The sequence below is a fragment of the Trachinotus anak genome, unplaced genomic scaffold (genome assembly GCF_046630095.1).
Source record: "Trachinotus anak isolate AG129_WGS33_773 ecotype Australia unplaced genomic scaffold, CSIRO_AGI_Tana_v1 ptg000013l, whole genome shotgun sequence".
Classification (NCBI taxonomy): Eukaryota; Metazoa; Chordata; class Actinopteri; order Carangiformes; family Carangidae; genus Trachinotus; species Trachinotus anak.
The window spans coordinates 8,795,181-8,921,675 of NW_027273864.1; the positions used below are offsets into that span (position 1 = coordinate 8,795,181).

Here is a 126,495-nt window from a genome sequence, read left to right on the forward strand (position 1 = left end):
ATGATTTATCACACCAATATCCCCTTCAGCACCTGCCTGATTGCTTTGATTTCTCTATTGACATTTCCTACCATCCCACCCTGCATGCATTTTTCATGCTTGTCCTGGGATGGTGAGCATGCATCCAGAGATGATAGTCATGAAAACACTAAAAAAAAAGACAACTTGTCTCTTATAGAGTGCCTGGAGCTTTATGTGTTACAATCATGTTTACTTTAGGCATGTTCCATGGGTTCTGAGGCTGGATAGTACAGCTCCGTCTGTCTCTGCACATCTTCTTGTCCATGTGAAGATATCACCTTCAGAGAGAAGGGGATGAGAGGCATCCTGCTGCTTCTTTGAGGTCACAGGCCAGGAGGGCGCTGATATGCTGGAGGAGTGTAAGGGGAATGAAAGGCAGGAGAGGAGCAGCTAAAAGTTTTAAAGCATGACCCAGTCCCCCTTTTGGTGACGAAGGTGACACAGCGTGCGCCGAGAGGCTTGGGAGGGTATCTGGCTTCTCTCACTCTCTCATATGCACATCTAAGCACTTTCCTAGCCTCTGCTGGCCGTGCCACTGTGTTTATGAGTGTTTGTGTGTGTGTGTGTGTGTGTGTGTGTGTGTGTGTGTGTGTGTGTGTGTGGGCATGTTTGTGAGTTTATCAGGTGCAGTGTTTGGTTTTGTTTGGGTTATGAATTCCATGCTCCCCAGTGCACTGAGCCATGCTGTGTGATACCGAAGCCTGAAATAAAACAGGGCGATCTATTGAAGCCAGCATTTCAGATGTCACCTATCCATGCTGCTGAGGTTTGTCAGCATTAGTTTTCCATTGTGGGAATACAAGAAAGCCTTCATAACCCTCCTCTTTCTGCAGTGCAGCAAAACCCTTCAATGCATATGTATCTCCACTGTATAGATGTTCTGAAAAACATCTCCAATGTTTGTCCAGGCATCCGCTCACATGCATACATGATTATCAGATCAGTCTCCTTCATGAGAGTTTCTCTCATGTGATATCATAATATTATGTCTCTCCTGCTTTGATCCAAGCTGGTTATTTCCATCCAGGGAACTGCTGCAAAATCTGCAGGAACATCACACACTGATAGACCCAACGCTTCACAAGCTCTGTTTGATGCTCCTGTCTCCAAGCATGGAGACCCACCGATGTTATTCTGCAGCACATTAATGGAGGGCCTCCAGCTGAGCGTGGCTGACAGACATCTGGGGGAGAGAGATAGCTAAGATGTGGCAGCTCCTGTCGCTGTATTGATTCACTCTCCAGCACTGACATTCAGAGCAGACACACGCCAGGTTTTGGCAATCTTATGTTCTTGGGCTGTTATGGATTTTACGGTGGAAAAGTGAAAGCTATTGTGGGCGATGCTGAGGTATGGCAGTCAGTGCTGGGGGAAAAGTCTGCCCTGCTTGTCTTCTGGAGTGAAAAAATGTTTACTGTGTCATAATCTGTCCAAACTCTTTGGTAGCAAACGGAAGGATGAAAGAGAGAGCTCAAGCTCATACATATGCATAGCTGTGACATCGTGAACTCCAAGGGTTAGCACAAAAAATGATGACTAATTATGTTTGCCGTCTGTCATCTCAAAAGATGTGCTGAGCACAGGGCGGCAATGACCATCCCCTCCTCTGCCCATCTCTTTCACTTTCTTTCTTTGTCCAATCTCTGTCACTCTGGTGTCTTGCAGCGTCTTTCTTGCCTATTTTAATTTCCCTGTCAGGCAGTCTGCTTGCTGTCTCTGTGACTAAGCTGCTACATTCCTTGCTTGTTGACTCAGCAGTTAAGTGCATTAATTCCCCATCTTTCTCACTCATTTGCTATTCTGTCGGGTAAAAAACAAAACTGCTCTCTGGCTCGTTAATGCCACATAAATCTTTATGTAAACATATAGTAAAACAGAGTCTAAAACTCAAGCTTTGAGTAGGATTACAGCACTGTTACAAAGCTGAATAGCTACTTTCACAACTTGTATGCACTGATGTGCCCTTATTCTTGTATGCACTATCTGTACTTCTTCCTCAGTGTATCATATACATATATTCACAGAGGTCAAACCCGGTAAGTTGGTGCTTGGACATGTCTGCTTTTCTGAAAGTCTGACAGACGCAGTGTGAGTGCAGGATGAATAAAAAGAAATGGACCTATCTGCATTCAGTCAGAGAAAGGGTCATTAAAGCGTCCAGACTCCAGTGCGAGTGTGAGAGAGAGAGAGAGTGTGAGACAGACAGACAGATGGCGAAGCAAAACCTTTCGAATGCTTGTGGATTCTTCTTTCTCTTTCTGGTGAACTGCTATGCTACGCTGTCCAGCCAGTCACGTTAATGAGATGGACAGAGCCTTGCTGTAATTGTCTCATTGACTTTTGAAGAGGGCCCTGCAGTCAGGAGGGCTGTGCAGAATTCTCTTTTGAACATACATCTGGGAAATGTGGTTAACAGGCCGGTCAGAGAGAAGAAGACACTCACAGAGGAGCAGAAACAAAGAAGCAGTGAGAACAAGAGAGGGCGAGCAAAGAGTGAAAGTAGCACGACAAGTGGAGACAGAGAAAGAGGGAGACACCTGAGACTGAGGTGAAAAAGAGAGGGCGGGGGCAGATAAACAGAAATCGACAGTGCGGTCCACACTCTAGGCAGGTTTAGGATGTCAGATCCAAGCTGCGAGCCCTGCGGGTTGTTGGCCGAGCACCCTGCTGCTATTGAAGTGTGTGGGAGGGTTCAGCGCTGACCACACAGCCTGTTGGGAGCTGTGGTTCTCCGTCTCTGGTACTCTGACAGCTTGCAGCTCACTGAGTGGAAACTGAGGATAGATTATTGAGGGAAACCGCAAATTAGTTGCTGTGCCTCCACATTTGCTCACACTCCTCGGGGGAAGAGGAGCAGAGGGATGAAGAATGGTTAGAATGGGGAAAATAATCAGGAAGCATGATAAAAATGTGCAAACTGTGAGTCATCACATATGTTTGGTGACTGATGTCATTATATCATTTTCACAGTTACACGCAGCTGCTCTGTATGCTGTATCTGAAAATCCAGATATTTGATATTTACCCACACATCTCACTTTCAGTCTTTGTCCCTTGTATTACAACACATTATCATTATCATGTATTATTTTAATTCCTAACATTACCTTTTCTTTTACAATGTATACTCACATTCTCTGTTGCATGATAATTGCATACAACATATCTCTCATGATGAATTACTCACCTGAGTCATAGATATTCATGGGAATGAACCTAAGGAGGGAGGCATGTCAGCAGCATATTTTTGGAATCATATGGATTAAGCTTTATTCAAATGTCAGCTATAACTCAAACAAGAAAACCTATAATGAGAAATGCAACATATAAAATCATCTTATGTAATACATTTAAGTGTTGAAGGAAAACATAATTGTATTACAGCTCTTTTATGGCAATGGCTTGATACCTAACCGGCCAAAATCTTTAAGATTTAAGTCCAGTGTTTAGTTTGTTGGCTTTTATTCTTTGATTTGTTTCCTGTTTTAATTAAACCCTTGAGGCAAGTACAAGAACTAAATACATTGCTTTTCTAGTGCATTACTAAGTATTAGGGATCATTTTATAAATTTTATTAATTCTAAAAGAGAACATCAATAGAAGCAATTATGATGAGATACAAGAGATATGAGCTTCCTGTAGCTTCTTCGTAAAGTGACCATTGACGTCAAAATCCAAAATTTGTCATAAATTTAAGATTTAAGGTTTGTATGCAAGAAGAGGAAGCACGAGTCGCTTTGTATTCTGTGAGAATGATGACATGATTGTGATCACACTGCAGACAAAAACTGTTTTTGTTCTGCGAGACAGGACAACATCCCAAATGAGAAAAGTTGAATTGCATTAGTAAGGGCCATTGATATTCTGACAGTCCTGTCTGAATATCAATTCCCTCGAGAGGAGAAAAATGTCCCTGGTGAGACAAAGAAAAAAAGAAACAAGGGCCTGAAAATGTTCAAGTGAATCATCTTTTAGTCATTCTGCATGGCTTTGGCTCCTCGTGAATTTTTAAACTTAAAATGAGCGTTGCCACTCTTCACTGACACAAAGAGACAAGAGCAGGCGTTTTGTGCATTCGTCAGGATTTGTTGACATACTGAAATATTATGCCACTGCAGCACTTTTCACTTCATTTGTGTTCTTACCGTGGTTCCGTTAAAAAGGCCAGCAACCAAAGAATATTTCACCGCGTGGAATATGGATCACTGACTGTCAAAAGCTCTCACCCAAAAGAAGGGGGTTAAGAGCAGGAATATCAAATAAACATGAGACAAATTCTGCACTAGTTGATATTAAAGTGCTTCACATTTGCACTTTTTAAAAGTTTTTCAAGCTTTTACAATTTAAGTATTTGACCATAGCAGGGCTTAGAGGAAGGTCTTTTAGTTGTAGCTGTTCATCATCGTCTCCTCCCCTCTGTCTTGTCCTCCCCAGCTTGCTGACACTGATGGTTTCTAAGTGAGTATCTCATCCCTCTCTCTCTCCCTGTGTCATAATCACTGCTCTTTATGATCGGTTTGCCCTCTCTGCCCTTTCAAGATGCGGCATGTAATGAGGGCTCTGGAGGAATGTGTGAGTGGGCTATTTAGCTATTCGGACAAGATCAGCTCACACATCCCACGCTCTCTAACTCGACTCCCTACCAATGCCGCTCAGCTGAGCACAGCGATTGTTTGTCCTGCTCACAAGGTCACACACTGGATGGAGCTCAGACATTTAAAATATATGTTGGGCCTCTTAGTGTCTAATTAGTTCATGTAAATCGCATGGTTAAAACGAACGATTTAAGTATGTAACTTGAATCGACTGACAAAACATAAAGATGTATTGTGATTACCTTACAGAGTTAATTAGATGTAAAGACAACTTAAAAAGACACCACCACCGAAAAAAATAAATAATAAAGAATCCATTACGGTGTCCACAGACCTCACTCTTGAATTAATGAATAGATGATTTTATTTATGTGCTGTCTAGGTACAGGATCCATCCCTCATAGGTTATTTTAAACCAAAATTCCTGCATACACCACCAACATTTAACAGCACAACCGGACATTATTCATTCCCTCACAGTGTAGCCTGAGTTTCAGACATAGATGTTTCCTTTGATCTGAGTGAACTTCTGATTATAAAGTACTAGCGTACACTTTAAATGTACAGTATACTGCCATGAATATGAATACATAAATATGAATGTATGCATGATGCATGCTGAACTTGACCAATCCCTTATGAGATTATTCAGACACATTAATCAGCAACAAACTAAAAGCACTATATTTAGGCTCTTGCCATTAACATCTTACAGCACAGGAGCTAAGGAAAATAACATATTGGCCTCATGAATGTTTAAACATATACAGACAACCTGCTTTTATTAAACCCCAAAGAATTCCAACAACAGGTTTTAAATAAATACATGCACACACCCTTGTTGGCGTATCCATCCATCCGCAACCAAAATATTAAAAAGGAAGCCTATATGCACCAATCAATTCCTAGTTGTGCATTATGAGCCCAATTAAAACCATACATAATATAAGACAGAATACATAGTCTAATCCACTTCATTTCTACACTTTTCTTTACTGTAATTCAATTTCTCCTCCTGATCTGATCTTCAAAATTTTTCATTAATTTAAATTTAAAATACATTTTCTGCTAATTAAAAACGTCCTAATGGCTGTTTCAAAGTCTTCTTTTCTTACAAATATATTCAACCGATGAAGAAACACCAAATCCCCTTTTCACACAGTTTTTTGGAATAACAGTTAAGGTTAAGTTAAGGGTTTTGACTCTATAAAAATCAGACCTTAAAAACTGGCCCTGTGTGACATGAGTTGTCACTGACAACATGACCTGGGCGTCATGTTAGCTTCAAGCTGGCAGGGGAGGATTTTTATTTTTTTTTAGCTGCAAAGTCAGATGTGAGAGGAGGTTTTGATGGTTTTGGATGCCATTGGTGCGCAGACTTTTCACACAATGCAATGCAGAGTTTCCAGCTCTACCGCTGAGCTCGCTAACGACACGGTGACCGGATGAATGTGAACACACATGCACACCGTGGCTCTGTGTGAAGCCCCGCCCCCTCCTCTGCCTGTTGACCTATGAGCGGCCCCGCCTTTAACACGCACATGTTCTGGACGTCATCTCTCTCTGGCTCTCCGTGTCAACATGGCGGCTTCCATGGCATCCCAGGCTGCAGCGAGAGGACTGAGGACAGCCACCTCAAAGCACATTCTTCTGGACAAACTCAAGGTACTCTAACAGGGGACGTTACCGAGAAGGCTTTTCCCTCCTGTCACGGTCGGCTCTGCTGTCGTACGCCCGTTGTCGTCTTCTCCCGGGGCTGTTAGTGTCGCTGCCTTGCTAGCATGTTAGCTTGTCCGAGCGGAGAGAGGTTTGACAGATCAAAGTTGAAGAGGGTGAAAGTCCTCTGCTGATGTAACAGGACTCTCTTCAAAATAATCTTCAGGTCCTGTAATAACTGTAATCGTATGCCATGGAATAAGTACTGCTCTTAAAAATTACAGTTATTTGACAGCACTTTTCTGAGGAAACCTTTGCTAAACTGGTCACTAATGCAGTCCTTCCCGATTACTTCAAAATGCACAGTACAGATTTAACTGTCACTCTGGACTTGGTATAGTATGGGAAGGGGTTATACATTTTTTTTGAACATACTGGGCTGTAGAGGCTGTAGAAGTGGTTCATCATTAACAGCACAGGCAGTACATGTTCACTGTGTAGTTATACAACCAGCTCAGGTTAGATGTACTGTGCCTGAAGTTTGTGACTGCAGCACCGTTTCAGATAAGCTCACAGTGAAAAGATGAACTTTTGCACTTTGATCCTCCAGTATCTGTTTGTGAGCTGTGAACAACAGTTGGCAGAATGCATCCGATTTGCTTTGTCTGTGTACACAGTTGAAAATGATTATAGTTACATTGTTATCCGTTTTGAAAACAAAGCATTAGACCTAATAATTACAGACAAAATGCTGCCAAAGCCACAAAAAAGGAACCAGAAATAAATCCCCCTGGCTTGTATTGACTAACAAACAAATGCACTCTTACAGAGAAGAAAGCAGAGTTGTGTTTTTGTAATTTAATTTCAAAGCTTCAGGACAAGCGGATAAATAAATCGGCATGTTCTTCTACAAGCTGCGCCTCAGTTTGATATTTTTCTTCTCAGTTAGTGATCTTGTCTTTATTAGAAGTGTGTCTGTATAAATGTTTGTAACACTAGTGCAGATGCCCTGACTGAAAAAGGGAGCGCAGGAACCTGTTGAGACTGTAAACACCGGTCCAGCCAGGTAGGCACAATGTATTTTGTACTGCATTAGAACAGTACAGCTGGACTTCTGTAATCCTGTGTCATATTTACTTTTTCATATCTGCTTGATTTTGGTACTGATATAGCCTCCCGTTTTAAACTGAGTGGGGTAAGGTGTTTTTGATAGCTGGGATCAAATCAAGTTTTGTTTATATAGTGCCAAAGTTATCTTAGGACACTTTTCATATAGAACAGGTCCAGACTGTGCTCTTTATAATAGTTTTTGCCTGAGCGGTTTGGGTAGGGGAGGGGGTGGAGGTGGAGGGGGGTTGGTACAGCAAAATGCAGGTTGCCTTGAGCACCATGGTTTTCTGTGTTTATTGTTGTGTTTTATAAAGCCAATAAAAAATGGCTTGATCTCACTCCCTCAGATCAGGGAGGGATATTACTAATTATAAGGTTATAATAAACATAGTAATTGTGTAGCAGCCTAGTAATTAATCTATCAGTGAGGTTTTTCTTTTAATCTATTTATTTTTAAATCTAAAAAATAATGACAAATGCACATTGTAATTTCAGGCTTTGTTTTTTTCTCCAGTTGCTTATTTTGCCTGAATGACCTTTGTTTGCACTATTTTTACTTTACTTTTTACCATGTTCATTCTTTTTTTTTTTGTTGTTTGGCAGACAATTGTTTCAGCACTGGTAATGCAAATGTTGCACTATGATCAGTGGTCTACCCAAATTAACCATTTTTGATCAATAAGGTATCAAGATGTGGTAGGTGTGGCAGAACTTTTCTTGAATGTGACCTTTTACTGATTCACCAAACACAAAATGTCCCTCAAACAACTGAAGAAATGTCTCGTTGGAGAATGATTCAGTATCCTAGGAAACACTTTACAGAGTGCATATGACAGGGAAAGCTGCTCTGAAGGCAAAGGGTGACCCAATTAGGTTGCTGAGAGGTATTGTGAGGTATTTAGGTATGTGGCCATTAACACATAAGATTAAAATGAATATAAATAAGTACAAATTACAAGAAGTATGGTCTTACAGGCAGCCATTGTTTTAGAACTCACGTTAGAATTGAACTTTATCCATTCAAAATTTACTAATGACATTTAAGCTCAGATAATCTATTAAAGCTTAAGTAGATAATAACAAACACTTATCCCTGATATTGATATCATAATATTATTATTGTTTAATTTTTCTGTTGTTTTTTGGAATAGCACATGCAGTGACATGCTCTTAAAAGGCACATTCTTGCAAAACATCTAATTTCACATTTATTGACAGTTGTACCTGTTTCCCCTCCACTACTTCCACTTCTTTCTTTCTTTCTTTCTTTCTTTCTTTCTTTCTTTCTTTCTTTCTTTCTTTCTTTTTCTCTATCTTGTTCTCTGGCTCTGTCTCTCTCTCTCTCTCTCTCTCTCTCTCTCTTTCTCTCTCTTTCTTTCTTTCTTTCTTTTTGTCTCTCTCCCAGGCCAGGAGATAAGAGTAATGATCAGGGATTCTCTCTGGTCTGTAGCACAGTATCAGAGCCTGAACTGATTGACAATCAGTTCTATCTTCAACAGAATCAAATCAGCTTTGACAGAATGTCAGCTAAGCTGAGGAATTCAATTTGTGCTGACTTGTCAACAACAATAGAAAGGACATCACAATATTCAGATGGTTACGCTCCAGGATGCTCTTTAAGGGGGAGTGGGATGTTGTGTTTTTGTCCTGCCCTCTCTCTCACTCTCCCTCTCTCATAAATCAAATCTCCTGAATTCTTGTCTGCACAGCGAGATAATCCTCAGGCTGTTTTTCACTGTCGCTGCACAGTGGTGAATTTGTAAACGTTTGTTAAGTTTTTATTTTTTGTAAGGTGTTCCTGCTTACTAATAATCTAGCATGGTTGAAGCCCAGCATGGTTCGAAGGGAAACACTGGGAAGAGAGGTGGCTCAATGAGACTCAGTCCTGAATATTTTACAGAGGGGGGTGGAGAGCCCTCTGCTTGCAACGACTTCTTTCGCTGGAACTTCAAACGACGGGCAGCTTCCCCATCTGTCTCAGCAAGAACACATTTACATTTCCTCCCCGCAAGGGATACTGGAGGACAAAGTTAGCTCTAACTGGATTTGAATATCGCTTCACCAAGGTTAATAGCCATTTCTGTAGCTGGTGAGGTGCTTAGGCTTTTTCAATAATTTAGAGGGGCTGCAGTCATTAGGAATTGTTGGCAGCCTCTGAAATGGGGAATGCAGTGAGTGAATGCACTCCTATCAGCTTAACTTCTGCTGTTGTTCCAGTGTAGATAATGAGGGGGGAGTGGGAGTGATGCTGAAAATTAGTTGGGAAAACAGTGTCAGTGATTGCTGACAGCTGTAATTCATTAAAAGTGCAGTATGTCGAAGATTATGTTCTGCTGCCATTACTAGCTTATCAATCATCTTTGAAATGAGATCCTTAAATATATCGTAAGTGTCATTTAGATTTCATAATTGAATTTGCCTAAAGCCACTCCCTGTGAACTTTCTTTTTCCAAGTCGTGTGGACCTGACTTCATCAATGCAAGCGGTTGATTATTTGGTTTCAGTGTCAGTGGTGCTGCTACTGTAAGAGTGAACACACACTGTAACTATCCAAAAAGTAATAACATGTCTCTGCACACCCAGCAGCTGAACTCTACTGATACAGCCCCAGACACTTTGGCTTTGGATGTCAAAATCGGACAAGCTCGTTTGATTAACCTAGTTGTAGATGCCAGGATAATTATTAAATTGGTGAAAACATATTCCGTTCCTTTCCTTTTTTTAATTTTGTGACATGAACCATGCAGTTGAGGCACACTGTTACTGTACTGTATCAGCAAATCACTTTTCACTTTTCAACACGAGAAGATTGCTATAGTTGCCATAGTGATTCATGAGTTGTGGCTCTGAGCAGATGCCTAAGGCCAGGTTCTTATGTGGACTTGCATGTATATGGGACTGAACTTTGACACACTTGTGCATCCTTGTATTGCTGCCTTCTTATTCCTGCGTTATCTTCCCCTTGGACTCGACACCTTTGAATATCACTCCGTACACCCTCTCTTATTAACTATGCTAATTACTGTAATCCCTATCTGCAGAGACACAACAGTCAGGTTTTCTTTTCTTAAGCCTGTCTGCAGGAGATTAGACCTGCCCTGCCTAAAGACCTGCCAATGATGCAAATCTCACTGATCTAAATCCTGGAGCCATGCTCTACTGCTCCCGCCTGTGTCTCTGCTCCTCTGTTCTATTCCTGGATCTTTAACAGACAGATGTCATTTCTCTCTCCATACTTTAATGGGCTGGGCACGACCTTAGCTTTAAAGAGGCAAGGACATATAAAGCTACCAATGGATGGTAGCAGTAATGAGCATACGTATGGCTTTACATAATCTTCCTCCTTTTTAGCTTTATAGCTGAAGATGGTTTTTGATATCATCAGTAAGCAGCCTAGAAATTATGAGATTTAAAGAGGCATGCACTGCAACTAAAAATGTCAAGCACAAGGAGTAGGCAAAGATAACCTGTAACAAAGATGACGCATTACAAGCAGAGGCAATGCTATGAAATGGTATATACTTCCTGTCTCCTAAGTGGGCATGGTCATTATTGCTTGTTCATATCAAATCATAACAACAATACACCTGATTTTGCTCATTTTTATCTGCTATCTTAATATCTGATCAATCCCAGTATAAGATCATATAGATAGACAATAGTAACAATAATAGTTTTATTAAGCAAAGAGCTTTTAACTCATGGTTTCATGCATTAGTCCCTCTAAACATCTTTTTATCTGGTTGGAAGGCGATGTCGGCAGCCCCCGATTGTGAGCAAAACCAGAGCAAAACCAGCAGAGAGAAGAGTTATCTGTGTTGCCAGATCTCACAAGAGTGTGTTGCTGACATTTTAGTATCAGAATGTTCGGAAGATCTACCGCTTGAGAAATATGGGTCCATTATTTATTTTGGTGACTATGGAGCGAAAGAATTGGTGATAATATTTGATCACGTTCATTTCTTCAACTGCGGTGAATAGACTCAGACCTGCTGCTAGTCTTCGAAAGGGGTGGGGAAGTGGCGAACCCCAAGTGACGCAGATACGGGAAATTATTCTAAGTGTGTGCTAATTAATCTGAATAACTTTACATACATATCCGTTTAAATGGAGTCACATGCACAAGTCATGACGCTTTTGTTAAACCAAATTGCAAATAGGCCTTAGGTTTTACCAGTAATACATCCCTACCATCCTTGCCATTGCTTTTCATCCAAATCTACGGAGTCAGTGCCAAAGCTGAGGACAAACAGAGGATCTTCTGCCATCAGCACTCAAGTACTTAATTAATCAAAGGAGAGCAGGCTAGATAGCTCTCTGAATTAACCCCCCTAATGCTTCATGAGACATGTTCCTGCTACATGGCTGGCTTTAAGTGGAAAAATGCCTGAGATTCACACTGGCCTGTTTATGCTGAAAATCCACATCAGCTCTGCTTCTTTGCCTCTTCCATTTTGTTTAGTGTGTGTCACCTCTATCACAGTTTACTACACAGTGCTTGTCTAATTACAAGACAGTCTGTATTTATGAGTTGCAACTAAGTAGCGAACTGCCACCTCATTAGCAGAAAAACAGTCAACTGCAATCAGTATGGCAATGATTTTGATAGGCGCTCTGAGTACTGCTCTGTCTGATTCAGCCAGTGCTCATGGAAGTGGACACTATAAAGTTCCCCTTTAAATTCTTCCCGGATGGTTAGCTAAATGGATGGAGTTCATAACCTGAATGGGAACAAATCAATTACATAGAATTGGTGAACTGGCAATCTGTTAATTTCTTAAACATTTGATAATGCCCCTTGAGGAGCATTCTGGTTAATTAACTCTGCAGTCATTTGTTGTCACTAATTAGGCAGTGTCATTTCAAAGGGCTTAGGGTTTAGCCATGACAAGTAATGAGGATTTTAACCTCACCAGACATCTGGGGATACCGCTTCATAATAGGAGATATTAAGTGCCTCTAGAAACTCCAGTTGTCCCCTGGCTGTGGTTAGCAGGTTAGAACAAAGTGCACAGCTTTGTACAGGCAAGATTTAGGGATTTTGTTTGGGCAGGAATAAAATGTGTCTTTTCAAGGACCCAATTCTGCAGAACTGTACACCACGATGTGGTAAAAAATGTGGAAAAAATAAATGTGATTTTGGGGAATTATATGTAATGTTTAAATATTTTTTAATGTCCCAGCTCCACTGTCAGATTAAATGTTCCCATTAAGGTTCCTTTTCACAAAAAACTGCTTTCATTCTGAAGGTTTATTTCCTGAATTCCACCAGACTAAGATTCTGCATCCATGCTAGCAGCTAAATGCAAATGTCTGCTTGCTAGAATTCTCAAAGTGACAATGCTAACATGTTTAGGTTGTTAGCATGCTAACATTTGGTCACAGACCAAAATATTGGTTATATTAGAAATTTGCCCTGATGATTGCAGATCTCATGAAAAAATTCATCCAATAGTAGTGGACAGACAGACGGACCACGACACACAGCAACAGACTGACATGGCCATCCACAGAGCCATGTCACTCGTGGTTAAAAACAGACGGAATCGTCTTCACTGTCCTCACAGGCTTTTACTGTGAAAACCATCTACAACAAGTTTATTAAAAGATCTGCTTTGCCCTCTTGTTTGCCTGCTGCATTATTTTTCTGTGATTCTCATCTCCCCTTTTTTTTTTATGGCATTTCAGGAAAAAAATCAATGAAAACAGGTCATCTCAGATTTTGATAGGCAGGGAATACCTTGTGGTTACTAGAATGACAGTCAGTGGGACGACTCAGAGTCCTAAAACAATCTCAGAGACCCTTTTGAAACAGCCCTGAAGTTTCTCGTTTTTAATGGAGTGTCATGACAGCCACGTTAATGCAGATTTGCAATGTCCTGCTTAAAATTGTTACTTAACCTCAGTAGTGTTGAAATCAAAATCTTCTTTTAATGGAGCTACGCTATGTTAAGTATTAGCCTAGGTGTGAGTGGGATTGTGTCTTGTTCTCAAGTTATATTCTGAATCACTACCATTCTTCACCGCCTTAATGCATCTCTTCATGGTGCATTTAAAAGCTTTATCTATATTTAGAGTTTAGAAACGGCTTGAATAAAACACCATATGGTAAGAAGCTTTTTTATTGACTTCTGAAAGGTGGTGAGTAATGAAGGCTCTGGTTCGGACGTTCTATAGAGTATCGATTTGCATGAGTCTTCCACGTCATCAGTCAGAGCAGTCTTTTCAACGTGTCTGCTGCTGTTCTTCATCTAACAGTGCGCTGGCTACCTGGGGCTGTCAGGCTTTACTCGAAACTCAAACATGTTCAAACGTAGGGAAAAAATTAAATATTCAAACTGCAACAACCTGTTTGAATTTAAAATCTAACAGTCTATAAACGCATCTGAGTGATTCAAGTGGTTTGCTTTGTGCAACAGAGGGTAGCAATGCACCAGTTGCAATTTTCTTGGCTGATTCCAATTTTCTTTCTAAAAACTATAATTGACAGCGCTGGTTGTTTGTCTCTATATGTCAGCCCTGTCATAGGCTGGCGACCTGTCCAGGGTGTACCCCGCCCTCACCCAGTATCAGCTGGGATTGGCTCCAGCCCCTCCACGACCTGAGGGATAAGCGGTATAGCTAATGGAAGGATGGATAATTGATAGCTACGTGACTGCTTTCTGGTTACAACTCTTCACTTTTTGGACTGCTCACCAACGATGGATGATTATTAATATTGATGCTATTATCCAAGGCACAGCAGCGGTGGTGCGGACACATGCATGTGAGCCGTGGCAGGGTGATGGTGTTTTAAGTGTCTAATTAAGTTTGTTGTTCTGAGTGTTTTTGAGGTTGTTCCTCCACTGCTTATTTTACATCTGTGCTGTTGCGCGCGTGATGTGAACCATTGCGTGGCGCATGAATGTAAATGTGACCAGCATAGAATCAGAAATGAGAGACTGATTGGCTGGTCACTGATCATAACCAAGTCCAGTTGCCTTTGATTCAACTTTTCTCAGATAACCATGACCTGAATGAATGAGAGTCTTCACAGACATCCAGTGGAACGTGCTCTTAAAATTCAGCTTGACCTATTCCTGCCTATCAGTAAACTAAGCTAATAAATAAAAATGAAGGAGGACATTAGCAAGCAAAGCTGCACTGATCGGATAATTTCAACACTGAAGCATCTCTGTCATGATCACATATGAGGGTATCTGGATTGCGTACAAATTAGTTTGACCGAATTATGTGCCAGTTCAGATTCTTTCGAACTTGATTTTTTTGAAAAACCGACAGCACAACTTGGTACCAGGGGTTCTCATACTGGTCAGTAAGTTAAACAAAGAAAACACAGCCTGAAAAAGCACAGCAGGTCAGCAGGAGTTCCAAATATGTGGTACACCCTACAGTACAAGTCTTTATGGGAAAAAGTTTACTCATAAATAGTTGAAACAACACTAGGTTGATAAAAAAACGAAACAAAAAAAACCCCCAAATATTGTACAGCGCTGTGTGGTGGTTAGCTCTCAACCCTGTGTAGAGTCTGCATGTTCTCCCCGTGCCTTTATGGATTTCCTCTGAGAGCAGTCCAGTGGCTTGCAGGTTAGCTTAATTGGTGACTATGACCAAAGGTGTAAGTGTGAGCATGAATGGTTGTCAGCCCTGTGATAAACTGGCAGCCTGTCCAGGGTGTATGTCTCCTCTCACCTAGTGTCAGCTGGGATTGGCTCCAGCCCTCCAGTGACCCTTGAAAGTATAAGTGAGTATAGCTAATCCAAAATTAAACAGAAAAGGAAACATAGATACGGTTTTATACGTTTGTATTAGTTTGTACATATGCCGGCAGGAAATAATGCTTGCTAATTAACACTGTTATCTTAGATTAATCTACACTCTGTTATTATTATTGTTATTATTATTATCAATTAGTGGTATAATTGTTTGGTCTGTAAAATACCCATCACAAGTTGCCAGAGCTCATGGTGACATCTTCACCGGTCTGACAACCAGTCCAACACCCAAAGACACTCAGTGTTACTATTAAAGAAAACTAAGAAAAAAACATATAATACTCACTTTTATTGCTTAATAATTTGAGTAATTTTTATCAGTATTGTTTGCAGATTAAGTTTTTCAGTTGATAAATCAGCTAAGCATTTCAGCTCTACATGTAGGTGTTTGTGATATTGTATCCAGCCCCTGTTTTTACATTGCATAATACAGGTGAAATTAACATTTTAATAATTTCAAAGGTTTAATTTAATATTAAAATCTTCCACAGAATGCACAATCACTTGATGAGTGATAAAATTAATCTTTGCAGTTAACTACTTGTCATCTACTGCGTAATGATCAGATGTATTCATAATTAGTTATTGAACATAACCATAGCACCACACCAGCATGTGTGAATTTTGTGCTGTTACTAAAAGATAGCCTGGGCTGGATTGTTAAAGCCACACTGCCAACGTCCTTAGTTAGATAAATAGCCTGTGTTCAGAGATGATGTTCCCTTAGTGTTACAACTGCCAGGGCAGAATCACATCTTCACTCACTATTTGCTGGATCCTGTCTGGTTTCACTGCCATTCAAGAAACAAATGCGTTTTTTAACCTGTGATGTCAACCCTTTGAGTTTTTGAGTGACAGATTGACGAGCAGCGCAGCATCGACTGGCTGCTGTTTATGGGCCTGATCAAAGGTGATTGCCTGCTTTGTAACCTTCCCCTGTAAATTAAGGCTTATGGCTCTAATAAATTTCCAAGGGAGCCAGAGCCACTCTGTCAGATGGTGACTTTTTGACATTGTTCCACTCTCTCTTAGTGATAAAGACAACTGCTTTAAATTAGCCCTGGGATATTGACTCCTTAAGTTTAACAGAAGGGCAAACGACAGAGTAGTGGCATGTCTTGAAATGACTTTGGAAAGTGCCAAGATCAGACATCCTCGATGTGATGACACTTCTCATAACAAGTGTGGTTTGACATTGTGCATGCTGCTCTCAACCAAACATGAGACTGCACAATTTTGTGCCTCTTAGGAGGAGTCCTGATGTTGCATGATGCTGTGCTGAATACCATATGGACCAGCCAAAGAAGTGTTGTCGGAGTATCGTTGACTATACGAAGATTTTGTCCTTCAATGCCACTCGTGGATTAGTACAGCTGAGACAGGGACTTGGCAACCTGATACAGCTGCTGCCATAGCACTGTCTGTCCTCTCTGTGCCTTTGTGTGCGGGTAAAGCTACTCTGGGTGCTCTGTGAGGAGTCTGGCCGTATGGTGACATAGTTTATTCAGCACATTTCAATGTTCCAACTATTCCTTTGTTCTTTTTTTAACTTGCCTGTGTAAACACAATTTAGAAACTAAAAATGTCTCCATGAGTTGTTGTCTTTAGGATTGTTTACCAACTTTTATAGATTTTGCATTTATCTTAACATTATTGCGCTTCATAGTTTGCGGTCAAATTGTGTTTACATGTTGCATCATTTTTAATGCTGAATTTTGTTAAACCTTTTTACAGAAGGACGCTGCATACGGAACCCTGTAAACCTTTGGTAACTGGCTAATTTTCAAAAAATGTTTGAAAATTGCAAAGGCTCTACTTCTTGGGCAAGCTTTATCCAGTCTTCACTGAAATTGGCAGATATAAGGAAGTAGAAGATAAATTCAGACCAAAAGTTATCATATGTTTCAGGACAGAGTAATTTAAAAATAATAATTTTACGATTATTCTGGTATGTAGCACAATTGTGATACAAATCATGATTTCAGTTGGAATGATGATTTTTGCATCTCTGTTTCACTGAAAACAACATAAAAATGATGATGTGATTTTTGTTGGATCTTGTACCAAACAAGCATCTTCACTTATGTCTCAAGTAGGTCTATATGCTTTGTAGGCTGGAGCATCTCTCTAACACTACGATGCTTCATTTATGGTCTGTTGTGACACATTTTACCTTAATCATAAAATTGCAGCTGCGACTTGAATAGTACACTTTGTCATACTGCGATTTTGATAACATTTCCATTACTTGTTCAGCCGTAACACAGATTTTTTTAATTTTAAAAAGCAGTGGTCAGCGGCCCAGTAGTCAATAGGTCTGGGTGAGTACCACGTGAGCCTAAGACGCTCTTAGCAGGCAGTCACTGGTTCGACTCCCGACAGGCCCGACTCTTTCCTGGATGTCATTCCCCTCTCTCTACCCCCTTTCTTGTCAGTTTCCACTGTTCAATAATAAAGGCACAAAGAGCCCCCCCCCCAAAAAAAAGAAAAAAAAGCAGTGGTCCATCACAGCCAAATGAGAGGGCAAGAAGCAATTTAGCCTTTTTTAAAAAATGTATTTGCTTAATTTGTTACAACCTTGCAGTGACTGGAATCTGTTGAATTTCTGTATTATTTAGTTGTGAAGGTCTTTGTAACTTATAATACAATACGTTTTGAGCTAATTACAGCACATTTATACTGTATGATTTGGTGATCTTAATTTAATTTTAAGACATTTATCAAATAGAAATCCATCAAGAGAAAAACATGTTGCACAGCTCCTCTTCAGTACACCATGCTTTATTAAATGTTGCCTCTGGTTTACCGGAAATAACCTCAGACAACCTCAGACAACAGCCTGTTCAATTTTGATGTACTTGAAACCTCACACTGATTCTGCACCACACTGCGTGAGCATTCCCAAAGTTAGAAACTTTGATCAAAACATTAATCAAAAGCACCAGGATCTGACTGAGAGTGGGACTTTTGTTTTTGGCTTAAAACAAAAAGCCCTTTTTTTAAGAAAGAAAAAAAAGTCACTATCCACCTCTGCTCAAGTGTATTGCCGTGACATTTTGTGATCACTCACTGAATGTCAAAACTCTTGCTGCAAGCCTGCTGAAAGCAAAATTCTTCCACGGCATAAGTGCTTCCTCAGTATGACTTAAGCGTCATTCTCCTCTTTCATGTTTTTGCTCAAAAGTGAATGCAGTTGTAAGGGTGTAAAACATAATTGAGGCTATTATTAGAGTGGTGTTACGTTAACACCCTCAGCATGGATTTAGCAATGGCATACTTTAAGCCAAGTAAATTAATGTGGCCCCGACCTAAGGGAAAAGCCAGGTACTCGTTTTATTAAGAGCGTGCCGATGAGGATTTTTTGGAAGCAGTATTGGATGACAATGATCACGGATCCTAGGATCTATTTGAAGCCTTCTGTTTATCATGTAGCGATTTTTATTTAACTAATCCTAATAAAATTGTATCAAGTGTTAACCCGCTCAGGTCTAAGCCGTCTTTTCCTATTTTAGAAACTACCTCTGCAGTTTTGACAGTGAGACTTAGCTGTGTCCTAAGCCTAGTTACTGAAGTGAAACCTTACATTTCCAATTTCCACCTTGCAGTTATTTTATTTTTTGTTTTCAATGAGAAATCCTGTCTATTTTGATTTGCAGAATGAATGAGACCTGTTCCCTCAATGTCTTTTTTCCTCCTCTCCATCTCCATATATATATATATATATATATATATATATATATATATAGAATATTGCTGTTTATCATCGTCACCACTCTCTCTTGCCACTGCGTCCCACTTCTCTTCACTTGGATACATTCATAAGAAAGATCTTGAGTGCTTTTGTGTGTAGGAGTTTGCTGTGAATACTTTATCGCATCTAGGACCCATGTCAGAACACACAACTTTGTTTTTGCCATAGTGTCTCTCCACCATTGTGCACAGTGCATCCCATGTGTGTCTATTCTCGTCGTCTTTTTGTGTGTGTATTAAGAATAAGTGGAGCAGTAGTTAGATAGAAAGAATGGCTAGGGTTGTCTCTAGAGTGCTGCTGATGATAATTACTGTAGAGAGAGTGTCTCAGGGGACTGGAGGCCAGCTGCTTGCTTGCCTGCCTTGCTGCCACACTGCCATCCGCCACTTAATGCATTCTTCCAGGGCAGACATGTTGCACTTGGATTATTCCTCTCCTGTCAAGACCTCAGCAGTATCATGATTTGACTGTCTGACAGCATCAAGCAGGACTAGGAGTGAAACCGCAATTGTATTCATCATAAATCTACGTTGATTATGAAAACGTGTTTTGTACAGGAGGGATCTCTGCATGATATCTCTGTTTTTAAAGTGGCAAATTGATCTGTACTATAATTCTGTGAGTTGCGCAGTTGGGGGAGCAACTGGGTATGGAAGTATTAAAACTTTTCTTTTAGTGTTGTCCTGTTCCACTTCTCATGTTCGTCACCGCTGAAACACACAAATAAAGTGCACTTATAAAGGGCTTTTCTAGTCTTATTGACTACTCAATGTGCTTTACAGTACATGCCTTTCACTTACCACATCCATACACACACTCATACAATGATGAAACTCTTCAGGATCTTGCCGAAGGACATGCGGAGGAGGAGTCGAGGATCGAACCACTGACCTTCTAGTTAGTGGAAGAAGAATAATACTACTGGTTTATGTTTTTTCAGTTTTATTTTATTTCATCTTCGCTTCTGTGAGGGTCAGTTTACGATGGCAACTGGCTGTGATTACTATGGTATGCAAGAGCCTCAGCTACTATGCTGTCGGGGTGAAGCCAGTCAGATGCACAAATCAGAGCTAATCAGAGTGGCTGGTTAAACTCATAACACACTCAAAAGTTTGAGTGTGTTATCTGGTTTCTACAAAGTGTAATCTTTAGCTTCAGATCACCATTAGTTGTGCATGAACCAGACTTTTAGGCTCTGTGACTAGGTGTTTCTTACCAAAATGCCCAGTGGGAGTCAGAGTTGGCTTCTCTCCTCACGTCAGAGAAAGCTGACAACAATTAAAGGGAGAGAGACGGGGAAGACGTTCAACAAGGGCTCCAGCTAGAATCCAACTGAGAATATAGTTATCATAGTATTTAGTGTGTGTCTCGACCACAAACCAACCACAGCGCCCCAGAATGAAAGATTTTCTAACGCAGTTATTTATCTTTTTTACTGATGAATTTAATGATCACTTTATTTTGTCTATTAGAACAGAATTTTTACTTCCATAACCATGGATTCCTGAAATATCTCCTCACACTTTGCATCTTTGTAGGAAATCTGTAACATCTCAGTACTTTTAATGATATTTTAAGGAAGAATTCTTTTAATTAGAGAAGCAGTGTGTTGCATTGTCTGATGGGTTCAGATCTATTTTTATAAATAATGAGAATATCTCTTCCAGAATATGTTGGCAGGTAAAGCAACAGGTTGCCTCCTTTTTTGTTACTCATTGTTTACCTCTGAACGGTGTCGAACCAGATGTGCCTACATGCTGGTTGTATTACAGCATTGCTTGACTTTACCATGACAGATTTCACAAACAGCTGTGGTAATATCAAGCCTCACTTCATCTTTTTAATTAGGATTTCCAGTAGTCATGAATACCTGCGGATGTCAAAAAGTCTTTGTAGAGCAGTAGGAGGGCAGTAAACAATACAAAAAAAGAGCTGCTGTTGTGATTCACTGCTCATTAATAACTGAGTTCCTGGCATCAAGTTGATATCAGAGCATAATGAAGAAATACTCACATGAGAAAAGGTGATTCACATATAGGTGGAGTTCAAAAGGTTCACTAATGCAGCTAATCATGTAAATAATGGAAGTCAGCTCAAGAAACAAAAAATGTTTCAACGTCATCCTTTCTTACCAGTCAACAGTTACAGTGTTTACCACAAAAAAATTACATTGACAATAAGTTGTTGATTTATCATTTATGAGTTTTGAATGAATGAGTTTATCACTAGTGAATTATTGTTATCATTATTTATACTCTGGTATGACCTGCAGGTGCCATTTAATGCACTTTGAAGTTTGTCCAAAAAAAAAAAAAAACACAATTACATGCCTCAAATATGGTGACTATAAATATTGATTCTGAATTTATCATGCTTTATTAAAAATCATCAAGTAAAAAAATTGTAATTTGTTTCTGATGAGATTTCTCTCCTGCATCCACATTGCAGTGTACACCTGCCAGCCTAGTGTGGCAGTGCGGTTTGCTTTCGTTAGTTAGTCAGGTAGCTCACTTGTCACCTAGGTGGAAAATTGTCTTCAGCTTCAGTACTCAAGCTACAAATTGAAAAACAAGAAGTTTGGAAATATGAAAAATGTAACAACATTGAATCATAGCAATATTAAGAAACTAATTATAAATAAAGAATTCATTGTAAAATATGGAGGGCTATGGTTAAAATGAATTTCAGTGATATTAGGATTACTAATTACTAATTAAGTACTTAATGAATTACCAAGTCTCATACATGTTTTTGGTGGCTTGTCATTGCTTGTAGAGCCTTCCTAAGAGTACATTTTTTGTCTGTACAAAGAGTGGGTAAGATTACTACACACAATCTGAACATCATATTTCTGCTGCTAATAGTGTTTTCATATCAGTGCAGTTAGGTACTAATGTTAAACTTGTTCAAAGTGATAAATGAGATGAAGACAACACACAAAAGCTGTGTGAAGAGTGCCATTTAAATAAAGTTTATAATTACCAATATATTATTGTTAATATCATCATTGTGTTATTAGTACAGCACTGGATGACTGGTGCCATGCAGGCTACATATAACTCTACAGTGGCTTCAGAAAGTGTGGCTTCTTCTTTGCATGAATGAAATTTAAGAATGAGAATGGGTTCTGAATACTTAATGATACATTTCTGTAGATTTTAGTCCATAAGTTTTATATTAATCTGCAAAGATTTCTAAACACATTTTCACTTTGTTGTCATGGGTTACTGAGTATGGATGGATGGGCAAAAATGTCATTTTCATCCATTTCAGTCCATACAGATTATCTCTGTGTCTGCTCCATACTAAAAAGTGCCTTGGGTTCCTTTCCATTCTCTGGTGTTTTGCCCAAAGGTAACTGTCAGTGCCTGGAGGGACACCTCCAGCCACACTTGACTTCTCCAGTAAGCAGCAGCTGTTATTTTGGGAAGTCTGCATTCTTCCTTTCCACCCTTATCCCCACTCCTCCTTTATACGAGAGACAGAGGAGCCATTTCAACTGAGGTCTTATAATGTATTTGTATTAGATTAAGGTTAGCAGAAGATTCACAAGGGTTTTAACTCTTTCTCCACAAAGGTGTGTCCTTATTTTAGCAGGAACTGAGATTTGAGATTATAGGCTTCCTGTCTTTTTTGACCATTTGACTTCAGGTCACATTATTGTCAACCTCCAGTGGTTTCAGAAGACTCTCTCCTGTCTATCCACGCTTTTCATATGAGTATGTGTATTGCAACAATGTTCCTTTAGTCATTGTTTGCTCTATTCTCAATCTTATCAGCACCTCCCTGTATTGACAAACATGGTTTCACTTCTACATGAAATGCATCTTTTGTCATGTGATGTACCTAATTCACCAAACTGTTATAACCAAACCGTTTTGAAATTTCTATTTTAACTCAGTTATCAGATCACATAAATATTTCCAAGCATTGCTATGAATAATTGTTGGATAGAATTAGTCATGCTGGAGACTACAGCCGGCAGGGGGATTTATGCTTCTATTGTTATCTTGAACCTCCCAGTTTCTCTAAGAGTGAAGCCAAAAGTGACAGGAATGTGTTGTCACTGATGGATTGTTGTCTCCAACACTAAGTTGTTTGAATTTCACATGCAAAAGCTTGGAGCATTAGAGCTGAGATTGACTTTGCAGAGCGGTATTGCTGATATAGCCGCCATTGTGGCCGTATTAAGCTTCAAATGTTTTCCACACTTTGCCAACATCTGATCGTAGTGCAAACCTGACCATATTTTGATGTTTCGTGCAAGTTAATATGTCTCAGTGTGATCTGATGATACTTCTGTTGAAAAGATATGTAACCTGGTCCTGTGACAAGACTCTCATGTGCCATTTTCTTAAGTCAAATGTAGATGAAAAAATGGACTGACGGCTGGAGATAGACATGCACCCTGGCAGCTCTGCTGATCCTCCCAAGGTGAACCGTTTGAATGGCAAGAGAAGTGGACGTGTTAAGAGAAGAGGCCCCGCAGGTACCTGACAGCAGTCAAATGAGTCCACAAAACAGAGGAAGCCTGTTCTGCAGCTTGGCTTGTTAAGGGTGTGTGGATGGGTTCCGCTAAAATGAACACGTAGGAATAAGCGACAGGTAGAGAAAGAGTAAATGTTTGAAGTCTTTCGCCCCAGCCAAGTTTCGCTCCGAGACAGGCAGACAGATATGGACAGATCCATTTTGTCCAAATTCATTTGAGTTTTTTCTCAGTTCTTTTTGCAATTTTTCCTCCATTTGTTTTTTAAAATTTATTCTTTTGTTATTCATGTTGCATTTTAGATCTTTATGCTGTTCATACATTGCCCTGCCTTTGAACCCAGACTGCTCTGACACATCATCAGTATTGACTGCTGTAGAGCGCTACTATGGAGGATAGGCGGGAAAGCATAGCACCACGTGTGCACATACAAACCACAATAACTGAAACATATTGTATCATAGATGAGACGGCAGAGGTGACCCTCAGATGCCCCTCATTACTGTATTCAGTTATGCGAGAGAAGAGGCCAATATGGATCAACATGTACTATTCTCCTAGAAAACAACCCATTTTGGCTCTAATGAAGTCTGCTGACAGGCTCTCATGAGAGTTGGAGTGGAGAAAGCATGCTAATACAGTGTGTTGTGGCACAGAGAGGGTTGGTTTTGGCATGGATTGTGAATTGGTTTAGTTTTCAGTTGAGGGCCATTGACGGTTGTGCTTAGCTTTAGATTTAAAAAAAAGGTTTGACTTGGCTGTTCCCTATTAGAGCGACCACTTCAATCTCATTAGCCTTTAATCATGAATAACCACCAAGGGTTAGTGGGGGTTACATTATAATCCCTCCATCATATAACGGTAGGGAGCGGCTGAACAAACACAGCCCCTGCACTTCTTTCCCCCTCCTGAATGACGGAGTGACTGATGACTTTAAAAGGTGTAGAGTAGTCACTCCCCATGCACCACTGAATCAAATCGTAGCCTAAAAGCACGCACACAGTTTTTTTTGTTGTTTTTTTTGTCTGTACTACTGTATTAGGAGTTTTCTACAAATGTTTGATTTGCTTGATCAGCCCCTTTTATCTTTCTTGCTCCTGAATTCATCCTTCATTAGTCTTTCATCATCTATACAGTGGTTTTAGAATGTGACATGTTGGTACACACACAGACATATGATTATGTGTTTCATGTGCACACATGCACATACTTTTCAGGTAATCTCGTTGTATCTGAATATCTCGATATGAAATATTATTGCAAATGCAACTTTGTGATTTTTAATAGAACAACCAAAACAAAAAACAACACACATTTTGGAGCTTAGTTCTGGTGTTTATGTAATATGTTGGAGCAAAATACTTAATGTAAACAACAACTATTGTCAGGGATGGTCACCCTGAGAGTCCAAGCATCTTAAGACCTTTCCTCTTTAGCTCCCTTCTACACGAAGCTGTTTGCAGTGCAGCTACCAGCACCAGCATGAAACCTGTTGACTCCTGTTGACTCATTTCTGGAACAAATGCTGCTTGCTAACAAAAACTGATCTACTCACCTGTCACAGTTTGACAGCCTTGTTGTTTATACTCACACTCGCACTTCTATTACTAACTAAACTAAGGCTTTTGTAGAAGAGGTAAGCATGCTAAATCTACAACTACAAGTTGGAGGTTTAGTATTGGTGAAGTGGAATTGCCTTTTACCTTTTTTGCTTTTGAGAGTTTTTTTAATGGCCTTTTTAACATGACCATACAACACAAACATCATGAAAAACCAAGAGAGAACACCATACAATCAAAAAAGAATCATCAACAACAAAGAGGGGGTTGCAAAGACAGTTTATGCTCCCTCCAGTTTAAAATAATAAGTCTTTTAGTAGATAAGCAGCCCAGTGTGCAGAGGCGGTCAACCTGTCTCCCCATCTGTTATCATGTTGAACAAAAACCTGTATGTCCACATACATTCAAATTTGTTCTCAAGTCACCAACTTGGTGGTCTCTCTGTGTTTTGTTTAAGCAGCTCAACATATTTGCGAGGTCCTGCCAGCAATCAGTGACTGAAGAGAGAGATGGATGGATGGAGTGATGAGTTTTGCAACGGAACATTTCAGGTCTTGCGCTGAGTGATAGTAACTATAGTAACAGCACGAGAACACTTGCTCCTTTGTAGTCACTAGTCAGCGCTCAGTTCAGTTTGTCATTTGCTAAACAATAGTTTAAAATAAGTAAATGAAAAATATCCTTTCGGCCCAGTACTGGAGCTGCATGAGCCATTGTGATTGAAAGAAGTAGCTACTATTACTTCTTTACTGGCTCAGTCGGTCTCTCCCTGCAGCCTGCACTCTCATCATCAGTTGTGTCTGAGTGGAGGCCTCTCGTTGGCGCTCCCTCTCCTCCAGCCTCTTCCTCTCTCTCCACACTTGATGTTTTTTTTTTTTTTTTTTAATTATCAGCTATAGACTGCTTCATCTTTGGAACATGGCAACAGCTAAATTCATCATCAGTGTGCATGTGCAGGTAGGGAGAGACCGGCTAGAGCCAGTGAGGAAAAAAAAAAAAAAAAAAGTACAGGTGCACCAAAACAAAGTCTAATGATCATCATGCACTCACACATATGCCACCACGTTCAGTTTTAACTTGCACACTCTCAAAAAATGGTTGCATATGCGACCATTTTGGTCGCAGTCTGGAGCCCTGTGTTTGGGTGCAATAATTCCACTTACGACTCCCATCATTTTTGTCAGGTAGTTTAAAAGGACCCAGATTCAATTTCAAGGTGTGGTGCGCTGCTTGATTCTATTGCCATATTTTAGTTGTGTCCGTCCCCACAGTAATGTATTTTTCCTACTGTTGTGCATAGAACCAACCTGGAGCAGCTGGCTACTTCTTTTAAAAACTAGTGATGACTGTTAAGAGAAGAATATTGACTGTGCAGACTGGAGCACAGCTGGTGTGATGGAGCATTTGATTTTGCTGCATTGATGTAGTATTGACAGTGTATTGCTAGGAATATTTTGATGGTATATAATATGGTGACATATGCCAACACCATACTATACAGTGACATCTTAACAGTATCACAAGATACCATTATCTTCTACATTATAATATGCACATGCCCCTTATGTTGATGCAGGTGTCCTCGGATCACTAATGCCCTGTGTAGCTGTAGCACATGTAACAGCTTAGGTCAGTTTAACTTGACTTAGCAACAGAATGCAGTGCAATTCTGATCTTATTATCATGTTAGTTTTATCCTCACTGTGTGAAGAAGTACACACTCTGAACCATCATTTACATGCTGAACCATAATTTACCTCGCAATCCTTGTTTTCACTTTACTTTATTGGCCTTTCTCTTCTTAACGACTCCCTGAAGATCTTTCCTGTGAAAACATTTGCATGCGTGCACACACAGCCAGTGCACATGCTAGTGTGGGCAGGTGCAGAGGGAGTCTAACTCCAACACAGCCTCTGTCTCTCCGTCACATTAAAAAGTCATTTTTTTTTAATAGCAACAACAGCTGGAGCTGACAGGGCCTGTGTGTGCTGATGGAGCAAACAGCTTCTGAGCTGTCCTGCAGCTCAGGCCAGGCTGCCTGCCTCATTACAGGAAAAGGGAAGACAGCTGAAGATGGTAGGAAGGGGGATACAAGGAGGAGCGAAGAGGAGAAAGGAAGTAGCCTGTGCACTCAGGCAGGTGTTAGACATGTTTTGGTGTTGTATGATGTGAAACACCTTAGCAGAGAGCACGCAGACTCGGGGAGATGTTGAGCTGGAGAGGAAAAAGTTGTGATCATTAGGAATGATGGAACTCTCAAAATGGGTATCTTATAGCAACGTGTTAACTCTCTTTTACTTAAAAGTCAGACTCACTCATTCTGCCTCCCTCCTTCCATTCCCTTCCTTCTCAGTGCACCTGGTTGAGTCCCAGGAGATGGCTGAACCTGCAAGAGTACCAGAGCAAGAAGCTGATGCAAGAGAGTGGCGTTGCTGTCCAGCGCTTCTATGTGGCCGACACGGCTTCTGAAGCCCTGGAGGCTGCAAAGAGACTCAGTGAGTAGAACACACACACACACACAATCATCCAGTTCACCTTCCTCTGCAGAGACAGGAGCAGCCTTCCTTAATAGGAGTTTTCTTCAATCAATAAGTCAAGGTATCAATGCTAAAAACAAACTTCTCATTGATACATTACGCTGCAGAATATTTACTTTGAGGATTCTTTATTTCCTTTGTCCTCTTTTAATCCTTTATTTAGCACAGCTAGCCAGACTTCTGAAACAACAGTGTTTAATGTTGTTTTAACCCTAACAGCCACGGCCAACATGACCTTTTCAAACTATTTTGAAGTGACATGAGTAGTGATCTGACTTCTTTGATGACATCGCAATAAGAAGAAATGGCCTCATCATTTTGTGGTGTACTGATTAGCCTAATAATTGAACTACATGCAACAGACTCTTTGCTTTAGCATCAAATGAGGCTTGTCGAAATACATAGGAAGTCATTTGTACCTTAAACAAGTATTTTCATTTTGTAGAGGTACACATAAGCTAATTTACTTTAGTGCTGATGATTTAGATCTTAATTTTGTAGACTGTGATTTGGATGTAATTACTGCTTGTACTTGTTCAGCTCCGCGCCGTGAAACCTTAACAGTCCTATTTGTGCAGCATTGCTCTTTGGCCCTGCCACAGGATGTGCAGATGGCTGTGGTTAATCAGGACTGAAGTTTTATCAAGTTTAATCGCATCTTTATGTGTTTGCTTATGTGTGATGAGCCTGTGTTTGTTGAGCTTAGTGGTTGTGCCTACTCAGTTTTTCATCATGGCACTCATCCGCGCTAATTTGTTTCACAACCTCTCGTGTTCAGTTTCTCACGTTTTTTTGTTTTTTTGTTTTTTTGTTTTTTTGTTTTTTTGCTTTTGTTTTTCCTTTTTTTTTGTTGTAATTTATTTATTTTAAATCCTTGGTTACAATTGGGGTTTTTGCCCCCAGACAGACGCTCAGAGCCATCTAAGGAAGTGAGTGGAACTCTAATTTTATTCTTGTAGCACAAATCTTCACAAATGCATTTTACTTGCATGAGCAAAGATGATTTAACACACATTTGTATGCACCCACACATTGCCTTCTCTTCCATCCCCTACCTTCCCTGTTCTACTCTCTTCCCACACACCAAACTGCCCGACACATGCAGTGTATATTTCCACCCTCAGATTTATATTTTATTCAGTGTCCTCTCCAACTACAGCAGCGGCTTTCTGATAGTGGATCCAGGTTGGTTGTCAGCCAGTGAGATTCGACTCTCACTTCTGCCTTTGGGCTCAAGCGCCTGGGGCGCTGCATTCAGTGGCCCTGGTTATGATGCGGTAAAAGATAAACTGAATAGGAGGAAGAGGTTATATATTTTCATGACAGTACCTATATTGCTTGGTAGGGGAAGAAATGGAGAGACAGAAAACTCGGGACAGATGAGTTAGAAGTGAATAGACAGCTTAATAAAACCCTGGCTAAACTCAGGGGTTGATTTACTTACAACTCAGGATTGTCAGCGTTTTTTTAAATGCTATCAAGTCAGATAACATTTGTACGTAGTTAAGACAACATGGTGCTGCATTGAAGTTTTGTACTGGCAACAGAAAGGTGGCTCTGCAAAAAATTGCATATGTGAGTTACTGTAATATGTATTCCAGGTCATTTCAGTGTTGAACTGCAGAATATGTGCAGAGGGAAAAGATGGCTGAAAGTGATTTATCATTGCAGATTGTCCACTGCAGTAGGGGTAATTGCATGACTGCAGTTATGAAATATTTTTATTGGTCTCCTCAACCAATATTTCAAGCCCAGTAGCGGAGAAGTTCCATTTTCTTTTGCACTTCATTGCTTTCCATAAATGGACAAGACACGTGTTAAAAAGCCAAGCATCCAGTCTTAATTAGAAGCAATGCATTCAAGTTAACTCAACTGTGGCCGTGACCACTTATATCATGAGTGTTAGTAAATTCCCAACTAAATTGAAAACATGTGCCAACGCGCATTGTTGCAGCTCCGACGGTAATTTGTGCTTGGTTTAGTAAATCAACCCCTCTGTTCCCACAGCGTAATTCACAGCTGCTTTGTTTTCTTATCTCCATTTATGCACTAAGCTTTGGTCAGCGTCCATGAACATGTGTGTATATTTCTCACACATTTTGTATCCTGTGACTGTTGCTGGCTCACTAAAGCATGCATGAGAGCATCTCCTGGCACTTCATTTCATCAGATGCGCAGTGTATCTGTGTATGGCTCACTCTTGGGTTACGTTAGGTCATACATGAATGGGAAAAAGAGTGAGAGAAAGAGGGAGATCAGTAACCTCTTTAGTTAAGATCTGTTGAGCTGAAATGCAAACTGAGGCTGCCAAGCGCTGACTCCCAGGGGGAGGTAGGGTGTGAAGCCAGCTCTGGATGGAGCTCGGTTTCATGGCTTCCCACTGGAGAGGACACGGGTTACAGCTGTGTGCAGGGGATGCGGATGGCTGGGGTATCTGAAGTGACCAGGAGCAAATGGATTTCTGCTTGGTGCTGATATCCTGCTGTGAGCTCCTGGTTCTCTGCATACTCAACAGAGTGAGCCAGTCAAGCGTGGAAGTGCAGTCACAGATGAATGACATGCGCAGGGTAAGTTTGCCCATAGAAGCACGCCAGCACATAGACACTCACACACACACATGCACACCAACCAAGTACTCTCTTCTCCGCTACACTCACTTAACCATGAAGTGGTTAAGTTGACAGTTCAATTGCAGCTATGCTATATAGAAACTCCTCTCTCTCTTCTCATGTACTGCAGAGTGGTCCACCTCTCCTAAAGTGGACACGGATTGATTTGTTCTATTACTGCTGAGGACAAATAGCTTAATATCTTTCTCCTTCTCTATCAAAACATAAAAGTAAAATATCCGACATGGACCATTGATTCTCTGTAACTTGAATGACAACTCTTAGGGGAGAGTTTACATTGTGGCAGATGGGTGACTCACAACCAGCTAATGGCTCATGGAGAATAGGCTTTGATTTCTGTGGCCCCATACTGGGTGAGCTGCGCCGGGAGTTATCAGAAAGTCCAAAGTTTCTGTAATGTGTGCTCCGCTGGGACACTGAGAGAATGACACACTAACTCCTGCTGTCTGTCCAAAACCAATGACCCAGAGCCACAAGCCTCATACCCAAGCTTTTAATTCTTGTGTGTGTGTGTGCGTGTGTGTGTGCGTGTGTGTGTGTGTGTGTGTGTGTGTGTGTGTGTGTGTGTGTGTGTGTGTGTGTGTACTTGTATTTGCTACATAGTAAGGACCAAAAAAAGTATTTTACTAACAGAGTGAGGACATTTTGGGAAAGTGAGGACATTTTGGCCGGTCCTCACTTTTTGAGACACCTAAAAATCACATTTTGAGGGTTAAGACTTGGTTTTAGAGTTATGGTTAGAATTAGGTTTAGGTTAAGGTTAGGGTCAGGGTTAGGGTTAGGCACTCAGTTGTGATGGTTAAGGTTAGGGTAAGGAGCTAGGGAATGCATTATGTCAACGAGTGTCCTCACAAAGATAGAAGTACAAGTATGTGCGTGCGTGCGTGCGTGCGTGCGTGTCACAGCCCAAGCAGCTGTACATTTGAAAAACAAACTTGTGGACCTTGAAGTTACATAGCATAAATTTAAATGTTGTGATTCAAAATGTTAAAGATTCTTGTCCTTTTTTGTTGAGTTCTCGCATTTGTGGATCATTGCTGTCTCTCAACAGATTTCAGGCATCCAGGTATCAAATCCTACAGCTACACTGTTCAGGAGTACAAGACGTACAAGTAAATGTCTATCGGGCAGAATCAATAACTGATGGGTGTAATGTGATGCTGCAGTCTTCTATTTCAGTTCTCCCTAAAAATGTTTGTTTTGTGGTTGTGTTTTCATATGTGTATATGCACGCACGCACGCACGCACGCATGTATGTATGTTTTCACAAGGGCCTGGTTAGTATCTAGCAGCCTTGATATATGGGCGACTCCAGTAATGAATATAGATTTCATGTTTGCCTTCAAATATATATACATATACACATACCTGTGCCCTGCTACAGCCAAAAAGAATGTGATTATGCAGTCCACTTTTTGTGTCGCCACCCACTTGACAGATGCATCTGTGGAGCAAATCTTGATGGATTTTCAGTCTGAATTCTAAATCAAAACCACATTTTCCCTCCCCTTCCTTGCTGCGAGAGCCCTTCATGTCTTCCATGCCTCCTTTCCCCCCCAGCAATCATTCATTGACAAAGCAGCAATGGAAGAAAACATCGCTTTGGATTCTTATCTTCACTGCATGGTGAGCCTGTATGATGAATGGGAGCCACATATACTGGTGTATATATACAATTCATATCAGATGAGTTAGGAATATGTTGTCCCTTTTTACTATCGTCATCTTTCTGACTTTATTTTGACAGATTGTGTTGCAATCTGTTTCTTTCTGTTTCTCCTCTCTCTGCCTTGTTTTCAGTTCTTAAAGTTTGCTAATTTCTCCCACTCTTCCCTCACCTAAGTCTACCTCTGCTGTTCTTTCTCACTTCTTTGTGCTTATCACAGCTTCACTGCCAGAATGACAATTAACAGAGGTAGGAATCATTTTAATTTATTTTCACCCAGCTATGAATATTCAGTGTAAACAGAGCAGTTTTTATGCATGGCTGTCAAATCTCATGTGTGCTTATTAGAGGCATAGTGAATTTGATATGTTGGCTTACAGAATAATATGAGCTACCTTGACATTAGCCAACTCTTTGAAGAGGCAAGTGTGTGTGTGGATGTAGGTGTGCAGATTTGTTTGTGGCTTTGTTAGGGTGAGGGAAAGAGAGATCTGTAGGATCCACTCATCTCACAAATGCGGGTTCAATCTGCCATGTATTGCTTTAATACATCAGCATGCTTGAAAGCAGAAATGTTGGCTGAAGTAAACATCAGTTTGAACGCATCGAAAAACATAAAACATTTTATTGGCCATGTTATATATAGTGGTTTATTTTTTCCAGAAAGGAGACACTAGGTTTTGGCTACTGGGGATCTTCAAATGCCCTTAAGTCAAGTGAATGAGGCTCAAACTGTGCCTCAGATGATGTGTAAATGCATGTAGCTCAGGGCCAAGGACACTGTTGTGTGTATCTTAAAGTGTTTTCAGTCTGATCATTTAGTTGTCTGCTCTCTGTGGCAGCTCAGGCCCCCTCTATGCCTCTGGCCTGTGATCTGCAAATTGAGACAGATATCATTGTAAACCATTAGCCTGCATCTCTCCACACAGTGCTGGCTTAAAGTGTATTGTGCTATGTTTGCTTTAGTGTTAATGCCAGTCTTCACAGGGAGACCTTAGCATCATTGGTCATTGGCTTCAGATCCAAAGCATGAGTAAACTCTAGAGAAAATGCCTCTTAAGATAATGAATGATTAAAATGTCTCATGTCGGCCAAGCAGCAGTGTGTGCAGTGTGTTGGTCTAGAATTCTGAGTCATCATGCATGCATGATAATGTCAGTAGACATTTTATGAAAAAATGATATTGGATTCTCACATAAATTCATGCTGCATCATCAAAACCTGCAGGAAAGCATGTGAGGAGTGAAGGCATGCACCAGCAAACCGAGGATGGGTGAGATCATCTGGTGGTATGGGTTTTCCATTGTGCACTGAAGTGCAGAGGAGACTGCCTGCACAGCAACCTCCGCTGGATGGACTCCCAGACTTATCCACTGCATTTCCCCATCACTAACAGTGTGGAGAGACATGGGATACACCAGACACAGAGCCAAGGGCATGCTGGAGGGACCCAGTGGCGTAGAGGGCAAGGGCAGCTGTAACCGTGATAGGGCAGACAGGAAATTCCTGGTCCGTAAAACCCTGCATATTTACGCTTTGGTGTGGAGAGGAAGGAATACCATTATATTCCAATTCCTTTCTTGCTGCAGCTAGAGAAACAAAGTTCATGGCAAGCACTGTACCTGCACTTAAATGTATTGCATTTATAGTTCTCTTTTGACCACTCTAGCGACTGACTAGAAATAAATGGTCGAACACAATGTGTGCAGTGCTTTAAAAGGCAGTTCTGTACACCAGTGCCTTTCTGCATTTGTGAAATACACGTGATAAAAGAGAGATATTTAAAAGTAAGTTCTATGCATAATATGAATAGCATGTTATGGTGAATGTGAGTGCGACTGTTTGCAGATAGAAAACATTGAAGTATAATGTTAAGTTCTCAGTGGTGGTGATAAGTCAGGATAGTTTATTAGTGAGGGTGTGATTTTTTTTTTTTTTTTTTTTTTTTTTCCTTTTTTGCTAGGGATGTCAGTGGTTCCGCTTTCTCTGGCAGGGTGCAGATAAGCATTTACACCTCCGACTGGGCCTGGCGCTGGTGTATGAGATCATCTAGAGAGTACCATATGCTCCTCCACCAACCCAACACACTGCCTAGCCTGCACCATCTGTCACAGAAACGCTCCTCCCCACCATGGGCATCACCACAAGCCGTTCTGAAGACTTCGTTATCCATGTGTGTCGTTTGCATCTCACTCGAGTCCTCCCTCATACTCCCTCTCTCCCCCACAGGCCAGTAGGAACTCTCTGCGATGCTTTCTCAGTTTATAGTGTCGGCTCTGCTTTTGTTTTATTGCACTTTTTCCTTATTAGATTATGTGAGGGGAATTCACTGTCAGTCTGGCAACTGAAGGGACCCACCTGTTTGTTGTGGATGGAGACATTTCTGAGCTCTGATGTCTACCACTATTTCAGGGTAGACTTATTCTGTAATGAACATGTGCTGTAGGGCTGTCACTTTTAGTTTAAAGTGGAACTACAGTTTGAACATGGAAAATAAGTAAATATTTGATCTGCCAAATTCAAGCACAGAAGGTTGCTTTTATTTATTAAATTTTAATGTGTTAATTTTGTTTTTTCATCTTTTTATTTCCTGGTTTCCTTAGTCTTCTATGATAGCAAACCAGATATCTCTGGGTTTGGGGCTGATGGTTATGCAAAACAAGACTTCCACCTTCAAATTCACCCAATAGATTTTTATGACACATTTCACAAATTAACAGAAAAAGTGCTTTAACTTTATTTGACCATAAATAATATAAGTGATTTGTGCTGCACAATTGCTTTGATATATCCTAAGGAGAAATTTTATGAGAGCCTCTCCACATGTATTTGTTAATTTGTGATAAGATGTGTGAACATGTAGAATCACGCATCGAATCGCAAATTAAAAAGAGATTTTCAAGTCCTGTCATGAGCGTTGAGTAGTGACGTGCTACTCTGGCACATTAGCATCACTCATGCTTCAGTTCATCTTTTATGTCATTGTGTCCCAAACACTTGCTCGGTATTAGAGCCATTATCTTGATAATACTGGCCCTAGATTGGATGTTTTATTAGGGCTATTCCGTGCTTCATGGAGCAATGAATTTGTAAGAAGCAATGCAGTGATATTTTTTCCCTCTTGCTTTCCCTCTGTGTGACTTTTCTTCAACTTTTGCCTGGATTTGGGTAATGATGATGTATAAGGCCAAGGTCCTTTGTCATAAAAATGTATTGTGCTCAGCTCTCTGTGTGTGACACCAATCCTGTCTCACCAATGATTAAGAAAATGTTTAGACAAATTAGCGTTTCAGTAGAGTGTAGAATAGGAAAAAGTAAAACCACAGTCTCGCTGTACTCCTTATTGACACATGGGACCTGCTTCCTTTTCAACTAGGGACAGACAAATATATTACTGTCAAACATGGTTAAAACATGGAATGTGGCCAGACTTCTGCTCACTGCGCACCCCCTCCTTTCTCATTCACGCTGTCCCCACTGGAGCCGCCTCGTGCACTTCAACACTTCAAGCGCCTTTTAAGACCACTTTCATCTTCCCCCTTCAGAAAATGAGGCAGAGTCTCTGGTGAAAAGCGCTGACAGTAGCAGTTAGTGCTGAAAAGAGTTGGCTCCATCACGACCCTTTCACTTCTGTTTGTGTCTGAAGTGGTGGGGGATAAGACGACCCTCTTAGAGCTTTTTGTGTTTGTCTGCATATATGTACACCAGCTGGAGCCCATGTCATGTCCTCTTCTTGTTGGGCTACTGTACAGAGGCCACTGAAGCAGCTGCTCATCTATCGAGCCAACCAATCTCACAATGGGTGCTTCAACTTCAAAAGAATATGTGGTCTCAGTCATATGGGATATTGCACTTGTATCATCACCACCATCATACTCTTACTGCCAGCCATTCCATTTTCATCACTGCGGTTACCACTGCCACCTCCACTGTTTCCACTGTAAACACTATGGTAGCCTGGCGGAGCTAGCAGCTTGGAAGTGAAAAAAAAAGAGGGCGGGTTTAATGATGTCCATTTTGAAATAGGTGAGAAGGGAATTTAATCATAAACATGATGCCCAAAGAACCTGGAGAATATTTTATCAGGTTATACTATGCAGGGCAAGATAAATTAACTGGAAATGAGCTTATTTCATAATAAGATTACCCGCAACAGACTGTTTGACGGTTGCAACTTAGAAGACATTAATCAATAATCAATAGACTTGTATATATGTAGCTTAATGCATATTGTATACAGTTAAGTGAATTTTAATTGCACCAGTGGATTCAGGAGTATGGGTATTTTTTAACTTGAATACACTCCTGAAGAACCACCTCCAAAGCAATGTCTTATTGGCCAATTTCTTCTCCAATATTATCTTAATAATCCCATGACTGGGGGTTATGGAGGTCAGGATATTGTTATAGGTCAACAATATGATTCTCTCCATCCATTTTGACAGCTCTGAGATCACAGATGTTCTCACTTGACAAGAGAAGTCAATATACAGCAGTCAGAACGAACCAGCTTAGGATCAAGAAAAAAATTGACTCTAGAACGGTGCCTCTCACTTAACCATTCAAATAAAATGTACAGACCACCTAACTCCCAAAACATCCCCAAACCAATAGGGTTTACTACTTCAATAGTATTGTGGCGAGCTTGTGTGGGAGAATGTCAGCTGGGACAGAGTTTTCATTATCAACTACCAACATCAAGTCATTGCACCTTCGTCATGTCAGAGGTTTCATTTGATTTTCTTTTAAGTGACCTGCTCTTAAGCCACCAGTCCATCATCTTGGCTTTTGTCTGTGTTTGATAGTTAATAGGCTACTGATAACTGGTGAATTTTGGCACAATCTCAGGGTAGACTAACCGTAATCATCCACATGTCCTTTCCAATGTCACACTGTAACCGGCTTAGCTATATCACATATATGTTGCAAAACAGTTGTTTGCATTGCTTATGTCTAACAACGCTGCAATAAAGCCAATAAAAATAATACTGTTTAAACAGTTTTGATAAGATTTGATTTACTATTGAAAAGCTTCACGGTCATACGTTGAGAAACACTTAATTTAAACGTTAATTTAAATGTTTTGAACGCTTGACCACAAGGGGTTGCTCACAGACCACCGGTGGCCCACAGACTAATCTTTGAGAAAGACTGCTCCAGAAAACAACAATGGTGTTGGCACTGTGTGTTTATATGCGTGGGTTGTCACATATAGTGTACTGTTCTCCAGTGGCGTCAGTTTTAAAGAAATTTGTGATTGTTTTGTTACTAATAAGACTCAGCAACATGTGTGACAACATCGCGTCTCTCATTGTCCTTGTGAAAAAGGTTAGTGTTAACTCACTTAAAGGAGATGTCTTATTTTTACTCTACTGACACTGGGCCAATTTTTGTTTGGACCGTTTGGGACATTTTCAGCACTATGTCTTTCTGTCAACTGTACGCCGCAAATGTGCAGTTTGCAAGAGCAGAAAATTACCTAATTCTGGAACAACAGATTGTTTGAATTCACACTGCTGCTGCTTGTTTGTTTGTGTGCAATATGTGGCCATTATTGTTGAAGCTTATGTATACTTATGAGACTGAGCTGATCTGTGCACACTAATAAAAGAAATTCACTTGACAAATTTACATCCATTAACCATGCTGCTGCTGTTTACGTGGCCGGAGTTTGAAACAAGTATTATGTTAATAACTTCTACGTAAATGGGTTGAGGCTCATTTACACAGCTATTAACTGGTAATGTCAAGTCAAAACATCATTGCTCTTTCTTCTCCATCTTACCCACACATTCTGACCTTTACCTTCGCCTGTGCTGAGCTCCCTCTCTTTTTAGCCCTCTCATCTCTTATCTCTGTCTGTCTGCTGCTGCTGTCTCCTGCTTATCCTCTGTCACTCTTTCTGTCTTTGTCTGTATTGCACAGCACCCCTCAACTGATGCTCCACCCTCCTGTAAAATAAACCTAGCACTACAGCAGTATCTCCGTGTCCTTGTTTGCCACTTTGATCACATTGCTGGGGAAATAAATGAGTGCAGGGACTTTGCAGGTATCTCACCCCACTCCCTGCAGCGCTTCTGCTGATGGACAGAAATCTCTCGTCCCTTCAGAGGGCTGGCCTGTCACACAGAAAGACAGATGTTAGTCTGCAGTTTTCCTGTCTCCACTACCTGCCAAGATAAGAGAGAAGATGGGGAGGGGCTGATGTGAAACAGGAGGATCTTAACATGGCCACACTGGCCCACTGACAGACACAGCACCAGCTTCATTCAGAAACACATACTATGCAGAAACACTTGCGTACACAGAGATTTTGAGAATCTGCAGAAACACACTTAAGCACTTGGGCAACACAACAGCTCAGACACACTTTTCTCTGGCCTCTCCAAGTACCTGTTGTCATCCCATACACGAGCTGGCTCTTAGGTCTCTCCTTTGGTAAGAAAAAGCCATGCGACTGAAATTGTCTTAACAGCTGTAAATAGGCTTTGCGGGGTAAAGCGGCCTGTCTCTCAAAGAGCTGATTTCTGTAAGCAGCTTAGTGTTTCCACCTCCTCATTACGCACCCTAACCTATTCATGTTGTGGGTGAGATGTGGAATTATTTCTCACACATCCCCTCTATCATATTAGGATGATACTAATGTGCCAGAAGAAGTGAGCATGTAGCCTATTATTTGTTGTCAGGGTGCTCTGCATAATTGTGTTAGCATGAATCGGACCTAAGAGTTAAGCTGGGCTTAGAGATGGAAGTGCTAGTAGTGGAGTGAATGTACAAACACCATTGTAGGGAGCTCCAGCCATCAGGCATGCTTCATTACTCATCAGTGGAAATGGCTTTGCGGCTTGTCCTCTTGCCCAGCAGTGTACCACCAGCAGATACTGGTGGCTTTTCGAATAGTTTTATCTGCTATTGTTGATGCTGAACTGATGAAAACAGTTCAGTCAGTAATGAGAAGTGAAAAGCTGCTCATTTCTGTGAGAACTCACTTATTTAAACATTTTTATTATTGAGATTTTTGCTGTATTTTTCCAGTTAACTCTCTCCTGATGTGGCTTCATACAAGTAAAGTCTTTCGCAGAGGCTTCATTCTGAGACAAATGATTCCCCCTACAGATATCCCCCCGTGGTCATTTAGCACCCATCGTTCCACAACATCGTTATCATTACCGTCACCCCTCTGGTTGTACGGCAATGAAAAACTCTCCACCAGAGGTTTGAACTGCACCTCTCTGTCACTGAGAGGAGACCAGGGCCATCTCAGGATGTCATTAGAAGTGCTATCTATCTCTGAAAGCCAGGTGGACTTGTCCTCTAATGAGGACTCAGCTGTCATGTAAGCAGTGACTGGACTGGAGGAGGTGTGACACACAGGTGCCATTGTCAGTCCGGGACACTGATATTCTCTTCCACTGAGTTACACCGAGATAGCATCATTAGAGGCAGAGACGGACACAGGGACAGGGGGATTGACCAGACAAGACAGTGAGATGGTAATGATATATTTACTTGTAAGGAACAAGGAAATCAAATTGTTGTTATCTTTGACTTTTTTTGCATCTACCTCTGTGTGTTTGTCTGTTGTTGTGTAAGTCCCAACATTTGGTCTTACAGGCATGCCACTAGCAAGAGGGCTTTTCAGAGCGTGGTTAGGTTTTATCAATGTTTGTTGACTTTTCAACCTCAACTGAACAGGCAAACACATTTAGCTTTAAGAATTCCAGGGCCATTATATGTCAAGGTAGATGAAAAACTAAAGATTTTATTTTTCTATCTCTCCTTCTGGTTCACCTGCCATCACTGCATGACTGAAGAGCCATTTTCTCTCTGACCTTTTCGCAGCCTGGCGAAATTGGAAAAGGTAAAACTTTATGGAAAGCTGAACTTGTCCAAGATAATATCAGCTTCACCACTGTGGTTAAACATAAGCATTGCACAAGGAGTCTAAACATTAAAAGCAACCTGTTCCATTTCCTCGGCCCTGCCGGTGCCAAAGTTTAATGAAAACATAATGCGTTGGCAGCAGTATTATACTGAATGTTACACAGAAATAAGTGTTGGCCTGACTTGACCTTCTTTATACACATGCGAGGGAAAACAGCATGCATATATTCATTTTTCAACTTCTGCAATTAGTAAAGCTTATCGGATAGTTGTGTTTTAAGTCATTAGTATCCTGAGTTGCCTATGGTACTTTGTGCTACAGTAGGTTATGAGTTCATTGTTCCCAGTATCAGTGAGCCATGGATGTGACACAGCAAAAAGCCCTGTGGCGAAGTGAGTCAAAAGCTAGAGCTGCTGCAATAGCTTTCTGCAGCTATCAATATGCAGTTGACAACATAATTGAGGTTATTTAATGACTCTCCATGTGCCACTAGATGGAAGCAAATGGAATCACAGATTGTTCTTTCTGCTTATAGTACTGGAATACCCCTGAATTATAAATTATATTTCAGATGCCGGGAACCATTTCCAAAAAAATGCTGGGAGAGGAATAATTACGCCTACGTTATTTGTTTTAATGGTTTGAGAGATTGACACTCTCAAGACCTCTCTTTTTTCCTAAAGATTATTTCCACCTGTTTGGCAGCAATCAACACTCTCCTGCATCATAACCAGGAGATGCACTGTCATGATGAGCGCAGATGCTGAAAGTTAAGAGGTCTTTGGGTTTGTTTTTGTTTTTCTTTCCCTCTAGTGTTAATGGCATCTATCCATAGGAAGGCTCAGGCTCCCTGTAGTGTTTGATCGTGGCTTTGTGTACTTGTGTTTGTTTTCACCACTCTCCCAAGAGTTTGATTAGTCTCCTCCATTTAGCCACCGCATTACTTTCATTACAGCACACATGCACGCTGGGGAGGGCCGCCCTGGCCGTTTTCTCTCTTCATGCAGATGGTAGCCCCATCTTAGTCCCTCTGGATTGGCGCACAGCCTACATCTGTCCCCTACCAGCCAGCATTCCCCTTGTGGTGCAGCCTCGAAGGCTTAATTAAATATCTGATCAACGCTAACTCTGCTGCCGGCCACCCATGGGCTAATACATGGAAAGAGAGCAGGGGGGAGAAGAAGTCCTTTTAAAAAGTCCACGGATAAAAAAAAAGAGGCTGAAAGAGACACTGACTGTAGAAGTAACATTCTCTTCGCCAGCTGCTGTCACTGGCAAGCAGACTGGGAGTTGATTTGCACTCATTACTGGGAAATGAGTAAGGCCCGAGGATGATGACCGCATTACTCCGATTGCATGTGATGTGATTGGAGATGTTGTGCGATGTTAATCTCCTCCCCTGTGTCCCCAAGATATAGAAAATAAATGGAGATGAAAATCTTTCTCTGCATCTTCATAGTGGGCCATGTATGATGCAAATAGAAGTGGAGAACTGATTATGCAACCCCCCCCCCCCCCCCCCCCCCAAGAAAAGGGTTTTCATTCAGCTAATGACCAAACCACTTTCTGCAGGAGGTATTTCTAATTATTGTGATTGCAACAAGTAAAGAAATGATTTGTTATGTATCTAGTACATCTGTATTCTGCGTATTTCATACTCACTGGATGAAAAGATACATTTAAAGACACATCTTGGACAATATATTTCATACATACATACCCTCAGTGTACAGGTTTAATACTGTGGGAACACCTTGAGTTTCAACAGAGTTTGCTGGAGTCTTGACTGTTGATTTCAGACACGTGCCCTTCTTTCCCCTTGTTCGCCACAGTTTGTGGGTCGAATATAAAAACATGACTTACCTCTGATTTTACATACAACCACTACTCTTTTCCTTCCACTCCCCACTTTGCTCCGCACTCATTAGGGACCAACCTTTGAATGTTAGAGGCCAGCTCATGTCTATCATGCTACCAGGTAATGGTCACCCTGCTCTTTACCATGCACCATGTTCACTGTGATCTTTGAGGACATCATTATCCCTGAAATTCCAGCAGAGAGTGGTGTAGCAGTGTTAACCAGAGGGGCTGGTGTGATTCTACAGAGACTTTTGTTTTTTCTATGAGAATGATTTTTCACTTTTTTCATGATAGTGTATGAGATGCAGTGTAAATGCATTTTATCACCATACATCTTCTGTTCCTGTCAGTTTGTCTCTACTATTATAAAGTTTCCTCTTATTATCAGCACATGGCTCTTTCAGTACCTGTTCATAATTGCTGATATTGCTACAATATCTTGTTGTGTGCCGCATAATAAGCAGGTTTGCTATCAATTACTACTGCAGCAGGAATGAACACCTGCCTCATTCTCACCCCATTACCTTCCCTGGCACATTACATGCCTTTTAATATATTTAATATGTCTTCACTTTAAAACCATATCTTGCTTTTTTTTTTTTTTTCAGGACCTCATCAATGTGCCAGTACTCTTACCTTTCTCCACACCTCAGACAATGCAATCTCCCGTTTGGACTACATTATTGTTCTTCCACTTGTTTCTTTTTTTTTTTTCTTCTTTTAAAGCAAAAGTCATTTCCTCCGTACCGTCCCTCTCCACTGCACATGCCCGCAGGACACTATTTCATCTTGCTTTGAACTCTTTTTAATTTTGCACAGTAGCAGTTTTTTATTAACATATTTATTCATTTATGACTCCTCTCAAAACCCTTTGCATAAGAGCACACCTTTATTCTCTCATTCTCTCTTTCCCTTTCTCCCCTCTCAGCTCTCCACAGAGAAAGGGCCTCACTAATGCAGTGTTAGTTTAATCCCTGCCACCCTGTCAGAGGCTATTTTCCCGGGGACCTTTTCTTACAACAGCAGCTGTGAGCACACTCAGGGTTCTTAGGCTCAGCTCCTGTCTAGACATTCTCCATCCTGCTCATAGGGTTTCATTTTGTTCTTTTTTTTTTTTTTTTTTTTTTTGGGAACGCAGGGAGGAGCTTGTCTCAAGCCCCCAAGGTCAAGGTGTCTTTCTAAACATTTCACAGTGGATCATCCCCTTCCACTCTCTCTACCACCCTCTTCCCACCCTGATGGCAGCCACCTGCTAATGGCTGAACTCCCCCACCTAGGTAATAATAGCCTAGCCAGAGACCATCTTTCATCATGTGTCTTCGCTCCATTTGAATAGAGGGAGATTTTGGGCAGGATGCTGAATAGACAGCCGAGGGGCCTCCTCCTGATGTGAGAGTTCTTGCAGTATGGCAGTGACAGCAAAGGGTATACAGGGTGGTTTCATAATTGGAGCAAGGTCATGTGAAGTTTTCCAGCAGTTACGCAGTTGCTTCTTGCACAGAGATTTGTTTTGGATGTGTTTGGATGCTTGTCATGAGGAAACACACCAGTGAAACAGTTTATGTGGATATTGTACATGCAAGTTATATTTAGCAGTGTGATTCTAGAGATTATGATGCAGGTCTGGTCTAAACTGAAATATCTCTGCAACTATTACAGTTTATATTTTTAGAGAAGATGAAGCACACTGTCTTTGATGATCCTGTCACTTTTACCCCCTGCCTCACCATGAGGTTGACATTTTTGGATATATCTTAATAAGAATTGGATGGCTTCCCAGCAAATTTGGCACAGATATCCAGCATGCCCAGATAATGAATCTGAATGATTTTTGGTGATCCCTGACTTTTCTTCCAGCTCCACCATCAGGTCAAAATTCTTCTTTTGTTTATGACTAAATACCTGCAAAACGAATCATTCCCATCAGCCTCAGCGATACTTTGTGTTTAGTACTAATCGGCAAACGTTAGCGTGTAGCATGCTAAACTATGATGATGGTATTGCTGCTGAACATCTGCATGTTAGCCATGTCACTGCGAGCATGTTAGGAGACTGACGTCAGTGATAAGCTCAAAGCATCACAGTCTCATCTACGTAGAGTTTCACAGAGTCACTAACATGTCTGTAGACTCTCAGGCTTGTTTAAAAGATTTCCATTTCGATGTGGGTATTCCTGTACTACACTATAATTAGTTGTACTGGGCTAATTTTCCTCATGGATGGCAGCTGGCAACCATAATCCTTCTCACACCTCACTTTCAACTGTCTCGTCTTCTCTTCACCACTTCATTCAATTAGATAGACGGATAAGTGGCAGACTTAAGGGGGCAGCCAAGGTGCTGAGCCTATATCTTAAGCGTTTTGTCTCACTTTTCTGTCTTTCTTTCAGTCCATTTTCTCCCTTTCTCTCAATCTGTCTCTCTTTGTCTTTTCAGATGCCAAGGAGATTGTGCTGAAGGCTCAGATTCTGGCCGGTGGCAGAGGCAAGGGGGTGTTCGACAGTGGCCTTAAAGGTGGAGTGCACTTAACTAAGGAGTAAGTATCCCCCTATGTGCATTTCACACTGTGAGTTACTGTGGGAGATACATTCATATTATTTTCTCCTACGACAGCAGCTTTTAGAGTGAGGAGGCTCAAAGAGCTCTCTGAAGATGTTCCCTAGGCACAAAGACGCACTCAGGATTACTTGTGCTGCAAATAAACAGTTTTTCTTTCTTCCAGTGTCTTGTTTTGGAACAACTACCCTCAATTAAATGTTGAAAAAGGGATTTTAAGGGCGGCAGAAGTGTTGTGCACCCCATAGTGATTTCTCCTCTCTCAGGTTGATTGGGTTTTGTGTCTCTGCTGAGGTTCATTTTGTTCTATCTTGGAATTACAAAGTGTGATAGCTATATCCTTCCAATAAGGACTCAGTCTGAAATCTTCTGCATTTTTCAAAAGGCTAAACAGCACCTTGAAAGAGCTCAGGTGCTGCATTCTCTTCGACCAAGTTTCCATAAGGTAAAGGTACCTACCCCTTACTGCCGCCTTAAAGGCAAAAAAAGTGATTTATGACAATTGTCCCAGACATGCATCATCTTCACCCTACTTCAGGGTTTGGAATGGCTGGAAACTTTTTCCAAGTGAGATGCTGAAGTTCATAGTCCCCAGACAGTGACATGAGCGCACAGTTCACTCTCCTCTCATCTATCAAATGATGTGTACAACCCCTGGCTTCATTTGTATTCACTTACAAAACCAGAGCAGGCTTACAGAGGCAGACTCGGCATGCGCGCTGCTTTTAAACAGAGAGGATAAGTAGAGGTTCATTCACAGAGATGTGTAGATGTATCAAAGTGTCTCCAAAAGCTGTGCTTTGTCAGAATATGTTACATTAATGCCTAGAAAGTGCTGAGGCATATCTCTCTTCAACTGAACAAAGCTCTGGAGAGATAAAGACATGCTTCTTCATCTGTCAGGTTACCTGCTTTTCTCATCTTTCATTTTGTGAGTGGATGATCTGTGTTTCTTCTTTGGTAAAAAAAAGCTTGTTGTTTAAAGAAGGATATTGTTTGACCTATAACCTCTCTCCTTCAGTCCTGCAGTGGTTGGCGAGTTAGCTAACAAGATGCTGGGTTTCAACCTGACTACCAAGCAGACACCTAAAGATGGAGTGAAAGTGAAAACGGTGAGCCACTGTGCAGATTGAAGTATGGAAAGATACACTTAGCTCTTTTCTTGTTGTTTTCTGACCTCATTTCAAGGCATTTTGAGTCCAGTAATACAATTCTGTAGAATTAATGACTGTGACGGCAGTCTGGCTCTATGATATTTGTTTTTTCTTCTTTTTTTTTCTTCCTAGGTTTAAATAGTATCTGTTCACTGTTGTTTACTGTGGGTTTGTGCTGGCTGATGTTATGGCTCATTGCATAAATAAAAGTCCCACTGTGAATTTAAAGTGTTTGGTAAACAACTGTTTCTATGTGCCACTAACAAGCAGGAATTTGATTTTCTCTACTCGCATGCTGCATGCAGTACCTCCTCAAAACAGACATTTCCAGGTGATGAAGCCCTCTCAGCCTGTGGCTTGTGTGTGGGTCCTGCACTTTTCCTTTGTCTCTCCTCATTTTTGTTCACCCCAGCCGCTCCCCACAGGAGCTCCTGCTCCCACTCCCACTGCAGCGTTTAGGTAGAATCAAATGAGTGTCACACTTTTTTTTTTTTTTTTTTTCATTCATTTGAGCAGAACAGCCGTTAACTGATCACTGAGCAGTGTTTCCCCCGGTTAAGTGTAATGTACATTCCTATGCTTTCATTTAATAAATTCAACAAAATAATCACACTTTTTTCAACACTTTGTTGTTCTGGATTACTCGTCTGGAATATTTGATCCGCTCATTCTTTGCTTTGTAGTCCTTTAATCCAAATCGGCTCTTGTCGCATATGTCATGCCTGCAAATGTTTCACAATAAAAGCCCTGTTAAGAAACGAAGGGTTTCTACCCACTAAGGGCTTTTAGTTTGAAAAGGTTAGAAATTGTTGAAATTGAATTGTGTAGTTTGTATTAACACCATAATTCAATAACTTATCAGGGCAAACAGGAGCTGATCAAAGTGAGGCCTGTTACCTTCTGATGCTGGGGTCAGACTCTCTCAGTGTGAGAGTGGAGACTCTGAAATGAAATTAATCAAGTGCACATAAATTAGGTAAATTGGTTTTTTTATGTAATTTTCTTTTTTTTTCCCTCAAAATAAATTTTTTTCTTTGGTTTCTTGGGGGCACAGAAGGTCACAGCCACCCCCTCCCCTCAGGGCGATGGTAGGGGAGACACTGGTGTACTCAGAAGCTTTGCTGTCAACCTGCCAATGGAGCTTGCATCAACCCTTTACCCACACTGCACCACAGAGCAGGGAATGCCACAGAAAAAATGGCAGCACTTCTGCAGCTACATGGTTTTGCTGTCATGATATGGGTTGAGGGATGCAGAGAGAAGATAAGGAAAGGTTTGAGAGATGGTTGTGCGAGACGACTGAGACAAAACCAGGGTTTGAGGGGAAAAAGAAAGACCATCACAGTAGGAATAGAATATGTTAAGTCTGGCTGAAGAATCAGGCTATAAGTCAAATGACAGGGAACGTTTGAGTGACTGGAGAAGACAGTATTTGAACGAGGAGAAGGGAGTGCTGCCTGTTAACATGGAGTGTAGAGAAGGCTATCCATCTCCATTCACTGGGTGATATGGTGAAAGCAGAACAGAGGGGCTGTGCATGTTCAAACAAACACTCCAACTAGAAAACCTGCAGCCTCTTCACAACCAAGCAAATTATATTTCCTAGCGTTTTTTCCCTTTCTTTTCCAAATGAGCCTCTTGCTTGCTTCCTCTCTACACTTATGTGTCTTATCCCCACCCCCACCTCAGTTTCTGTCATTCACAACACATGAGATTCCTCAGAGAGATGCTTCATAGATTTTGACCCTGCTTATGTGCCCGTGTGTTCAGACCAGTATTAAATATTATGTAACTTTTAAAGATGCACTATCATGTCAAAATGCAAAATTTACCAGTGCAACAGTTTACGTTATCGTGAGTCAACTTGGCATCATAGTGGCATTCATCCATCAGCTCCTCTTTCTCCTACTGTGCCATGTCCAGGTGATGGTTGCTGAGGCCCTGGACATCAGCAGGGAGACCTACTTTGCCATCTTAATGGACCGCTCCTGTAATGGTCCTGTGATGGTCGGAAGCCCCCAGGGAGGTATGGATATCGAGGAGGTGGCCGCCAGCACCCCAGAACTCATCTTTAAGGTATATGATTTGTGGTGGTTCATATTCATCACTGCGGTATCAGATGCAACGAATAAGACAATGTCATTTTATCTGCATCAAAACAGTGCAGGAGTTTAAATTGATCAATCTTGTCTGGTACAATGGAGGCTAAAAGTGCAAATCCTTCACCATCTTTGCTCAAAGTTTTATTTGACTTGACATCATGCCAGGACTGGATTTCCCAGTGGCTCCTACAGATGGAAGCTGTTCTCTGATTCGTACTTTCTGCTAATGCAGTGAATTTTTTGTCCTTGTCTGCACGCACACAGCAGCAGCTGAACGAAATGCACACAAACAACATTGCACTTGAGCTTAACATGAACAAATACATGCACAGAAAAGCCTCCTGTGTTTTGTATTATATATAGGTTCCATTTAGAGAACTTAATCCATTGTAGTCACTTTACTACTTGGCAACAGGTCAATGTCAACAGACGTACTATTTAAACATTACAGATGCAATATGCCTGCCTTTACTATTGTTTCACGGCTCTCTCTTGCTGTAGTCCACAGATGTTAGAGTAGATTGTTAAGATCCAGCTAACATTTATATAATCTATTATTTCACTGAAGATTTCAAATTATATATGTAATACACAGCTGTTGTGTTGCTATGTAACACACATGATAGCGCTGTACACCATTCACTCATCTCATTAAAATCTATATGGTCCAGACCTAGTTTACACAGACTATACAGCTAATGACAGTTGCAGTTGTAATCTCTTGTTCTCTACACCATTGTGCACTCTGAAATCCTATAGAAAAAAAAACTAACAAGAGCCTCTCACTATCTGAAAGTCGAGGATACGAGGGTCTAATGGTCATAAATCTACCGCTTCAGTCCCAACTGTCTATTCACTCCATGTCTGGCAGCTTGCCACTGCTTAATTATGATGTCGGCAGTTTAATATGAACATCCGCTTTGTGTCAAATTATAGCCCAGTGTTCACTCACTTTCTCTGTTTGTTTCTCTGCATCTCTCTCTCACTTTCACTGCAAATCTTGTAGGAAGTCATAGATATATTTGAAGGTGTGCGAGACGACCAGGCGCTTCGAATGGCAGCTAATTTGGGTTTCAAAGGACCTCTGCAGAGACAGGTAATGGGCGCTGAAGGCTTTAAAGCCACAATGCAAAGAAGAGGCAGACTGATCTACGATACGCACACACACACATACACAGAAAGACAGATGTATGCTCATTCACAAACAAACCAAACTTTGGCTATTATTAGTTTTCCAGAGGCAAGTAGTGAAGTGTCATTACACTACACTTGCCAGGTGGTTTATTGTCATGTCTGGCAGTGACGCACTGTACTGTGCCAGGCTGAGAGAGCCGACATCACTAATGATACCATTATTTGATAGAACATGCTGCACATTGATTTGTGAGTGAATCATGCAGTAAGAAACAAAAACTCATCTCATTGGACAACCTATGATTTTCAGGACAGTTGAAACAAATTTTTTTTCCTGTCAACTTAAGTTTTACAATGTTAAGGCAGCATTAGTTGGTAGAATGAAGCCAAGGAAAAACAGCGGAGTGACACCCCAAGTTCACATTCAGAATAGGTATGTGGGCCTAGAAGTGGAGTTCCTTTCAAAGCCATTTGTTTCTTGGTGTCAGATCACTAATTTGTTTTCTTTTCCACAGGCTCCACGGCATGAGAAATCAGATTAGCTCAGAATCTTTAACACACGGAATACATATAAATGAGCCAAATGAATCGGCTTCTGAGAAGCAAACTGAGAGTCGAAGATGTTTAAGCTTTGGTTGCATCCCATTGTAGGTGATCCTTTTAGCAGGATACTGAATAGGCATTGATTTTAGCCAGGCAAGGAGAGAAATAGAGAGTGATTGGTTAAGTGTCTGCATTGTCAGTATGCTTTTCCTTGGTTGCTGTGAGTCAGCTGCCAGACAGTTTAATTCAGATATAATTACAGCTCTTCTAAAATAACCTTATTGCCTTGAATGCAGCAAGAGATGTCAGCCGAGATCCCTTTTAAAATGGGGATTTTGACCATGATGATTTAAGTATTCTGCCATTTCTGTGTTCCTCTGTTAAGTGGCTATATTCATCTTTTGCCCCCTTTTTGTCCGCCTTATTGTAAATATCAATCCTGTATATAAAAAACCAACAACAAAAATATGTACAGCTATTACTGGCATCTGAAATCTACTTAAATGTATGTTATAATCTTAAGTATTTTATATGCAACCACATTACAGCAACCTGTGCTGGTCTGAGTATTAATCCATGTCTTATTTACTTATTGTGACACCTTCTGAAACGAGAGAATATTCATGAAAAAAACAAACTCAGACAGCACAATGTTGAAGGTGATTTGCCATGTTTTATGTAGCCTGTGTGGGAGGCTGAGTGGCCTTGGCGGGGTGGGCTGCTCAGAGCCGAACCATCAGGTAATTACTGTCCTCTGTGGACCACGCAGGCAGCAGATCAGATTAAGAGGCTCTATGATCTGTTCCTGAAAGTCGACGCCACTCAAGTCGAAGTCAATCCTCTCGGAGAGACTCCCGAAGGACAAGGTACCTTGTATCATGGAAAGTGCCTGTTCTGTGTGTGCGTGCGTGCGTGTGTGTGTTGACTTGGCCTCTGTCTTGTGTGCATTATGTGTGTCTGCACTCTGTGTCATTTATGTTTTTTTTCCTGTCAGTAACTGTCCCTAAACCACATTAAAGCTCTGTAATATTTGAACACATTTCAGCGTGAACATGCAGCCACCCACTAATCACTGACTGTAGGATACAGACACACTATCTCCTCAGGTCTGAATGCATTTAAGAATGTGAAGTGTAATTGCAACATATTGACGTCAGCTTCTTGTCTGGTTGACTTTGTCTGGATCAAAATCCAAGTGGCTTCAGGGAGCAGAGCTTTACATATTCATGGCATACTGATGTTTTTTGATGTTTCCTAGTTATTGATGATTAACAAAAGGCATACAGTCTATCATCAAGTAGTAATGAGGAACTACAAATTACAGCAACAGCTGCAGGCACTTCCCTCATGAGTAACCTCTCAGGGATATTCTATATATATGTAGGAAAACATCTTGTAAGCATTGCACTGGGTGTTAGCAGGTTTTAAAAATGACTTGTATTCAGTTTTACATACAGTATATGAAGCCTTAAAAGTCACTGCAGTGGTACATGTGCACTGGGGTTTTATATTTTCAGTGTAAACATCTATGTCAAATGTGTTTTAATAATTATCTCCACCAAGAAGGTTGTTTTCACTCATATCTGTTATTTATTTTGTTTATTTGTCAGCAGGATTACCCAAAAAGGACTTAACCGATTTAAAAACTAGGTAGAGCGAAGGGGCAATGACCTGGGTCAAATCTATTAAATTTGGTGCACATCCAGTTAAAGTTGCGGATCCACAATTCTTTCATCGCATTTTTCAACATTTTTATATTATTATTATTATTTTCTATTGAATCCTAGTTATTTGTCTTGTGTGTTTGCTGTGTAAAGAGGTGAACACTTTAGCTCCAACATTTTAAGTTTTAAGTTTTTTTTTTAAATCTGAGAATCAAAAGAAAAAATCCAAAATCAACAAAAAAAAAGTTTTTGCCCTTAAAGCCCCATTTAGAAATAATTGTTATATGATCTCACTATTCACTCATATATCTGTGTCCTCTATCTGCTTGGACATCTACCTGATTCCTAATGTTTAATAGTGTGCTGAACCAAAATTACATTATTTACTGTACATATACTAACCTGAAACATGTCTATTTAATGTCTTTGAATGGATGAAAGGGAGATCATAGCGAATCAAAAGGTTTAGAAATTATCCCTCTAGATTCTTTATAGTGGCTCAGCTGAGCCTGTTACTGTACATTTTCAGTGTGAAATTAAACTGAAATTAACTTCAAGTAATTAGCTTCAGGATAAACTTATTGTCTAGCAGAGAAATAAATAATGTCAATCCTTTGTTCAAATATGGATTGTCACAGTGAGACTGATGTCCAAATTCATCTCATTGTTACGCTGTAAAGGCTGTGTACAAAAGAAGTGGTACTAATGTTAGGTGAATGGAGCTCTAAATTGGTAGTTTGACTTTTTCAACAAGTGACAGTCTCTCTTTTGTACCACATCAAAAACAATCCCAGAATTGCCCCTCCTCTTGCCACTTGTCAACTGAAACCTCCTTACATGGTTTGTTCAAAACATGTTATTAGATTTTTATTATATTTGGGCTTGAAAAGGTCTTTGAAAGTTCTAAGATTGACTGATATCTGCAGACACCCCTCAAAGACAGCGTAGTAATTTTCACGGCCTGCTTCTCTAGACTGTCTTCAAGATTTGTATCTGATACCAGGTGTCCAATGGCTTTCTTAGGGATTTGGATCACTTATCACAACAGTTAGAGGCCCAGGTTCAAACTCTGGGGCTCAGTGCCTGCCTCAGTCCACTGCCTATAATCTTTGCAAAAGTTTTCCTCTCTCCGATTCTTAAGTTTTGCCTGATCGATCAAAACGCTTGAATTCATAAAGAAAATCAGAAATACGGGTAAATTTCAGTCCCAGCGTTGCCACTTGACAACATGACACAAGTGGAGGTTAGCAGGTTAACATTTCAACTGCTCTTCACTCAAGTAAGACAGACTTAGTCATGAAGCATATAGTAGCTGTGATGCTGGTTGTGCTGAACTTGCTCTGAACTTTGTTTTTCTCCCAAAGAAATAAAAGTGATTGTCTTGTCTGTGGAACTGAACACATATTGACTGTGATGTGTCCTATCAAGAGGTATTACAAGACGCTGAAGATGCATCAATTCTTTGATGTTATTTAGTCTCCTCAAAAAACAGATTCTTGTTCAAAGTATGCTTCATCAAAGATTGACAAAAGCAGTTTGTTTCACGACTTCTTATGAATATTAATGATTAAAATGACTCCTTTCAAACAGTGGATTTATACTAAGAGGTACGAGTTTCCTTTTCTACCAGCAGGGAGAAGCGGTGGCTGTGACTGAAGCAGGCTTTGCAGACCAGCTTCACATTAAAATCAACTCAGTCTTTGGTTCGATTTGTTCACATGTCACAAGGGAGTGCAGCTATTACCCAGCAGGCATTCAACAGACGTGTATAGGAAAGGAAATTTTCTCTAGGGGGGGAAATTTGTATTTTTGCGTCTCATTTGGTAATAACTGAATTCATTTTGTAGATGGACGGCAATAATAGATGTGTCAAAACAAAAATAAGGAATTGTGTAGTGGGAGAGCTACTTTACCTGCAGGACACAGTATGTTTACTCCCCAGTCTCAGGAGAGTGTGCCTGCTGCATGTACTGTGTGTCTATATATGTCTTGTGTTTATGTTTCTTTGTCTGCATGTCAATCCTCAAGTCAAATCCCTGTGCATCCTTATGGACATTTTTGTCCTTTTCATTTTTGATTTTTGATCATTTTGGTTGTGTAATTTTTCCAACAGTGTGTAATTATAATTTTTTGGGGGGCGGGGGGGATTTCAACCTCTATTTTGTTAATATGTTTATAATACACTGTTTACACAAGATAGTTACACTCAGGACCTGGTGACAAAAAAGTCCCCATTGAAATATTTTTACAATTTTTGATCCCTCTGCCATTACAGCATAATATCACACAGTCTGTTGTTTAGACTTTCATTCTGAAGTCCTGCCTCCAAAATTGTGCTTTTTACTGCAGATCACAATTCCCACCCCCATCTCTCTCCCTTTCTCTGTCACACACACACACACACACACACACACACACACACACACACACACACACACACACACACACATATACACATATACACACACACTTTCAATAGAATATAATATATTATGCTTAATAGTTGTGTAACATTTTTGTATATGACTTGCAGTAGGATGTTGAGCTATAAAGATCCCCTTAGCATTTAGTGTATGGAAAATAATTTGTACACAAAGTTGGATATTTGGTAGTTGAAGATTATGATCAAGACTGATTAAAAACATTATTCAGTGGAAATGTAAAATAACATTAATATATCATAATTTCTTTGGCAGTTTTTCTTGGTTGACATTTTTGTCAAGGACCTCAGTGTAATTTTTTTTTTAAGGATGCACAAGGGTTAAACTTATTTACTAATTTTTTTTGCCTGATATTTTCCCAGGTAGCTTCATGAATGTGTTTTCTTTGAAATACACTCTCTTTGAAGTGTAAAGGAAATGTGCACTTACTATAATGGTCTATCCCTTAGAGGCAGTGTCAAAAACACATGCCTTAGTGAGCCATCCTCTGAAGTAATTAAGACCAGTAGGCCGAGGGGACACCCCTCAGTTCATTAATTTCAGGTTTTAGAAATGATAATTAGTGGGCTTTTTTATGTCTGAAATCCTCCTTCTCCTCTCTTTTACCTCTCCTGCCATCTTCCTCTTTCTCATGTTTGTGTTTCTTCTTTTGCTGTCTTTATTCCTAACTCTGTCTTTGTCATCTTCCCATTCATCCACACCTTTGCCCCAGTGGTTTGCTTTGACGCCAAGATCAACTTTGACGACAACGCTGAGTTCCGTCAGAAGGCTGTGTTCGCCATGGACGACATGACTGAGAGCGACCCCACAGAGATGGAGGCAGCCAAGTGGGACCTCAAATATATCGGATTGGATGGAAACATTGCATGTTTTGGTATGAAAAAAAAAAAACCCATAACAGGACAGGTTAATTCCTGCGCACAGACACACACACATCAATAAGTGAACTCCTCCTGGCATAAGACTTTAATGCGTCTCTTAAGTCACGTAAGTGAAAGCTCGGACACAGTTAAAACTCAGTCAAAGTAAAGGCAGCCTGGGCTGTCCTCCAGTCCACGTTACAAGCAGCTTTCTGAGGACTCCAGAAGGAATGCTGCCATAACCAATGCGTTCTAATTAGCTATAATCCGCCCAGAAAGTCTCCAGTGAGCCAGATTGTTAGCATTCTCATTAAAGGCCCACTCTCTTGTCATAAATCAAAGCTTTTACAGTGTACAGCAGCACTAACAGGTGATCTCACTTCTTACCCTATAGCCTCATAAACACATTAGATGTCTGTTAGCACTACACCCCCCCCCACACACACACACGAACACACCCACGTACACACACACACCATTCTGCATCCCCAGCTCCCAGCCTCTCTTAAAGTAACAACAGCTTTTAAGGCCCTGCAGCTTCCTTGAGAGCTCTGTAAGCCACCAAAGTGACAGCTGTTAAAGCGAATTTCCCTTTTATTGAGACCTCGGTCGGGGAGCTTGCCAGGACACAAGTTCAGCTTGGCTAAACCAAATGAGGTAAGACATTTTTGTGCATTTGGCTCCTGCACAACTCAGCAGGGTAGACGTGCTGGCAGTTGGCTAAATGATGACACGGGCTGCAAAAAAGTGCAGCAGAACCTCTTTTAATCAACACTCTTTTCTCTGAAGATGAGAGTCGAGTCATAATCAAATTTTCTCTGTGTTGCCTAACTTGACGCATTGAATGTTCCTGATTAGAAGATTTCCAACCGATTCACTTTTTAAGTGTGACATTTTTTTCAGCCATTTGCTCTTCTTTGGTTGATGAATTGCTGCTAGATTCCTTTTTGGGTGTTTTACAGTACATGTCATCTTTCCTTCAGTGCTGGTGATGTTATGTTAATTAACTGAAGGCTGTTGGCGTCACATTTTAGAAAGTGAAACTTTTGGACCTAATGGTCAGCTTCATTATAGTTCATAAATAGATGTAATACATTGCAAATTAGGCTATTGTTAGACTCTAGTACCATTAACATTCACTCAACATGCTTGACACCATAAGTCTCACTCTGAAAAGGGACCACCCATTTGGTTAAACATTGAGTTATCCTCCATATTTCAGAATATATATTTGCATAGTAGTTGAACTGACGCAGTGAATTCTTACAGTGAATGGAGCTGGGCTGGCCATGGCCACGTGTGACATCATTGACCTGCATGGAGGAAAACCAGCTAACTTCCTGGACCTAGGTGGAGGCGTCAAAGAGAGGCAGGTGTATGAGGCCTTTAAGCTGCTCACTGCGGATCCTAAGGTAGGGACAAACCTTTGGAAAACAAAGTTTGCTTTTTTTTCATCCCGGACTTGATTGTAACAATCAAATACATAATGCTGTTGGTTATTTTAGAGCACATATTCAAAGAAAAAGTCACATTAAAAGAAAGCAGCTTCACCACCTGTTGAATTGTATTTGATATTGGTGTCATGTAGCTTATATCACATTCATTGAGGCCTGTCTGTCTGGTTAGTGCTTTGTCACAGAGACAACAGCTCTCATTAGACAAGGGACCTTGGCATATGTCCATGTTTCACTGAGGGAACCAGACTCTGCGAGGCTGTGTGATTACACGCCATCATTCTCTGTTGCAGCTGCATTATAAATCTCTCCTCTGTACTATGCAAAAATATATTGGCTTTAAAGACTTGTTATCACATGTGCATCCGCGAACACACATTATAGCACAAGACAGGCTCATATGCAACACAAAATGAATAAACAACTTTAAATGAAAGCGTGCTTCTGAAAGTCTTGCTGCTCTGGTTGAGTGGCAGCTTGGGGTGTTTTACAAGAGATTCTGCTCTATGTTCAGAAAGCTAATAACTCCAAACTAAACAATGTGAGCCCTGTAACGACACCGCAGTGCTGATTGTGTGTTGACAGTCATCACACTGCTAATTCCCCTGCTGCTGTCACTCCTTCATCCCTGCACTGATCTCCAGTTGCCTCTGTGTTAGCATCTCTGGAAAGGCTCGGTTGTACGGAATACAGAGTAGCATTCGATAGCATTTCAGTCCTCTGCTGCCTTTTTGAAAACCTTTTATTTACACACTTGGCACTACATGCTTTCAAAAATACTGTCTATTAAAGAAAAATGTTTTACACTAATTATAAAATACATATCGAAATATATACATACACACCTGAGTTCCCAAATTCAACCACAGTTTAAAAGTACTGGTTAATCTATTAGAGACTGACCACTACTGCAAATACACCTCAACAGTTTACTGAGGCACTAGGCGGTCTCTTAAGACACTCACACTTTCCCTTCATATTACATGTCTGCTTTCTAACCTTGCTAGAATAAAGCTAACTTACTTAATTTGAACTTCAACAAATAATAGAGAGGTTGTGAAAAACAGAATCATTGACTGTGATACACAGTCTGTTCCTAAAATGGATAATTCCATCAATATTATAGTGCAGGGAAACTTAGTTTCATCCAAGTATGTTTTTTTTATACAACTCAGTGCAAGCAGTGAGGATGTATAAATGGTCGCAACACTTTCTGTCTCATATTTATCACACAACAGTGAACACACCAGTGTTGCACACCTTCACAGATGAATGTTAAAATCCCACCAACCTTTAACACCCCAGCAGGTGATACATTGCCTTACCCACATTTCCACTGTGTGCAGATTCTATTTGGTCTTATGTGAATTCAACTCAATGGTTTGTGGTGGAAAATAAAAATGAATATGGTGGATAAAAGAGAAATGTGATCAATAATGGAGAGAGAAAACTACAAAGACATGTCACTCTCTCCTGGCATGGAGCCTCCATCTATTATTATTGAACCCTTTTAAAACGAGGTGGAATTCTGCAGAAGCAAATTCATCGTTTTAAAGTCTGCACCCCCCCCCCCCCCCCCCCCCACCCACCCCCCCCCCACCCCCCCACCCCCCACCCCCCACCCCACTCAGCAACACTCTCACATGGACAAGAGGGATCCTCCTCCACCCTCCTCCTGTTCCTCCTTCTCTTTCTGTCTTGGGCTGATTCCCCAGATCCAGATGGGGGAGTAAGCCTGCTGCCTGTCCCTCCTGCTGCTGTGTATGGAAATAGAGACAGGGAGCTCCTCCCTAACAGGGAAAAAAGTAGAATAGGATTGACATTAAACTGGGTTGAAAGCACCATTAGCATTTCAACCAGGGGAGCTGAGAAACCTGCTCTGATCTGTGGAGGGAATGTTAATCATTTCACAATAAGAGCCAGAGAGAGCGCTGCTCATTTGCATTGAGTTTCTCTTTTCTTCTTTTTTTTCACAAATTACCACTCCCAAAGTCAAAAATATGAGCAGAGATTGAAATTAAAATCATGCTCTTGGCTAGGTGAATGTGACAAGGCAAACGTGATTGATTTCATGTGTCAATAAGTTATGGTAAGAGCACTGTTCTCCTTAGTTGCCTTAAATGTGAAGGCAATTGGTGCTTATGGCCTTGAAATTTAGGACCCATTGTTGACTATTTATTCACATTTTGAAGTCCCACATGGACTGGTTCACTCGCATTTCACATTGTTATCGTTCTGCTGTTTTTTAAGGCATTTCTCTCCTCACAGCTAATCATTTTGACAGCATATGTTATGAGGAGGCTTACTTTCACTGTTACTGCATGAAACAAGCTCAGTAGCTGCTGTAGGGAAGGCCATTAATGTTCTGCTGCAAACACGAATATGAGCTTTTTATTAGAGACACCTTTGACTTTTGACTGGGACGATTAAAATGGTTTATGTCCTGTGGAAAAGAAAGAAGTGCATTCAGTGGCCAGGCAGGCAGTTGAGCAGGGAACATCCTTTTGTAATGATGCCACACATTTCCACAAAAAACAGGTATTTTGGTGTCTGTCTTCCCTTGCAGTCTTTCTTCCTCAGTCGTTTTTACGCTTTTGTCTCCTTGCCTCCGTCTCTCTCGCTCTCTCCCTCTCAGTCTCCGCTTTGATGTCTCAGGCTCATTGTGCCGAGAGGAGTGGAAGTGATGTGAGTGTACTGCTGGCACTAAATAGCAGAGACGGAGCCTGAGATGACAAAGCCTCCTCTTTCTTGTTTGCTCACTTCTCCACTATCTACCCTTGCAGCATTCATTACCTTAAACGTTATTATTCTCTGAAAGAAAGGGAAAGAGAAAACAGATGAAACAGGGATACTGTATGTGAGGTGGGAACAACATAAGGAAAAAAAAAAGTCAAAATGAAATGATTGGGAGAAAAAAGTAAATCATAAAGCGATTGTGTAGCCTAGTGTGTGTTAAATATGTGAGATGTTATGTAGCTCAGCTGGGTGTACTACACCATTCAGCTTTGTTTGAATTTAGGCCCCCGGCTTTTTAAGCGGAGACATATTTATTTTCCATGCTAAAATAAATAGCTCCACTTTCTTCATATCCACGTACAGAACAGTCTGTTGACAGAATGGCTGAATTTATTGAGGTTTCCCTCACATCACCTGTAGGCAAGCAGGACCAGGCAGCAAATACCAACAGCCAAATAACCTCGTTATTGCTTTGTGCCTGTGCTGTAAGAAAGTGGCAGATGGATGTTTTGTCCAACTCGACATCCATTTTGTTCTCAGGGCTTAAGGCTGTTTTCTGTAATTTTTATTGGCTAGAGTAAATGATGACATTTTTCTAAAACACACCCTAGTTGTGTGTCGGTATTAGGACTGCAACTATGTCAAACTATTAGCTATCATGGCAAAAAATTATTATATCTTAATGACAACATTATAATAATATTCAAAGTTATTTTCAGCTGTTTTAATTTGACCAACTTAAAAAGTACATCTCTCTTTAGTGCAAATGAATAATAATGTACCATACTATATATCATATTGCCAGATATAGTATCGGCAAACACATTTGAATGAACCTCTCTTCTTTTAATGACCACGTACAGCAGTTTGCTAGTAAACTCAGGAGACACTGTGTGGCTGAATGCACGTGTTAACATCCGCTCTGGGTCGTGTGTGTTAGTGAGTGGCCACAACAAGCTTGTGTTTTTATCAGCTGAATGTTGTAATAATGTAGCGGATTAGCCGGATGGTGACTGTGGAGATGAATGGTGAGGTTATGCCTCCTGGCTATCTTTGTGTTTTTATGCACAATCAATGATTAATCTTTGAATCAATATTTAATGTTTCATTAAATCCAGCATATTGTGACACCCTTAATTAGTGTTCACTGGGTCTGTCACGATAACTGTTTATATTATATTATATATTTTGTCCCAAAAATAGTTGCTATTAATGATATTATTGTCATATTATTGGCCATTTTTTTTATTGCCACTGATATAATGGCAATATGATAACATATTAAGGCAAGTACACCCTTCAAAGAACACTGAACCTTTAAAAGATATTGGAATTGGAATGTGACAAATATTAAAATATCCTAAAATAAATAAAACATAAATAATATTAATAAAACAAAGTCAACATAGCAGCTCGTTTGTGTGAATGGGTTCTCAATGTTTCCCACAGACTGAGTATTTACTTGCATACAGAGTTAGAGGGGGAGAATGTAACCCGAGGTATATACTGTAGGTACAGTTTACAGACGTGCCCTAAATGCGTCACATGCAGGCTATAGGTAGACGTTAGAGCGGCAGCTGTGCACAGAGAAGCCTCTAGTCCTCGCTGAGTTACTGCAGCGCACGCAACTCAGACAGGTGTGTGGCTAAAAATGTGTTTGAAAAGAGTGAAATAAGGAGTTGTGATTTTTATCTACCTCGGCGTACCGACAAAACAGAGCTGATGTGTGGGAAATGCTGGCTGTCTTCTCTCATTGGGCTGAAACCCAGAATGTTCCCACACCAGAGCTGTGGACGGTGGCTTTGAAAACAAGTCCATTTGAACTTATTCTTCCAAACTTTCTGGCTGCAATTATGCAGTCATCAGGAAAAACAACTATTAGCCTCAAGTAGGACGTTATTTTCACTTCACCTGGTTCACTGTTGCTGTCACTGTATGTGTGTGTGTGTGTGTGTGGAGGAGCTGCCTGAGCCCCGCCCACACTGAAACTCCAACACAGAGAGCAGATGAGAGGACGGAGGCAGCGCGACCAGAAGTGACAGCAAAATGTGTCTCTGTGTATATTTTTATTTTTTCTGTTCATTCAGCTTATGCTCTAAAAAACCCTTAGGTGCTGCGTCCTAGTCTTAAATTGGTGGTGAAAACCCTGCTGTTTATTCTGGCGACATGTTGGCAAAATTTTGGTTACTTTCTTATGTAAACACAACAGGCAACATTGAGGTCAGCAAAAAGTATCGAGGTCATGTCCATATGTTGTACGATAAGTCAACAAAGAATTATTGTGTTATAATTATTGTGACAGGCCTAGTGTTCATATCTAGAGTATACCTTAAAGGTGTCTTAGTCTGCTGTTTGTGGTTTGAGGTAAAGCATGCAGTGTGCACCGCTCTGAGGTGAAAGGGGCACAGATTGGCACATTAGCATCAGTTCAGCTGGGTGACACACCTCCCAGGCAAATATTGAGGTATGTTCATGTGCATGTGTTAATGTTGCATTATCACACTGCTGATCATGAAACATCTTTTCAGCCCCCACTGGCTCACCTGTGTGTGTGTGTGTGTGTGTGTGTGTGTGTGTGTGTGTGTGTGTGTGTGTGTGATTTTAGATTTTCCTTCGGTGTTCTCCCTACATTTTCTCCACCTCTCTGGCTCTGTTTGTGTGGGATTATTATGTGCGCCCCCCTGCACTTCCGCCCCCATTGCCCTCAAGTAAAACATCATACTATTTTGCTTCTTTCCAGCTCAATGACTCTGCTTTAACTCACCTGTGGTCCCCCTTTAACCACTTTCCTCCTTGGCACAGTGACACTCCCATGACAAGTCCCATCTACCTCTCTACAGGAAACACACCACTATTACTACCTTTCCAGCACTGTCTTCTGTTTTCAGTTAAAGAGTCTTTATCGGTATTATTCACCACTACCTATGTGGTGATACATACCAGGACATTAGAGTGGCTCCCCAATGTGTCTTTCTACTAGTCTCTCCTCTCACCATTTCCTCTTGTGGTTCTTTTGTCTCCCTCTTCTTCTCCTTGTTTCTTCTCGCCATCTTTCTGCTTCTTTGTGTCTCTCTCCTCTTCCCTGTAGCCTTTCATCTAGCTAAATCCTTTTAAAGTCAATGTGAGGATCTCCCCTCAGTTACATGCCTGCTAGCTAAATCCTCCAGGAGCCCAGGAGCTGTCTTTCTCATCCCCATATGGAGATGTCTGAGCCCATGTCTAATGTGCTTCAACATGTATGGAGTCACAGAAAGCCAGTGGCTCTGGTCCAAACCAGTTGAGCCATGGAAATGTGCTATGAAAAGTGTATCATCCTGTCCTCAGGCTGCAGAGGAAAGGAAGCAAGGGTGCCCTGTTTTACAGGGCTGTGTCTTTAGGATATTACGACTCACAACTATGATGGAAGTCACACAGCTCAATCAGTCACTGAGCAGAAACATGAATAGGTGCAAATACATGCTTGTATTGCTGCACCCACGTCATTCACAAATCTCCACAAACATGAAGTCCTTGGAGGACGCCGACAACTTTTAATCAGGAGTCACCTGTGATGTGAGAGCCCTATGCTGTGTTATTTTAAGGGAAAGAAATCACCTCTCTGCTTGAGGCTGAGGGCCTGTGGGAGATGCCAGTCCGCTGTGTTATAAACACAAGCAATGCAAAGCCATCAACAAAAAGAGAGAAGGGACAAAACAAGCTACCATGGTAATGGAGTCCATTCCCAGCGTGCAGAATATTACACTCGAACTGAATAGGGGGCCAGCCATGTACTTAGCCCAGCCAACACACTGGGGCTGCCACATCGAGGCCAGGCCACAGTAAGAGTGAGCATTGCTTGTAAAAGGCAGATAGTGTGGGTGTGTGTGGGGTGGGGGATGGGGGATGGGGGGGAGAAGTGGCTCTCTGGGTGATGTATTTCTTCTTTTTTCAGCTATGGGCAGTGCAGGTCATTGTATTGGTTTGCCATTGTATGAGAAAAGGTTCACCTCATATAATGGTTTTCCTGCAGATTTGCTTACAGTGCATTAAAATCCTGTGTTAGTGACAGATATAGGGTTGGGATTTTGTGTATCGTGGGACCTCTTCCTCTCCAGCACATTTAAAATCACTGCAGCGATGTGTTATAGGCTAAACCCAGACAGCACTGACCCCGTGTTAGATCTTGAAATATATTCACCAGGAGCCTGATGAAATGTAATTGCTCTGTGTGTAGGTACATATGGACACTCTGTACAGGCCACTGCATTATTGTGTGGATGTTTTTCAGTTTGCGCATAAAGGTCGTGTGTGTGTGTGTGTGTGTGTGTGTGTGTGTGTGTGTGTGTGTGTGTGTGTGTGTGTGTCTGCGTCTCTGTCTGTGGATTTCAAGGCTGTTCATTCAAAACCTCCAGCACATATGGCAAAAGTTCAGACATCAGCTGTGCAACCTTAGTGAAGCAAACATCTATAGACTGCTGCACAGTGCTTGAAGTCGCTCAGTAACTTGCCGACCTCTTTGCTCTTTGAACTCGGAAACGCATGTAACTCAGAAACACGTGTATCAGATGTACAAATCAGATAAAAATCCCTTGACCATTTCTTAGCAAGGTACATCTCTGAATTCAGCTGCCACAGACATTATGCATTTTTCAAACATGATGTCAGCAGATTGTATGTATTATGTATGAGTGTATGTATTTTTATTATTTTTAACCTTTTCCATATATTGTATGAATAAGCCTATAGGGACAGTGAAAGAAATTAATTATGGTGACAGCAGATGTGTGTCCGTTGTGTTAAAGTATTGATTTAAGTGGTTGAGCGTGTGGTCAATTTAAACATGCTTTTTATACAGCTATTTAAGGGACATGTGACGTCAAACGTATCTGTACTATAATATATAATATAATGTAATCATAGATGGCATCAGATCTGTTTTCATCGTGCAGAATAGATGGAGTGTATATAAAGACAATCCTTCCCTGCTCACTAGTCTTCTTGCATTTACTTTTTTGTTCATCAGCTCAATCGTCTTACTTACAGACTGAGAAATCTCTACCTGTCTTTCTGTCTGTCTGTCTGTCTGTCTTTCCACTCATCCGCTTGACTTCAAACTTTGCATGTGCTCAGGAAGTGCAGTGTCGACTGTGCAGTTTTTGATAAGTGGTTCTCAAAAAACATAAAAAGAGAAACATTAAATGGCCGTTGGTCAGGCTGGTCCACTCAACCGATGATTACACTTTCAAAATAACACTGTTGCAGTTGATCTGAATGGATCAGGGCAGCGCTGCTCCTGACCAGGGCTGAACGCAGGTTTGACACCAACTGGCTGAGTGGATCGGTGTTTCTAGTAGGGATGAGAATTTTACTTAACAATGGTTTTAAAACATTTAGGTTTTGAAACAAACTACACAGTTTGTTTAAAAAACTGTCAGATAAAGATAGAAAAAGCAAACCAAAGCGAGGCAGAGACCGACGTAGAGCACACAAGTGGGCGAGCAAGACAAGTCGTTAATGTGTGCGATATGAATGGAGAAACAATTAGTGGTTTGCGTTTTAATCACTTCATATTTCCAATTTCATGTGCTGCCTTGGGCTTGAGCAGAAATACAGATCTCTTACTAAAACATTGGTATATTAACACATGAGAGGTGACATCAGCGCTTGCTTACGTACATTCACCATTGCCTAAACTCTTGAACCCAAACTCTGAAAATACGTCATCCCAGCACATCCCAACACAGTGATGGATCAAATAACAAATGTATGCATGTGTCATGAATTTTGGCAAAAATGTACACTTGACACATTAGAATGAAGGCTCAAGCCATAAGCGAAGGACAAATGGGGTTGTCACACTCTATACTTTCTCCCTCTCATTCCTCTCGTGAAGGTTAATTTGAGGAAGTTAAGGAATTGTCCAGAGATCCACCGTGGAGCTGATGACTTGTCAGATTGATTTGCCCTTCAGGGAACTAATACCTTGTCTGTCTCTTTTTCCATTTGATCTTGGTGAGAACAGCACAGCATGTTTTTAAAGGCTCATGTCATTTTCTACCGCACCCTCAGTAGACAACTCTATTACTTAACCATCATGTATGCATAAAGACTATGGATTGCTAATGTATTCGTCCTGATCCCAGCACCTTGTCTGGCACCAATTCGTCCCCTGTTGATTCTCACACATTCACGCACACACGTGCACAGAGACATACACACGCACACAGACAAGTCCCATGGGCATGTCTGATTGAGCTTTCTCCTGTCTGCCATTCCTCATCCGTGGGAAATCAATAGAGGATCTGGGATTGGAGCTTGGGCTAATTGAGCTCTGCTCTCTCTGTTCTCTTATTGCTGCCAGGAGCGTTTTGTCATCGCAGCACCTGGTTCACACCATGGGGCCAGGGGGAGGCAGCCGGTGATCAGATAGGCCCTTCGGATGCCACAGGGAGGGGAGCTGTGTGTGATTGAGCGACCTTGTGAAGTCGAGCACTCAGAGGAAGGGCATAGCAAAGGAAGGCTTCATTTATTCTCATGCGCCTCTGCAGGAGCTGCTTGATGTTTCTTGCTCTTCACCTGATATTGGAGGAAATAGAAATGTTCTTCTTCTGTTGCACAGTTTTCAAAGTCAGAATCATTGCAGTCGTGATTATCACTCAGGATTTTATGTAACTACTCTTTTTTTAGGTGCTGCACTGAGGCAAGTCCTTGGTAGAACACTGCATAATGGTCATTGCATCCATTTGCATGTATTTCACATCCCACCGCTAACCAAGAGATCCAGCGAATAAATTAAAATAAACTTAAACCATTGCCTTGGCAACATCACTAACCCATGATTGTCTATAACTATAAATACCATGCCATGAGAGTAGTGGTTCTGCTGTGTTTACACTTGACACGTGGTTTCAACACGGTCGTGGGTCATTGCTAGCCAGCGTTATCATTACAAACTGCTTTTCTGCTCTTCTCAGTATTATAAATGGAGATTCTTTGCATCCAAACCATCTGCTTTCATTGCTCCACCCTTTGCCACCTTTCCAGTTCTCCATCTCTCCAAGTGTCCCAGACTTGATGGAGTATCACCATCACAAACAGCCCTAGTCCAGTGCTGAGAGACATTGCGGGAGAAGTGTGACTGTTAGACCCCCCTCATTTCACGCTCCCTTGGCGCTTATGTGTGCACATGCTGGGGGATTATGTGAGGCCACTCAAACACCCAGTTGATGAAATCATTTGTGCTCTCTGAGCCATGTACAGACACCACAAACGCTGTACCCATTCCCGTCCTCTAGGGCTATTAATGAGGGTGATATTTTTGAAGTTACTTTGTCAAGGTTAAAGCTGCAGCTTTGAAAGTCAGTTTATTTGCAGTGAGAGCTGTTGAATGTTGCTGTAAATTAATTAGAAGAGCACAAAAAAGTAAACAAACAAGCAACATACCAAAACCTTGAAAATGTTTTTTTTTTTTTTTCCTTCCTTCTTTGATTGGTGGTGGTCTAAGTGCACACCACATCGTTAACTGTAGTATGACTCACTTTAAGACACAGAAGATGCATGTAGAACAGTGCTAATTCAGTGATACCATCATACATTAGCAGATACTTGGTTAAATACACTGTGAAATTAACAAACTGTCACATTATGAGGTTTTTACTCCTACAGGCTCAAATTACATAAGGTTTCGTAAAGACTGGGGATTGTATGGCATTACTGAGGGTGGGATATCTGACCTATAGTCCCTATTGTGGGTGAAATGCCAAAAACACTGGATCCTACATTTGCCATAATGCAACTCAATGGCATCTTTTATTGGACAAGGTTTGTTGAACTTCAGAAAGCTCCTTTCAGAGCTACAGAAGACATTATACAACTGTTTTCACAGTCTGAATAGCATCCTGCATGTTCGTAAACTGAACTTTATGTGTACATTTATTTTTTGAACAGCCTGAAAATAGAAGACAATTACCTGACCTTATTGGAAACAGATGATGCTCAGTGATAGAAGCCTGCAGTTAATTGCTGCTATTGTGGTAGTCAGCTAATATTGGTATGAGTATATTTGAACAACACAACTTAGTATATGTTGTTTGCTGTGTGCTGTCTGCAGATTACATGCTTGTGCCCAAGCTCCCGAAGCTTGTGTTTGTTCCAATAGGCCCATCGGCTTCTACCAACTCATATTAACCTTCTGATTTTAGTCAGACACAGCTCTCTCATCCAACAGCACTTCCGTCCTCCGTCTTGTTGAAGCCCACTGGGTTTTAAGCAGGGTCATGATATGAGATAATGGGTGCCCTCCACCAGCTCCTTTTTGCTATTCACCTCCACAACACCTTCAGTATGACACTTGCAAGGGCAGTAGCTGTGTCTTGTTTCTTGATATGTTTGAACATCTTCTTCCACTCTGAAAAAAATGATGAAATCAAGATTTTCTCACTTAAATTCGTAGAACCCCACAGTGGCAAGAAAAAGTAAGGGAACCCTGTGGGATTACCTGCATTTATGTATAACTTTGTCTTCAGATATGGTAATCTAAGTTACAAACACAGACATGTAACATCTTAAATGATAATAAATCAATGTATTGTTCTTGTCCATACTAAAAACATAATTAAAATATTCACTGTTTAGGCTGAAAAAAGTGTGTAAACCCCTTGGTTAATGGCATGAACAGCAGTTAACTGGAGTCAGGAGTTAGTCCAGTCAATGGAGCAAGATAGGAAGTCTGGGTTAAAGCTACTTTGATTGATAAAAAACACATTTTGAGTTTGCTATTCACAAGAAAAATCTGCTGATATGAATCATGCCTTGCAATAGAGAGACCTCAGAAGTTGTTGATTTGCATAAAGCTTAAAGGGTTACAAAGTGATTTCAAAGGGTTTAAATATTCATCAGTCAACAATCAGACAAACTGTTATAAATGCAGATGATTTAGTTCTGTGGTTTCTCCTTCCAGTAGTGGACACCCAGCTGAGATGACTTTAAAAAGCACAACGCAGAATGATGAATAACGTAACAGAACCTCACAGTAACAGCTAAAGGCTTCAAATAATCATTGCACCTGGTTGACAACTCTGTTCATGAGTGTATACGCATCATGGTTCATGGCTACTTGGAGCATGGTGTCCATTACAGGACAGCATGGAGGAAGCTGCTGCTCTCCTAAAAAAAACAAACAGCACTGTGCCCCTGGAGTTTGCCAAAGAGCATCTTGACACTCCACAACACTAGTGGGAAATCATTTTGTGGACTGATGAAACTAAGGTTGAATTGTTTGGGAAGAACATGCAGCAGTGTGGTATAAAAAGAAAATGCATACCAACATGAAAACATCCTAAAGGTGAAGCAGGCTGGAGGCAGCATCATGATTTCGGGCTTTGCTGCCTCTGGGCCTGAACAGCTGAACGTCAAGGGGAAAATTAATTGCCAAGTTTGTTAAGGTATCTTATCTTAGGATAATGTCAGGGTGGCTGTTCAGCTGCTGAAACTCAGTAGAAGTTGGATGATGCAGCAGGACAATGACCCTAAACACTGAAGTAAATCTACCACAGAATGAATTCACCCAAAGACAATCCAGCAATTTGAAGTGGCCCAGTCAGAGTCCAGACCTTAACCCAGCAGAGAAGCTGTGGAATGACCTCAGAGCCGTTGGCACCAGACCTCCTGAGAATATGTCTGAGCTGAAGCAGGTCTGTAGGAAGAATGCTCCAAGTTCCTCCTGAACATTGTGCAGGTCTGATCAGCAGCTACCGGAAGAGCTGGTTTGAGGTTGTTGATGCCAAAGGAGGTTTGACCAGTTATTAATTTTTCCACCAGCACTATCAATGTTGAATAGCTGTGTTCAATAAAGACAAAATATTATATTTGTTTTTGTGATATTAGCTGAAGAACATTGTGCGCTTAGATGAAGATCAGATCACATTTTATGACCAATTAATGCAGAAAACATAGTATTCCATAGATGGCCAGCAAATACCAAAATACTCAAAATCCCAATGGCACTGGCTCTTAAGATCTGGCTGCTTTTCTACCAACTGTGTAGCCTAATGAACAAGCATTCACAGTACATTTTGTCTGTTTAAATGTCCTGTCTTCCCTCAGTGCCCCTCCTCCTTCTCATCATGTTTCAGGTATTTGTAGCTTTGTATGGCGAGACATGCCGGCAGCAGTACAGCGAGAGATTATTGTCAGTGTAATTGGCTTTTCCAGGCCTGATTTGATACGAGCCTCTTGTCTGATCCACACACTTCTTTATTATCGAGCGTAATGGAAAGACGACGAGGCTCACATGAAACGTTCAGCTCATCGTATCTCCAGAGAAATCGCCTCCTGCATTTTCGTTTCAATGCTCTGGGTCAGGATAGAAAACTGTGTATCCATGTGAAGATGAAACACTCCCAGCATACACAGAGACAGACACATATTAGCATCACACATATCTAGCAGACAAAATAAGAAAAATGATGGCTGACGATATGCCTTATAGTCACTCTCATTTAACCATTCATATATATGCAAGGATTTAGCAAGTTATTATTAATACTTGTGCATTATCTGTGTTCAACCATTTTGTACAATCTCACATTTCCCTAATTCAGATCTTATTGTCCCTGTATTCCTGATAAATGACAGCCTATGGGAAGAATTTGGTATCAAATCATATGATCCAGTTCAGTCCCTAGTTCGCTGTCCAAGCTGACATGGCTGTCTGCTGCTGCAGCAGTCTGCCTTGTTCACCAAGCAGCAGAGGCAGTGTAGAACACGGCTCTCCTACACTATTATCTCAGTCAATATCTGCTACTGCCAGAGGAGGATGCGGATGGACAAGAGATTTACAGTAGGAAACCTGAGAAGTAATGTATAGGACGAGCGTAGATCAAGATTTTACCCGAAGTACAATCTATCATTTACATATTTATGAAATCCCAAACTGTCAAAACAATAAAAACTGACAGGTTTTAGTTAATACTACAAAATTACAGGTAAAAAATGATGGCAGATCTTTCTAAAATATATTGGTTTAGACTAAACAAGACAACATCAACACTTTCTTAATATTTGCTCTATATTTTTGCAGAATTTCAGTCATGTACCTGTCATTTCTTCCTCTTCATTGCCATTCTAGCGTGGTTATGGGTGAAATGACATTTGCTTTGGAGATGTTTGGTTGCCAAGACAGCAACCTCTGAGGCCTTTTACTGTCAGATTTATTTTAAGCACTATAGCACAAAATATCACCCACTCTAATATCTCTCTAAATACTCGATAAAGGTATGTAGCTTCCTTAGACTTTGTGAAGATCAAAATGTGGAGAAGTGCTTCCTCTATAAAAATATTCTCTCACCTTAATGGATTCCTAATGGATCCTGTTAGATGTTTCTGTTAAGGAAGTTCAAGTTTCCATTTTGATACCGACTTCACTCCGATTTTGTAACATCTACTTCTCACTGTCCCTTTTGATACAGAAAAATTAAATTAAGAGGGAACGGTGAACTTTCAGCTGAAGGCACAGTGGCTCCATCTTGAAAATCAGACCAGAATAGCTTTTATAAGCGAGATGGGTCAAGTCATGGCATTTCCATGGTTTTTGAAAGAATTATTCATGTAACTGCTTAAAGATATAGGATATGACAGAGAACAGCAAGTAATTAACAACAAGATGGGATTATGTACAAATAGAGTGGCACGAGGTGAAGAGTTGGCATTTTGGTGAAAACATTTTGCTAGGACTAAACATTCAAGGCTTGCCACTTTGTTGGTATTTCATGAACAAAAAAAAGACACAACCTGCTCCTTATGTTTTTCAAAAGATTATTGGATAGAGTGCGGTTTCCTCCTCAACAAATCTGTCTTTGGCCAAATTTAAATTGCACACACACTGGCATGAAGAGAGGGCATTAATCAGACAACAGCCAAGATTTCTTTTTTTGTGAGTTATAATTAAAATGCATGCATTTTGGAAATTGCACTTTTGCATATTTGACTTAAAATGATTAATCATTTAGCCCAAACTATATAACAGTGCATTCAATGTGGCATACAAGCTACAGGTTGTAGCATTAAGCTGATTGAAGTAGTTGCAATCAATGCTTAAAAAGTAAAAGGCTTACGACTGAACCTCCTATGTTATCTTACATAAGGTTGTCTTTTTTTTTCTTTAGTTGTTCAAATAGTTGTTCTTCATACCAGAAAGGTGCCATCATTCATTAAGATTGAGTCTATAGACTGCAGCAGCTTGCCTTGAATTTGCTCCTTCCCTCCGTCTCTCCACATACCTGCCTTTTGTAGTATGTTTGATCGTTTCCTTATTCCTACAGCTAGTTGTATCATTTTTAACAGCCTTACAAGATTAATCTCTTCTTTTTTTCATTTCCAGAGTGTCTTTTTTACTAGTAGCAAGCATGGGAATGGCATAAATACTGTGTAGGGAAAGGAGATGAGTAGAAGTGTGCTGACAGAGAGGGAATGAGTGAGAGAGCTGTGTTGAAAAGAGCGATAAAGAAAGGAAAATGAGAGTCCAGCGGGTGAGGAGTCAGAGAGCGATTGGGTGTAGAGAGCTGTAAAATAGGTGGAGTGGGGGGTGGGAAGGGGGCTCTAGCAGTGATTACATTGTCCATCAGGCCACAGGACGGCCTGCATCAGCCCACAGGATTGATGTTTGACAGAATAATTAGAAAACTGTCTCAGCCTGTAATCACTGGAGCTCATCTTGCCGGAGAAGACTTCCATTCGCTTTCTGCCACACATGCACACACAAACAGGCTAGTCCCGAGCCATCTGTGCTTGACTGGTATATGGGACAGTGGGTTGATAGAGTGGTAAGATGGGAGTGTTCCTGTCTATTCTCAAGGAACTGAAAGAGTTTATCTGCAGAGGTGGGGACGGGAGGCAAGTGTGCTACCTCACTCACTGGTTCAGTGAAGGCAGGAATGGGGAACACACTGGTGATTTTAAAGGCACTGGAGGTAGGGTTTATGGACTGGAAAAAAATGAATTAAGTGGAGTTTTACTATAGCGGATGGTAAAACGAATGAGATGTGGGACTGAAACCCCCCCCCAACTCTACTTTAACCCTTCCGGTGCTATTGTGTGTCCAAGAGGGGTGAGAAAAATTGTATGGACATGGTTGCCTGGAAAGTGAGTGACAGGATACATGCAGCCAGTTTACTGGACAGCAGTGAATAACCCCTGATGTCCATCAGCGCATTTCACAGCTTCAGTGTGGTTATATATTGTCTAGTGGAAATATTTAGTGTTTGCAACAATTTTTTCTTTGCTGTTGTGGATGGTAGCTGAAAGGGTTAGACTTAATAATTATTTAGACGTTAAGTATTTGGGTTTCCTTACAATACTGTTTTTGTGCTTGTATACAAACAGTTCACCCCTATACTGCTCCTTTGTTTTCACAGACACACCACCATGAGACAGAATAATTGCATCAAGTCAAGGAGGTATAGGAATAAGTCTTGAACACTGAGATTGACTAAACAGTCTCACCACAAGGTCAATTTAGAAGCTGCTCGCGAGCTTTTGATCATATCCAACAATTTTCCTCAGCAGATGGAGTTACAGTCTGACCGAATGAGTCATAGTCAAGTCAATAACGTTCAAAAGTCTCAAACAGTTATACTCAAATATATTATTCTCCAATGTCATATTTGTCATGATCAGTTGCATTTACATAACAAGTAAAAAAGGTTTGTTCCATGTGGCAGTGATGTGAGCAGGTCTGGCAAAGATAGCAAGCATCAATACAACAACAGTGTGAAGAGAAAGACATAACTGAACATGACGACACTGAAAGACAGTAAAATGATTAGATTAGCCACATGACAGACCAATGCTAAATGTCTAAACTATGTTCATGTCTTCTGAGTTGTTTTAACTTATAATGAGGTGTCATTGTTTTGGCAAGATCGTAATTGATAGTGTTTTAAAATTAACACATGCATGGCAATGACTGTTGTAAATACTGGCAAATTAACTGCTCTTTAAATTCTGCTTTTACTGCATTAATAATCATATTTCACATTAGCTTGCTTTTTAACTTTTTAGCAATCAGACATAATTTCAGTCACCATTCATCACTAGAAAGGTCAAAAAACTTTGTGGATTTCAGTTTTAAATTGGTGAGAAATGAAGAATGTGCTGCTTTTGTACTGGTCGTTGCCATTTTAAGATTTTGTGATTTTACTCTTTTGTTTTCAGTATTTGACTTCAACCAGAGCAAGAGACTCAAAAAGTGGAAGCCATGTCCCACTGTCGTGTCTATTCTTACTGGTCTGATTAAGTACAGCTCTCAAACGTCCACAATAGATCTGGAACATTTAAAGTACTGAAGGTCTTTGGTCTTCATTAGGATAATAGCCTTAGCATGCACCTGCAGTTCAAAGGTCACATCATTTGTCCACCTCATAGGCCCCTCCTGCCATGGAGCTAGCCCCCCTCCATCGATCTGGAATCTACTCAGCCTCTTCCCTTTCCTCCTGAGGCTTTTATTGGTTTCTGTGATCCCTCTAATACCTGAGCAAACCCTTAATGGCTAATTGATATGCTACTCTGTTCTCCAGAGCTCCATCAAAATCTGTGGAGCAAAATGTCAGCCTTGGAGCCATTGGTCACCCCCCCGCCTCCCTCCCTGCCCTACAGATCCTTTGCATTTGCATATGAGAGCAGACTACTTCTCGATTTGATGAGACTTGAGGACATGGGAAAATTTCATGTAACAGCTCCCACTGCAGAACAAAGTGTGGCGTAAGCACGTTAACATGCCCAATCAGTGTATCTGTGTCTGGCTTTTTGGAAATTAAACCCTGATTGCACCCATCTGTTCCAACCAGGTTTGGGTGTTTCTGGCACCTGCACACTCAGACCTTACAACACCCACAGGGGGTGAACGCCAGGGAAGAAGAGAAGGCGGGAGTGGAGGGCGAAATTGTCTGTTCTATCAATTTCAAAATGACTCATTTAGCCAGAGCCAGAGTGGCATCGAAAAACAGTCATCGCCACTTAATAACGTCCGTGATTCGGTCATTGACGAGGATGAAAAACAAATCAGTGGGTTTGTAGAAAGGGGTTCTTTAGATAGAGGCTCGCAGGAGTTGGCCAAGGTTGAGAATGCTATATGAAGATAACGTCCCATTCATCAGAATAACAGCTCTCTGGGGTTAATCCAGCCCTGCTAAAGTGCCTCTCAAGATAAACATCCAGTTGCAGAAGAAAACATTAAGTTCTCTCCTCCTCCCTTTGTTCATTTCTTTGTGTTTCATCACCTTCTCTCTGTCTTTTTTTGGTGTTCTGGTGTGATCACCAGTGGTCAACCTCTTACTTCAGTGGATCTACAAATTCTATCCTTCAAAGAATTTTTTTTGTGTTCTGTATTGTTGGCCATAAGGTATTTTTATATAATGCGTGTTGTATGTAAGTGTGGCTGATTTCACACAGTGAAAGACACACCAGAGGATTATATTTGCTTGCCCTTGCTTAATTGGCTGCTGTTGCGTTCCCTCACATCTTGAAAAAGCCCATAGGGTGCTGTATATTAACAACTTGGAAACTTGTTGCATTGTGTTGCTGCAGAAATCTTTTAATAGGCCTTAAGGTGAAAATTGCAGGTATGCCACTTATTGCGAGTGGGAGGGAAGTGACGTCAAGAAGTTGGAGAAATTCTGCAAACACTCACAGCCCTCCATGTCAACTTGTCAAAGAGCAGTTAGTGTGCTTTCATAAAGACATGAATAGATGGTAGCACACTTGCCTGCGCTGTAAATATTTAGGGCATGCTCTAACTGAATGTTATTATGTTAGATATAACTGCGATATAACTGAAAACAACCTAAAGCAAAATTATAACTTTTAATCAGTGTATTTCTCATAACCATTTCCCTCCATTGGACTTGTTTATTCCGACTTCTAAACAGCAAGATGACTTTGTGCTAGGTTTAACAGAATCACAAGAAATCTTTTTTTGCTTGCTTTTTGAATACAACGTACTGCAGCTTCAGGTGGCTACTGGTTTTGTAACAAAGTTGACAACTAGAAAATCCTTCACATTTACACATTCCTCTGTTTGAGGACATGGGAAAATTTCATGGAACAGCTCCCAGTTGACCACGGCTACACCCACAGCATCTTGTCCTGTGGCCTGGCTCCCTCTACACAACTTAAATGCTAAGTTGTTTATCGATTAGTGGAATGCACTTTACTAAAGGTGAGCGGATGGAGTTGCACCATTTTATACATGCAAATGGTGGGGAGGTGACAAAAAAAAGAGGGTTGGGGCAATGATTTGCCTTGCAAAGCACACCCATCTGCCCTTTCGATGGCTCATTGGTTCCCAAGATCAGGTGCAATCTGAACTGGAATCATTTGGATAATTGACCTTCTGTGTGCATACATTAGAATAAATTAATTTTGATTGGCCGTGCAGCATTAGGAACAAAGCAGGAAATGTTGGCTCTTTTATATTCTGTTGCTGGTTTGTTGTACCCAGTCTCTGAGGTGATTATGTATGCCATTCCCCAACTATTATGCATTTCTTCAGTTTAATAAAATAATTCTTGCTCTGAGCAGAGTAGAGCACAATACAGCTAGAGACAGAGCCATACTTTGTTTCAGGTTCACGTTTCAGGTAAAGCTTTAGTCTGTCTTAGAAAATAGTTTCCATGTAAATCTGAGTGGGTGGGTATAAATGTGAATTTTTATGAAGATTTTCTGCTGTGTGGGTGTCTATTTATAAATCTATTTATCTGGGTCCATGTAAATATGCTGAAGCAGAGCAGTCACGCCTGCCTCACGTGGCTCCTTTTCCGTAAGTGACCTTGCTATTCCAGTGAAAGTGCCCATACTGTGTCTGTCTACACCAGGCACATGCGGCTCTGTGCGTCTCATTGCTGTCTGATGGACAGCCATTAACCCTTGGTGAAGGGGTTGAGGAATATTTATGTCTGCCTGTCAGCGGTGACACGACACCCTCTGGGGATGAATAATATGCCTGCCCTACACTGGCTCCAATTGTTGAATCCAATTCACAGCAAAGTGGTTTCTGTGTGCATGTTTGTGTGTGTGTGTGTGTGTGTGTGTTTGTGTGTGTGTGTATGTATGTGTATGTATGTGTGTGTATGTGTGTGTGTATGTATGTGTGTGCTGATAGGTTTGCAGTGTGTGTGTTGGTGTATGTACAGTAGGTGCGTGTGTGGATTCAGGGGCATTCTGATACCCTGACGTGAGCAGCAGGAGACGAGTTCTACATCCCTCCCTGACATCTGACAAACCTCCCGCTCACTGCAGTGGTCTGTCTCTCTCCTTCTCACTCAGTGTCATGCATGATATCTCTCTAATGCCTTCTGTCATTCTCTGTCCTTTTCTATGTATCGATCAGTATTCTTTTTAAACAGCCTAAGAAATGTTTATAATCAGATTATGCTAGAACTAGAACTATAAAAATTGTTGTGTCCGTTTGCCGATAGGGTTTCTAAAAACTTATAGTCTGGTATAACTTCAGTTTGTACAAACCAGTAAATGAAAAATGGAATAAAACAGATGAGTTCAGATTTGAGAACATAGGACTGGCTTGGATATACTAAAGTCATTGCCACTATTAAAGACAAGTCACCAAAGATTGTCCCACAAGGACAGATGTTCTTTTCAATAGCCAGTATGAGTTTGCACTTTTTGCCATCACTGGAGAACCTTAATAAATTACAAAATGATAAAAGCGATCCAGTATAGTTGTGTGACTCATAGTTAACTGTTGTTGTATAAGTCGGTAGGTGTAGACAACGCAGACCACAGGTTGGCTCCCAAGAGGATAATTATACTTAACCCAGACACTGATGGTTGTTTATTTTGTTTTTGGTGACCATAACTCACTGTCAGTCACATGATCACTAGAAATACTGGCACACCCCTGCTTGCTATGGATATATTTCCTTTCCAAAGTGGATGGGACTCTAAATTCTTCCATTTCCAAATCCTTTACAGTTTCAGCTTTGATGTATTCACTTAAATCTTACTTTGTTACCACTCACTGTCCAGCCGTCATCCAGGTGAAAGAACCTTGAGTTGTTAAAAATGTTGATACATCTGTCTCGGCCTCACTCATTCACTTCAGTTATTACCATGTGCTCACAGCAATAAGCTTTAGAAGCAGCAGCCATCACCTCTTGGGCTACATGCAGAATAACCTAAACCTCTGACTGGTGACGGTTGTTAGGCTGCAGACATTATACTAACAATGAATACAGATGAAAAGATTAAGATAATGTAATCTACATCTTGATTGACAGTTATTTTTCTCCTAAACAGACAGCAGAATTGAATATGAATCTAGCGTAGAACAGTAAAAGGACATTGTTCTTTTTATTAAAGGTTCAAATACATTATCTACATATTAAATTATTGTAGCGATAGCAATTTTTGTAGAATTTCCATTTTAATTTTTTGGCAACCATAATTTTGAAAGCATCATCAGTTTCATCATGATGTGTTATTGTAACGTCTCAGACTTCACTTTGTCCCCTGATTTCTGAAAGCCAAACCTAAACCTTGGAATTGATAAGCTGTTAAGATTTCATATTCCATCTTTAATGCTTTCACAACCCACTGTTGATGAGTGAAACAGTGTTTGTGCAGCAGTGTTTATTTCTTCAGAAATTCCCCTAAGCTGCCCTGGAAATTCTTTGGTGACAGAAAAGCATGTGGACATGAGCAGATGTAGCACATTCATAGCAAGCTCGGGACCTGCTTCATTTGAACTGTCCAGCACTGTCCGAGTGTCTGAACAGGCCTTTCAAACCCTTCAATAACGAGGTAACCACCCCCCACCCCCCACCCCCCACTGCTGTACCTGTGAGCCAACACCGTGTACTCCCTGCCTTCATCTCCATGACAAAGAGAGACAGAGTTGAGGTGCAACAAAGTATATTTTCTAGAGTTGACCTTCAAAGTCAGTGTGCAGGCTTTCAGGCACCACAGGTGGATTAAAAAACACTAAATATGAACACATAGACATTGTCACACACAGCCTCATCTACTGATGAAATAAGTAAATTATTAGTGGAATGACGACACTAAAGTAGTATTATATTAAAGTATGCTGAAAACCCTTTCACCACTCTATTACCAGAGTATTATAATAAAATGCTAGAATTGCGACTGTAAGACAGTAGTACATGCAAGATGAACTACATTACCAAGCGCATCTTCACAAACATTCAGTTTTGCCTGAGGCAGCAAACAGTTGGTCTTAAATTCAAACTGTGTGCAGATGAAAGCCTGTTTTTTTAATATGGGAATAATAATAATGTAAATGATGACTGGATGTTTTCCCAGTGTGTTGTTAAAAATGTGTTCACGGACACGGCGCTTTTTTTTGAACCTCTTGTCATGTTGTGTTATTGGCATCAGTTCCTCGACTCCCACTTGAGCGTGCCATTTGCCGCTGTGCGAGGAATACCAAAAACTCCTTATAAATGAACTGTACATTAAAACTCTGAGGGCAGGTGAGAGTGATGCATAAACTCCGTGAAGGCATATGGAAAGGGTGAGAACCCTGGCGCCTTTTCATTTTAAGACAACAGCACTGACATGGTGCATTCTTTCATGGCCTCCATAAAGCCTTTCTCAATTACATCCAGAATGATAGTGATCCATGCATAAAGCACAGAGTGCCTCAACACTCAAAGTCTCAGTTAACTTCCATGAAGTATTGGAAACAGTTAGGAACACCCATGCTGAGCCGGTTGGCATGCAGTTATTCACAGTGTGAATTTTCTATATGACAGGATGCAGGGGTAAAACATTGAGTGCTAACAAGTTCACAGTTTTTTGCTGTCGTTTACTAAAGTGGTAAACAACATTGTATTTCCTGTAACTGCTTCACAATATAAGCCTCCCTATGGTTCCTTTACCAAACAGTGGTGGTGCTATCTGTTGGATGAAAATTAATACAGGGAAGAAGAAGTAGAACACAAGTCCAAACCTACACATAAACAAACCAGTCAGTTTAACACAAGACTTGAGGGGACTGTCATGGTTTGGCCCTGATCCAAAACATGGACAAATTATTTCAGGACAGCACATCCGCAGTGTTCACGCTGTAGTCCAAATGCATATCTTCAACGCCTTGCCAAGCTATGATGTGGCTAGAATACATATATATATATATATATATATACTGAATACTTGTGGTATACTGAATACTTGTGGTATACTTGTTGAATTAAATGAAAATTGTGCAAAACACCTCAAATAACATTCACAGATTTTGAAAGGAGCTATTTGTAAATTTGTGCGATGGCTACATAACCAACATTAGCATTAACAGCTGTTTACTTACCAGTCCAGAAGAAATGCTCAGCGACAAACTTCCTGTACTCACCAAGAGCTGCCTCCAGCGGCACCAATGCTAACTCTCGACTCTATCACATCTGGTCAGCACACTAACCAGCTAGCCCTGGCCCGTCTCATCACTTTCTAGTAGCAACTCATTGTAGCCTACAATCTGCCCTGAGGACGTAGTGCTGCTCAAAGGGCGTTTTATAACCTCTAATATTGTAAAGACAACAATGGCTGAAACTCTTGTCAAGTGACTATCACCACAATCCGCTCCCAGCAAGAAATCACTTATGGCAGCAGAGAAAACGTATAAATAGCCCCTAGAAGTCTTAACAGTCACAGAGAAATAACATGTTGACTGACATAATAAATGCAGTGCAAAAACAGAAATTAAGATCTGTCAAATAAAGAAAGCTTCCCTTTCTCATTTATGCTGCGTTTTCAGACAGAAAGAAAAAAAATTGAAAGGGGAAAAAAAAACAAAACAAATTTGGGTGAAATTGGGGAAGCATTATAAAATAATACCCTCAGTCCAGCACGGCACTATTTCTGTGTTTGCTCACCATTTTGTTTAATATTATTTGTGCCACTCACACCTGTCAATCGTGTTAAAAATAATCTCAGTGGGAATTCCTGACAGTGACTGGCAAAAGGCAAACGATTACTATCATTAATCACCACATGCTGTATGATTTTTATCTCCCGACTGTCAACACCAACTGGTCCAGACTGGAACAGACTTGAGCCCATTTGGTCAAATCAGTCATTGCACACAAATTATCAAATTATATGTGGGTTCCCTGCCTAAAATGACAGTTGTGTTTTTTAATTTTGATTTTATTTGCAGATTAATCTTGGAAGTGACTAAATCTCTAGCCATAAACGGCAAACAACAGAGATGTTCTCACAGGGACCATGTGATAACAACCCTGGCCAATACTCCATCAAAATGGCTCCTCTGACCTCATCCATAACACCACATATCCTCCAAGCTGCCCTGTCCACTGACTCTTCACCCTAAACCCCTCCTGTGTGACATCTTGGGCTTGTCTGGTAATTTGAAGATGTGAAGGACCGTGGCTTTCCTGAGCTTATTAAACCACACTGAGTCATTGCTACACAGTGCTACACAAATTGACTTTCACAGAACCCCAGTGTGTAATGACTGATTGAAAGGTAATCAGTACAGAATGGTTGGTTACCCAAAGCTGTGATGCGGTTGTGACAGCCCGTGACCCCACTGCTCAGTCACTACAGATAGCCAACCTTAAGGCAGTGAGGACCATCTCCAGGATCTATTCTCTGGTCACATGGCTCGTGCCAGGTCTCACCTTTCCTCATTTCACTCTTCCTTCACTCCCTCACCCATCCCTTCGCACAAACCTCTTTTGGCTGGAAGCAAAGCCATTCCTGCCTTGATTGGTTTCTATTCTTTGGCCTGTGGAGAAAAATGGAGTCAGAGGGGGGCTGGAGGTGGGAGGTTGCTGAGTGCTCATGAAGTACTCTTGGCCAGGGCAGATGTGAGAAGACTCAAGGATGTGAATAAATGTGAGCGATGCACAGTAGGGCTCAGGCTGTAAAATGGCACTGCACCCCTCTCAGGACATGAGAACCCTGGAGTTGTAGTGTATGTCTGAGGCAGATTTTGATTTGGTTTTAAAAAAAAGAATCACTTTAGTAAAAGAATCACTTTCACAATAAGCATAATTTGTTTTATGAAAAGAGAATCCGAATAAATTGCCCAAGACAAATGTATTCTGTGGATATCTCCAGAGCAGGATTACAGTCATTTTTAAAACATGAAGTCAATATGAAGTCTTGAAAATTCTAATGGCTAATGGTGTTAAAAGGAGCTAATAAAGTGTATGTGGTAGACTGAGTTTAGTGGTTACACCTTTATGCCCTCCAGATGAAACCTTGTCTCCACAGGCATCGATCAGGCAGGTTTCCTTCTGCCTATTGCGGTGGGTTTTTTACTGTCGAGTGAAACTTCAGATGCCACTGTCTGTCAAGAGGTGTCTTCACCGGTGACATGGGCAATCTTTGACATAATGCTCAGTCTGTCTCTCCACACTCCCAAGAAAGGGCTGTCATGCTTCAGCAGGCCGGATAATTATTTCCCTCTTATCCCTCCTTGCCAGGGCCAATCCTAGTCTTCAATAGAAGCTAGGGACCGCACCACTTCCCATCACCTCTCTCCGTCTCTCTTCTTCTCCATCTCTCCTCCTCCATCTGTTTCACTTCACCCCACTCTCTGACTTCAAGACCCTCTTTTTCCCTCAGTCTGTCTTTGTGTCATTCTCTTTCTTTTTCTGTATCCTCTCTAAGAATAGATTTGCACAGGCGAAATAGCTCCTCAGTTTGACAGAACTGATGCTCAAAATAGTTACGTTCCATAAAAGATTGTCATATGAGCATCTTTATTACATGGCATTCGATTCTCTCAACACATGTGACAAAGAACACATGAAGAACACATGAAATCTTTCTTCTTCCTTTCATCCACAGCGGTTCCACATCCACAGTGTTTCAAGGAACAAAATGATTCTAAGAAAGCACTGGCTGTGATAGGTAGTGTTAGGTTTATCTTATATGTGTAGACTATGTAGACAAGGCTTTATTTCTTCACTTTTGTCCTCTTTATTAAAATGTATCAACAATGCTCTGCAGTGATAATTTGACACCATGTTTCTTTTGTCGCTTGTGTATTCAGTAATCCCATGGGTTTGTCAGGGGTCCAGACAAACTTTATCTAGTTCTTGCACCCTTTTTGGCCGTCCCATCAACCAAAGTAAATTTTGAGTGGCCAAGTTCAGCATTTTCTGGTTTGGATGCAGCTTGACGTAGAAGCTGTGACATTAAATCCAAAAAAAAGATATGTTTAGAAATCCTAAATAATACAATGATGGTAGGAGGTCATTTACTCCTACTGTACGTTGTTCCTCGCTCCTCACCAAGAGCAGTCCCGTCATTCCAAGATGTAAGATTAGGGCCAGCAGGCTCCCCTTTGATATGGAAGCTGTGCATGTTAACCTGTGGCCCCAGGGCCAAGCACAGGGCCCCCAGCAGATCGAAAACAAATAAACAAGGCCTGCCAGAGCAGGCAGTGACAGTACAGGCTGTCTCCAGTAGATAAGACCGAACAATAGCCCTTAATAGGCCACAGAGAGACACACACCCATCTCCAGCACTGCCTTTTTCTACTCATATCTGGTTGCTGGTAACAAAGGAAACAAGATGCTTTCCCTTTTCTTTCTTTCCTGCAGAGAGATTAGCAGCGCTTAACAGGGGCATGGGCTTGAAAATGTGTATTTGAGTGATAATTCAGCAACGCACGCCCAACCCGTAACGAGGAGCCTTGCAGAAAGAGAAGGAATACAATGCTTATATTTCCCCCTGGGTTGAAACTTGGAGGAGAAGAGTACATCATGTTTGTTATTATCAGTCTATGGAAGGAATATCACGACTTTCTGAACATGTGATGTTGCTTTCCATTTTGTGTTCATGTTTCAGTCCATACAGATGACCATAGATGTATAATTTGACTGTTTTAAAATTAGACATTTGCCAGTGTCCATACTAACAGCTCACATATTTTGTCAAACATGCATCTAAGCCACATTTCATGAAAACACACAGAGTATATACAGGCGTATAATACAGGACCACGTGAGCATGTCAAATTGTCTGAGTTACATTTCTTTCTTGTCCTAAATGCAGTTAGTGGGGCGTATAAAAGCAGGCAGAAAAGCCTGTTTCTCCCGTGAAGGCCCTTTTTTGACTTTGACTCAAAAAAGCCTTGGCAGGGTATTGCAATGCCGGTAGCAACGATTGTATTTTGTGAAATTTGAATCATTTCACCGTCACCCAGGTAGTAGGCACCAGCTCATACCGTAACACTGCCTGAAAGAACACACAAAGATCCTCTAAGAGAGCAAGCTGGCACATTATACCTGATGCCTTTATGCTGAGCTCTGATGAAAGAAATCCACCCCGCTGCCAGGTTAGCTCACCTGAAATGAATGCCTTTAAGGAAAGAGCCTGTACTTGGGTCTGTGACAGGAGGTAAAACGCTGCAGAGTGTGATGTTGGAGATTTCAGATGGATTGGAGTGTGCGATGCAATTTCATACCTTAAGGCTGGATTTCTGAGATGCTGATGAATGGAGCAGAGCAGAGTTAGACTTTTGATTGTAGAAGGCATCAAACCAAGGAGACTGACCGTACATTTGGCTCCCATTTTTTTTGTGCCAGTTTATCATTGTGGCATTTTAATCCCATACAGACTACTACCTTGCTAAAAAGACGTAATATGTTTTATAACTAATGTGCACTGCACAGTTGTGGAAGGTGGTGTTGCTGTGGATCTGTGATTTTTACTTGGAATAGGCAGAAGTGGTAGAACTTGTACATGAAATGTCTGCTCATTTCTGGTCGTCGGTTTGTACAGGGACAATAATGTCCCTTAGGTTGTACGCTTGCTTGTAAACCTAAAACTGAGAAATTATGTGCAAAAAAAAAAAAAAAACCTACAGCCAAGTGCAACTCAGTTCTCGGCACATCCATATTTCTATAAACTGCATTTACTTCTGTGCCAAGCAACATAAATCATGTCTTATGTATCATTAATATACATGGGTGTCAATAGGAGACGCATGAATGGAAGAAATATGGTTCTTCCCAATAGAGGCAGAGTTGAAAAATGGGCTGCAGAGGGGCGAGAATAGAGTCCTCCATAGTGAGGCTGCAAAACACCATCTAAATCTCTGCTGCCCCCCAGTGGGGACCAGATAATGCTCTGTGTGTGTGTGTGTGTGTGTGTGTGTGTGTGTGTGTGTGTGTGTGTGTGTGTTTGAGACACCCTGAGTCAAACACTGTGATACAGTATGAGAAGTCTTAACTACCTAGAACCCCATGCTGTATAGTCTCCTTTATGTAAATACATTGATATTATAAAGTAGTGTCTGATATTGCTGTGGCACAGTGTTTGTTATTTCACTTGAGGAGCAGTCATATATTGTCAAATACATTCCGCTGTATATACATGGCATTTTGCATGTGCTAGTCTTTGCTGATACATAAAATACGAAAACATTGTGCTTCTGTGAAGAGATTTTAGTCTTGGAAATTCATATTGTAATACAGTTACTGTATGAAGTGAGTAAATCTGTTGCACATCATACAGATTATACACAGACACAAATCCAGGGCTTTGTTCAATAATATTCAAACTCCAGTCACACTTTTTTTTCCTTTTTTTTTTTTTTTTCTTTTTTAAGCTGGCTTAGTACAAATTCCTTGTGGCAGCAGCAGTGTTGGCCTTGTCCCCCTGCTGTGGGCTACACCTGCACAGGGCAGTGAGGAAATTCACACTCACACCTGCCCTGAGGCACAATATAAATACACATACACACGTACACACATACATACACATAGTGAACTGCAGATCACAAGGGCTGTCAGAAGAACAGTTTTATATATGTCTGAGGTTTGAGAACCAGCAAGCCAGCCTCGTTTCACACCTCTTTCTTTCCACCCGTCTGTCTGAACTCTGATGTCTTTCCACTCTCTGCCACTTTTCACACATGTACTTTCATGCTAGTCATATTGGGTAGACCATGTCACTAATATATATTTTCTTTAAAAGGTTTGTGAATGGAGTTATTTTTCCCATTATAGTAGTGAACTTGTAGTAGAACAGTTGGGGGAACAGTTGGAAGCTGTGATCACCCACAGTCATGCCCGCTGGGTTTGCCAGTCAACACTTGCAGGTTGTGCACATCAGTGTGTGGTGAGTGTGTGTTGGAGGCAGCATCCCATCAATAGTGGTACATCAGTCCTAGAAGCAATGATGAACAGCACGGACACCTTGAGGCTTGACTTCACTTTACAATAAAAGGGGCATTCCACCAATTGTTACACATGACGACCAGTTCACTTGTCACAATAAAGATGTGATCAGGGTGAGCACGGGTTGAGTTCTGATTTTAACATAAAGTGTTACAAACTTAGTACATGGAGTTTGAAAGATGTAAGCATTTATCAGGCATGTTGGATGTAATGAAAGATCCTGTTGTGTTGTACAGTGGGAAATGTAGGAGCCTGTGTTTTTGGAGCTTCATCAGGATATCTCAGCTTCTGCTGCTTTAATTCTTGCAAATGAGATTGCATTCCCTAAATATCATCATAAATGATACCATGCTTAGTGACAGGGCTTTCTTAAAATCTTGTGTCAGGACATTTGAAACCTAATTAAGTTTAAGATTTTAGTTTTTAGGCTGAATGAGAACAGTACGTATATTAAAGAGCAAGTAACCATTGTGACATTTGTACATTAACCCAATGATAAAATGAGCCTAACCTAGTTTAAGGTGATTACAACAAAAGGCTATAGAGTGGATGATAATTTGAAAAAAATCTTTGTGGCAGTGAGACATCACTCTGTGTCTTGCTATAGAAAGAAAGTATCCTCTATCTCATCAGAACACCTCATCACATATTATTAGTTATGTAATCTGCAGGCCATGATTCATTAGTTTTTCATTTGAACATCTGAGTCGTGTTCAGTTGCAGTGTGTGGCTACTGTTTTCCTGCCTTTTCCCCTTGTTTTTGTTCCTTCCTGGTCACATCCCTGCATGATATACTTAATCAGCGTGAAACAGTTCTCCATGTTGACCTAACAGCTTGCTCAATTCTTCGCATGGCGTCTGAGTCTTTATGCTGTTGCCCACATCTGTGTTTGCTTTGGAGCTCTCTCCTGGTCTTATGTCACTCGCTGCTGTTTATAAGGAGATGCTAATTTGGATAGCATGTAGAGGACAATGCCATGGCTGTCGCTCTGATAGCAATCCAAGTCCTTGATCATCTCTGCCTGTAAACATCATTACCACACACTGAAAACATACATATTCACAACAGGCACGCACACGAGCACGCACACACCCACAAGCTGCTCATCCAAATCGGCGCTAACAGATTAGCAGTGATTATAAACAAACATGGAGGATTAATCCTGTGTGCTCTCAGTCTACTTTTCCACTGAGCTAGCCAGGGTAATTACCAAGTGCTAGATTGTCAGTGTAATCACACACACACACACACACACACACAAAATCTAGCTGCCTTGCTTCACTACTTAGCGATATCAGTTTTGAGCTGATTTTGTAAGAAAGTTGAAGATATATTTTGCAAACAAACTGCAGCTGAAGTGAACACAAGACAGACGGTGAGGTCGTTTGGAGCAACTGAGCATCTTCAGAACTCAAAGGTTTGTACATGATAGCTGTTAGTGAATGTGGACTTAAATAACAAGTGAATTTGAATTTCAAGGTCACTGGCAGGGTGGGAGTGGACTGTTTAATCTGCTGACCATTGTGTGTGTATCTGATTCTATTTTATTCTCTTACTAGGCTGTCAGATTCTTTTACCACACATGGTATGTAAATCAGTTCTAAAGGCTAAATAAGATGCATTGCTCAGCCAAATCAGAGGGTTTGAAAACCAGCCAGGTGTGCAGCTTCTGTTGTTTGTCGTTTCACCGCTTCCCACTGAAATATTGCTTTATTATTTGGTTCCGGTGATGCCTCTCTCACCTGCTGCTGGCCTCTTAATTTCAACAGAATATCACTTTCTTCTGTCTCCATTGCGACAGTCTTGTATCGCCTCGGGGTGCGCAGCCTGTGGGTGCATGACTTACTCTACACAAACTTGGTGGTGCGGCTGCTCTACTCTGTTTTCCTCTGTAGCAAGATTTCAATCTTGAAACAGTTTTGCACTAATGTGGTAACAAGTGTTTACAGCTACATTGGACATATATTATAATGTAAATGTCACCATGAGAAATTTTCAAAACGTTTTGCTGGTCTTGAACTGCTATGTGGTTTGTTTTGGACAAAGTTTGTCCAGTCACCACAGTGGTTTTTGGAGAATACAGATGTGCATCTCTTGTACAGTGATTCTTGGATTGTGCACCATGTGTTATTTGCAGGTGGCAAATATGAAAATATATAACCATCTCCTCATTATTCAGTTTGCATCCTGGTGTGTTAAATCCTTTCTTTGTCTCTTCTTTCGCAGGTGGAGGCCATCCTAGTCAACATCTTCGGTGGGATCGTCAACTGTGCGATCATCGCCAACGGCATCACCAAGGCCTGTCGAGAGCTGGAGCTGAAGGTGCCACTGGTGGTCAGGCTTGAAGGTAGGAAAACTGCCTTAAGGGGCACACACACACACACACACACACACTCACACACATAAAGAAATGCAGTGTTTTCCTCTCTGACCCTCTCAGATGACACTCCCACTCACATAATACACACGTGTGCAACACACCTCTCAGAATTACAGGCCATTGATCTCCATATAGACTTTACTGAAAGTATTTGACCTTAATGAGGATTTGATGATGCCGGGTAATGACACTGACCTCAAAGCTATGCAACCAAGTTCACACCTCCACCCCGCTGAGGGTCTGTTTGCTTTAAAATGTAGAACATCTTGAGGCTGAAGCCGCCTTTATACAGAGATCCTGCTACATTGCTGTTAAGTTGACTCAAAGCCGCATGTTGGTCCCCCAGTGTGTGGTTTTTCACAGCATGCCGGCGTACTGGAACCAGAGTTGTGACGTGTAAAACACAACAGTGTCAGCATCTGTCCCGCCATGACGACTCGTCACACAGACGTCGGTCCAGCTCTGTGCGCCCCCAATCCATGTTTGCACTTTTTATACAGAACAGCAAGACCGAATAAAGGTGCAACATTCCTGCCTTGAACAGGTTTGGAGACTTAAGTTCTTAAGAGACTGTGGTTCAGCCAATCTCTGATTAGCCAGTGCTTTTTTTTTCCACATGGCTACTAACTGCATTCAAACACGGGTCAATAATGACTGATAATGTAGCTAGCTATCTAATTTTAAATGTACATTGGAAACCGCTTAAATGGTCAAATCAATCACTATAAGTGACTGATTATTATAACCAGTTTTTATATTTTTCTTAATTTTTCATGCAGGTTATCATCTAATTGATTTTTTAATATTGACACATGAATATAATATAAATAATAAACTGATTTAAGGTTAGAATTACAAACTGTGGCCCTCTCCTGTTCCAAGCCTGGTCTGAATGGTCAGGGTGAAAGAAATACACTCTACTCAAGTAACATACCTGCTGCTGTTAGAGAGAGAAGACGATAATTACGAACTGTAAAAGACACAAAACGCGAGCAGACCAGGAACAGAAGGGCAAAATAACTCACTGAGCCACAGCGTTGAAGATATCACATGGTGTGCAAGTGTGCATAGCAAGCACACGCACGCACACACACACACACACACGCTTGTGGCTCTTATCAGTCCACCGACTGGTCGACAGATGCAAATTAGTAGTATTAGTACAAATACGTTAGTAGAGAGCCTTAGTAACAGCTTGAAGTAGGCGGCTAAAACAGTATTCATGTATTTTTGTATGAAAATACCCAAAATGAACACTGTAAGTGGACAACTTGATTACTATAAACAGATTATTTAACAGAATATTTTCATAGGAATTATTCTGTCCCAAGCGTTTTGATCCATACAAGCGGTTGATCTCTGTAACTGTGATCACTATGTTTCCACTGTATTCATTTACTGTTTTGAAGTGACAAATATATCTAGTATATTACTGCTACAGTGTAATTGTGAAACAGCAGGGTTTAAAGCACCTCTGTCCCACCTTGTTTCAGACTTTAGAGCCAAGGTATTATTGCTGCAGTACTCTCTGGAGCCTATCCATCTTCATAGTGGCCCATTGTTTCAGTAAGAACAGCCGTGCATTTCTCATACACGTCACATTCTGCTGCACCCGTCATTAGCACTAGCCACAATAACAGTAGAGACGGCTCTGATTGGCTCACCTTTCACCTGTATATGCTAATGAAATCAGTTTTTTCTGTGTGTGTGTGTGTGTGTGTGTGTGTGTGTGTGTGTGTGTGTGTGTGTGTGTGTGTGTGTGTGTGTGTGATGGCAGCAGTGACTCCTGGAGGCGTGGGGCCAGTTGGTGGTTAGCTTAATTGTCAAGTTCCTGCTGAGTGGTGAAGAAGGAAGGTGTGTGTGTGTGTGTGTGTGCGCGCGTGCGTTAGCCATCAGCACTTCATACTGTCCTCACCGGTAGTATAGTTTTGTAGGTCAGGGCATGTAAGCTGTTTCTAGAAAGCTACTGTGCACTGAAGCATTTCAGTGCAGTATGGACATGTCTGTTCAGAGCACGATAGGGTGGGAAATGTTTAGGTGTCATATTTATATCTAACAGGTTTGTCCTCAGTCAAATAAAACTTGTTAACACATACACTCCTACATAGATTCATTAAGCAAAGGTCAGGCATCAAATTGGGACAGTGATCAACATCCAAATCAAAAAAAGTCCCTGCACACTGATATTCTAACCTCGTATATATAGACAACTGTGATGATACAATACACATCACTTGCAAACTGGAAAATTTCCAATATAAATGTGAAAACAAGATGGCTGATTATCTCCATCTAAATTATCTCCATCTAAATATTAAAATTAATCAATAAAAAACTGGACTACTAAAACGCAAGTGTTGACACAAAAAATGACATATATTTCAATGGAATTTTTCAGTTATAGGAAAAATATATAATCAGGATTTAACATGATGAGACTGATCGATGAGAATCAGTTTACAAGAAGATTTGGTTGTCCACAGAAAATGCAACTAAAAGTAAGTAAAGTAAACGAGTATAATGCCCTAATGTTATCTAATATAATCAACATATGGATATTGAATCTGTATACATAATTGTAAATATTGAATATTGAACATTGTACGTGTATTGGAACACCTAAATTAGTAGTTGTGTTTCGGTAAAAAGTCAGTGCACAGTCAAAGAGCAGGGAACAAGATAGCAGGTTGGGGGTTCTGTTATGTGTTTGTGTATCTTGTGTAGCTGTTTCCCAGCACCTGCAAAAATGTATAGAAGTGTGTTTGCCTCCTAATGATTTGACGCTGATCAACACCTTTAAGAATGTGTGATGTTGTTTTCACTATTCCCCTTTAAAAAAAATGTTGTGCAGTGTGTTTTGTCAGAAATTGTTTCGCACCTGAACCAAAAGCGCAGCTTTAACAAGGACGTGTGTGTGGCTTAAACCCAAATCCCACAATATACCACTGTTGCCGATTGAGCACACAGCTAAACTTGCAGTACATTCAAATGTGCCTTGTGGCTGAAGAGCAAGTGCACAACCGCTGAAATGTGTCACTGTAGAAGGAACTAGATCGGCAATCAAAACAGACCTTTAATTAGTCACCACACATTCTTCAAACCAGGCTGTGTAATTCAACCTGACTCACAAAGAGGGTGAGTCCAGAAGGTCACTGCTGGTGGTTGGTCTAACCACGTTTTCTTGGCCCGGGCCTAATCCAAGCTTTCGCTGTGGGTCATTACATCCAGGGCTGCAGTCTTTTGGAGAAGATTGGTTCAGAATCAATCAGCTCAGCTTGCTAGGCTGACCGCAGGGCAGTGAGAACGGCCCAGCGCTCTTCAACAGGATCAGGATGGATTAACTGGCACACTTTTAATTGGGAAGGCTCTTTTCAAAGGCCTGGGCTGATTGCATTGGTGGAGAGCTATGTATTCCCATATGTGGATGACAAGGGCCATGTGGTCTAGATGTTGATAGGGTTGAATTAGTTGATAGGGTTCGCATTGAGTGTTGGCTGTGGGCTGATCGAGATTCTAGCTGAAATATGCCAGGCTCATGAACTTCAGATTTAGTGCTCATCTTCATTCACTGCAAATTCTTGCAACAGATTCAGCCCAGACAGGAAGTATAGACCCTTGTGCACACACTTGTTTAAGGTATCATAAGAAGAGAGATACCTGAGGAAGTACTGCACTGCCCCCTTTTGCCATGGTGTGAACATGGACATGTATTGTTCTATGAAAATGTTGTCTCCCACTAAGGAAAAAATCCCCCTTAAATAGCCCTCAGGGTCCAGGGAAAAAGGTGACCGCTTTCACTTAACTCTGTTCCCCGGCCTATTGATTTACTGAGCCATTTCACAACTGTCTGTCAACCAGTGGAGGCTGTTTTCTCCTTAAAAGGAGATCTGGCCATTTTTTCTCCCATTTAATTAAAAAGAGACGTGAGGTCCTGCAGTAGTGTTGAGATTCCTCCTTCAGTCCTGACAGTGTTATTATATCCTAAATAGCCATCTGCTGCAGCTGCACACACACACAAACAGATTTGCAAGTATGCACACAAACATAAAGATTTTGACGAACACAATGTGTTTCTTTAGCCCTTATGACTCATGAGAATGAATGCTGTGAAAGCAGGGATGTTATTTGTTAATACAGTGGGTTTGTTAATTAAAGTCAACATTGATGGAAAGCTAAATAACTACATGAACTGTCACTGTTTAAATCTAATATACTTAGCTATAGTGTGTGTCTCTCCTTAACAACGGTCTAGACGACACAAGAAACATGAAAACTCTGATTAATGACTGGCCAGCACATCAAAGGAAAAAAACGTCTGCTCCACTCAGGAGTATCCCGCTCTGCCTTCAAATGAGAAGCATTTGATGTTTGACACACAGGACGCGGGAGGGAGGAGCAGGGCTTATCCATTTTTGGCTGTGAAAGGAAAAGTTGCACTGTTTGGTGCTGATTATAGCGACGACTAACAATCAAAGTCAGCCGGTGTGATGCTGGTCAGTGATGAAAGAAAATGTTTTTTACACCAATTATTTGCAGTAAAAGGGATAGCAAGACACCAAACCACTGGTATTGTCTGTAACATATCTCTTCTTTAATATGAAACCATATTATGGACTGTTTTGAATTTTATTATTATTATTATTAATAATAATAATAATAATAATAATAAACTTTATTTAAAGAGCACTTTTCATACAAAAGATGTAGCTCAAATTTCATTAACAAATGAAATAGTACAATAAAATAAGTTATTTTAGAATTTTTGAATTTATTTGTACATATATCATCTGCCTGAACAAGGAAATCACCAGTAGTGAGCCCAAACGTCTCCCATAGAGCCTCAGCAAAAGTTTCAGGTACATGAGGATTCTTCTTCATCTGTTTCAAACTAGCTTTACGAAGTTACTTCATTAACTGCCATACTGCACTGCTTAACAAAATTTAAAAAAAAAAAAAAAAAAAGGAATATTGGCCAAAAATATTTGTCATTACACTGATACAAATATTAAGCTCTTTAGAAAGTTTCCAATACTGAACTCTTGAGTGTTACGATTTCCTTTTTTTGTGAGAAAACTAATTAAAAAACTGTGGCACAGGCTCCTAAGTGAAGGCAATGTAACATTTTTTTGAGCACCAGCCGCTGTGGCCCACAATGACAAGGATAACAGAATAATGGGCCCTTTTCACACAAGACATTTTGACACATCACATTTAGCAAAAGCAAAGGTGTAAAAAATTAAATTAATGTTGACTTTGTTGGCGTTGGCTCACTGTCACACTGTGGTAACTTACTGGGCCACTTGAATAGCACAGAGCCATTGTTAGTGTTATTAGCAGCAGCTGTGCTTTTCTTACTGTGACAAGTCAAAATGTCTGCTGTGAGAAAGGCCCAGAGAAAAACACAGAGAAACAAGTAACAGCAGAACAAGTAGAGAAGAAGTCTTCGTGTCAGCAAAGTGAATAAATGTAAGTTTCACAGCAATATTTAGATAAAGTTTGCTAACATTAGCCACATTTAGCTTCTGGTCATATCAGAAAAGGTAAAGCTGTAGCAGCAAAGCCACTGAGTGGATCGAATTGAGCAAGGATGCGTTTTATTGCTAATGAATTCAGCTTTTCATCTGTAAAAGAGAGATTTTTGAAAATCACACGTCACTTTAAATGATGCCAGAAAACAAAGTTCAGAGCGATTGCATCGTCCTAACACAGCACCAATCTAACACATAAACGCTGTCAAGCTTTACATCCTTTTGTGTCTTAGCTTTCCCTTATACATGATGAGAACTCACACTAATAGGGAACAATCAGAACCAAAGTTTCTCTGTGGGTCTTCCCCTCTCATCAGATCTTATCTCCAGTAAACACAGCGTGTGCAGACAGAATTAGTCTCAAGTTTAGAAACTGCAGCATTAACAGAATCCCTCCAGCACGCCTGTGTGGCACAGCCCCAAGCCTTATTATCCTGTTGAAATATGGTGGCCTGCAATTGACTTGCATTTAAGTGACATTTTCACAATAGTCACAAGTGGGCTTGCTAATTAGAGCAGAGATCCAACAGGAAATGTGTTGTGAAGTGGCAATATATCACAAGGTAAAATACTGAGTGCCGCCTGGTCTTTTGTTGTCTTGGCTTGAACAGTGTGTTTAAAGCCTCGTCTCTCAGCTGTCTTGTAATGCCGGTCACTTGATCCTTCGTTCAGCAGTGGACAGCTTGCGGAGCTGTGGGGAAATGATGGTGATGTGAACTGGGAATGACATGAAAATCCAAGAGAAACCTGTTAGAAAACAAAGCTCAGAGCAGCAAGTTATGAAATCCAGAGATCTCACATGCTCTGACGAAGAACAAGTCAATGGCACTGATGAGTAACAGCATCCAGTCCTGAAGATGATAAGGATTGTGACCTTTTTGTGACAGTAAAGATCTTTTATATTTACACCTTTTTAATGCCACTTTTCAAAGTTAATCATATGGAATTTCACTTTAAAATAAAATTCCTTTTGGTGTGTGTGAATTTCATGTGTGTATGCATTACACTTTATACCGTCTGCCCCTATCCAGGCTGTGAGTAGGTCTCTGGCAGCACCTAGTGGCTGCAGGTGAACACACACATACACTTAGCATACTCCACATACACACACACATTCACACACACCTCGTGGTGCTGCATCCAGCTGGGCTCTGTCCTCGCCGGCGCTGCTGTGAGCTATCAGTGCTCCCTACCGCTCACAGTGGAACTGCAGTCAGCTCACAAACACACACACACACACACACACACTCATATGAAGAAAGAGACTCACGTAAATGCATGTCTCTTCCTTCACACTCATTCAATCCCACAGATGTGTGATTCCCTCCCCACACATTACATGCATAACACAGGTACCACCGATGCAGCAGTGTATAAACCGCACACACTATAGCTGCTCATGAATATTTATGCATGAAAAAAAAAAAAAATGCATGTGTTGTTTATTTTGTTCCAGTGCTATATACACTTTCCATAGGTGTATTTGTCTTTTCAGAATATCTCTTGCATTATGGATTTGCTGTGGGCCCATATAGCTGCTTCTCCCACAGTTTCATCTCCTGTTGTTTGAAGTTTGTTGTGTCGCAACTTTGTTGTCATCATCCGACAGATAAGCTTGTCACTATGATAATATGTATCTGTAAATCCCAATGAAGTTCACAGGTCAGCCTGTAGAATGTGAAGTACATAGTACTGTCCCTGTCTCCTCACTATGAGCTACAGCCTTGTCAGTTGAGACTATAAATTTGTGAGTGGACACACACACACACACACAATATTCTATGCTGTCTAATGAGAAAATGACTACAGACACACTATCCCCAGTCTATGTGCCAGAGCAAGGTCTCTTCCTGCTCTTATTCTAATTAATTACATCGCAGAATTGATTGTTTGGAGTGTGCGCCTGCAGAAATGTGTTTGGAATGACTTATTATCTGGCTGGACAAAAGAGATGAAATATTAGGCGTTAAGTGGCGCTGGTAATAGAATTCCTCATGAAAGGTCTATTGATCAGGGTGGCCAGGCCTCCGGAGAATTCACATATCATGCAGTCTTAATTACACACCAGCTAGGAGAGCTGAGGTCAACCTGTAAGTGTCTAAGCACACAGACACACACACACACACTCTCTCACCTCCAAACATTTAACACACAGATTTCTTCAGAGTGAATGTCGTAGTCACATCACATATTTTAAAGTACACAACGATAATTTTCATTCTTGATCAGTCTGTTGATTAGTTACATAAAATGTCGAAACATTGTGCAAAGTGTCGGCCACAGTGACTTTTTCAGCTGTTTTGTTTTGCTCAGTCAACACATCAGAACCAACAAATATTCATTTTATCATCATAAAAAAAACAAAAACAATAAAACTACCAAATAGTCACATTCAAGAAGCTGGAAGCAGTGATTTTTGCTTTAAAAAAATTTTTTTAATGAAAATTATTGCATGTTAATTTTCTGTCGATTGACTAATTCCTAACTAGATTAGTTTTTTTTTTAATAGTTATTTAATTGGGGCAAGATATTTAAAAAGAAGAGTGCTTTCAGTTTTACATTTAGTTTTTTGGTGTTATATGGTGAAAATTTCAGAAAGAATAGAATTAGAAAAAAAAAAACAAATGAACAAATGTAAGTCCCCACACCTGCCGGAGAAGAAGATTTCTGAAACCAGATCAGACAGATTCTGTAAAAGGCCTTTTCTCTTAGTCTATGTTAATGTGTGGAATCAGTAAGTGCCACCAGTTCTGGTTTTTTTTTTTTATTAATTAATTTTTGCTGCAGCGAGGAGGCGATTCTGCTTCATTTGACCTTTCGCTCTATTGCCGTCTCTCTCCCTTCTCATTCACTCTCCTCTCCCTCAGTGTGTCCTTCCGTCCAGTGCGGCGCCCCCTGCCCTGTGTTGTGACAGGCTTGTCAGGCTTGTGTTTGGCTGCTCAGTGTGCGGCGCTGGGAGGCAGCCAGTTCACTTTGTAGAGCCTCAGGGTTGTGCAGAGTGTCTGTGGGACTCTCTCTCTCTCTCTCTCTCTCTCTCTCTCTCTCTCTCTCGCTCTCGCTCTCGCTCTCGCTCTCGCTCTCGCTCTCGCTCTCTCTCTTTCTCTTTCTCTTTCTCTCTCTCATTCTCTGCTTGGTTGCGGACCTATCAGGCCTTGGGCACCTCCGTACTATCCAGCACCTGCTACCCCTGACCTCTGCGCAGCCAGGGGAGAACAGACACACACACGCAAACATTGCTCACAAATTGCCCTTTTGCCTCGCTGATGTAGTTCACAGGCAAAGCTGCGTTTGGATCAGCAGTTGAATTTGCCACCACTCACCCATAACTCCATCCATCTGTCATGAGTGTGGAGTGATTCCTCCAAAGGAACTCTTCGTCTTTCACACAGCGTGGTTTTTAACATCAGTGCAGATGGTGGATCAGGTTCAACCTTGTTAAGCCAGTTTTTTTTTTTTCATTTTTGTCGTTACCTGTTGTAACGGCATTTTCCTCTGTCTGTTAGGCACCAACGTCCATGAGGCCAAGAGGATCCTGACAGAGAGTGGCCTGCCCATCACAGCAGCAGACAACCTGGATGACGCCGCCAGGAAAGCAGTGGCCGCCATCAAGAAATAGAAAACCCTCAGTGCAACCTCACTACACTCTTCAACCCGTCCGCCCATCACTAACATTCATTACAGCCTCAGACCCTCGTCACCGCCACACGTTCAGACCTCCAGAACTTAAAGCCTTTTTACTGATTTGTTTTAACACTAGCTGATAAGTCATACTTTGATTTCCAACTAATTATCCGTACCACAGGTTTGATGCCTTATAGAATTCAACTTTTACACTCATCTGTGTGTGAGCAGTGCAAATGAGCTGCTTTGAACTTCATTCATCCTTTCCTCTCTATTTAATGCATTTCAATTGGGATAAATCACTCTCACGTTCCCTGTCATTATTTTACATAATGAAAGTGAAAATAATCATGTCATAGAACATACTAAAGATCTAATGGCCTCTTTCAGAGATTAGATAGGGCCCAACACTCTGCACATTCCATTCCAAGGTGAAAGACGTGGCTTTCTCTCTGCACATTATCACATTTGTATGGGATATGAATTAAGAGAGGCTTTTTTCATTTTCACCACCAGCCTTGCCATGAGGCACTTCAAAGGTAGGGTTCAACTGTTCATGAGTTGTGAAATCATTTGATGGCACTTAGCTGAAATGAATGGCAGCAGTTAACTTTGGGTCTTGCATATACATGTTTTTTTTCACCCTGTTTTTTTTCTTGTGACTTTTCTGTCCAAGTTAATCGATCCAAGGCCTTATCTGTGTCACAAATGAGGTGGATGACATTCTCATGCTGTGAATTTTGTACATCATGTCTTATTTGTAAAGTGCTACTTCACTCTATGATATACAGTGTTAACTGCGTGAATCTGTGCCTATTTCATGAAGGCTAAAGGGTTTTGTAAACTATCTTGCCAACTCTTGCAGTCCCAGCAATAGTTTCATGCAGAGGTGTTGAGAGGACAAAATCAAAAAATATGATACTACTTTTTTATTATCATGAATGTATATTGACAGGATATCTTGGATACAGTGTAAAAACTGTGTATATAATTTGAGAAATTAAAAAGAAAAATTTCAAGACAGGTTTGTGTTTGTTTGATCACTTCACATCAGTTTCCTGAAGGAAAGGACAGATCGAGACATGGAAAATAAAATTCAGTCACTGCACTGGTTCCACTGGAGAGAGTACATTTGCAGAACAAATGTAACATCAGTGGGGGTTACAGACCCTCAGGTGTTTGTACAGTTGTGTGCCTTGAGCCCACACTGTTGACTACCTGAGCAAAGGAAAACACAGTCCGGCCCTGAGGTAACCTTTGAATATACAGTGGTTCATATCTTCTTTGCCAACTCTACTCCTGGTGTAGCCAAGAACTAATGAGAACTTTTGTTCAGTTGAAGATTTAGTCAAATATTTTAGTTTCAAACTAGGGCTGCAACTAACAATTTTAACGTTTTGTTTTTCAATAAATCAATTGTTTTCTTGATAAAATCTTAGAAAATAATGAAAAAGTTCACTGTAATAATTTCCTACAGACTAAGATTATGTATATAGACACCTTGACTAAAACCCCAAAATATATTGTTTGCTGTTCTATATGACAAAGAAAAGTATTAACTCCTCACATTCAAGAAGCTGGAATCAGCGAATATTTGACATTTTTGCCTAAAAAAAAGTTGATTAATTGTCAAAATATTGCTGAATAATTTCCTAACAATTGGCTAATCATTGCAGCTTCAGTCAGTTTGTCATGTCATCGTAAACCAAAACTGTAGCTCCGACACCAAGAAGAACATTTAAGAAATACAGTGTGCAACCGTTGGTGAATAATTCTGTAGGGCTGCAACTAACCTGTTTTCATTACTGATGAACTGTACCTGGTGACAACATATCCAGAGTTTTGGTGACTTAACTTTTTGATCAAAGGTTATGCAAATATGAAGGGATACCAATTCCTACATAACACCTTAGTCTTTCTATCGATTATATTAATTAATACATTGATTAAGATTAATCTGCAGTAGTGTATAAAGCTTATTCAGAGAACTCACTCAGGGATATGCAATATGCAAAAATATGCAATACAGCACATTATATTATTTACTTCCTTAGTGTCTTTCCCTTTCTGCAGATCGGTTCACACACACACCTAAACTCCTCAAATCACCCACCTTCGCTATTCAAATGAAACTCAAGTGTACACCGTCCCAAGAGAGACTTGAGAGGAGCGACTGTCCTTCATAGGCCCTGTGCGAGCGGCACAGAGAGACAAAGAGTTGACTGAGACTTCTTCCTGTCAGACACACTGACTGCGTGATGGATTATCTGTCAGGCAATCTGAGAGGACGCCCAGACACACACACCCAGGATCGACTGCCACCTCCATGAGAGACACACATGCACAGTGCTGCCCCCCCCCTCCTGTAAGCACCAGAGAGGATCACTCAGAGAAAACTGAGAACTTGTCTCTCAAACACCGGTGACTTGTTCTTCTATTGGACAAAGTCAAGGGGACTCCAGACGGACCCTCTGCTGCGGTTGCTACATGTGTTTGTTTTTCATATAGTTAGAAGTGACATGCTGCTGACAACCTTGACACAAAGCAGAGAAAGAGCTATGAAGTGAAATTATTGGCGAACTACTATAATTTATTTGTAACATATTAATTTTCTGCGTCCCTATCACCAAGAGTCATCTCAAGACACAAACCCAGAGGTCTGTGTCTCTGTGCTGCAGCGTGCCAGCCAGCCAAGCCGTAGAAATGGACTGAAGGGTTCAATAATTGCCTTATTTCATGCTCTTCCCTCCGTGTGTCAGAAATATCCCCGTTGATGGATTGGACGGAGGAATTTAAGGCTTGTTAAAGCGGGCTTCTCGGGCCCTGATATTGTTTAATTCAGTGTCAAGCTGGAGGTCACAATAAAATGTGCACACTGATTTACTGGGCAAAATTAGTGTCGCTTCTTCATATAAATATAGATGAGGAGGAAAGACGCTTTGGAGGTCAGCCTGAAGACTTCTATCATGTAGCCCGCTGCTTTTAATTCAGCTAATGCCTCTGGAGGTGAGAGGAGGGGAGCGTTGTTTTGAACAACCCTTTGGGCGGGCTGCCCCTTTAATTAAGCTGAATTACTATGGCGGAGGACTTTTCCTTTTCACCCTTGGTGGCTCACTTTGTTTGTCTCTGTAATTGTCCATTTTGCTTTTGCAAAACGTGGCAGGTTTTTTATGTGGCTCTGAATTGATGTCAAAACAGTAATTGCCACTTTATGAAGCCGCCTTCAGTGTTTAAGTGTGTTGAGAGAGCCGGTGCTCGTGAAAAGCATTCTTTCAGACAACAGGGTCAAGGCCATCTCTCAGGAAGTATTGGATATTTATTGAGTAATTTGGAGGCAACAACTATGAACATATTAGTTCATAAAAAAAAGCAATAGCAGTATGAATTGCCTGCAGCTATTGTGCTTCATCTTTCAGGGACAAGGGGTTGCTCAATATTTACAATTTTCTGCCCGTGCATCTGTCGACCAGTCGGTGGACTGATAAGAGCCACGAGCGTGTGTGTGTGTGTGTGTGTGAGCACAGCATATTGTTGTCTATCCTTGTGTACGGTATGAACATGTGCTTATGCAGAAGTTCCTATATAAAGACAGCAAACATATTCTTCCCTATGGGATCAACAAGGAAACGTTGCTTGTTTGTTTTCCTCCTCTCCTTCACAGAAATCTGAAAGGAGAGAGCAGGTGCAGCTTCTCCTCTCCACAGCCACTGATGTCGTACCACCAGCCTGAAATCATAGAAAATAGTGGTCGCCAGGTGTTATGGAGGAAAAGCAACACAGTGTGGGAGAGTAAAAATGTCAAGAGTGAACGAGGAGCCCAGGCTGTCAGCGATGTGCTTTGTTACCGCGCTGCTGCTGCGGTCCTCAGCTTTGGCCTTGGCTCGCAGATGAGTAGAAAAATCCATTTCCCTCTCTCCAAACTGTTGTCAGTGTGTCTGTAATTGAAGGACTTACAATCGATTTGAATTACCTTGGCTGTCTCCAGAAATTGAGCGAAGTGGAGGCAGATTTAAAAAGTTGCAATAAGCAAACGCGCCTCCTGAATCTTCCTTTTTCCATGACAATCTCTTGTTTTCAGCCTGACTCGGAGCTGGTCTCACGATCAATAAAATCTGAGGGTCTCTTTTAGTTTCAAGTGCAAAGTTTGACCGCACAAGTTTGGTCTAAAAGAATTTTTGGGGTGTTTCCAGTAGAGCTGTTAGCCTTCCCATCATGCTTTACTGTTCATCAGTAAGACCTCCATTTGTCCTGTCTCGATCAATCTATCCTTCCATCATTAGAACTGATTTCTCTCTCCATTTGTGCTTTTTCGCCTCTTCGTTTTCCTTCTCTTTTCTCTCTTATTTGCTACTTTTGCTTTGTTCTTTTCCTTCTGTACATTTATTCATCGATCCTTTCCTTTTCCCTCTCTTTCCTGACTTAATTTTATTTATCCTTCTTTTGTCCATTTCCTAAACCTCATCTTGCCTCCGTTCATCCCATCTCTCCATCATACTTCCCTAAAACCTGTGCCAAAAGAAATGTCCTGATACTGGTCTGCTGTGGCAACCCCCCATGGGAGCAGCTGAAAAACAACTGTGCATCCTTCTTCCTTTCCTTCCTTCTTTATTTTCTTATTCCTCCTCTGTCAGGCCCTCACTCTCTCACTCTTTCCTGTCGATTCTACCCTCTCACCATTTCCCCGCTTTCCGTACTCCCTCACTCCCCTCTTTGACTCTTCTGTTCCTGCTTCCTCCGTGTATTTACTGTTTTCAACTGTTGCCCATCGTTCTCATCCCTTCCTTCTCTTCTGCCTCATTCCTCAGTTGAGAAATATTGTTGAACTCTCCGTAGAGGAAGCAACAGCTAACAGAGGCAACAGACAGAAAGAAAAGGAAAGCGAGGTTGAATACGTCCACCTTATACCACCTCCTTCTCTGTCGTTTTCTTTCCATCCTTCCCTCCCCTCCTACCGTGCCTCTGCTCTTTCTGCCTGATATTTAGACATCCATTTATTCCTTCCTCTACCTTTTTGTAATTCATGATGTTCTCCATTCAGTCTACCAGTCTGCTCCCTTTCTTCATTTCTTCCTTCCTCTCATTTTTATCTGTCACATCCTTGTGACACCTCACTGTGCCTTCTTGCAGTTTTTACTCTCTTGCTGTCATGCTACCTTGCTTGCTTCCTTTATGTTCCCTTCCTCTCCCACACTTTTGTCACCTTCTTCTGTACCTTATTCCTTTTTATTCATCCAGAATGTGTCCTTGGTAACAGCGCTAGAGACAATTGAAAGAAAGAGGAAAGTGTGGATAAATACATGCAACACTTCATCTCTCTAAATATTCCTTAGTTTCCATTTGCACAACAATCTCTCTTTGTTGTTTTTTGGCGAGGTGCCCGTGATGCTGTCTTTTACAAAGCAGCTTTCGAAAAAAAAAAAAAAACAATCCACTTCTGGAATGACAGTAGTTAAAAGCTCATTTGGTGTGACCTCTAATTAAAACAGAGGCAGAGGCAACAGAATGCTGTTTCAAATTGCTTGATAATTAGGCTCCCAAGTTATCCTGGTGGAGCGCTCGGCAGGTGTTCAGATGACATGCTTAGACACTCCACTGTCCCACAATGCCACACTTTCAGGCCGTCTGCTGGGTAAAAATAAAGGTGAGGCGCAATCCTGAGATGCTGGAAGTGTTAAACAGTGATGACAACGCAGTGCAGAATTTCATGGAGACACTTTTGTTCTTTTGTGAGGTTTGTTTTGTTTATTTTCCCACTTCTTCACACTTAATCTTTTTTTTTCAGATGGCTGAAGATGTGTTTGGGGAACAGTGAGGTGTGCTGGGCTGGTTTTGATCTCAGCTTTTCAAAATTACATACACTCACTCCCAGCAACAGCTATGACTGTGTGTGTGTGTGTGTGTTTGTGTTGTGTGTTCAGTGCAGGCGGTGCCTCGGGGTGAAGGTGACTTTGACAGTTAATAGCGATAACGGTAGCTTTTCACTGCCTCCTTTTCTCCCTCTGCCGTCTCATACTCAGACTGAATATATGAAACCTGTGTGTGTCGGGTGCTATCGCCGTCAAATGGCTCTGCCTGCAGCGTGCGCTGAGAGGGGGGTTTGTGTCGAGCACCTGGGAAAAGTGGCCTGTCACCTGTGATTTTGGCAACAATATAAAGCCGAGCACTAATGGCAAGATGAAGGCTGCTGCTGCACTGAAGCACCTTCACACATCCTGCGATATAAACAGACACAGTAAACAAGGTGATGAAGTTTAGCATGCATGCTCAGATCTGCCTCGTTGAGGATCTTGTTTTGATGCAGGAGCTGTGGGTTATCAGAATTGGTTTATTTGTGTTTTTCTTTTTACTTGTGTTCAGTGGATGTGTGTCAAAACCCACATGAACATCAATTCTGTGCATATTGGATCCGTGTGTGTGCGTGTGTGTGTTGTCCTCTGTGGGATGGTGTGATGAGCTGTTTGTGTAGTGAAATATGCTTGAAGGTTTGTTTGCATTCAGGGTTGCAAGTGAATTGCTTTTCACAAAAAGTTAAACTCGTGCCAGCTTAATGGGTCCTGGCCTGGAATATTCAAATCATATGGCAGCAATTTGCATCAGCTGAATACATTAGACAGCACAATGACTAATTGTAAACTTTGTCTTACCTTTGTTTACCTGCTGTAGTTTTGCTGAGCACACAGGCTCAGTGTGTTTGCACTGTAGCCCACATTCATTAGTGGAGGCCTCCATCTACTGTAGAACCAGTCTTTTTTAACCCCGTGATGCAGATGAAATGCCTTGATAATGGGCACATTGATGGTGATGATCACAGTTGCTGCATTCAGGTCAAAAACACTTGGAAGACCAGTAAGGGTTATGGTTTATTAAACACCAACAACGCTGTGCAGTGGTGAATAATACTCTGGGACAGGAAGTCAAATTCAATGACCTGATCAGCAGCATAATTTACTTTGTTTACATACTGAGAAAATCCAAACTCCGTCAGATATCAATTTTCTACATGTGTACCATAGCATCTTATTGAAATAATCTGTTACCTTAAGTAACCATAAGAACAACAGTCTAAGTATAGGATGCTGCATGTTGCAGTATATTACTGTATTCATCCATATACTAATGTATGTGTGAGAGGAAGAGACAGATAGTATGAGGTTGAAAGCCGGATCCACTCCCCTAGATGAACACATTACCTACATCCAAAGGATATTTCAAACACTTCCCCTTGTAAAATTCTCCATTACATGGGTCAATAGAGGGCAATGGGAGAAGAATAAATACCCACACCTCCCAAAGACTGCAGCCTTCTCTGCTGCCTGCACACACACACACACACACACACACCAGCTGACACTCGCTGTCAGCCCATCTGATTGCCTGTTAGGGAGTCTCACCCACCACGACAAGTGCCCTTTTTCGCCAAGAACCATTTTCCCCGCCATGTCAGATATGGGGATATTAATGAATGCACAATGACAGTACTTAGGGAGGCGAGCAGCCATCCTGCCTCTGCAAATTTACCCGCAGGTCACTTCTGTACGACAGGGAACGAAACTGCGGAAACAAACAGGTGCGGGTCAGAAACTCATCTCCTTTCCCAGATTAAAAACTCATCTTTCAAAGCAGCGCAGTGTTATTGAGGCTGATTCTTGGGGCTGTCCATGCAAATGGAGGTGTGATTAGGCACATGAAGGAGGGTGGCGGGTGGGGGGCATTGTCCCTCATTGTCCCTCTGTTCAATTACCTTCGGAATGATAACTGAGAGAGAGAGGGCCAAAGGTTGCCTCTGCGTACAAAATGCTCATTAAGAGTCAAGGTTTTGTGTATTTTTGACACATAATTCATTCACACACACAGACACACACACACTCAACATGTGTTTGGTATTTCCTAAATTTAATGTGACACATAGGATGTATTTACTGGACATTTTGCATCATTTGTCTGTGTGATCAGTTGCATTGTGGTCGTATTAATGACTACTACTTTATATTTATGTATAGCAGATCAACATTTCTGTTGAAACCTGTCTGTGTTAATGTGCATCTGATCTTACAGTATGTGAGCATTAGTGGATGGAAACAGTAAAAGATTGGTTGGAAAAGGATGGAGAAGTTAGTGCGTGTTTGCCCCACTGATCCACCGCGGCTAAATAAGACTGAGCATCTCTTTGAAAGGGAAACACGCTCTCACATCCACATACGTGATGTAATGTAAAATGAGGTGAAACTTTGATGAATTCACAGATCATTAAAGCCCTGCTTCTGATGCCTTTTTAATGAAAAGCGCCCCGATAGAGCAAAGCCACACGGGATAAAACGAGGGAGATTTTATCTTCTGTTGTTTCCTCATTAACCTTAAATTATGCAAACCAGTACATTTCATATCCCAGTTAGTGGACAGCCCCGTTTGCTCGTTCTTACAGTACCCCCACCACCGCCACCACCCCCCTCTCGCCCGACTTCTCTCCCTGATAGCTGAGTGCTTTCATGTTGGCTCCAACAATCTGAGGGTCTTGTCTGCTTTTCATTGCCACCGAATCCACCGCTGCTTTCCCCTGTAATGAGCTCTGGTAAGCTGACAAGGTCATATGGCACAGACACATAGAAATATATTTTCTTTTTGTATGTGCAGACTGAATGCGTTTGCACATGCTCATTTGTCCATCTTTAGACATGAGTGCTTTTGTTATGTGGAAGCACACCAAGCCACACAGCTGCCACCAAGGTCAGTATGAGCAGAGACTCGTTCAGCCTCAGACACACGTTCCTCTAGAATAACCCCACTTGCTTTCCCTGACACTTTGGGTAACTGGTCTGGTCTGTGCCGGTATCAGATGGAGGCTCCACTGGACCCTCGGAGTCCAGCTTAAAGACAAAGTACACATATTTATCAGGTCTGCCGCCATCGAGGATTCCGCCTGGATCAATGAGGAGGATTAGTATTTCACACCAAATCAGGTGACACCCTGAAGCCTGCACGCTGGCTAGCGGACGTTTTATGCAGGTCCTTATCAGAGAGGAATGTATAGCATGTATGTGTATGTGTTCTGCTGAAGCCATTGTTACATTAGATGAACGCTTACAGTTGTGCAATGAATGACTCTTATTTTCTGTGGTTATGATAACATTATACTCACCAAAGTCACTAAAACAAAGCAAGAACTAAACTTGATCTAAGTTATTTATTGTGCAGTTAAAACTGAAAGTGAGCACAGTCGAAATGTCTGTGATAATCCGCCATTGGCACTGTCCACATGTCCTCCGTTTGAAAATGTGTTGATGGCTCCTCCCCTTCTGTTATGTAGCCAAGATTGTGATGGTGTCCATCGTTTTACGCTCAACTTTTTGACCGTTTCTAGTGCACCAGTTACCAGACTTGTCAATGTGAATGCACTTATGCAGTCAAAATAGCAAGTGTGAGTGTGGAAGTATGTAAACTGAGATGCAGCACATTCACTGCAGCCAGCGACCAGCTGACATGACAACTTTCTTGACTGGTTCAAAACTCCTTACTTTTCCAGTTTTCAGTGTTTTAAGATGATTTATTTCAAAATGAGAACCCTATAAACAAACCCTAAATATACCCAACAGCTACATACATGGTATACTGTACTGTTCTAAACAGAGGCAAAAGCTGAACATTGGCAGGAAGCCAGCACCCTCACCATGACCCACGTACAGGACATGTAAATAAGGAACGGCATTGTTCTACTATTGTCAGTTTGAGCTAGTTAGCCTTAGTATCAGAAATAAATATGTAATAAAAATGTTATTTGTTGTAACATAATCCTGTCGAAGGCTTACTTACAAACTGCTCTCATTGTCAAATACAGTGTGTCACCGTGTGATAGAAACACAAAATATTAAATGTTATTCTACTTGGCATTTTGCAAGCCACTACAGGATAAAGGCATCAGTCCACTGACTTTCACGCCCATATTAACAGATATGGTACACACCCAGACCACACAGCAAAATGGCCCCGATTTATCTGTCAGATCATTGGACTAACTTGTCTACATCATCCACTGCTCTTCATGAGTCATTTCGCTGTTGTTCAACAGAGAGAAGGAAAATAGGAATTTCAAAACAGGCCTCTCAAGCAGTGAAGCAGCTGTCAATTTGCCGTCTTGGTGGAGCTACAAAGCAGCAGCAGCAAGCTGGGAGATCCCTCCTGTCTTCCTCCACCTGGATCCATCGCTCTTGACACACACTTTTCCAAGGACACCTGACAAACTCCACGGTGGAGTTTGATAATATAAGCAATGATCCCGAGGAGCCCCAACCAGCAGCTGCTAAAGCATCCGCTCAGGGAGAGTTGTGTGTGTGTGTGAAAGACAGTGAGATAGTGTTTATGTAGATTTATCAAATGATCCAAGAACAGGTTGTATGCGCTCTTAATTTGTAAATGAGAAGGACCCAGGAGGAGTGGGTCACTTGTAGAGAAAGAAGTCATTGGACCCATGAAAACTGCAGCATAAAAAACACTCATTATAAAAGTAAACATAAAACTCAGGATAGTGAACGCTATATTTAGCACACCTGTTATATAAGCAGAACATTTACACAACTAAACTGGCCTGTACTGTACATACAACACCACCTGCTTAGCTGCAGGTGTTGCAGTGGTGGTTAGGTGTCATTTATTGTGGCATCATACACTTTAGTTGGTGTCTCAAGTCCTTAAATCCCAGTTTCAGTCAGGAGAAAAATAACTTCCTATATATAACAAAAAAACAAGCAAACAAAAAAATTCTCCTGTCCCAAGCTTTGAAAGAAAAGCTACAGCCTTTAAAGAAACAGTTGAACATTCTTGAGAAATGTGCTTATTCACTTTCTTGCTGTGTCAGTTCAATATGTAGCAGGAGCCAGGAGGTGATCAGTGTAGCTTAGCATAAAGGCTGGAAACACGGGGAAACTTAATGCAAAACATTACTGCTACCAGGCAAGAAATAATTTTTTAAAAAGTAAAACTTTTTTTTACAGATTGCAGATTAAACCGATAAACCGAACATTTAGAGGTGCTGGTGGATTTTGTTGGCTGAAGCTTCGTATTTATTGCACAGGTTTGATCAGTATGAATTTTTTTATCTAACTCAAATGGTCAAACCATTTTCAAAGCATCCTTTAATGATTAATCAATCAGGAAATGGACTTTAATCTCATGTAAATCTCGAAGCAAACAAAGCAATACAAACAAACAAATACATACGGGACAATTTGCACTGAGCATCATGAATGTTACACTGCAATCGGTCATACAAAGTAAATATTTCACCTCACTAATTAAGAGGTGTATTTTCAGGCCTTCACAATGTGTGTCTAATATTGCATCAGTGCACTGTAATAGATCCTTAGTGTAAAGGAGGAGCCATGTGAAGAGACCCAGGGGAGCAACAAAATAGCCCAGGGTTTGATTGACTGACAGGCTGCTGTGTCAGTGTAAGTGATTAACAAGTAGTATTAATAGCAAACAAAAGAATTGCAGAACAGATCACTTTTTATATTTTATAACATATATTGATGGATTTTTCTCAAAGGAAGTGCCAGTTCTCACAAGCTGCTGGTCTCTGTCTGTGACGTTTGGGATCATGTTCTTGCAGGATGTGCCACAAAAATTGTGACTTGTGGTTGTACGACACACAGGAAAAACATGGCAGTGTGTCAAATCTGGGGAAAAACAACCACAGAAAATGTACAGTTTCATCACTCTAAGGAAAAAAAAATCCCTCTGTTGGTTTAGTCAATTGTTCATCTATGCTGCTGCCTGACAAGGTCAGAGTTTGGTTATGAAAACTACTGAATAAATGTAATTATTACATGAAGTGTGGTTAAATATCTCTGGAGGTGAAAGTAAGAAAGGTAAAAAACAGGCTGTATGCTGTCTCCATGAACTATATATGTGTGTATATGTGTGTGTGTGTCTGTGGGTGTGAAAACCAAGCCCTCTTCTCACCCCCTTCACACACACCCCTCCCAGCACCTCAGAGCAGCAGATGACATTTCATCAAATATTTATGAAAAACAATCTCCGAACAGCGTAATTAGAGGCCGGGTTTAATGTCGGCCTTAATCCTTGGGCTCCTATTCCTCGCTGTGCGGTTATGAGAGCCAGTGCCGCAGTGTCTATAGCCAAATGGGTGGGCCAATGAGCACCCTGCCGAGTTATGTCATGTAGAGCACCTCGTCGGTGCCTCACCTATGAATCAACACTTGATTTCTCCCCCTTCTCCCCTTTCTACTGTCATTCCTATTTATCTCACTCCTAGATATGCATAAAGCAGCTGCACAGTAATATGCTGACAGGACACACACATACACACACACACACACACACACGCTTGGCAGCAGCCTCTACATTTCCCCTGAATGGTTTGCAGAAGACGAGCTGCTGCTGAGCACATTATTATATTTTCAGGTTATTAATTACTTTCCAATTACTTAAACAAATATGCTACATTGAGTGCCTAATTTCCCTGCTAAACTGCAGCAGATGGATGTGGCTGTGGCTCGAGCCGGCTATCTCTCTGTACCTCAGCAGAAAAGGAAAGCAGAGAGATGGAGAGGAACATCATGCACGGGTAGTAACTGTCTGCTGTCTTAGCTGTAGCACATTAGGTAATTAGTGAACCCTATAGCAGGGCAGCAGGACTTGTATGTTTTCTGCACAGCTTTGCAGAGAAGCAGCTGTTATTTATTATTCATGAACTTTAAAGAAGAAAAAGTTGTGGTGATCTGGCATTTTGTGCTCACTTTTGCAACAGCTATATATTTATACTACATGATGTGTGGTTGTGATCACCTTGGTTAAAATAGTTCATCCGTACATGCACTTGAAGTACATGTATGCATACACCAAATACGTATTCCTATTGCAGCCTATGTTTGTGTGTCTGCTCAGCTATTTACACACACACTGACTCTTGCACAAAATAGGAGCCAAACTCTTCAGTCATATTTAAAAGCCTAATGGGAAATCTCTCCCCTAATTAAGATGCATGAATAATTCAAGTGGTGGCACGCTAATTAGTATTCCATCAGTCCTCTGTGGCGATGACGGCCTGTCGAGGCGCATCGCAGCTAGTTACGGCCTGTATACGAGGAGGACGGCTGAAGTGAAGGAATGCAGACACCTTGAGAGCTGCTTGACAGAGTATCCTATCATTACTGTAGAGAGCATGACAAGCTTCCTATTTTCTCCCATCGCTATAATTAACAACAACACGAATCCTTTGTCTGCTGAGAATCTGGTGAATAAGATATAATTTCTGGAGGAAAATGAGCCTCGGGAGATTTTTTTTCATACTTCATATTTGTCTGAGCCTGTGTAGCTTTCTAGTCACCCTGGGTGTAGTGAAACTTCCATATACACAGTGAACTGCTTTAAATGCATGATTTAGCAGTGTTATGGCCCCACAGTTATTGCCTTGCTCTCAGAGGGGCTGTTTAATGCTAGTAAAAGCAATAAAGAGGTGTTAAGATGGAAATTAAGTCTGGATAAATCACCAAGGTTAACTCTGCTTTGGCTCACAATTACAGTCTGCCATCAATGAAATTCATTACTTTATTTACAACAAGAATATTAACCCACGTGTGGAAATGTGCTAATGTGGCTGTCATACTGTATAATCTCTCACTGTATTGTTTCGCTGTGAGAAGTCTGACCCAATGTCATCTTTAATTTAATTACAGCTACTTATTGTAATGAAACACATTGATGATGACTCAAAATATATATGAAAAAGAGTAAAGCTGTAGCTTCTGTTAAGGCCTGTGGCTGTGTCACAATATTTGAGGACTCACGGTTTTGTTGCCATGAGGCACACATGCTCTGTCTCATACACACACACATGGGAAGAAGAAAGGCTCCTGTGAGCCCTGCCTGTGTGAGTGTATGTAGCCCCGGGGAGGCAGGCTGAGGTTTTGTGGCGTCTTTGTGCTGGGTTTAACCTTGGCTCTGGGCTAAACACACAGGGAATGTTCTGAGAGGACCTTCAGCCATCAGCAGCGGCTTTTCATATACTGCTCCACTCCTGTGGGAGCAACGCCACAAACACAACTATTGATCCACTGTCATAGTCTCACACACTCCTCCCCTCGGCGTTTCTCTTTTCTCTTAGCTGTCTGTGTGTGTGTGTGTTTGTGTGTGTGAGGGTGTGTGTCACCCAGGCTAAAAAGTATTCTCCAAAGTGGTCACAGATCCCATGATGTGGTATTGGGGGTATTGATGTGTTATTGGTGTCCTGTGTATCCTGTGGGCTTTGGCTTATGCTTATTATGTTTCTGTTTATTTTCATCTATTTTTTCTATTTATAACCATCTATGTCCTTCAGTAGATGTGTTCAAAATATGAACTATGGTCATTTAGACTCCATTATATGGGGACTTTCTGGAAAACAGTGACTCATTCATGGTGACCTCATGCTAGTTAATGCATTATTTTCTTTTCTCCTTCTTTTTTCTACCTGTTCTATCAATAAAATCAAATGTTGTCATGGTGATTGTAAGATAAAACAAACATTCAAGATTCATGTGATGCATTTACCTGGAATATATTACCACACCATTAACACTTTATTTTACAGGCCTTTAAATAATACATTCTTTTTTACATTTCCTGGAAAAAAATGATATAATAGGCATAATAAGGCAAATGTATTTCTTAACTCATCACTTATTAGTTGTGTTGAACTTATAAGTTGTGATTTAATTCTTAAGGAATAGGCTACCTTTGAAAAAAAAATTCCATGTGAACCCAAGTAAATATTCTTCATCCTATTTTTTATTGCAAAGTTCGGCTGACCCGCTGTGCTCTGACTAAAACACTTTCTACTGTAGGTGACATTACAGCTAATTGGAATGCGCAATAATTGTCTATATTTCCCTATAATTAGCACCAAATCTCATAGTCATGTCAGAAAAACCTTCTAGGAAATTATTACTGATTAAGAAATAACAGACCCAACAAATGAAGTCTTACTTTCTGTAGGTAGATGGAAATTGCTCCTCCCAGTCCCATGAAACCAGACACCTAAACATCAGTCAGACAGAAGCAGAGGAAGCACATTCAAGAGGTTTGAGTAACAGTTTGGTAACAATAAAAATAAAATCTCTCTCCAATCACTCAGCTGACCCATCTTTTTTTTTTTAATCACATGATTACCTGACTCACAAGCCCACCTCAGGACCCTCAGTCTGTGAGGTAACCTGTGCATTAATAATGTGATAAACTCAGAGAAATGTAAGCACACATGGACTGTTTCAAAAATGTGGACAAGATAGTGAGACAGAAAAATAAAGTGAGGTGGAGAAAGGAGTTGGGAAGGGAGAGATTTATGAAAAAAATTGATGGAGAGAGAGAGAGAGAGAAAGAGAGAGAGAGGAGACAGAGAGGCTACGATGAATTGTCTCCACATCCTCTGTACCCTGAATAAATAGCAGACCATTTCCACATCATAAATATCATCCCCATTTAATGTGTTGAGCTCCAAGGTGGGCCCAGACTGCGCTACCCTGGGGGGTTTTTCAAGGAGGGGGCGGTGCTGGCTACGGGAAAGGATCCCTTACCTGCAGCCTCAGGAGAGGGGGCGAAGGGGGCAGCTTAATCCCTGAAGCAGGTACCATATCTGTCCTGGTCCCAGCGGGGCAGATGTGCTCCAGATGCCAGGATGGACAAAAAGGGGCATTAATCATTTTCAGCCTGATGACTCTCCCCTTCATCTCCTCAGCATGGATGTGAGTGTGAGTGTGTGTGTGTGTGTGTGAGAGACAGAGAGAGAGAGAGAGAGACAGAGGGGGAAAGTGAGTGAGCGCCACACACATATGTGCAGTACTACTACAACTCCTTGTCATAGGACTGCCAAGAAGGCTGATCTTCAGGGAGTGACGGAATTTCAACAAAAATAGAGGAAGAAACTGTATAGATGCACATTTTCTATCTCCTTTATCCCTTTTGAACGGAGACCTCTCGTGCTGAGCGAGTCGGTGACATTGGGCCCCAATATGTCCTGACGTGAGGAGGGTTGAGCTCATTTTTCTGGATGTCAAGCCTTGTCCCCTCTGATGAATCCTGGGGCCCGAGGCCTGGGCGGATTGGCCAGCATGCCGGCCACAGGCAGGTGATTGATGACTGGAGGAGTAGTCTTCAGCTTTGCTCTGATTTCCCCCGACCAGCCTATCTGACAGACCCAATCGCCAGGCGGACATCTGAATCGGGCTCTCCGCCATCCGACGCCACAACCACTGGCAGATCTCACAGCTTGAACTGCCTACACCGCTCTGTGTTTTGAGACAGTGGAAAACCGAAGCTAAAAGTACCCACTCAATGGACGGCTGTGGTGTATTACACCAACGCAGACATGAAATAACAATAAGCTGGCTGTTTTCCACATACAAGTGCAATTAACACAGATTTTCTAGTATATCTGGGGTCCCATTCAGATTGGCTTCTCTCAGCATCCTTATGTGCGAGGAAAGCAGTGAGCCAAAGCATCACATCACCGCCTAGTTCAAAGCCCCTGCATCAGCTATTTGGATGAATGCTCGCCTTGGAACACACACAGGTGGTGTATCGCCTCTTCAATTAGCACCTTGTCCAAAGCCCCCCATGTCCTATTCCCTCCCACAGTACGGGTATGAAATTTAAGATCCTCCACCAGCGTGATTGCTCTTCTCTTCAGGGCCCCACGCTGCTGAGGCAGCATAATGACAATCACCACAGTGGTCCAGGATAGCAGAGCTACAAAACAGGGTGATTGCAGAGCGGGCACCACAAGCCAAACTCAACAAGAAGCAGAGACAAGGCAGTGACTTAACAATGGAATTAGCAGTGTCATGCTACGACTTTCAGATGAGTCATCGGGATTGCTCGCCGCACTTCTCCCCACCGTTCCTGACTTTGTTTGTTCCATGAAAATATTCCTCATTCCCTCCCCCTCCACCCTTCTCTCATTTCAGACTTCTCCCTACCTCCCCGAGTCCCATGGCAGCTTCCCAGGTGGGCAAAGTTGCGCCTGGCAATTACCGCCCAGCCACCTGTGAGTGAGGGTAAACGTCTGGTTGGTTTTAAGAGGCGTGATTGGCTGCGCCTGTCCCTGCTGATGGATGGCCTTTTGGGTACTTTTGGGCATCTCAGTGGATGAGGTAGCAGATGACAGTGGGTGAGGGTGGTATTTCTTTTACAGTGTTTTTTATGGAGGTATTTTTGTCTTTTATTTAAAACTGGAGCTGCTATTACCCTCTAGTTTCTTTCTTTCATTCCTCAGATCTTTCGAGCTTTGGCTCTGGAGGATGTAAACAGCACAAGAAATATCCATCACACTTTACAGCTCAGTTCACAAAAGAAAAGCCCCAAAGGTTATCTTCATGAGTTGTGTGAAAATGCCATCTTTACAGTATTTCCACCCAGGGGCACTGTATCGGCTGGGAAAGTTAGAATGATTCTAAGGGCCTGATACTGACAGGAATTTTTTTTCAATACTAAATTATTAACTTATCATCATTAATAGAATATTTGATTTACTATGAACTAATAATTTCTTTTCTTTTTTTTTTTTTTTTTTGGCAAAAACCCTCTAGAATACATGAAATGGTTCAGCCCTGCCTCCAAACCAGGCCCAAACAGTGCTAGGCTAGCAGTGAATTGTGAACGGGGGGGGGGGGGGGGTGCCGGTGGAGGAAAAAAAGGCAGAAACACAGGAGAGAGGAAACAACAGTATTTTCCCCATTTTTTCTCAAAGAAAGGTAGGTGTAGTTTGTGAGCGGTTTGAAGCTGTTAGCTTAATCCACAAATGCTTCTTTTGCTCCCCTAACATCGGTTACTTAATATCTTCACAGACAATTCTGTGTGTTTACATTTCACTCTTGGCCGACATTTAATCAATGCAGGCAGATGTTTAACAAGCTCTTCCTACTAAATCAGTTGTCCCTGCTCCTGCCTGGTGCCAGGCCCAACAGATGCAGCTTCAGGCTCAGCAGCCCTGTCTCCCCGTGCACCTCCCTACCACTGAACCAGCCCCGCTCCCTACTGCAGAAGGAGGTGAGCATTATTGTGCTGAATGACATGTCAGTTGGCAAAGTTGCAAGGGGCCGTGAGGATTTCTATTTTTATTGTTACGACATGAATTAAATCCTTTTTAATGATAAGAATTGACACAGTGTAATTGTTTGTCGTCATATTGATCATTATATGAAACAAAGACAGCCTGTAGTCTTTTTTGGATGGTGGACAGTTTGAAGCACTGAGTGACTCAGTTAAAATAATACTGTCAAGTCATATACAGGTACAGTATGTCTCAATAGCTTTGATGCAGATTGAAATGTGGTCATTTGGAGCTGCAGCCAATTCAATATTCTGCAGGATTCAGTGCTGTGCAGTTCATTTAAGTCAACAAAATGGCAGTAACTGAAATATTTGTTATGATGATATAATTATTGCTAAGAGAATTTCACCATTACGTTTTACCATTAAAATTGCATTTAAACTGTAAAAGATGGCCTTTAGCATACCTGTAATGGAGAGTATCAGTCTTGCATCAAATAGTGAATTCCACTGTATGTAAATTGTTGCATGAATGTCTGCACTGTTTTTCCAAGGTTGGCGTGGTCCATGGTGGTGGCATCCCTGTTTCCAGCTGATGCGTTTTAAAACAAGACCCATGTAAGAAAGGTCTTAAAGGTTGTTTTATGGCTGCATACATGGAGTTGTGCTAAAACATGAAAAACATGCTAAAGAAACGTCAGCATCCTCAACAGCTGACCCATGTTTACATCTGTGTTGACAGCACTGAAAGCTGAAAGTTGATCCAATGACAAGCAAAGTTTTTCAAAAGAGTGCAGTATGCAGTCCACTATGCCTTCTGCAGATTCACTGGGATCCATCCATCCATTTTCTATACTGCTTATCGGGTCGCAGGAGGCTGGAGCCAATCCCAGCTGACATTGGGTGAGGCCGGGTACAACCTGGACAGGTCGTCGGCCTATCACAGGGCTGACATATAGAGACAAACAACCATTCACACTCACATTCACACCTGCAGGCAATTTAGAATCACCAATTAACCTAATGTGCATGTCTTTGGTCTGTGGGAGGAAGCTGGAGTACCTGGAGTGAACCCACACAGACACAGGGAGAACATGCAAACTCCACCCTGGGTTGGATTCATTGCAGGATGCAGCAATTTATTTTCAAATATGGGAAAGTGTGGTAACCCTACCTAACAGCTTAATTTTTCAGTTTTTGTTCTTGTGATTTTGGTTTGTAAAAGGCCACAGTCAGAAAGACACCACCCACCAAACAAATGCCAATTAGGCTGTCTTTTATTAGAGCCCTAAGTTTGATGTGGAATAGCCCAGGCCAGCAGTGCCTTGTTATGGTTTCTGAATGAGAACAGCACTTACAGCTACTCTTGTACTACTGACCACAACTTTTAATGGGAAATAATGCAGGAGAATCTATTTCTGTACTGACAAACATGAGGTCAGTGTATTCACTGTGTGTGTGTGTATTTGTTCACACGTCCCTAACCAAATAGATTATCTAATTTCTTCTATGAACACAATCCACCCAATCCCCTCCCCACCCCATGTGAAGCCATTAATTCCTCTGCTGACACCTCCACTTATTCACCTTCAGATTCTTATACAGCCAGGCCAAACATTTGTCATGTTGTTAGCATCTTTCTGACAGCCCACGGGAAGCAAGGGGTCCTGTTTCCGGGCCCCCGGACCTCTGGGCTGCAGCGCCAAGTAGCAAATATTATTAAATCATAACTTGCGGCTAGACGAAGATGAGAAAAAGGAGGAGGGGAGAGGGAGGGCGAGGAATGAAATGCACCCTTCCAGCCAAGCCCAGACACATTACTATGGCAGTCTTCCCAGTGTCCTGTACATCAGAGTCCAATCAAAGATTCTATTACATTATTCTCCAATTTCTGCCCCCTATCAGCCTCGGGGGCCCAGGGGCCTCACTAGCACCATCGGCACAGGAAATGTTTCCTCTGCAGCCATCTGTGGTGATAGGAGGACATATTGGAAATCAAAGCAGGAACAGGAGGAGGGAGCAGAGGGCAGATCCCCCAGCTCTGGACAGGCTCCTCTTTGGCCAGGAATTACCACTACATGGAAGAAAGTAGTAGGGAAAGGTGAATGTGTACACTGCATATACATGCTGTGCTTCCTGCACTGTACATACATGAGTCAATGCATATGGGTGAACATTATGCATACAGAAATAGAAATACAACCCAGACCATTTTTTTTTTCAATTTGAACCATGTGGTATCATCATATTCCCAGAATCCCAGTTGTCGTGATTTGAAAATTGAGATGGAGACAGACATACGGGGCCACATCCACACAGAGAAAAATAAACTAAGAGAAACACAGGCCAGGATCAGCAGGATCAGCAGTCAGGCACCCTCAAGCTGAGCAATCAGACATCAGTGAAAAAGCCCAGAAATAACAAGTGAACAAAACTCTCAGCAAAGGCGAGGTCAGAAAAAGAGACACTGCAAAACTGAAAAGTAAGAAAATACTGACATGTAACGCTAAGAAAAAACAATCTTGAAAAAAACTAGAAAGGCTGGCGAGGGCACCCAGTGAGGGCCATCGCCAATTAATCCGTCCTCTGCTCCTCTGCTCGAGCTGCCCACTGCCTCCCTCTGAGCGGGGTTTACAGAGCACTCTGTAATCTTCCCCCAAAAAATCCCCATTCAGGAGACACTTCCTAAGGCCTCGACTCATATCTCTGCAATACAGTTGGTTGGTGTTGTGGTCCTGGCTTAGAAGCACAGCTGCTGAGATTCTGGTTCCATGTTGAATAAAATTAGAGGTGTCGGCCACTGTAGAAGGAGAACGAATTGGGAAATCTGTCATTAACAGACAGGCTCTTTAAAATTTCCGCTTTTTTCTTTGAATACAGACTCACTCAAGAAGCATTTAACATATGATTTGTTCATTAAAACATCTACTTTGACTCAAAAAGTGATACAACCCGACCCCACATTAAATGACAAAACACATTCTTGCTTCTTCTACCTGCTGCCCAGTTGGCATTCATTTCTGACACTGAATAAACATTGATATTTAATGTTTTATTATTATGTAAAAGCAGGGCTTTCTTTTTTTTTTTAGGTCTGTGTGTTGTGGGCTCCACAGTTAAGCAACAACAGATAAAGTTCAGACACAATGTAGACACAGAGCTCGGTCCGGTTTCATCTTTATATCAACGTCAAAATAGGGTAATTAACATCATGGACATTTCTCTGTTTCTCTAGTTTGATCCATTACTGTGACTTCAGTATGTACATGTCCACAAGTCCAGTCCCAACATCACAGCCACAAATCTATCTGTCTGGAGAGAGCCAGTGGTTGACATTTTGTCACATGTCAACTTTCCCCTGGAGACACGGGGAGAGACAGTGAGAATCCAATCGGCAGGTTATGATTGGATGACAAAAGATGTCAGGAACTTTGAGCAGAGGGAGTTTGAGGTGTGTTTCTCACCTCTGCACCACAACTCCCCCTCCTCCTCCCCTTCACTGCACTGCATGTTGGTCGTGCTTGCTGCTGCAAGTGGGTAGCAGGTGATCACGTGACCTGTCCAGCAGCTTTATGAATTATGCAGCCTGAACAAACAGAGAAGCCACTGGGTCACTTGAGGAGAAGGACGTGTTGTTGTTTCCCCCCCCCCTCAATCCTGCAGGTTTCGATTCTAACCTCTGGAAAGAGATGGACTGAGAGGATGAAAGAATGAAAGTGGGAGAAGTGGAATAATAGAGAGCCAAGATATCAGCTGGCTGTTCGCTGCTGATGTCCACAGAGACATGATGTGGCCCCCAAGTCCTCTACCTCCATGCACGCTCACATGGTGCCCCCAACTCCGATCACCTCCCAGCTGCCCAGCAGGGGTGAGCTCAGATCACTGTGACAGGACAGCAGGGCCCCGAGGTGGGGGGTCAGAGGAACAACAAAGGTTAGTGAATGGTGGGGCATGATGAAAGTGTGTGTGTGTGTGTGTGTGTTTGTGAGTGTGTGTGTGTGTGTGTGTGTGTGTAAAAAGTGTGGTGTGTAGCTGCTGTGTCCATTAACAGTGGCCAGGCCTCAAGATCAAGCCAAGGGCGCTCCAGCCAGCTACTCCTCTAGCCAGTGTCGTCTCTAGTTGCTCAGTGTTCGTGTGTGTGTGTGGTAGTGGGTGTGTCACCACACATGGGTCTGTCCCTGTATCTGTGTGTATCTAATAGTGTGTGTGTGACTCACCTATGACTAGGTCTGCTTGCTCGGAGGCAGCTCTTTGTCTTTGTGCTGACAGGGTGAAGATGATCGAACGCTCTGCTCCTCCAGTTTTACGCCACAGAGACAGAGAGAGCTTTACACAGAGAACAAGGAGAACAGGGAACTATGTGTTGGAACCTCACTCTGTGTCCACACTTCATCTTCTCTAATATATTCATTTCCAAATACAACATAATTCCTAGTACTGTAAACAGCAAAATGCAGAAACAGAACAGACAGCAGAAATGCAGCTATGTGAATGATACTCTTAGCTCAGAGGGATATGATATGATATGATAGGATATATGATATGATATTAGACTCTCATGGCTTTTATTCATTGACAAGAACTCAGAAATGTAAGATAGCTACATTTGTGAGACTTCAACCTTCAACACTTTATCTGCCTTTTCTTTTGCTGAGAAAAGACTTAATGGTATTTAGTTTTTTATTTTATTGACAGATATGTGCTTGAGCAGGAATGACGGAAGCATGCAATGAATGTGTGATTGTTACCTGTGCTCATGTAGACGTAAGTGTGATATTTATCTGGAATATGTTACAATATATTTGATTTAGGGTTAAGAAGTAATTGTTTTTGTCTGTTACTGAGTAAAACTACTGTTCACAGTGTGATTTGTCTTCATGAAGTAAATTACTGTTCATGCTTAGGGTGTTGTATTTGCACTGTGATGGCACACAGAAAGAGTAATTAGGTACAAAAAACACAAATAAAGAGAGGAGAAAGGGAAAGGGAGAGGAAAAACATGAAATCAGTAAAACAGGCAAAAAAACAAAGACAAAACAGTAAAATAATCCCCTCACGCATTGATCTTTTGGCTAAATGTATTATTATTTTTTAATCTGCTACAGCATGTCTGCATGAAGCCTTCATCAAAGCATGTACACTCACCCAGCACTTTGTAAGGAACACCACACTCATACTGGGTTTTTGTTCTCAAAACAGCCTCAGTTCTTCGTGCCATGGATTCCACAACATATTGGAAACTCTGCTCCACGTTGATATGACTGCATCACATCATTTCTGCAGATTTGTCAGCTGCACATTCAGATTCAGATCTGGAGACTGGTGAGACCACTGAAGTTCACTGAACTCACTGTCATGTTCACGAAACCAGTTTCGTGAACATGACATGGCTACTTGCACCATTATCATGCTGCAAGTAGCCATTAGAAGATTGTGGCCATAAAGGGATGCACATGGTCAGCAACAATACTCAGATCTCAGGCTGCTGCATTCAAACAATGATTGATTGGTTTTAAGGGACCAAAGTGTGCCAATGAAACATTCCCTACACTTTTACACCACCACCAGCAGCCTGGACTGTTGAGTTGGGTACATGGGTTCATGCTGCTGATGCCAAACTGACAAATCTGCTGCTTCAGATTCATCAGACCAGGCTATGTTTGTCTTGTGTTTGTCATGTCTTAAACTGTCCAGCTGTGGTGAGCCTGTGTCCACTGCAGCCTCAGATTTCTCTTTGTGACTGACAGGAGTGGAACCTGATGTGGTCCTCTGCTGTTGTAGATCATCAACCTCAAGGTTCCTGAGTTACCGTAGCCGTTCTGTCAACTCAACGTCTAGGAAATTCTCCTCGGACTTCTGTAATCATGTTGTTGATGGGTTTGTTTTTCTGACCGTTCTGAGTAAAAACTCCAATGTTTACTCTTGTCTCTATCATGTCTTTTCTTCTCCTGAAGTTAGCATGCTAACCAGCTAGCCCTGGCCCATTTTGATGGCAACTCACTGTATCGTCCAAATGCCCTGAAGATGTAGCACTGCTCAGTGTGTATTATAACCTCTTGTCTTGTAAACGCAACAATGGCCGAAGCTCTTGTAAAGGAACCTCGCGCTGCAGCAGAGAAAACTTGCAAACAGCCCCTTTGAGACTGAATTTGTCATTAAGACTAGTAGATAAATTTACAACTGAAAAAAAATATGAATAAATCAACTCACAGAAAATGAATCTGTTAAAATGATTTTGATAATCAATTAATTCAGTTGTGAGGATTTGCTGCTTCTCTTTGTCTTACGTGACAGGAAACTGAGCATCTTCGGCTTTTGGACCATTAGACTGACGAAACAATTTCAAGATGTTACCTCAGGCTTTAGGAAATTGTGACAGGGATTTCTTGCTTTTTTCTGACAAACAATCAATCCGTGAATTGAAAAAATAATGCAGTGTTACAATGATGAAGTAAAGTACCACACTTCTCTTATTCTTTGCAGACGCAGTAGATGATGGCAGGCAGCAGTGTTTGTTCCCCTCACGTAATATCATATTTCCAAGACTGTTGATAGCATAATGTGGACAAGTGTGTGCTGAAATATGGAGTTTGGCTTGTGTCCCTGGAGAGTGTGTGCTGTTGGAATGATTAGTAAAGCATGTAACCAGCCTGTATCTTGTTGAGCCAGACAGACAGGGAACATATGTATGCGAGCCAGGCCTTGTAATCAACACATGGGCTGTGAAGCTGCTGCTACTACCAGCGAGTCAAGGCATTTCTCTCCATGGTTCAAGGAAAATAAGGTAAACTACACCACAAGTGTATCGAAATTACATACACGTGCGCAAACAAGCTCAGATACAGAAGCCAGGAAGCAATAAAAAGCAGGTCCATGGTTTTTTCTTCACCGAAAGAGATAAACAAAATCAGATTTACACTGTGTGAACAGATGGGATTATCCATTCAGGTTTTACAGCCACACACACACACTGAGAGACAGACATACACTCGCATTAACAAACAAATCCACACACTCTCTCATTTGAATACTACTGACCTAAACAGCCTAAAAGGCTGACAGAGGCTATTTAATTTAATCTGCAGCTCCATTTTCTCTCTCTCTCCCTCTGGTGAGCCTCCGGTGTGGACGATGTGATCAGTATTCATCTCTGGTTGTCAGTAAACTGAGGGAGCGGTGTGGCAGTGACCCTCTGGGTGCACACAGACCCCACTGCCTCCTCACTGAGCCTGCCGCCACTCCCGTCCCGCCCAGGGCTGCCTGTAATTAAGAGCCACACACAGACGGAGCGTGTGCGTGTGTGCATCCATCAGTGGAGCAATGCAGTGAGTGAGTGAGCATCATCCCTGAAAATACACTGGAAAATCTTTTTTTTATTATTATAAGGAAGCTATGTCATATTCCTTGGTGACATAGAGCCCCCATGTTGTTTTAAAACACATCAATGAGCCACGCCATTGCACTGGGTGATATGATGAACACAGGCATTGTAGTTTACTTTGAGGCAATCCCACATACACCGACACAACTCAGTGTCAGCAGGAATAAGCCTCATCACACAGAAACCCTTCATACCACCTCTACAAAGCTCCTCTGGCCAGGTCAAACATATTCAAAAAGCAAATTACTCCAGATGACGTGAACATGATAAACAAGCAGTGAAAGACCTTAACACATGTTCATGTTCTGCCATACTGTTCTTAACACTGTGTTTTTAACCGTGTGTGTGTGTGTGTGTGTGTGTGTGTGTGCATTTTTTACTGCTCGTATTGTGTCTGCCCCTAAAAACAAATTCCCACTGCCTTGAGATGGACAGATGGTTTCTTTTCTAAATCTGCGTGTGAAGAGTGTGGCGTGTTTTTTAGTCCAAACACAACCCGTCCCTCACGATAAACAAGTCTTTTAGTCGGCTAAATTAACCATAATCCTAACTCATATGATTCATTTGCCATAACCAGGATCTTTCCCTAACATTAAACCTTTCAAAGTTGCCCTCTGCAGATGCTGCAGAAATAAACATTGTAAATGGAAGTTAAAAAAAGTTTTTTATCCAACATTATCCAGGCTGTTTCAGATTCATCCACTCACCCAATATTAACGTTCTGTCCAGCTGTTCTCTACAGTATGAATGTGTTTTAAGACACAACCGAAAATAGGACCCAACATATTCATAATTTAATCCTGTTTAATCCCATTTTCTGAAAAAAGCAGTATCCTGCTGTTTTATAGGAAATCATTTAAGCTTGAAGCTATGCACAGTATTTATGAGCTTTTTGTTTTTTAATATATATATTTTTTAATTTACGTTTTCAGAACAAAATTGGCTTTGGGATGAGTACAACAGACAGGGTAGGGAAGTAATAACGTATTGACAGATGGATAAATACATTGTTATTTTTGTTTTTCTCACTGGATTTGTTGCCAGTAAGACAAATACAGCATATGGCATCCTTATCCTTTGAAGAGCAATACTGTAACAATGGTAACTATAAGAGGATGCGATAACTATCCACTAACAGTCCTGTAATACCAGAAGAATGATCATATAATAGTTTAGTGCTCAGCTATAATGCATTATAGCACCATTTACATGTTATAATAAGTGAACATGCACCATGCTGAGTATGCATGGTCATCATTTATCCGCTGAAGTGAATTAAGGTTAAATGTGTGTCAGAGGTGAGCTGAGAGAAACCCATCCTCCCTTCACATTTTCCTCGCCTGTCTCTTAACTCTGCTTCCCTGATGTGGATGTCAGGTTAGGTGAGGGAGGAAGATGATGGGCTTCACTTCCTGCAAACACTCTCATCAGTGTGTTGCATCGATTGCATTAGTATCTCCTGCGCGATCAATGACTCTCAGTGCCGTCCTGGGCTGTGGTCAACATGCAAGATTTCACCTTACCTCATCACATCAGCACGTCTCTCTGGACTCTTTTGTCTCGTTGCTGTTTAGTCCCCATCATGCGTGGTATTTTTCTCTCCCTTTAACTTAACACTGCCAGTAATGAAGGTGTGCACTATGGCATCCTCTAGAAAGCAACACAAGCTATTGTTCTAATGGTTAAAATTAACTAGTATAACAATTATTTGCATTTTTTACCTTTTCCTTTGTTTTGATGCCTTTACATATCTGCATACTGCAATAATTTGACCCGCGACTGCAGGATGAGCTCCCTTCCTCTGATGCTTTCTCCATCTCTGCGACAGGGAGGCAGGTGTTAGACGAAACAGAGAAGATGAGCTCAGTGGAAAGACCCATTAGACTCCAGCGGCAGGGGCTCAATTGAACAAATAGAAACACTGCTGTCATCTGGGTTTCCCATAGCCACCTGAATGCAACCCTATCAAGGGATAAATAGGAACATGCAAATACACGCAGTCACATTCAGGTATGGGGAGGTGGTTCGTAATAAACCTGGCTCGGATGGGATGCCGGAGTTACAGAATTAGAGATGTATGTTCTAATGAAAATCTTAAATTTTATGTGTGCTTTTATTTATATTTTAAATGACATAAAAATGTTTGATTTTCTTTATTGTTTCCAGAACCGAAAAGATTTTCCACCATAATTCCTTTTTTTCAAATGCTGTAACAAATGTATTGTATCCGTCCTGTTATCCATCACTTGGCTTCAGTTTTATTGTTTCACCTGTAAAATCACTGGCCAGAAGAATCGCCACCTGCAGGTTACTGTAAATCATTTTTATCCTGACCTCCTTTTGCTCTCTATCTCCAGCTCCAGCACAGTAGTTACTGGACCGTACTCTATGCCATCCCTCCTCCTCCTCCTCCTCCTCCTCCTCCTCCTCCTCTTCCTTCATCTGTCGACTTACTGTCACTGTCCCGCTCACCTTCTGGTGCTGGCATGTGTGCTAAAATCCTCAGAGCGCACCCCCCCACCACCACCACCTAACTCTCGCAAATTTATTAATATGATTTACATAAAGTTAAAGTTCTCCCGGCAGCCAAGGAGGCCGCTCTAAAATAAGCTGTGGTGGTGACAGAGCCAATGTGTTATGTGTGTCGTAGGCCTGGGGGGCTCTGGGGGCTGCTGGGTAGGGAACGTTGTGGAGGGTCCCCGGGGGCCCACTGGCCTGGAAATGACATGGAGTGAGGGAAGAGCCCCCATACCCCAGAATCAGTCATCTCATCTGCAGGGGGGAGAGGAGGAAGGACAAAGACGCATCACCCCACCGCCGGGCACACACACACACACACACACACACACACACACACATACATCACACACTCACCATGGGAAATGCATGCATGTCATTTCTCTTTCACACTCAAACACACACACACACACACACACACACCTGCATATAATATTGTGCGTGATTTTTAAATATGGCTTTAGAGAAGGATTATGCCAGGGATGATGCAGGCCGATTATGGTTTCAGGACATTAGGGACGCTTGATCTCTGCAGAGGTGCCCAGCACATGAGTGTATTTATTCATACAGCACACAGATTTAAAAATAGATGTCAAATTATCAGCTTTTAAAGGGTTTGTTCACCCAAATTACAAAAACATTTACAGACTCTTATGGTGTTTATACGCAGGTAGCTTTGGGTTTAGGGGTCAAGTTCTGTGCTTTTATTGTCTAATAAGAAAATTGTATTTAATTGAAGGGAAATTTAATTTTAAAAAAAAATATTCACCCTGACTTCACTCAGAAAAAGCAAAGAAAATTTACACTTGTTTTGTTTTCTCAGGCTTCTACATGTTTGAGTTAAAGGGCTCATTATCATGTTTCAGTCACCGCTGTTTTCAGCTTTCTGACACAGGACTGCAACAAAATCAATCGTTAACATGGCCCGATTATCACCACATCTGCCCATGATGGGCTGAAAATAGCTGTGTGCGGTGTAGCTTACCTACCACAAGGTCAATATCTGCCCCCACCTGATGACAGCCGACTGATCTCAAACTACACTGACAGCTTTTTTAATGGGATGATTTTTGAGAAACCACCATCGAAGCCCCCGGAGGTTTGGGCCAATAGCTCACGGGAAATACAATCCAGTGTCAAATGGGACAGAGGAGGTTTAAAAAAAAAAAAAAAAAAACCAAATCCCCCTAGAGGGACACACAACACTCCAAGCCATCTGAAGGGAGCTGAAACATGTGAAAATCAAGAGCTGTGAAAAGCGTTTTCTGCCAACCTACCACAAAGAGAAGGGCCTTTTTTTCTGAGGAGAAATAAGTATGACTGCTAGAAATAACTCGGCATGGCCTGTGTTACTCCTCGCCATTACCCGGCACAGCTGTGAATTTAGCCCGGTGCGTTCTCTCCGAGGTGCACGACGATGGGAAAGCAAAATGTCAACACCTCGTTTTCCCTGCAAATATTTTTAAGAAAACTGTGACTAAGGGAGAAGTCCTCAGAGAGAGAAAGAAACACAGAGAGGGAGGAATTAGCCGAAACATTCATGTAACATTTTCCCTGATGCTTCATCTTAATTACCGCCGTGCAAGCCATGCAAATCCGATTGGCCATTTATGCCAGGAAATTCATAACCACAGTGAGATATTAATTACTCCGGTAGGATTCGTGCTATATTTGATATGCACAAGGCATCGCGGCCATTACCAGCCTTGTGTTTCAGCCTCAGCCCTGCGTGTCAGCGGTAATCAAATCTAAACGTTGACAACAACACATTCACCAATCAATAGGAGATGAGAAGGATCCTTTGATGGTGGAATTTTAATCTCTTTTCTCTCCTGTGTGTGTCTTAATCTGTGTCAATATCCTGTTAGCATCTCTCACATACAACTCTATTAATTCCTCTCCAACGATGCTCATTGGGTTTCCTCATTTAAAGCGCGTCTTTTATGTTTCATTGTTCGCAAAGCCATTAGATTAAGTGGAGTCAAATGCAATTACAGCGCACGATTGCTCAGTGAGAGCAACTATCTGCTGTATTTGGGGGAGGAATGGGGAGCAAAGAGATGTATGGCATACATCTCTGCGATTATTGCATAATGTTCCCAGTACTCCCGAGGCGTGATCCAGAGAGTGCGATGAACGGAAAGAGTGAGAAAGAGAAAACAGAATGAGACAGTAAAGAGAAAAAAAAAAGGATGGACGGATGACAGGGAGAGGGATGCGACTGGCCTTTAACTTCATCAGTGGAGCAACACTGACCTCTGCTGGCAAACACACCTTTCTTGTCAGTGTTTGTTGCACACTTAAACTCCCCACCAGTGGCTTTAAAAATTGCTTGCTTAAATCATCCACCCTGTGTTTGAGAGGGAACATAGATCAAGCATGCTGAGGAGTAGAAATAAAACAGAAAAAAAAAACACAAAGCACTGTGCCAATTACTGGCTCAGGTTCTACATTGCTCTTATAAAAATGTAATCAATCACCGGCTGCAATGTGGGCCACCCACAATGTAGTCCACAGTTTAACACCCCACTGCTACAGCCACAGGAAAAGGTCACCTGGGGGAGAGGTAAAAGTGCACCTCTGTTAATAACATAGCTCCAGTGCGCACCTTTTACTGAACCTGGAAATGAGAGAAGAACACACAAGATGACAGACATGGATTTCACTCCCATCCATATTCAAAAAA

At 41.3% G+C, this 126,495-nt stretch overlaps 1 protein-coding gene across 1 annotated transcript; it reads left to right on the top strand.

The window, feature by feature from the left end:
- Nucleotides 1–6,123: 6,123 nt before the first annotated feature.
- On the top strand, nucleotides 6,124–96,895 carry suclg2 (succinate-CoA ligase GDP-forming subunit beta). Its single transcript, XM_071493678.1, has 11 exons — nucleotides 6,124–6,281; nucleotides 27,307–27,448; nucleotides 43,967–44,066; nucleotides 45,108–45,198; nucleotides 47,164–47,316; nucleotides 48,349–48,438; nucleotides 49,789–49,885; nucleotides 53,837–53,998; nucleotides 55,254–55,396; nucleotides 86,570–86,690; nucleotides 95,755–96,895. The coding sequence occupies exons 1-11, from the start codon at nucleotides 6,198–6,200 to the stop codon at nucleotides 95,865–95,867; spliced, it is 1,296 nt and encodes a 431-aa protein (XP_071349779.1). The 5' UTR covers nucleotides 6,124–6,197; the 3' UTR covers nucleotides 95,868–96,895.
- Nucleotides 96,896–126,495: the final 29,600 nt, after the last annotated feature.

Bases quoted from the DNA above. Each gene is read 5' to 3' on its own strand.
- suclg2 (XM_071493678.1), top strand. From the start codon at position 6,198: ATGGCGGCTTCCATGGCATCCCAGGCTGCAGCGAGAGGACTGAGGACA. The intron at 6,282-27,306 runs GTACTCTAACAG...CTTCCTTCTCAG, and splicing joins TTCTTCTGGACAAACTCAAG to TGCACCTGGTTGAGTCCCAG. The intron at 45,199-47,163 runs GTGAGCCACTGT...TGCCATGTCCAG, and splicing joins ATGGAGTGAAAGTGAAAACG to GTGATGGTTGCTGAGGCCCT.